Consider the following 141,666-nt stretch of genomic DNA (forward strand, 5'->3'; position numbering starts at 1 on the left):
GTCTCACCACAGCCTGCAGTGCAGTGGTGCAATCACAGCTCACTGCAGCCTTGACTTCCGGGCTCAAATGATCCTCCTACCTCAGCCTCCTGAGTAACTGGGACTACAGGTGCACACCACCACACTTGGCTAATTTTTTTTTTTTTTTTGTAGAGACAGGGTCTCACTATGTTGCTGGATGCCAACTCCTGGGCTCAAGTGATCCACCTGACTCAGCCTCCCAAAGTGCTGGGATTCCAGGAGTGAGCCACCACGCCTGGCCATGTGCTTTTCATTTCGCCTTTCTCATTGAAGGTTAAGCTGAAGTGTAAACAGGTGATGAATGCTTTGCTGAAGGAGGGAGAATCTGGGAGTTGGGTGGGACTTGGAGGGTGTGACTCCCCCACAGTGGCTCACTTTGCTCTCTCAGTCCTCTGGGCAGAACCATCAGGCAATATTCAAGCAAGGCAGGGGCTTTCCATTCACCCCCATCGGAAGTGCCCATTTCACAGGAGATTCCCTCCACCCATGCCCATATTTGCTAGTGCTTGGCTTGGGGTTGGTGAACCTTTTTTTTTTTCTTTTTTTTTTTTTTTTGAGATGGAGACTTGCTCTTGTTGCCTAGGGTGGTGTGCAATGGTGTGATCTCGGCCACTGAAACCTCCACTTACCAGGTTCAAGCCATTCTCCTGCCTGAACCTCCCAAGTAGCTGGGATTACAGGCTTCCGCTACCATGCTCGACTAATTTTTTTGTACTTTTAGTTGAGACAGAGTTTCACCATGTTGGCCAGGCTGGTCTTGAACTCTTGACCTCAGGTGATCCTCCCGCCTTAGCATCCCAAAGTGCTAGGATTACAGGCATGAGCCACCGCGCCCAGCTGAACTTTTCCATTTTGTCTCTAAATTATGTCAAAAGACATTAATGCAAGACAACTAATTTATACCTGAGGCCAAAAGTTCACCCACCGTTCCTTATTTCAACTCAAATTATGTCCAGATATGAGGAAGCCAAGCTCTTCAAAGAAGGGAAGCAGTCCAGGCATACCTGTAATCCCAGCACTTTGGGAGGCTGAGGTGGGAGGATCTTGAGTTGAGGAGTTCAAGACCAGCCTGGGCGACACAGCCAGACCCCATCTCTTATTATTATTATTTTGAGATGGAGTCTTGCTCTGTCACCCAGGCTGGAGTGCAGTGGCACAATCTCAACTCACTGCTTCTGGGTTCAAGTGATTTTTCTGCCTTAGCCTCCTGAGTAGCTGGGATTATAGACATGCAACCACCACACCTGGCTACTTTTTAGAGATGGGGTTTCACCATGTTGGCCAAGCTGGTCTCAAACTCCTGACCTCAAACTCCTTTGGCGCCCTTCTCAGCCTCCCAAAGTGCTGGGATTACAGGCATGAGCTACTGCACCTGGTCTGTGGAGCAAAATTTTCAAAATGTCTTCTCTCCACAGCTTGCCCCATCAGTTCACTGCCTGGCCTGATGACACGGTGGGACAGGAACATGATCACTTAGTAATTCAGCAAATGCCAGAGCCACCTGAGCCTGGCTGGAGTGAGGAGCAGATGAAACAGGTAGAGTGCTTAGTTGCAGCACCTCCTCCGTACTCCAAAAGCTAAGCTAAGCTTTTACGTCAACAGAAGAAATTGGGCATGTTTTCATGGTGGTTTACAAAAAGGGTAGGATCCCTTTGTGGCTGGGTTGTGGGTGATTGTCTAGAGACAGTTCAGCAGGTTAGGTAATGAATCCCAGATTGTGCTGCTCTGTTGCTGTTCTGGGCCATATACATCCTCTGTAAGTTACCCCCTCCCTTTTTTTTTGAGACAGGATCTTGCTGTGTTGCCCAGGCTGGAGTGCAGTGCCGTGATCTCAGCTCACTGTAACTCTGCCTCCCAGGTTCAGGCAATTCTCATGTCTCTGCCTCCTGAGTAGCTGGAATTACAGGCGCGCACCACCAGCACGGCTAATTTTTGTATTTTCAGTAGAGATGGGGTTTCACCATGTTGGCCAGGCTGGTCTTGAACTCTTGACCTCAGGTGATACACCTCCTTGGCCTCCCAAAGTGCTGGGATTACAAATGTGAGCCACTGTGCCCGGCCAATATCCTCTATAAACCCCTTCTAAGAAGCAGAAATGAGAGAAACCCCGTAACCTCCCATACCAGGAAGTAGCAATGTGATTGGTTTTTCTCTCCAGTAAAGATTGCAGCACCTCCCTGGAGAAAATGAGTTCTGGCAAAAATAATCAGACATCTGAGGAACTTAATCATCAAAGGACAAACTGCATCGCCTATGCTAAATGAAGATTCTTAAAGAAATAAGAATATATTGGTAATGTTTCTGAAACTATTCCAAACAATCCAAAAAGAGGGAAAAAAAAAGAAAAAAAAAAGAATATATTGGTCATGTTTGGGAGACTGAGGCAGGAGGATTGCTTGAGGCCAGGAGTTAAAGACCAGCCTGGGCAATATAATGAGACTCCATTTCTACAAAAAATCATTTAAAAATTACCTGGGCATGGCTGCGGGCACCTGCGGTTCCAGCTACTCAGGAGGCTGAGATGGGAGGATCGCTGGAGCCCAGGAATTTGAGGGTACAGTGAGCTATGATTGTGCCACTGCACTCCAGCTTGGGCAACAGTGAGACCTGTCTCAAAACAAAACAAAACAAAAACAGGCAGGCAAAGAGGCAAAGAAGCAGAAAAACAGAACCCATCATGAGTGGAAAAATCACAAAGACCCAGAAATGGCACAGATGAGATGATGGAATTAGTGATCAGGATGTTCAAACAGCTATTATAAATATTCCCCATATGTTCAAGAAGAATGGAGAATGAACGAGAGTGAGGGACCCGAAACGACTGTGTTCCATGCTGAGGGTGGCAGAGGCTGGCCTGGATGCTGGATGAGGCTGGATGAGGCTCAACTTCGGAGCCTGGCCTGCTGCACTGGGGCTGGACTGGGAATCACAGAAGAGTGCCAGGCCCAGGTGGGACTCCAGGGTCGTGCTCAAGGGCGTGGTCTTCTGCATTAGGGGCGTGGCTGGTGAGTGGAGACTGCTGCGACTCTGGGGGCGTGGCCGATAATGGGTGTGACTATATCCTAGGGGCGTGGCAATTGCTTAGGGCTTGGATAGGGCGTTAACAGTGGGTGGGCGTGGCCCGGGCTTGAGGGGCGTGGCCAGCACGCAGGGGTGTGGCTCGGGCTTGCAGAGGCGTCCGAGATCCAGGGCAGCTCCCCGGCAGAACTGTCCGGATCTAACCGTCCCTGGGAGGTCGGAGACCGGTGGCCGGTTTGTGGGCTGACTCAGGGCTGCTAAGGAGACACAGGCCGGCCGTAGGGGCAGGTGAAGTGGGCTAGACGTGCGATCCTGGCACGCAGAAGTGGGAGGGCAGAGAGGAAAGGGCAGAGAGGGGGGCGGGGCCTCTGACGCTCGCCTGGTTCGCCCCAGCCGCCCGACCCACAGGCCATGTGGCCTCCGCTGTTGCTGCTGCTGCTGCTGCTCCCTGCCGCCCCGGTCCCCACCAAGGCCGCTCCCCTTCTGGATGCTAACACCCAGGAAGGCTTTCAGAACCTGCTCCAAGGTTTCAACTGCCCTATGCTGGGGGATAGGGGCAGGGAAGGGGACTGGGGGCGGGGACAGACAGGAAGAGAAGAAATCAGGGACCCAGAGAAAGGAGACGGACACAGAAAGACAAGGCACTACAGACCCAGCACAGGGACCTGGATAGGGAACCAAACAGGTGTGGGAGGGTGAGTGCTTGGGCCCCGAGGGTCAGAGGGTGGAGAACATGGGGTGGGCCTGCTGGGCCCCTTGGCTTCGAGGCCAACCACACACTTGGAACCCCGAGGGCACTGCTGCAGGACAAGGACGGCGTCTCCTCTGCCCCCGTGGACCTCGATGTCCCCCCAGGCACGGCCACAGCACAGAGGACCAGGGGACCGCCTGCCTAGAGAGCACCACCCTTTCAAGCCAGCACCAGGAAGTCCCCCTTTGTCCCCTTCCCCAGGAGTCCAGGCTGGCGGAGACAGAGAGCTGCGGGCAGTCTCATACCTGGCCCCGGGCTCTGCCTGTAGTAATGGAGCTGTGGTGGCCGTGCGACCCCCAAGCCAGGGAGGAAGACCTGCGGCTCCGTGAGGCGTCCAGGGCTGCAGGCCAAGGCGACAGGCTCCGGGGGACATGGGGCTTCCCCTGTTCACTCCCAAGGAGGGTGAGCATCTGCATTGGCAGGGGATGACCCTGTGCCCTCTCTGGTCCTCACCCCCAGCGCCATTTATTAGAAATAATAAAGTTCTTTCTTAGCTAGTGGTGCTGTTTCCTTTTGGGATGGGCCCGTGCCTGGTAGATCAGGCTGTCCTGAGTTCCTCCCAGCTCCGGGTCTGGCCCTGTTGCCAGGAGGCACCTGCACTGGTTGAGCTCTCTGGGCCCAGTGTTCCTGTTCAGGCACTGTCACTGTCTTCTGACAAAGCAGCTGTGTCCCCCAGTCCTTGATGCTGATGTCCCCAGACCCCTCTGTACACTCAGTCCGCCCATGTCACCTGAAGCTGCATATGTGTACTTGGTCAATTTCACCTGCAGTCCTATTTGTCCACCGGGTCCCTGGCTGTTCACCTGCAGCTCCAGCTGTGCACCTAGTCTGTCATCTGCAGTGGGTTTGTCCTTGGTCCCTGTCACCTGCAGCTCTGCCTCTGCATCTGGTCTGTGATTGTCACCTGCAGCTCCATCCATGCACCTGGTCCCTGACCTGTCACTTGCAGCTGGTCTGTGCAACTGATACTTCAGTGTGACCTGCAGCCCTGTCTGAACACTCAGCCCCTGACTCTGTCATCTCTAGATGCTTCAGCCTGTGGGTGTCCCATTTGCTGGTCCCCAACCTTCCCAGTTGTGGGGCACTGGGCTCTTACCCAAGGCCACTGGAGATCTCGGAGGAGTGTGCTGGCTTGGGTTCAGCAAGCATGTCTAATCCTGCTCTCCCACCCAGCATTGCCTGCCACACTAGCCTCCTGGCCCAGCCTCAGTAACAGCACACACTGGAGCTGCCCTTGTTACTTTCTGTCTCAATGACTTCAAAAATACCAGCCCTGGTGGTTTCATAAAATGTTAAACCCACACCTGTATGACCCAGCCATTCCATGACCTAGGTGCTTACCCAAGAGGCATGAAAGCCATGGCTCACAAACACTTGCCCATGAATGCTCATGGCAGGTTGATTTATAATTGCTGAGTTTCAGAAACCATCAAAATATCAACAGGTGAATGCATAAACACCGTGATGTAGCCTTACGAGGGATTGTTAATCAGCAACATAAAGGAAAGAATTGGCCGGGTGCGGTGGCTCACACCTGTAATCCAAGCACTTTGAGAGGCTGAGGCAGGCAGATCATGAGGTCAGGAGTTCAAGACCAGCCTGGCCTGTATGGTGAAACCCTGTCTTTACTAAAAATACAAAAATTAGCTGGGCGTGGTGGCGCATGCCTGTAGTCCTAGCTACTTGGGAGGCGGAGGCAGAAGAATTGCTTGAACCAGGGAGGTGGAGGTTGCAGTGAGTGGTGCCACTGCACTTCAGTCTGGGTGACAGAGCGAGGCTCCGTCTCAAAAAAAAAAAAAAAAAAGGAAAGAAATACACCTGCAGCATGAATGGGTCTCAAACACCCTGAGGGGGGAAAAAAAGCCAGTGAAAAAGACTGCATATAATTATAGCTTTGATGAAATCCTAGAAAATGCAAAATCTCAGGCCAGGTGTAATGGTTCACACCTGCAATCCCAGTACTTTGGAAGGCTGAGGTGGATGGATTGAGATCAGGGGTTCAATACCAGCCTGAACAACATGGTGAAACCCCGTCTCTACTAAAAGTACAAAAAAATTAGCCAGGCATGGTTGTGCATGCCTGTAATCCCAGCTACTCAGGAGGGTGAGGTAGGAAAATCGCTTGAACCCGGGAGGCAGAGGTTGCAATGAGCCAAGATCCAGACTGGGCAACAGAGCGAGACTCCGTCTCAAAAATCATAATAATTAATTAACCGGTTATGGTGGTGTGCTCCTGTAATTCCTACTCAAGGGCCCACGGCGGGAGGACCACTTGAGCCCAGGAGATTGAGGCTGCAGTAAGCCGTGATTGCACCACTGTGCTCCAGCCTGGGCAATAGAGTGAGACCCTGTCTCAAAAAAACTCAAATCTATGCTTACAGTAGATCCGAGGTTGCCTGGGGATGGGGGTGGGCGAGGAGCCTCTAGGGTATTATGGTTTGGCTGTGTCTCCACCCAAATCTCATCTCGAATTGTAATCCCCACGTGTCAGGGGAGGGACCAGGTGGGAGGTGATTGAATAATAGGGGTGGCTTCCCATATGCTGTTCTCGTGATAGGGAGTTCTCACGAGATCTGATGGTTTTAAAAATGGCGATTCCTCCTGCCCGCTCTTGCGAAGTAGGGGTCTGCTTCTTCTTCGCCTTCTGCTGTGATTGTGAGTTTCCTGTGACTTCCTCAGCCATGCAGAACGGTGAGTCAATTAAGCCTCCTTCCTTTACAAATTACCCAGTCTTGGGAATTTCTTTATAGCAACGTGAACACAGACTAATACGGGGGCAATGGATTTGCTCATCTTCCTTGTGGTGACAGTTTCACAGGTGTACGTATCTATGTCAAAACGCATAGAAACCACACACTCAAACGGATACAGTTGACTGTGTATCCATCAGACCTCAGTAAACTAAAAATGCCAGCTCTGTGCTCAGAGCCCTGCCCAGCAGGAGCCCTGCAGGCTTTTCGGGTCCTCGTCTGTTCCTCCCAGTTCCGTCAGTCTCCGTGAGAAGCTGGGCCAGGTTCCCTCTGCACCATGGAGAAGAGTGAGTGGGTGGAGGCGCCCCCCATCATCATCCATGCTGCCATCACACCTGGGAGGACGCTCTCCCTGTGCCCCTAGAGCCACGACGCTGAGAGTGGTGTAGGCTTTGCTCTGTCTGTGGCTAAGCCTTACCCTGCAGGTGTGGCCTGGCCTCCTGCCTGGCCGCTGTCCCACAGCCCAGTCCCTGAGGAGGGATGCAACTTAGGGGACCCCGCCTTGAGGTCTGGCATCTCCTGGTGTCGTCTGTTTGCTTTGTATGGTTGCTAACTTGCATTCCATTTTTAGGCCTGATAGGAGTTGTTTGAGACCTAGTTGTAGCCCATCATCTTTGGCCCAGGTAAAACTTCCCCTCCCAAGCGGCTGATCGTGATGCAGCCCACCTGTTCCTTATCCCACTGATCCCCAACCCACCTGCAGCTGCTGACCATGCTGAAACCTAAGGGCCAACATCTGTGTCATGGAAATCGGTTCCCTTCACATGAGCTGATGAGCTTCCTTTCTTTTTCTTCCTTTCATTTTCTTTCTTTCTTCCTTTCTTCCCCCACCTTCCTCCCTCCTTCCCCCTCCTCCCCTCCCCCTCTCTCCCTCTCTCCCCCTCCCCCTTCCCGCTCCCTTCCCCTTCCCCCCTCTCTCCACTTCTCCCCCAGGCTGGAGTGCAGTGGCACAATCTTGGCTCACTACAACTCCAATTTCCAAGTTCAAACAATTCTCCTGCCTCAGCCTCCCGAGCAGCTGGGAGTACAGGTGCCCTCTACCACCCCTAGCTAATTTTTTATTTTAAGTAGAGACGAGGTTTCACCATGTTGGCCAGGCTGGTCTTGAGCTCCTGACCTCAAGTGATCCACCCGCCTCAGCCTCCCAAAGTGTTCTTTTCTTTTTTCCTTCTCCTCCTTTTCCCCTTTCCTTTCCTTTTTTCTCTCAACAGAGCCTTACTCTGTCGCCCAGGCTGGAGTGCAGTGGTGCGGTCGTGGGTTGATGCAACCTTAAACTCCCGGATTCAAGCAATCCTCTTGCGTCAGCCCCCAAGTGGCCTGCGCCACCACCCTCGGCTAATTTTTAAAACATTGTTTGTTTTTTTAGAGGTGGGGGTTTTGTGTGTTACCCAGGCTGTCTCAAACTCCTGGCCTCAGGTGATCTGCCCACCTTGGCCTCCTAAAGTGCTGGGATTGCAGGCATGAGCCACCACACCTGGCCCTATTTTCCATTTTATCTGAAACGTCCTGACCAATAATTTCCAGAAACAGCATTTGACTTTTGTAGCCACAAACCCAAGATGGGCTCTTTTCCGCATACAAGCGTGTGTGTGGATGAAACTGATTGCTTTTCCATAAACCTTCTTACGAGCTCCTGACAGCAGGAACCAGCGGTGTTTCCTGCTGTGTCGCACGATGCTTAGCAGAGAGCTTGGCAGAGGTTCAATTCTCAAAGACTTTTTCTCCCACCAAGGACAAGCATGCAGGTGGCTGTGTCTGTCACATGCTGTGTGGAAAGGTGACTCCTGGACGCTCCAGCCCCCATTTCCACTTCAGCATTGCCTCCAATGGTGATTGTGTGGCACTCCATAAAATGCTAGAGTCGTCTTGTTCAAAGGCTGAAAAGCCTTTGAAAATAAATGAGGCCGGGCATGGTGGCTCACATCTGTAATCCCAGCACTTTGGGAGGCCGAAGCAGGTGGATCGCCTGAGGTCAGGAGTTAAAGACCAGCCTGACCAACATGGTGAAACCGCATCTCTACTAAAAATATGAAAATTAGCTGGGCGTGGTGGTGCATGCCTGTAATCCCAGCTCCTGGGGAGGCTGAGACAGGAGAATCTTTTGAACCTGGGAGGCAAAGGTTGCAGTGAGACATGATCATGTCACTGTACTACAGCCTGGGTGCCAGAGTGAGACTCCTTCTCAAAATAAAGAAATTAAAAAAAGAGATGAGCATGGTGGTTTACACCTGTAATCTTGGCACTTTGGGAAGCTGAGGTAGGATGATCAGTCATCTCCAGACGTTTGAGACCAGCCTGGGCAACATAGCAAGACCCCATCTTTATAAAAAGTAATAAAGCTGGGTGCAGTGGCTCATGCCTGTAATCCCAGCATTTTGAGAGGCCAAGGTGGGCAGATCACTGGAGGTCAGGAGTTTGAGACCAGCCTGGGCAACATGGCAAAACCCCTCTTTACTAAAAATAGAAAAATTAGCCAGGCATGGTGGCACACACCTGTAGTTTCAGCTACTCAGGAGGCTGAGGCAGAAGAATCACTTGAACCAGGAAGGTAGAGGTTGCAGTGAACCGAGATTGTGCCACTGCACTCCAGCCTGGGCAACAGAGCGAGACTCCATCTCAAAAATAATAATACTAAGCTGGATATGGTGGCATGCACCTGTAGTCCCAACTACATGGGAGGCTGAGGTGGGAGGATTGCTTGAGCCCAGGAGTTGGAGGCTGCAGTAAGCTATGATTATGCCATTGTATTTCAGCCTGGGCAACAAAGCAAGACCCCATCTCTACAAAAAAAAAAAAAAAAATTAAGAATTAGCTAGGCGTGGTGACGTGTGCCTATAATTCCAACTACTCAGGAGGCTGAGGCGGGAGGATTGCTTGAGCCCAGGGATTGGAGGCTGCAGTGAGCTATGATTATGCCACTATGCTCCAGCCTGGGTAACAGAGCGAGACTCTCTTTAAAAAAAAATCAGAGGGCTGAGGTGGAGGTCTGAGAGAGAGCAGAACTGTGCAGATGGCGGGGCTGGGATAGATGGGTAGGCATGGCTGGGACAATCAGCTGAGCTCAGGTGGGTGGGTGTGTCTGGTGGTGGAGGAGCAGCCTGCACTGGCCTGGGTGAATGTGCTTAGTGCAGACATCAGGAGCAAGGAGGTCCCTGAAAGGTGCAAGGAGAGGCTGCAGGAGATGTGACAGCCACCCTGTCCCTTGGCTTCAAGCAACAGTGTGGCTCAGGTAGCACTTTGGTTGCCTCAGTGACCCCTGATAGAACCACCCAATTACATGGCAGCTACTTCTACCAGCAGGTGAATGTGAACGCCCATCAGATAACAGCAGGACCTGGCACTGGGACCCTCCTCTGCATCCCCAGTGTGTGCCTAAACCCCCACATAGACGAGCAGGGCCAGCTGCTGTTCCAGCCGTTGCTAGAGCTTGACTCACACTGTTCTGCCTGGAAAGCCAGCCTCTGTTCTCACCTTCATCCATTAGGAAGGGGAAACAGTGAGACATCATTACACAGCCTGTAAGATGTTATCAACATTCAAAGTCAATTTATTTTTTAAAATTTGTTTTTATTTTTATTTTTTGAGATGGAGTCTAGCTCTGTCGCCCAGGCTGGAGTGCAGTGGCATGATCTTGGCTCACTGCAATCGCCACCTCCTTGGTTTAAGCAGTCCTCCCACCTCAGCCTCCCGAGTAGCTGGGACTACTGGTGTGTGCCACCATGCCTGGCTAATTTTCATATTTTTAGTAGAGACAGGGTTTCACCATGTTGGCCAGGCTGGTCTGGAACTCCTGACCTCAGGTGATCCGCCTGCCTCAACCTCCCAAAGTGCTGGGATTATAGGTGTGAGCCACCATGCCCGGCCATGCCAATGTATTTAAATATTTGGATAAAACAGACAACTTTCTAGAAAATTACTGTAACTGACACAAGAAATTGAATCTGCAACTTAAAATCCCCCCATGATCACCCAGTGTGGTGGCATATGCCTGTAATCCTAGCACTTTGGGAGGCCAAGGCAGGAAGAACTCTTAAGGCCAGGAGTTTGAGACCACCCTGGGCAACATAATTAGACCCCTATCTTTTAAAAAAAAGTTCTAAATTAGCCGGCCAGAGTGGTGCACGCCTGTAGTCCCAGCTGTTCAGGAAGTGAGGAAAAAGAATTGGTTGAACACAGGAGGTCGAGGCTGCAGTGAGCTGTGATTGCACCACTGCACTCCAGGCTGGGCGACAGAGTGAGACCCTGTCTGGTTTTTTAATTTTTATTTTTTGAGATGGAATCTTGTTCTGTCACCAGGCTGGAGTGCGATCTTGGCTTACTGCAACCTCTGCCTCCTGGGTTCAAGCGATTCTACTGCCTCAGCCTCCCGGGTAGCTGAGACTACAGGCACCTGCCACCACGCCTGGCTAATTTTTTGTATTTTTAGTAGAAACGGGGTTTCACAATGTTGGCCAGGATGGTCTCAATCTCCTGACCTTGTGATCCTCCTGCCTCAGCCTCCCAAAGTGCTGGGATTACAGGCATGAGCCACCACACGCGGCCAACCCTGTCTCTTTAAAAAAAAAAAAAAAAAGACTTTAGAAAATGGCCTTCTGAGGACCTGGCTCTTGCCTTGAATGAATAGGGGGAACTCTTCACCATCACACGCACAGAATGGCAGGTTACCTCTCCCCATGGGCATTTCTGCTGGGACTCTCTCTGGGGTTACATGAAAGGCGTGGAGCTCTTCAACTCCCTTCCACTCTTCAGAAAAGACCTCCCTCCCCACAGCCTGAGTCCACTGGAGCACACAAGTGATCACTTTTAGGCTGTTGGTATTTCTTTGGTAAAGTGGTTTTTTTTAAATTTTTTAATTTTTTGAGATGGTCTTGCTCTGTTGCTCAGGCTGGAATGCAGTGGCGTGATCGTAGCTCACTGCAGCCTCCACCTCCTGGACTAAAGCCATCCTCCTGCCTCAGCCTCCCAGGTAGCTAGGACTACTGGCACACACCACCATCCTGGCTAATTTGTGTTTTGTACGGACAAGGTCTTACTCTATTGCTCAGGCTGGTCTCAAACTCCTGGGCTCAAGTGATCCTTCCACCTTGGCCTCCCAAAGTGCTAGGATTATAGGCGTGAGCTACAATCCTGGGCCTCTTTGCTTAAAAAAAAAAAAGTATCACTATTTGCTGTACCCCAGTTTCCATTTACTATGTTTGGGGTACATTATGCCCAGTCATCTGAGAAGGAAGTATCAGGGACTCAATTATTTCCAAAAACTGGGTTTCCACATTTTGCCATTGAGAAGTAAATCAGGATTTGGGTCGGGCGCGGTGGCTCATGCCTGTAATCCCAGAACTTTGGGAGGCCGAAGCAGGCAGATCACTTGAGGCCAAGATGGCAAAACCCCATCTTTACTAAAAATATAAAAAAAGAAAAAAAATTAGCCGGGTGTGCTGGCAGGTGCCTGTAATCCCAGCTACTCGAGAGACTGAGGAAGGAGAATGGCTTGAACTTGGGAGACTGAGGTTGCAATGAGCCGGTCTTGTGCATCTGCACTCCAGCCAACCTGGGTGAAAGAATGAAATCGGGATTTAGAAATTCCTTAGGTCTTGGGCTCACATCTACTAGTGGGGAGAGTTTTCATGCCTTCCAGGAAGCAGAGGGTATCTCCAGTCCCTTAGCCCTCTGCTCACCTGGGCTTGCCATGCTGGTGAATGTTTCCAAGGAGTGAGCCAAGCACACCTTGTCCCCTCCCTAGCTGGTCCCTCTGAGACAGCCTTGTCCACAGTTCCTTCTGCTTTTCCTAACAGAAGACCTTTGTGGTTTTCTAAGTTCACCTATGACTGGCAGGTGCAAAGCGCTGAGAGACCCACGCATGCTCCCCACCCCCCAGTTCCTCTACTTTCTCCAATTCAGTGTCATTCATAATGAAAAAGATTTTGACTTCTATGCATCAGACACTGATGTTTATGTCTTGGGGGATTGCAAAGTTAGGAAAGGAAGAGGGGTTGGTATCAACCCCCAGACTAACATGGTTACGTGTGATCACAATGAGTCCTGCATGGTTATGTGAGCTTGCCTCCATCCAGCGTGGTTATCTGCACTTGCAATGAGTCCAGCATGGTTATGTGTGCTTGGCTGCGTCCAGCATGGTTATCCGCGCCTGAAATGCACCCATTATCTGCACTTGAAATGAGTCCGGCATTGTTATATGCCCTTGCAGTGCCTCCAGCATGATTATCTACGCTTGCAATGCGTCCGGCAAGGTTATGTGTGATTGCAATGTATCTGGCACGGTTATCTGCGCCTGCAATGTGTGTCTGGCATGGTTATGTGCGCTTGCATTTGCAAGGATGTGGACCAGCTGCACCGCCTTTGCTTCTGTCTCCATCCCACTGCTTCACAATAATCATTACGCCAAAGCTGCAACTGTCCCCAGAATCTGAAGGATGTGACATTGAAGCTTCCTCTGAAACCTACTGAGGAGCTTGTAAGAAACTGCTTTGGCACACACACGGTCCCCACTGCATCTCATCTCAACCCACAATGAGATTTTTTTGGGTTTTTTTTTTGAGGCAAAGTCTCATTGTCACCCAGACTGGTCTTGAACTCCTGGGCTGAAGAAATTCTCCTGCCTCAGCCTCCTGAGTAGTGGAGACTACAGGCACACACCACCACACCAAGCTAATTTTTTTATGTTTTGTTTTATTTTGTAGAGATGGCCTCTTACTATATTGCTCAGGCTGGTCTCAAGCTACTGGGCTCAAGCGATCCTCCTGCCTTGGCTGGGATTACAGGCATGAGTTTCTGCATCCAGCCCCCTACCCCTCCCTTTTTGGCTTAACCCCACCAAGATAAAGGGAACATGAATGTAGTTTAATGTAGACGAGAGATGCCCACACAGTGTCAGGAGAAACATTACTAATGGCAAAGCTTGGCAGAGCAAAACTGAGCCCACCTCCTGCATAGACAAACACGCCTCGGGAGGGGAGTCAAGGAGGAAAAGGCTCCGGGATTGGAGGAAACATGCACCCCAGAGGGCGGAGACATGGAGCGGGCTGCAAACAGGACCCGTTCAAAGTCAGAGTAAAGGCTGGGCACAGTGGCTCATGCCTGTAACCCCAGCACTTGGGGAAGCCAAGGCAGGGAACTCTCTTGAGCCCAGGAGTTCGAGACCAGCCTGGGCCACGTAGTGAGACCCCCACCTCTAAAAAAAATAAAAATAGGAAAATTAGCTGGGTGTGGTGGAGCAAACCTGTAGTTCTAGCTCCTCAGGAGGCTGGGGTGGGAGGACTGCTGGAGCCCAGGAGGCTGGGGTGGGAGGACTGCTGGAGCCCAGGAGGCTGGGGTGGGAGGACTGCTGGAGCCTCAGGAGGCTGGGGTGGGAGGACTGCTGGAGCCCAGGAGGCTGGGGTGGGAGGACTGCTGGAGCCCAGGAGGCTGGGGTGGGAGGACTGCTGGAGCCTCAGGAGGCTGGGGTAGGAGGACTGCTGGAGCCTCAGGAGGCTGGGGTGGGAGGACTGCTGGAGCCCAGGAGGCTGGGGTGGGAGGACTGCTGGAGCCTCAGGAGGCTGGGGTGGGAGGACTGCTGGAGCCTCAGGAGGCTGGGGTGGGAGGACTGCTGGAGCCCAGGAGCTGGAGGCTGCAGTGAGTTATGATGGCACCACTGGACTCCAGCCTGGGGAACAGAGCCAGATCCTATGTTTGCTTGATTTTAAAGTCCAAATGGGCCGGGTGTGGTGGCTCATGCCTGTAATCCCAACACTTTGGAAGGCTGAGGCAGGCAGATCACATGAGGCCAGGAGTTCGAGACCACCCTGAACAATATGGTGAAACCCCCTCTTTACTAAAAATACAAAAATTAGCTGGGCGAAGTGGTGTGCATCTCCAAGCCCAGCTACTCAGGAGTCTGAGGCAGGAGAATGGCTCGAACTCAGGAGGCAGACGTTGCAGGGAGCCGAGGTTGTGTCACTGCACTCGGGCTTGGGCGAAAGAGCCAGACTCTGTCTCAAAAAAGAAAAAAAAAGTCCAAATGAAGAGCATAAGACATGAGACCCCCCTCTACACTGTGGGCTGGGTGGTCGCTCACCCCAGCCTACAAGAGGGAAAGGAAAGGTCTGAACTTTGAGGTGCTGAAAATGGTTCCTCTCTAGAAAGCTGTACCCTGGCCAGCGACACCACAGCTGTGTCTCCCAGAGCTGGAAGCATCCTCACTCACACCTCGGGGAGAGAGGACAGTATTCCCAGGTGCACATCCAAACCCACGCAAGGGAAAAGTCCTCAAGGTGAGGGTCCTGCCTCTGTCCCCAGGAAAAGTGTGAGGCAGCCCTGCCTCCTGGTGGCCACACGTAGAACTATCACCAACACCTGCTGGTTCCTCCCAGAAATACACCCTGGGCTGCCTCAGGACCCCGGACACTTCAGGCAATGTTAAGTGCTCTTGTGGGTTACGATTTAATAAGGAAGATGGGCAAACAACTTATTAAAATAGTTGGCTGGGCACGGTGGCTCATGCCGGTAATCCCAGCACTTTGGGAGGCCGAGGCAGGCAGATCTCCTGAGGTCACGGGTTCGAGACCAGCCTTTTTCTAGTAAAAGTACAAAAATTAGCCTGGTGTAGGGGGCCTGTGGTCCCAGCTACTTGGGAGGCAGAGGCAAGAGAATTGGTTGAACCCGGGAGGCGGAGGTTGCAGTGAGCCGAGATTGCACCACCGCACTCCAGACTGAGCAACAGAGGCAGACTCTCTCAAGAAAAAAAAAAATTATTCTTGTGAAATGAACAAGGGGTGGAAGGAAGTAATTACAGAGGGACCAGAGACACGGTCTCATCTATGAGAGATTTGGGATGAGATTTGAAGATGGTCTCTGGGTTCCAGGGCTGAGTTCACTTTGGCGCTCCTCTGGGTGGTGGAGGGAGAGGCTCTTAGCTGGGCTGCTCGCTCAGGTTCTGAGCTCTGGCGGTGGGCTCAGGCTCTCCCAGGGGTGTCGGTGTCTCTGGGATGGCTGCTGCCTGATGGCCTGGGTTCTGCTTCTCCTCTGGACTCAGGTTTTCTCTGGGACTTAAAAGACCCAGGTGGGCAGAGAATGAGGTGAAGGCTTGAAGACCAGCCTGTGGGAGATGCCAGGAATGGCTGGTGCAGGGTGTGTGTGGCAGCAGTCCTGGGTTGGAGGTGCTCATGGCAGTGACGTGTCCACCCTGACTGCAATTTCCCATTAACATCCAGACCTGTGCCTGCAAATTCTGTGGTTCCTCAAGAGTGCAGGTCCCTGAAACCCCACAGGGGTTCCTCCTCTACGGGACCTGCCTCCAGGATCTTAGGGGGTGGGAAAAGCAGAAGCTAAGATGAAGATCTTCAGGAAAGAAGGGGACCCCTTTATTGACTCCATGAATCAGCCCCAAAACAGAGAGGGAGGCAGAGATGTTGAGAGATAGTTCCCGTGTCAAGGAAACTCCTGCGTTGCCCCTACGTCAGCTGCCCTGGAGAGAAGTCCAGAGCTCCTGGAGGGGAAAGACTGAGCTAGGGGATAAACAGGTGGCTGGTGCTCCCCTACTTCACCAGATAGGACTCTGTGAAGCCTGGGGGCAGGCTGGGAGTCCGAGGATGTGGGAGAACATTCACAGCTGAGAAGTAAAGGAGAGGCTGGGAACAGTGGCTCACGCCTGTAATCCCAGCACTTTGGGAGGCCGAGGTGGGTGGGTCACTTGAGCTCAGGGTTTAAGACCAGCCTGGGCAACATGGCAAAACCCCATCTCTACCAAAAAATACAAAACTTAGCTGGGCATGGTGGTACATGCTTGTAGTCCCTGCTACTTGGGAGGCTGAGGTGGGAGGACTGCTTGAGCCCAGGAGGCAGAGGTTGCAGTGAGCTGAGATCACACCACTGCACTCCAGTCTGGTGACAGAGAGAGACCCTGTCTTAGAAGAAGTAAAGGGGAGACTGATTCATCCCCTCCTAGTCACACAGCCCCTCTAGAGCTGTCTTTGATAGTCTGGGCTGCCATAAGAAAGTCCCATAGACTGACTACTTTATAAACAATAGACATCTATTTCTCATGACTCTGGAGACTGAAAATCTGAAATGAGGGTGCATGTTCGGCTGCTGGTGAGGGTCTTCTTCTGGGTTGCAGATCACAGACTTCTAGCTGTGTCTTCACGTGGTGGAAAAAGAGGGAGAGAGCTCTTTGGGGTCCCTTTTATTAATAGAAGGGCACTAATCCCATTCATGAGGGTAGAACCCTCATGACCTAGTCACCTCCCAAAGGCTCCTGTCTCATAATACCATCTCCTTGGAGGGTAAGTTTCAAGATGCAAATCTTGTGGGGGACGTGCTCAGTCTATTCCAAGAGCCTGGGGTTAGGTTCAGTGTTGGGGTGTGTGTGAAACGGGGGACAATACTGCAGGCAGAGACACTGGCTCTAATCTTGCCCCATGAGGTTCTCTGCTGAGAAGCAACCCCTCCAGCCCCCTACCCCAAATACCCCATTAAGATCTCATTTCTTCATTCATAAAATAGGAACAGAAATAGCACCTTGGCCAGGCGCGGTGGCTCGCACCTGTAATCCCAGCACTTTGGAAGGCAGAGGCAGGTGGATCACCTGAGGTCAGGAGTTGGAGACCAGCCTGGCCAACATGGTGAAACCTCATTTCTACTAATAATACAAAAATTAGCTGGGCATGGTGGCACGTGCCTGTAGTCCCAGCTACTCAGGAGGCTGAGGCAGGAGAATCGCTTGAACCTGTGAGGCAGAGGTTGCAGTGAGCTGAGATCGTGCCACTGCACTCCAGCCTGGGTGACAAGAGTGAAACTCTGTCTCAGAAAAGAAAAGAAATAGCACTGCCCATAAGATGGGGATTCCCGCCCTCTCTGGCTGCTGTGTTTGGCTCTGGAGTGTAGAACCTGGGCCTGTGAAGACAGGGGGGCCCTTCCAGGCCTCTAATTTCCTGAAGCCATTTGTGGGGACTCCCGAACACACCTGGAGAAAGCCCCCCTCTCTCCTGGGGAACAGGCAGAACACTGCCCTCTGGTGACAAATTGTAGAGTTGCTTTTCCCAGGAGCTCTGAGTCTTAATTTTTTTTTTTTTTTTTTTTTTTGAGATAGATTCTCGCTCTGTCGCCCAGGCTGTAGTGCAGTGGAGCGATCTCGGCTCACCGCAACCTCCAACTTCCTGGTTCAAGCGATTCTCCTGCTTCAGCCTCCCACGTTGCTGGGATCACAGGTGCACACCACTACACCCAGCTAACTTTTGTATTTTTAGAAGAGACGGGGTTTCACCGTGTTGGCCAGGATGGTCTGGATCTCCTGACCTCATGATCTGCCCGCCTCAGCCTCCCAAAATGCTGGGATTACAGGCATGAGTGACTGTAACCGGCCTGAGCCTTAATTTTCATTTGGCAAATGGCCTCTTTCTGCCCTCAGGCCTTGGAGGAAAATGCTCCCTCTCTTCCCCAAGGGGCTCTGCCAAACAGGAAATTCAGGATTCCAATTTGTAGGGACAGTTACCAAATTTCCTTCCAGAAAGCTTGACAAATTACCCTCCACCAATCACACGCAAGAAAAACTCTCTCACCTCTGCCAGCCAGGTCAGAAACTTAAAATTTTTTTGCCAATATTTTTTCAAAAACACAGTATTGCATTTATACTTTTTTCATTTACTGAATCAAAGGTAACTTGGGAGGCAGAATCACTTCCAAACAACAGAATAAAGACCTCTGAAAATCGGCTGTGTGTGGTGGCTCACGCCTGTAATCCCAGCACTTTGGGAGGCTGAGGTGGGCGGATCATGAGGTCAGGAGTTGAAGACCAGCCTGGCAACTATGGTGGAACCCCATCTGTACTAAAAAATACAAAAATTAGCTGGGCGTGGTGGCAGGTGCCTGTAATCCCAGCTACTCAGGAGGCTGAGACAGGAGAATCACTTGAACCTGGGTGGTGGAGGTTGCAGTGAGCTGAAATGGCGCCATTGCACCCCTAAGTGACAGAGCAAGACTCTCTCAAAAAAACAACAAACAAACAAAAAACCTCTGAAAAGCATGGTCGGGCATGGTCTCATGCCTGTAATTCTAGCACTTTGGGATGGGTGGATCACCTGAGGTCAAAAGTTCGAGACCAGCCTGGCCAACATGTCGAAACCACGACTCTACTAAAAATTAGCTGGGTGTGGAGGCACGTGCCTGTAGTCCCAGCTACTTGGGTGACTGAGGCAGGAGAACTGCTTGAACCCAGGAGGCAGAGGTTGCAGTGAGCCAAGTTCACGCCACTGCACTCCAGCCTGGATGACAGATAGACTCCATCTCAAGCAAACAAAAGAAACACCAACTGAAAATCTATTCCTCTATAAAAGCTATACAAATTCTGGCAAAAATGGTCAAAACCAATATTTTCAGAACTTTAGAAATTAACCAATTACAATTTTCAGAACTTTAGAAATTAACCTAATTAACAATTAGGTGAGTTTAAGAAAAATAGCTGAATATGATTGTCAGTTGAGAAAAATGATGAGACAAGTGTCAATCATTTTAGGAGGTTTTCTTGCCAAAGTAGAAGATGCGCATCTGGGAGACGGTCTATGTCTTTCTCCAAAGATGATTTTGGGGGCTCCATGGGGGAAAGGGTGGCATATTGAGAAATACACAATTTTTATGTAAGAGGTAGGTAGGAAAAATAGTCATTCATGCCTTTTGGCCTTTTGTCTGGCTGAGTGAATCCGCGTCCCCCCGCCCCCGCCGCCCTCTGAGAGAGGGTCTCATTCTGTCTCCAAGGCTGGAGTGCAGTGGCACCATCTCAGCTCACTGCAACCTCTGCATCCTGGGTTCAAGCAATTCTCCTGCCTCAGCCTCCAGAGTAGCTGGGACTACAGGTGCAAGCCACCACGCCCGGCTAATAATTGTATTTTTGTAGAGACAGGATTTCACCTTGTTGTCCTAGCTGGTCTGGAACTCCTGACCTCAAGTGATTCACCTGCCTCAGCTCCCAAAATGCTGGGATTACAGGCATGAGTCACTGCGTCTGGGCCTGCTTTTTTTTTTTTTAAAGTAAGATGACATAAACAGAATGAAGCAGGGGAATGATCAGATACACGTTTGTGTCTGGTGGGCAGAGGTCTGACTGCACCTGTAAAAGATGAGCTACCAGCTGACATTGCCATGGTGAAATTTTAACAGAAACACCTGAAAGATCTTGCAGCTCAATTTCTTGTGGGCAAAATGTGGGCTAGGCTTGTAGCTTTTCATCTCGTGGCTGTCTTATTTAGGAACCAAAATGGAGGAGGCAGGTTTGCATGACCCAATTCCCAGCTTGAATTTTCTCTTTGGCTTAATGAATTTGGGGTTCCAAGATTTTGTTTTTGAGATGGAGTCTCACTTTATTTTTTTCATAAATAGAAATCTGAATGAGATGGAGTCTAGCTCTGTCACCCAGGCTGGAGTGCAGTGGCACTATCTCGGCTCACTGCAGCCTCTACCTCCCGGTTCAAGCAATTCTCCTGCCTCAGCCTCCTGAGTAGCTAGGATTACAAGTGCCCACCACCACACTCAGCTAATTTTTGTATTTTTAGTAGAGACAGGGTTTCAGCATATTGGCCAGACTAGTCTTGAACTCCTGACCTCAGGTGATCCACCCACCTCAGCCTCCCAAAGTGTTGGGATTACAGGTGTGAGCCTCCACACCCAGCCTGGGGTCCCAAGATTAAGTTTCCTTTCACGAGGCCAATGAGTTTGTGGCGTGTTACCTTCCCATTTCCTTCTTCCCAGCTCTGTGGTAGCCTTAAAAAACAACAGCCTTGGTCAGGCACACACTTGTAATCCTAGCACTTTGGGAGGCTAAGGTGAGCACTTTGCTTGAGCCCAGGAATTTGAGACCAGCCTGGGCAACATGACGAGACCCCATGTCTACAAAAAATACAAACATTAGCCAGGAGCCTGTAGTCCCAGGTACTCAGGAGGCTGAGGTGGGAGGATCCCCTGAACCCTGGACATTGAGGCTGCAGTGAGCCATGATTATGCCACTGTACTACAGTCTAGGCAATGGGAGTGAGACCCTCCCATCTCCACAAAAACCCAACAGCCTCTACCCACAGTAGCTGTACAAACCAGCAACTTGGCAACCATTTGAGAGAAAATAGGTTTGAAACTCCCCAAAAGCCCTATCTTCAAATAATTGTCAGTACTTTACCTATATGACAGCTCCCTAGAAAAGAGCCCCACTCAAAGGACTTATATTCAATTGCAGTAACAACTCCCTTAGAGGAAAAAGTCTTATTCCCAGCGCATTTTTCAAAAACAATCAGTAGCAATTGAATAACATTGCAGCTCCCTGGGGTGACAGTACCAGCTAGGACAAACAAGAGGCTGGCCAAAAAGCATAAAATGTTAATTTGGAGAAGGAGAGGTCTATATAGGATTTTGGAGAGGTCTAACATATTCCAGTGATCTAGAAGGACATACAATGTATAAGCCCATGCAAATGCCTGTGAAAATACCATGGACAGCTCCAGTGTCTCACACTTGCTGTCCTTGAGACTCCGAATTGCAGGAAGTCAAAGTAAGGCAGAGTTGTCAACTGCTGGGATGTTGAAGATGGGCCCCAGCACACGGGGACACTTTGGGAAAAACTGGAAGACTTACTAGCTTACATCATTTAAGGAAACCTGTACAGTTGCTAGTTGAATGCTAAGGTAACTAAGCAGAGACAACAAGCAAGAGCAAGAAAGTCTGAAAAGGGGAAGGGACTCTGATGACCAGAGTTACCGTAATAAAGTATATATAATCTCCAGCTTTATGCAGAAAAAGTGATACATGAAACAAAAAGGGAAGGGACTGTGATCACCAGAGTTACCGTAATAAAGTATTTATAATCTCCAGCTTTATGCAGAAAAAGTGATACATGAAACAAATGTGTGAATCATACTCAAAATTTATAAAAAGTAGTCAATACAAGCTGCCCTTGAGGAGTTCCAGGGTTGGACTTACTAGACAAAGACTTTAAGCTATTATAAATATGTTGTAATAACTAAAAGAAATGTCGAAAGAGTTAAAGCAGAAGAACAATGTTCCACCAAATAGAGAATTTCAACAGATACAGAAATTAGGTAAAAAAGTAAATAGAGGCTGGGTGCAGTGGCTCACAACTATAATCTCAACGCTTTGGGAGGCTGAGGTGGGAGGATTGCTTAAGCTCAGGACTTCAGGACTAGCTTGGGCAACACAGACCCTCATCTCTACAAAAAATTAAAAAATTAGTTGGGCATGGGGACATACCTGCACTCCCAACTACTCAGGAAGCGCTTGAGCCCAGGAGATCAAAGCTACAGTGAGCTATGATCATGCCACTGCACTCTGGGCTGGGTGACAGAGTGACATCCTGTCTCAAAAACCAAAAACACAGTAACAGCAAAAAAGACTAAATAGAAAGTTTGAGTCAGAACTTCACTAGAGGGGCTCAGAAGCAGATGGGAACTGGCAGAAAGAATCATTAATCTTGAGGATAGGTCAATTGAGATTAACCAGTATGAGGAGCAGAAAGAGGGGAGAAAAGCTTAAGAGACCTGTGTTGTTCCATCAAGCATAGCAGCAGACACATACTTGGAATTCCATAAGGAGGGGAGAGAGGGAAAGGGGCGCAAAAAGTATTTGAAGAAATAGTAGCCAAAACTCCATAAATTTGATGAAAAACATTAATCTACACAGCCAAGAAGATCAATGTACTCCAAGTAGGATAAACTCAAAGAGATCCACACCTAAATATATCATAGTCAAACTGCGGAAAGTGGCCAGGTGCAGCTCACACCTGTAATCCCAGCACTTTGGGAGGCCGAGGTGGGAGGATCACCTGAGGTCAGGAGTTCGAGACCAACCTGGCCAACATGATAAAACCCCATCTCTACTAAATATACAAAAATTAGCTGGGCATGATGGTGGGTGCCTGTAATCCCAGCTACTTCTGAGGCTGAGACAGGGAGAATTGCTTGAACCCAGGAGGTAGAGGTTGCAGCGAGCCAAGATCATACTACTGTACTCCAGCTTGGGTGACAGAGCGAGACTCCATGTAAACAACAACAACAACAAAAACTGGAAAGCTACAGAAAGAAAAACTTGAGAGCAGTAAGAGAAAAAATAATATACAAAGATACTTTTATAAGATTAATAGCTGACTTCTCATCTGAAACCATGGAGACCAGAAGCAATGGAATGACATATTACAAGTATTGAAGGAAGAAGATTGTCAACCAAGGTCTCCATACCAGTAAAATTACCCTTCTAAAATGAAGGAGAAATCAAGACATTCCCAGATAAAGAAAAGCTGATAGAATTCATCACTTAAATGCCTGTCCTATGAGAAATACCAAAGGGGCCAGGCATGGTGGCTCGTGCCTGTAATCCCAGCACTTTGGGAGGCCAACATGGGCAGATCACAAGGTCAGGAGTTCGAGACCAGCCTGGCCAACATGGTGAAACCCCATCTCTACTAAAAATATAAAAATTAGCCTGGCATGGTGGCATGCACCCATAGTCCCAGCTACTTGGGAAAGCTGAGGCAGGAGAATTGCTTGAAACTGGGAGGCATAGGTTGCAGTGAGCCAAGATTGTGCCACTGCTCTCCAGCCTGGGCAACAGAGACTCCGTCTCAAAAAAAAAAAAAAAAAAAAAAAAAAAGTTTTTTGGTGGAGCTTTTAGGATTTTCTATGTATAAGACCATGTTGTCTGAAAACAGGGATCATCTGACAGCTCTTCTCTAGTTTGAATTTCCATTATTTCTTTCTCTTGACTAATTTCCCTGTCTAGGACTTCAGTACTATTGAATAACAGTGGTGAGTGTGGGCATTTATACCTTATTCCAGTTCCAAGAGGAAAAGCTTTAGGCTTTCCTCCATTCAGTATGATGTTAGCTGTCGATCTGTTGTATGTGGCCTTTATTGAATTGAAGTGTATTCCTTATATGCCTAATTTGTTCAGAGTTTTGTCATAAAACAATGTTGAATTTCATCAAATGCTTTCTTGCCATCTCTGGAGATGATCATACAGTTTTTTTTTTTTTCGTTCATTCTGTTGATGTGTCACGTTTCTTGATTTGCAAATGTTGAGCCATCCTTGTATCTCTGGAATGAATCCCACTTGATCATAGTGAAAGATCTTTTTAATGTGCTGCTGGATTTGGTTTGCTAGCATTTTGTTAAGGATCTTTGCATCTACGTTCAGGGATATTGGCCTGTAGTTTTCTTTTTTTGTTGTGATCTTGTCTGGTTTTTGTATCAGTGTAATGCTGGTCTTGTAGAATGACTTTGGAAGAATTCCTTCCCCTTCAATTTTCTGGAAGAGTTTGAGAAAAATTGGTACTTCTTTAAAATGTTTGATAGAATTCAGCAGTGAATATGTGGTTCTTCTTTGATGAGAAACTTTTTCTTTCTTTCTTTTTTGAGATGGAATTTTGTTCTTCTTGCCCAGGCTGGAGCACATTGGCATGATCTTGGCTCACTGCAACCTCTGCCTCCCAGGTTCAAGTCATCCTCCTGCCTCAGCCTCTTGAGTAGCTGGATTACAGGCATGTGCTACCATATATATAAATAATATATAATTATATTAATGTTAATTTTAAAATTACTATTTTCTCATTAGCACACGCCTAATTTTGTATTTTTAGTAGAGATGGGGTTTCACCATGTTGGCCAAGCTGATCTCGAACTCCTGACCTCAGGTGATCTGCCCATCTCAGCCTCCCAAAGTGCTGGGATTACAAGTGTGAGCCACCTCACCCAGCCCAACTTCTTTTTAGACAAGGTCTTGCTCTGTCACTCAGGCTGGAGTGCAATGGTATGATCGTGGCTCACTGCAGTCATGAGCTCCTGGGCTCAAGTGATCTTTCTGCCTCAGCCTCCTAAGTAGCTGGGACTACAGATGCATGCCATCATGTCTGGTTAATTAAAATTTTTTTTTTGTAGAAACAGAGTCTTGCTGTATTGCCTACACTGGTCTCAAACCCCTGGCCTCTTGGCTTTTTTGCTCTACTCGATTGCTGCATCTTTTTAACTGGACCATGGGAGTTCTCCTAGAGCTATTTTAGTCTGCGGATAGTTGTTAAATCATTATTTTTGTAGGAATACAATGGCTAGGACCTCCTAGTCCACCATTTTGCTCACATTACCCCAGAATCAATCCATTCTGAGATCATCCATCTTCTAGCCACCCTTTGGTTTACTTTTCTTTTTTCATTTTCTTTTTTTTTCTTTATTGTACTTTAGGTTCTGAGGTACATGTGCAGATCATGCGGGATTGTTGCATAGGTACATACATGGCAATGTGGTTTGCTGCCTCCATCCCCCATCACCTATATCTGGCATTTCTCCCCCAGTGTGTGATGCTCCTCTCCCTATGCTCATGTTTTCTCATTGTTCAACACTCAACCTATGAGCGAGAACATGAGGTATTTGGTTTTCTGTTCTTGTCAGTTTGCTGAGAATGATGGTTCCCAGATTCATCTAGCTCCCTACCAAGGACATAGACTCATCTTTTTTATGGCTGCATACTATTTGATGGTGTATATGTGCCACATTTTCCTTGTCCAGTCTATCATCGATGGGCATTTGGGTTGGTTCCAGGTCTTTGCTATTGTAAACAGTGCTGCAATGAACATATGTGTGCATGTGTCTTTATAATAGAACGATTTATAATCCTTTGGGTATATACTCAGTAATGGGATTGCTGGGTCAAACGGAATTTCTATTTCTAGATCCTTGAGGAATCGCCACACTGTCTTCCACAATGGTTGGAACTCTAACCAACAGTGTAAGAGTGTTCCTATTTCTCCACATCCTCTCCAGCATCTGTTGTCTCCTGATTTTTTAATGATCGCCATTCTAACTGGTGTGAGATGGTATCTCAATGTAGTTTTGATTTGCATTTCTCTAATGACCAGTGATCAACATTTTTTCATATGTTTGTTGGCCTTGTAAATGTCTTCTTTTGAAAAGTGTTTATATCTTTTGCCCACTTTTGAATGGGTTTTTTTTTTTCTTGTAAATCTGCTTTAGTTCTTTGTAGATTCTGGATATTAGGCCTTTGTCAGATGGGTAGACTGCAAAAATTATTTCCCATTCTGTTGGTTGCCGGTTCACTCTAATGATTGTTTCTTTGCTGTGCAGAAACTCTTAAGTTTAATTAGAGGTTTACATTTTAAGAAAATGTGGACAGAGCTGTAACTTTCCTCTCCTTTCTCCAGAGAGCTGCCTACCAAATATTTTGGGCTATTCATTTCCCTAAGTTCAAGTCTATCCCAAGACTTGCTACAGAGAGTCTCTTCATCACTGCAGGGAGGTGCCTCCTATCCCTTCAGCCTAGAAGTTTGATTCCCCTAGGATTCGGCAGTTTTGAATTCCCAAGTCTCCCACTCCCTCTCATCCCTCCAGCCCTCATCCTTCGGAGACCGTCCTGCCCATTAGGAACCACAGTGATGGGGAGAAGATCAATAATGAGGCCTTGGGGCTTTGGATCAAGCCAGACCCTTAAGTGGGCCCTGGGAAACCTATTAAATACCTATTTCCTTATTAAGAGTAAGTATTCCCTTTTTACTGGTAATAGAAGTTGAAAGATTGAGGGAGATAAGGGAGAAAGGTGTGGTAGAGTCTGCCTCCTCCCATTTCCTACAAAATCCTTCTACAGTTGACCCCACTATGTATTACTTTTGTTTACAGAGGAGCTGATGTTCTCATCTGGGCCTTGAAGAATGAGGACATTTCCAGGTGGGAAAAGGACATTGTGATGTTGGAGAGGTATGTATAAGATGGGGAGAATGGTCGGGTGCGGTGGCTCATGCCTGTAATCTCAGCACTTTGGGAGGCGGAGGCAGGTGGGATCACCTGAGGTCAGGAGTTCAAAACCAGACTGACCAACATGGTGAAGCCTTGTCTCTACTAAATATTACAAAATTAACTGGGCATACTGGCACATGTCTGCAATCCCAGCTGCTCGGGAGGCTGAGGCAGGAGAATCACTTGAACCCGGGAGGCAGAGGTTGCAGTGAGCCGAGATCGTGCTATTGCACTCCAGCATGGACAAGAGTGAAATTCCATCTGGAAAAAAAAGATAATCAGGAAGAAATGAGTGATTGGGGCACATTCTGGTTGTTGCGTAGCTCATAAGGAGTGAGGTAGAAGATGGTGGAGGTTGAGACCAAAAAGCTATGGTGGGTCCATATTGTGACAGTTGGAACCTGGACTTCTTCCAACTAGAATCCAAGTCATCTTCTCCTCAACTTGGACGTGATCTCTTCCTCTCTCAGGAGTCGTTGCTAGGACTTGCATTCCTCCAGGATAGGAAGGTGAGCAGTTGAGCCTGGCCAACTAAAGAGCAGAGCGTTAGAGAGGCTGGAACTCAGGTGCGACGGTCCTGAGTCTGGACTTGCCCTTTATTTGCTTTTTGTTTTTTAGCCTCCCAGCTAATTAATCAGAGTCAATAACACTATTAGCAATGCTTTAACAACGCTTACCTTGTGCTTCCTATGTTCTTTAAAAAAAAAAAAATGGAGTTTTGCTCTTGTTGCCCAGGCTGGAGTGCAATGGCGCAGTCTCAGCTCACTGGAACCTCCGCCTCCTGGGTTCAAGTGATTCTCCTGTCTCAGCCTCCCAAGTAGCTGGGATTACAGGCGTGCGCCATCACGTGCAGCTAATTTTTGTATTTTTAGTGGAGACAGCGTTTCACCATGTTGGCCAGGCTGGGCTTGAACTCCTGATCTCAAGTGATCCACCCACCTCAGGCACCCAAAGTGCTGGGATTACAGGCGTGAGCCACCGCGCCCTGCTCCTATGTTCTAACACTTGACATCTATTAACTAATTCAGTCTTCACCCCTCTACACAATGGATTCCACTGCGGTCCTCATTTTGCAGTTGAGGAAACTGAGGCAGAGGGTTAAGTCACTTGTCTATAGTTAATGGTAGAGCAAAGCTTTGACCCAGGCAGTTGGGCTCACACACACACTGTAATCACTCTGCTAGGCTGTCTCACGCTGGCATGTGAGGTGAAATGTTTAGAAACGGGGTCTTGCTCCGTCGCCCACACTGGAGTGCAGTGGTGCGATCATGTGTTAGCGTAGACTTCAACTCCTGGATTCCAGTGGTCCTCTTGCCTCTGCCTCCCGAGTAGCTAGGACTACAGGTACACTCCAGCATGCCAGGCTAATTAAAAAAAATAACTACCTGCAACAGAATGGTAGACAAAGAGGAAAAAAGAAAAAAGACAAATAAATAAAAAATATATTAGTAAAGACGAGGTCTTGCTGTGTTTCCCAGGTTGGTCTCGAATTCCTGGCCTTAAGCTGTTTTCCCACCTTGGCCTCTCAGTGTTGGGCTTACAGGAGTGAGTCACCACATCTGGCCTCAATGTCTCTTTTAAATGAATGTTACGTACTCTGATGTTCTCCCTTCAGGGACAGTTCCTTTTGGGCTGTGGGTGCTGGGGACTGAGTTAAAAGCTCTTGATAGAATTCACCAACTGAGGCTGGGTGCGGTGGCTCATGCCTGCAATCCCAACACTTTGGGAGGCTGAGGCAGGTGGATCGCCTGAGGTCAGGAGTTCTAGACCAGCCTGGCCAACATGGTGAAACCCTGTCTCTACTAAAAATACAATAATTAGTCGGGCTTGGTGGTGCGCACCTGTAATCCCAACTACTCAAGAGGCTGAGACACAAGAATTGCTCAAACCCAGGGGGCGAAGGTTGCAGTGAGCCGAGATCGTGCCACTGCACTCCAGCCTGGGCAGCAAAAGCAAAACTCAGTCTCAAAAACTAAAAAAAGAATCCACCAATGTTCCAGTCTCAAGCACCATGAGTCAAATAAACTTCTGTTCTTTATAAATAAAAAAAAAATATTCACCAATGCTGGGCATGGTGGCTCATGCCTGTAATCCTAGCACTTTGGGAGGCTGAGGCAGGTGGATCACTTGGGGTCAGGAGTTCGAGACCAGCCTGGCCAACATGGTGAAACCCCATCTCTACTATAAATACAAAAGTTACCCAGGCATGGTGGCATACACTTGTAATCCCAGCTATTCAGGAGGCTGAGGCAGGCGAATCGCTTGAACCTGGGAGGCAGAGGTTGCAATGAGCTCAGAACATGCCATTGTACTCCAGCCTTGAATGACAGAGCGAGACTCTGTCTTGGCAGAAAAAAAAATTCACCAACTGAAACCCATGTTTAAAGTAGAGAGGAAATCCTATGAGAAGGGAGTCTTAGGTATAGAAGGCTGATGGGACACGGAAGATTCCAAATCTCTCTCAATCCCTCCTCTGTCTCTCGTAGCCCAGAGCCTGGTGACCCACCTACTCAGGGCCACTCCATTAGAGGACTTCACTTTTCATTTCCCTGCCACATACAACTGCTGGTCATGTGCCTCATTCTGGTTCTGTGCTGCTTTTTCTCTGTGTGCCTCTGAGTATATTTCTCTTTCTTTCAGTCCCTTTTCATTTTCCTCATTTGGGTGGGAAGATACAGACTGATAAGAGACATCCAGAGAATAGCAGGCTCCGCTGATATATGAGAACAGACTTTGAAATCAGTCAGACCTGGGGACGGGTCCCAGCTCAGAGAGAAGCTATGTAACTCCTTTACCAAGTCAGTCTGTCTGGGACTCCACTTCCTCCTCTGTCAATTATTTTATTTTTTAAGAGACAGAGTCTCGCTCTGTCGTCCAGGCTGGAATGCAGTGGTACAATCGTAGGTCACTGCAGCCTCAAACTCTTCAGCTCAAGCGATCCTCCTGCCTCAGCCTCCCAAGTAGCTGAGACTACAGGCATATACCACCACACCCAGCCTCTCCTCTGTAAATCAATACTAGTGCCTACTACCACACAGTGGTCTTGTAAAGATTAAATAATACAGTGCTTGGCTGGGTGCTGTGGCTCACGCCTGTAATCCGAGCACTTTGGGAGGCCAAGGTGGGTGGATCACTTGAGATCAGGAGTTCAACACCAGCCTGGCCAACATGGTAAAACCCGGTCTCTACTAAAAATACAAAAATATTAGCCGGGCATGGTAGTGGGTGCCTGTAATCCCAGCTACTCGGGAGGCTGAGGCAGGAGAATTGCCTGAACCCAGGAGGCGGAGGTTGGAGTGAGCTGAAATCTCGCCACTGCACTCCAGCCTGGGTGACAGAGCAAGTCTCCATGTCAAAAAATAAATAAAAGTATTGTGCCCATGGTGCACTTAGCACATCACTTGCCCATTGCAAGGGCTCAACAAATAGAAATAATAACAGCAGTGGCCGGGCACAGTGGCTCATGCCTGTAATCCCATCACTTTGGGAGGCCGCAGCAGGTGGATTGCCTGAGGTCAGGAGTTTGAGACAACCTGACCAACATGGTGAAACCTAGTTTCTACTAAAAATACAAAAATTAGCCGGATGTGGTGACTGGCACCTGTAATCCCAGCTACTCGGGAGGCTGAGGCAGGAGAATCCCCTGAACTCGGGAGGCGGAGGTTGCAGTGAGCTGAGGTTGTGCCATTGCACTCCAGCCTGGGCCACAAGAGTGAAACTCCATCTTAAAAACAAAAACATAGGAAGCACAAGGTAAGCGTTGTTAAAGCACTGCTAATAGTGTTATTGACTCTGATTAATTAGCTGGGAGGCTGAAAAACAAAAAGATCATGCCCTTGCATTCCAGCCTGGGCGACGAGAGTGAGGCTTTTTCTCAGTGATAATAGTAATAACAACAGCAGTAGTCATCGCTGTTTTTAATCCCGTTATCTCACTCCCATCAGTACTGAGAGGGAATATGGGGCTATTGCCGGGTAAGGGGAAGTTGGAGATGATGTCAGTGTCTCTGAGCCACCATCCAGAAAAGCATGGAGGAAGAGCTGGGGCTGGGGCTCAGGGGACTGGGAAAGGGAAAAGGGAGATGGGGGCTGGAAATGGGCATCGGGGTCTTGGAATCAGAGCAGCGGGGAGGTGGTGCTTGCCTATCACATGCCTCTGCCACCCAGATCCCTGTGTTTTCTTCTCCTCTCTTCCACTGGTTAATTAATCTCTCCAGATAAGTCTTCCATCCTGAGATTTCCCAGCATAGACCGTAACAAGCATGTGATGAGCAGAAGCAAAGTAAAAGGAGTGAGGACATCTTGCGATTTGGGTAAGTTTTATTCATTAAGACTTCCTGGGCTGGGCGCAGTGGCTCATGCCTGTAATCCCAGCATGTTGAAAGGCTGAGATGGGAGGATTGCTTGAGGTCAGGAGTTTGAGGCCAGCCTGAGCAATATAGTGAGGACCCCCCTCCCCCCAGCCAAGATTGCACCACTGCACTCCAGCCTAGGTAACAAGATCGGAACTCCATCTCATAAATAAATAAATAAATCCATCCTGTGGGGTTAAGGATGGATGAATGAATGAATGGATGGATCCTGTGGGGTTAAGGACGCTGCTAATGCTTGAAAAAATCCCCCTAAGCTCTCTCTACTCTTACCTGAAAGAGTTGAGGTTAAAATGCAGATGTGTGTGAACCCGGAGCTCCTGTTTGTTCCACTGTGCTCCGAGCAAAGACAAAAGCGAGGCTCCTGCCTTCAAGAAACTGGAGAATTCGACCTTGGGCACTCTCAGTGACCACAGCGCTTGAGTTCCTCATCAAGGGGGTAGATGAAGAATCTAAGACCCAGAGGAAAAAATGTAACTAACTTGTCAACGTCACATGCCATTGCAGAGGCCAGACAGGAACAGGGACCAAACCTTTTGACTCCAGCCCCAGACTTCCCTGAGGTGACTCCGGAGGTGGATAAAGGAGCCAACCACATCCCAGATGGCACTGTACACTGGCACATGCCTGTGCAAATGGGCACTTACACAAGCGCATTAGTAGAGCTAGAAAGAGCCTTTTTTTTTTTTAGATGGAGTCTCACTCTTACCCAGGCTGGAGTATAGCGGCATGATCTCTGTTCACTGCAACCTCTGCCTCCCTCATTCAAGCAATTCTTCCTGCCTCAGGAGAAAAAAAAACAAAACAAAACGGGGGCCAGGCATGGTACTCACGCCTGCAATCCCAGGACTTGGGGAGGCTGATGCGGGTAGATCACCTGAGGTCAGGAGTTTGAGACCAGCCTGGCCAACATGGCGAAACCCCATCTCTACTAAAATTACAAAAATTAGCCAGGTGTGGTGGCATATGTCTGTTATCCTAACTACTTGGGAGGCTGAGGCAGAACCCAGGAGGCAGAGATTGCAGTGAGCCTAGATCACGCCACTGCACTCCAGCTTGATGGCAGAGTGAGACTCTGTCTCCAAAAAAAAAAAAAAAGTATCAGAACCAGAAGAAATATTCAGATCATTTGATCCAACTCTTATTTCAGGTGAGGAAATGGACTCATGCACTGATGAGCTCACCCTTACACGGTAGACGTTCAAAGATGGATTTCATGGTTCTCAATGCAGTGGCTGTTGGTTTAAGTGCCACAAAAATGACCTCAGCATACTATCAGCCTCCTGTGCAGAGAGGAACCATTAGCTAAATATCAAGGAGCGACTCTGATGATGATGAAATGTCAGTATCAGCCTGACCTGGTAGTTTGATGGGCATTGGTAGATATCCGCCCTAGTAGGTGTGTAAGCGTCTTGAAGCAGTGCATCAACCTAGCCAGGTAAGGCTTCTTAGGGAAGGCGAGGCATTTGTGTTAGGTTTCAAAGGAGTAAAGCTTTTTCTTTATTATTTCAGTAGGTTTTTGGGGAACAGGTGGTGTCTGGTTACATGGATAAATTCTTTAGTGGTGATTTCTTAGATTCTGGTGCACCCATCACCCAAGCAGTGTACACTGTACCCATTATGTAGTTTTTTTGGGGTTTGTGTGTGTGTTTGAGATGGAGTCTTGCTCTTTCTCCAGGGGTGCCGTGGCATAATCTCGGCTCATTGCAACCTCCGCCTCCCAGGTTCAAGCAGTTCTCTTGCCTCGGCCTCCTGAGTAACTGGGACTACAGGAATGTGCCAGTATGCCAAGCTAATTTTAGTATTTTTAGTAGAAACAGGGTTTCACCATGTTGGCCAGGCTAGTCTCAATCTCTTGACCTGATGATCCGCCCGCCTCGGCCTCCCAAAGTGCTGGGATTACAGGTCACTGCACCCGGCCCCATTATGTCATCTTTTATCCCTCACCCCCATCCCAACCTTCCCCATGTCCCCAAGGTCCATTGTGTCATTCTTACGCCTTTGAATCCTCATAGCTTAGCTCCCACTTAGGAGTGAGAACATAAGTTGTCCTGAGTTACTTCACTTAGAGGAATGGTCTCCAGTTTCATCCAGGTTGCTGTGAATGCCATTATTTCGTTCCTTTTTATGGCTGAGGAGTATTCCATGGTATAGATATGCCACATTTTCTTTACTCATTGACTGGTGGGCATTTGGGCTGGTTCCATATTTCTGCAATTTCGAATTGTGCTGCTATAAATATGGGTGTCTTTTTCATATAATGACATATTTTCCTCTGGGTAGGTACCCAGGAGTGGGATTGCTGGATGGAATGGTAGATCTACTTGTAGTTCTTTAAGGAATATTTAAAGGAGCATAAAGTCTTAAGAATTGGGGTATATGAAGAAAAAGAGGAGGAGAAGAACGTGTCTCAGTTGAGTGCCTCCAGAGGAAGGCAGGATGGTTGACTTTGGCTGGGTGTGCAGATGGATGAGATTCTAGTAATTTAGGGCAGTATTGACCATGAAGATGATTTATTGCAGGTACCGAGATTGATGGTAACTGATGGTAAATGCCAAGGGGCACTGTTAGGGAAGGATCCAACAGAATTCAAAGCAGTTGACTACAGCACAAGGCTGGAGCCTCTGGCTCTCTGAGGTTCCAGGGCCAGAACCCCAAGTCAGGGGGACATTGAGAAGAGGCACAAACTTGGAGAAAAAAGGATAGCATAACTAATTCCCTCACTTACAGTAATTCAGCAAACAACACAGATAAACAGACCTCACATCTTCGATTCTGGGAAACTGAGTTTAGTGGAGTTGCTGAAATGACACTGGGATTAGAGGATGACACAGAGCCTGCCTGGGGCAGGAGGGTTGTCAGCCAGGACGTGGTGTATGCGTGCAGCCTTGGAGGATGACCGGAACTTTCGAGACAGCCTGCGCACAGTCATGTGAGTCCCTTACTCCAATCCGGGACAGGGGAAGGGAACAAAAGACGATGCTGGATGTGACCTTGTGAAAGACCACAAGTGCCATGCTAAGGAGTGTGGATTCGACCCTGATGGCTGAGAGGGATGGTTAAGCAAAGAATTGGTATCTGTGGATCAGAAAGTGCCGTTCTGATTGGTGGTGTGGAAATGTGATTCAGAGGTTGGCTGGAGCCTGGAGGATCAGGAGTGTCTGTTAGGAAAGAGAAAACAGGGCCAGGCACAGCAGATCACACCTGTAATGCCAGCACTTTGGGAGGCCAAGGTGGGTAGATCACTTGAGGTCAGGAGTTTGAGACCAGTTGGGTCAACAGGGTGAGACCCTGTCTACTAAAAACACAAAAATTAGCCAGGTGTGGTGGTGGGCACCTGTAATACCAGCTACTCCGGAAGCCGAGGCAGGAGAATTGCTTGAACCTGGGAGGTGGAGGTTGCAGCGAGCCGAGATTGTACAACTGCACTCCAGCCTGGGTGACACAGTGAGACGCTGTCTCAGCAAGGAAAGAGAAAACAGAACTCAGGGAAAGAGAAGAACTTCCAAGGTGGAAGTGCATTCATGGTGTCCAGTTGCATTTGAGGGTGCAGGAAAGAGGATTAATCTAGATTGAATCTTCTGATTTTGGCATGGGACAGCTCCATGCCCAGAAAGAGAGGGAGGCTTGGGTTAGAAATAGCAAACGGAGTTTGGGACAGGGTGAGTTGGAAAGGTTGGTGGAAGTGTTCAGAAGGCAGTGGAAAATATGGTTCTGGGCTGGGTGTGGTGGCTCATGCCTGAACCCCAGCATTTTGGGAGGCCAAGGCTCACCTGAGCCCAGGAGTTCGAGACCAGCCTGGGCAACAAAGCAAGACCCACATCTCCACACAAATAAAATTAATCAGGCGTTGTGGTACACACCTGTAGTTCCAGCTACACAGGAGGCTGAGGTGGGAGTTTTGCTTGAAGCCTGAAGCTTGAGACCAGCCTGGGTAACATAGCTAGACCCCATCTCTACAAAAAATACTCTTCTTTAATTTAAAAAAACATTTTTTAAGGGTCTTTTTTTTTTTTTTTTTTTTTTTTTTTGGGCCGGGAACGGTGGCTCACACCTGTAATCCCAGCACTTTGGAAAGCCAAGGCAGGTGGATCACCTGAGGTCAGGAGTTCGAAACCAGCCTGACCAACATGGAGAAACCCCGTCTCTACTAAAAATACAAAAATTAGGCGGGCACAGTGGTGGGTGCCTGTAATCCCAGCTGCTTGGGAGGCTGAGGCAGGAGAATCACTTGAATCTGGGAGGTGGAGGTTGCAGTGAGCAGAGATTGCACCATTGCACTCCAGCCTGGGCGACAGAGCAAGACTCTGTCTCAAAAAAAATAAATCAATAAATAAAAATAAAATTTTTTTAATTTAAAAAATTGTTTTTTAAATTTTTAAATTTTGTTTTTTAAAACAAAAGTTCTTTAAAAAATTTAAAAATTGTTTTTTAAAATTAAAATTAACTTTTTTCAATTAAAAAGTTTTTAAATGTTTAAAAAAAATTTAAAGAAGTTAAAAAAATTTTTTTAACATATATGGGCTGGGCGTGGTGGCTCCCACCTGTAATCCAGCACTTTGGGAGGCTGAGGCTGGTGGATTCACCTGAGGTCTGGAGTTCGAGACCAGCCTGACCAACATGGTGAAACTCCTGTCTCTGCTAAAAATACAAAATAAGCTGGGCATTGTTGCCGGCTCTTGTAATCCCACCTACTCAGAAGGCTGAGGCAGGAGAATCACTTGAACCCGGGAGGCGGAGGTTTCGGTGAGCTGAGATCACGCCATTGTGCTCCAGCCTGGACAACAGGAGCAAACTGCGTCTCAAAAAAGAGAAAGAAAAAGACAAGACAACAGAGGGACCCTTCCAGGCCTGTAATTTCCTGAAGCATTTGTGCGGACTCCTGAGCACACCTGGAGGAAGCCCCGCCTCTCTCCAGGGTAACGTAGCAGAACACTGCCCTCTGGTGACAAATTGTAGAGCTGCTTTTCCCAGGAACTCTGAGCCTTAGTTTTTGGGTTGTTTTTTTTTTTTAAGAAAGCAGATACTTCAAGGTTTTGAGTGTTTTTTTTTTGTTGTTGTTGTTGTTTGAGACAGACTCTAGCTCTGTTGCCAGGCTGGAGTGCAGTGGTGTGATCTCAGCTCACTGCAACCTCCGACTCCCTGGTTCAAGGGATTCTCCTGCCTCAGCCTCCAGAGTAGCTGGGATTACAGGCACATGCCACCACACCCAGCTCATTTTTGTATATTTAGTAGAGACGGGGTTTCACCACGTCGGCCAGGATGGACTTGCTCTCCTGACCTCGTGATCTGCCCACCTCATTCTCCCAAAGTGCACCCATGGTCTCAGCTACTTGGGGCGCTGAGGCAGGAGGATTCAGACATGTTAAGGCAGGAGGACTGCCTGGGTCTGGGAGGTCGAGGCTGCAGTGAGCTGTGATCACATTACCACACCCTAACCTAGGTAACAGTCTCAAAAGTAATAATAGGTAGGGTGCGGTAGCCCATGCCTATAATCCCAGCACTTTGGGAAGCTGAGGCAGATGGATTGCTTGAGCCCAGGAGTTCAAGACCAGCCTGGGTAACGTGGTGAAACCCTGTCTCTACAAAAAATAGAAAAATTTGGGCAGGCATGGTAGCTCACGCCTGTAATCCCAGCACTCTGGGAGGCCAAGGTGGGTGGATCACCTGCAGTCAGGAGTTCGAGATCAGCCTGGCCAACATGGTGAAACTTCATCTCTACTAAAAATACAAAAATTAGCTGAGCATGGTGGAACATGACTGTAGTCCCAGCTACTCGGGAGGCTGAGGCAGGAGAATCACTTGAACCTGAGAGGCGAGGAGGTTGCAGTGAGCCGAGATGGCGCCAGTGCACTCCAGCCTGAGCCACAAAGTGAGATGAGACACTGTCTCAAAAAATGAACGAATGAACAAACGAATGAATGAATGGAAAAGCTGGATGAGTTGGTGCACACCTGTGGTCCCAAATACTTGAGGGCCTGAGATGGGAGGATTGTTTGAACATGGGAGGAGGAGGTTGCAGTGAGCCGAGATGGCACCACTGCACTCCAGCCTCAGCAACAGAGCAAGATCCAGTCTCAAAAGTGATGATGATGTTGATGATGATGATCTATGATTCTGCATCTAAGAGGAAGGACTGGAATTCTCCTGACCATGGCAGCAGGTGCTCTGACTCATGAAGGCTGCTCTTCCTCATAAGATGGCTGCCCCCATGGACAGGGTGGACACTCTTACCTGGTCGATATTTTCTCTGTGACTGAGAGAGAAATGGTGAACCCAGGATTGTAATGGATTTGTCCTGAATCCAGCAAAGGGGAAGAAAAGGGAATCATAAACCAACCGTCCCAGGACAGGAGAGAGAATGGATTCGCTAATCTATCAGCACAGGGCCGGGAGGCGTGCAGGGGGTCAGGTGGCCTCTGTGCCTGGAGGATTCTCATGTTGCTCCAGAGCCTTCACCCACGTGATTCTGTCTGCAGGACTGGTCGTTTCTGCCACTCAGCAGCAGCCCACTCCACGCAGAGATCAGCCGGGAGAACCCCTGCTCCCTCCAGTCCTTTTCCCCGCCAGGTGCAGCTCTTCTGGCTGGAAAAGAGGATGCCTGGCTCCCTAGGTATGGATGAAGTGGGATTTAGGAGGCGGGATAGAACTGGGAGGGGTGGGTGGCCAGGTCTGAAGGAGACCCCTTGGGTGCCTGGGAGCGCACAGGGCAAGGCACAGCAGCTCCAGCCATCTGAATTTCTGGGAGACATTGGACAGTGGTAAGTGAGGGGTGCCCAGGACTGATTGAGGGGAGGTTTCTGGGTTCCTGGGGTGTGTGGGGTCAGGGAGTGAGAAGCAAGGAGTGGGCCTCAAAAGGCTGGGCATGGGGAGGCTGGGCGCAGTGGCTCACTCCTGTAATCCCAGCATGTTGGGAGGCCAAGGCGGTGGATCACCTGAGGTCAGGAGTTCGAGACCAGCCTGACCAATATGGCAGAAACCCCATCTCTACTAAAAATACAAAAATGAGCCAGGTGTGGTGGTGGGCGCCTGCAATCCCAGCTGCTTGGGAGGCCGAAGCAGGAGAATCACTCGAACCTGGTAGGCGGAGGTTGCTGAGCGCCAAGATCATGCCACTGCACTCCAGCTGGGCAACACAGTGAGACTCCGTCTCAAAAAAAAAAAAAAAAAAAAAGGTGGCTGGCGTGGGGTTCTAGGGGCTAGGACAGGCAAAAGGCATGCCGGTGTCTGGGAGGTCATCACGGTGACCACTTTCCAGCCTGCACACCTGTCCCCACCGCAGACCCCAACGCGAGCCGCTGGCCGGAGTCCAACTGGACGGCCCTGCAGGAGTTCGTGATCCTGGGCTTTTCCACATGGCCCCCGGGGCTCCGTGGAGTGCTCTTCGCCCTCCTCTTCCCGCTCTACCTGGCCACCCTGGCGGGGAACCTGCTGATCCTAGGCCTGGCCCTGGTGGACCCCGCCCTGCACTCACCGATGTACTTCTTCCTGGGGGCGCTGTCCGCAGTGGAGGCAGCCTACACGCTGGTGCTGACGCCGCGCATGTTGGCCGGCTTCCTCCTGCCCCCCGGGGGCCAAGCCGTGGCCCCCTCCACCTGCGCCGCCCAGATGGGCCTCTTCGTGGCCCTGGGGGGCTCTGAGTGCCTGCTGCTGGCCGCCATGGCCCTAGACCGCTACCTGGCCATTTGCCACCCGCTCTACTACCCTCAGCTCATGACCATAGGTGTCTGCTGGTGCCTGCTGGCTGCCTGCTGCATGGGTGGCTCCGTCCTGGCCTTGGGCCTCACCATGGCCATCTTCCAGCTGCCTTTCTGCCATGGCGGCCTGGTCAATCACGTCTTCTGCGACCTCCCAGCCGTGCTGGTGCTGGCCTGCGGGTCCCGGGCCCTGCAGGAACGCGTCCTTCTGGCAGCCTGCCTGCTGCTGCTGGTGCTGCCCCTGTTCCTCATCCTGCTCTCCTACACCCGGGTGCTGGTGGTCATCCTGGGTGTTGAGGGGGGTGCGGGCCGCCGCAAGGCCTTCAACACAGTGGCGTCCCACCTCACCGTGGCCGTGCTCCACTACGGCTGTGCCACAGCCATGTACGCCAGGCCCCTGAGCAGCCGTTCCCTCGAGGAGGACAAGCTGGTCTCGCTCATCTACATCAACGTCACCCCGCTGCTGTACCCGGCCATCTACACGCTGCGGAATCGGGACATGCAGGGGGCCCTGCAACGCGCAGTCTGCCAGAGGACACAGGGGATGGGCCACCAGGAGGATCTCGCCTGATGCTGGTGCAAGGCGGTGTTTGTCCTGAGATTGCCCCCACTGAGGGGGGTGGGGGAATCTCACCATTCCAGAGCCATCTGAGCCTCCCCGAGGCCTACTGGACGTAAACCTAAGCGTATGGCACTTAAGTACCACCAATCCAACTCTAGCCTAGTGCTGCTGCGTCTGTTGATGACTTGTGCTGGATAGTTCTTTGCTGTTGGGGGATGTCCAATGCATGATAAGATGCTCAGCCACATCCTAGGTCTTTCTCTATTCACTGAATGCCAGTGGCATCCTCCACCTCACTCCTCCCCGTGATGATCAAAATGTTATTGGGCCAGGTGAGGTGGCTCATGCCTGTAATCCCAGCACTTTGGGAGGCCAAGGAAGGAAGATCTCAAGTCCAGGAGTTTGAGACCAGCCTGGCCAACACAGTGAAACCCCGTCTCTACAAAAATTGGTCAGGTGTAATGCTGTGTGCCTGCAGTCTCAGCTAGGTAGGAGGCTGAGGCAGGAGGATTGCTTGAGTCCAGGAGTGGAGGCTACAGTGAGCTATGATCATAGCACTGTACTCCAGCCCGGGTGACAGAGCAAAGCCCTGTCTCAAACAAAACAAAAAAATACCTCCTGAAGGGCTCATTTAGGAGTCAAGAACCTCAGAGGCACGGTCAGTGCAGGTAACCTCTGCCTACCTAACCTGGCTGGCTAACGTGCACACCTGTCAGGGCTGATTGGGAAGAATTATGTCTATGCCAGTGAGGAGCACCAAGAAGGAAGCTGTCAATGGCCTCAGAAGTCTTGGAAAGAGGAAGAGTCTATTCTCATACCATCTCCATCCTTATCTGTGGCTTGAGGCCTGTGTCTGGGAACATGAAACACAAGCCACAGCCCTGGAGGAGAGCCTCCCAACCATCCCCCAAATGCTACAGGTATGTGGGATACCAATGCCCCTAAGAGAGAGATTGAGGACAGCTTTTTTTTTTGTTCTTTTTTTGAGACAGAGTCTTGCACTGTTGCCCAGGCTGGAGTGCAGTGGCACAATCTCAGCTCACCACAACCTCCACCTCCCGGGTTCAAGCGATTCTCCTGCCTCAGCCTCCCAAGCAGCTGGGATGACAGGCGCCCGCCACGGCACCCAGCTAATTTTTTATATTTTTAGTAGAGACAGGGTTTTCACCATATTGGCCAGGCTGGTCTCAAACTCCTGACCTCAGGTGATCTGCCCGCCTCGGCCTCCCAAAGAGCTGGGATTACAGGCATGAGCCACTGGACCTGGCCTAGGACAGCTCTTTTTAAGGATTTTTTTAGAGCAGTTTAGGTTCACAGCACAATTGAGAGGAAGGTACAGAGACATCCCATTTACCCCATCCCTAAATAAGATGTACCTCATTAAGGTTATCTATGTCAGATTCCTGAGAAACCTGGGTTGAGGGAGTCTGTCTTTCCAAAATATTTTGTTTGCTTTCAAAAGTTGTTTCAAAGACCATGACACATTTCTTTCTTTTCTTTTTTTTTTTCTTTTTTGAGACAGAGTCTCACTCTGTCACCCAGGCTGGAGTGCAATGGAACGATCTCGGCTCACAGCAACCTCCACCTCCCGGGCTCAAGCAATTCTCCTGCCTCAGCCTCCCCAGTAGCTGGGACTACAGGCGTGTGCTACCACACCTGGCTTTTTGTATTTTTAATAGAGACGGGGTTTCACTATGTTGGCCAGGCTGGTCTCGGACTCCTGACCTCAGGTGATCTGCGCACGTTGGCCTCCCAGAGTGCTGGGATTGCAGGTGTGAGCCACTGCGCCCAGCCTGATTGTTCCGTTTCTTAACTGGGATATGAATATAGCCAGTTCAAATTCTAACTTAGATGAGATACAGGTCAGTGCATATGGACTCAGCCAGGTAAACTCTTGCCCTACCCAGAGCCCAAGGAGAGACAGACAAGCTTTCTGTCTCCAGTCTGCCTTCTCCCTGGAAGTACAGCTTGTGTAGAAAGTTCTGCACTTACGAGTTACTTCAGAGCCACTTCTCTGTCTCGTGTAGCCCCCAAGGTCTTGTTTGTTACCCTTCCATACCCTTTCACGTTCAAGCTTCTAAGTAAACAAAAACCCATAGAACAGCTACAGCATCGACTCACGAAGTTTATTTCTGGCTTTCGGTACCCTCTACATAGCTGGCACCTGGAAACTTACTTTCCCGAGAGCTGAGTGACGCATCAAAAAGGATGTCACTGGTGGTGGTTCATCATGGCTGGTTGTTTTTGGTGGAAAGGTTTTCACTTCATTTTTGTTTATTGAGACAGGGTCTTGCTCTGTCACCCAGGCTGGAGTGCAGTGGCGTGACCATGGCTCACTGCAGCCTCAACCTCCTGGTAAGTTTCCAGGTGCCAGCTACGTAGAGGGTACCGAAAGACAAAAATAAAGTTTGTGAGTTGACGCTGTAGCTGTTCCATGGGTTTGATTTCATTTACTTAGAAGCTTGAATGTGAAAGGGTAGAGAAGGGTAACAAAGGGTAAGTGATTCTCCCACCTCAGCCTCCCGAGTAGCTGGGCCTGCAGGCACGTGCCACAGAGCCTGGCTGCTTTGTTGTTGTTGTTGTGGGTTCAGACAGGGTCTTACCATGTTGCCCAGGCTGGTCTTAAACTCTTGGGCTCAAGTATCCACCTTGACTTTCCCAAGTGCTGGGATTACAGGCATGAGCCACTGCCCGGTGATTTTCACTTTAGACAGTCCATGGTATTGCCAGAAAAGGGAATCCCCATATGGAAATAGAACTTTTGAGATGGAGTCTTGCTCCATCACCCAGGCTGGAGTGCAGGGGTGCGATCTCAGCTCACTGCAACCTCTGCCTCCTGGGTTCAAAAGATTCCCCTGCCTCAGCCTCCCGAGTAGCTGGGACTACAGGTGCCCAACACAATGCCTGGCTAGTAGAGATGGGTTTTCACCAGGCTGGTCTTGAATTCCTGACTTCAGGTGATCCACCCGCCTCCCTCTCAGTGTTGGGATTACAGATATGAGTGACCGCGCCCAGCAGGAAATAAAACTTACGCACTAGTTGATTACGAGTTACCAGATGTCATGAAGTTGTTAGCTTCCAGGCTCCAGAGTTCTGTAATATGTGACAAACAACAGAAGAAGTGGTGTGAGGTGCTGCAGTAGACCTCTGGTTTAATAATGCATTCATCTTATTCTCACTATATATCACAAACACAGAAGGGCATAATTTAGCATAGAAAGCCTCGATAGATATTGTACATATTATGACATATGTCTACAAATTCACAATTGTGCTCTGTTCACCAGTGCAACTCAAAAACAAAAATTACCTGTGGCACAGTCAGGAACACACCCCTGTGTTCCTCTGGGGTGGTTCTGATGCTTTTTAGATTCGTTTGTCTTAATGATTTCATTTCTTCCCATAGCATGGGCAATAAGAATTAAACTCCATCTCAAAAGAAAAAAAAAGCTTCCTATCCACAGTTGTCTTTAAGTATATCGTGGCCGGGCGCAGTGGCTCAATCATGTAATCCCAGCACTTTGGGAGGCCGAGGTGGGTGGATCATGAGGTCAAGAGTTTGAAACCAGCCTAGCCATCATGGCGAAACCCCGTTTCTACTAGAAATACAAAAGTTAGCTGGGTGTGGTGGCGCATGCCTGTAGTCCCAGCTACTAGGAGGCTGAGGCAGGAGAATCGCTTGAACCCGGGAGGTAGAGGTTGCAGTGAGCCGAGATCGCACCACTGCACTCCAGACTGGGTGACAGAGTAAGATCTGTCTCAAAAAAATAAAAATTATCCTACAAAAATAGATCATTCTAGCACACCATGACCCTTCCAGCATTAGTTTTAAACAGACTGTTTTTTTAAAGACTGAGTCTCACTCTGTTACTCAGGCTGGAGAACAGTGGTGCAATCCTGGCTCACTGCAACCTCCGCCTCCCGTGTTCAAGCAATTCTCCTGCCTTAGCCGCCCAAGTAGCAGGGGTTACAGGCACCCACCATGCCTGGCTAATTTTTTGCACTTTTAGTAGAGACGCGGTTTCACCATGTTGGCCAGGCTGGTCTTTTTTTGTTTTTGTTTTGTTTTGTTTTTGAGACAGGGTTTTGCTCTTGTTGCCTAGGCTGGAGTGCAATAATGGTGTTATCTTGGCTCACTGCAACCTCCACCTCCCAGGTTCAAGTGATTCTTCTGCCTCAGCCTCCCAAGTAGCTGGGATCACAGGTATGGATCACAGGTATGCGCCACCACACCCAGCTAATTTTTCGTATTTTTAGTAGAGACATTTTTTCCATGTTTGGCAGGCTGGTCTCGAGCTACCTGCCTCAGCCTCCCAAAGTGCCGGGATTACAGGTGTGAGCCACCTCGCTCAGCCGACTATGTTTTTCTTAAGCCACCAAATTGGCAGAATTTCATCCTGATATGGGAACTCTGCCTAGGTGGCGTCATAGTTTTGGTGGAGGGCTCTTCCCTGATGTCCCTCCTGGATGTTTGGTGGCTGCATGATGTGACTTGGTGACAGTCCTGCCATCTCCTCTTCACCCATGCAGCTTTTCCCTGGTGTGGAGCTGATGATGTCGGGTGACGTTCGCCTTCTGGGAGATCTTCCCACCGTGTGAGCACTGGTAGGGCTTCTCCCCGTGTGAGTCCTCTGATGCAGGATAAGGTATGATTTCTGGAAAAAGGCCTTTCCACAGTCACTGCAGCCATAGGGCTTCTCTCCTGTGTGGACTCTGTAGTGGATGATGAGGCACGTTTCCGGGAGAGGGACCTCCCGCATTCCCTGCAGCCATAGGGCTTCTCTCCCGTGTGGGAGCGATGGTGCTCGATGAGGCGTGACTTGTGGGAGAAGGTTTTCTCACACTCCGAACACTGGTAACGCTTTGCTGTGGCAGGGGAGGTCCCAGGGACAGAGAGACCTGGCTTCTGGAAGATCGTTTTACCATGTCTGCTGGCTCTACTGGGTTTCTCTTTTGTGTGAATTCCCTTTCTGTTGGGGCAAACCTTCCTGAAACCACTCCCTCGTTCACTGCACCCAAAGGATATCTCCCCAGTGTGGACCCCGTGATGTACCATGAGGTCCAATCTGCAGGAGAAGGCTTTCCTACACTTTGTGCCTGCGTGGGGTTTCTCACTACTGGCTCCCTGATCTGCCTGAAGGCCTGCGTTATAGCTTAAAGCTTTTCTACACTGGTCACATTCACGTGGATTCACTCCTGAAGGTGGAGTTTCAAGCTTCGAATAGAGAAACAAGTTCCCACGGTTGTCACACTCAAAGCTCCTCCTTGCCAGGTAGGCGTTAGGAGTGAGGTCCAGGTGGACTTTCCACACGAGTCACACGTGTGACCTCCTGTTTGGAGGGAACGAGGTTTGTGTTTTGATGTTTTCCCCCAAGTTGGTTATATTCATGAAGCCCATTTTGGGTCCAGTCTTTCTCGTCTAAAAGACAGCATCGCTCAAATGTTGGTCTTGGTGTTGCTGTTGTCTATCTGGTTGGGTAACAACTTGCCAAACTTCTTCTAGAAAAAATAACACAAATTTGTTTGTTGTTGTTGTTGTTGTTGTTGTTTTGAGATGGAGTCTTGCTCTGCTGCCACGCTGGAGAGCAGTGGTACAATCTTGGCTCACTGCAACCTCCGCCTCCCCGGTTCAAACAATTCTTCCACCTCAGCCTCCCAAGCAGCTGGGGATACAGGTGCCCGCCACCATGCCGGGCTAACTTTTTGTATTTTTAGTAGAGACGGGGTTTCACCATGTTGGCCATGATGGTCTTGATCCTTTGACCTGTGATCCGCTTCAGCCTCCCAAAGAGCTGGAATTACAGGCATAAGCCACCACACCCAGCTGTTGTTGTTTTGTGAGATGGAGTCTGGCTCTGTCGCCCAAGCTGGAGTGCAGTGGCACTATCTGGGCTCGCTGCAACCTCCACCTCCCAGGTTCAAGTGCTTCTCCTGCCTCAGCCTCCCAAGTAGCTGGGATAACAGGCATGAGCCATCACACCTGGCTAAATTTTGTATTTTAGTAGAGATGGGTTTTCACTATGTTGGCCAGGCTGGTCTTGAACTCCTGACCTGAAGTGATCCACCTGCGTCGACCTCCCAAAGTGCAGGGATTACAGATGTGAGCCACTGCACCCGCCATACACTTATTTAATCTTGGAGTATTCTATCACAAAATTAGTGCAGAAAAGCTTGCAGGGAAGATTCATTTTGTGATTTCAAGCCTCACTGCCTGTAATCTCAGCTACTCGGGAGGCTGAGGCGGGAGGACTGCTTGAGCCTGGGAGGTTGAAGCTGTAGTGAGCTGTGATCACACCACTGCACTCCGGCCTGGGTGATGGAGTGAAACTCTGTCCCAAGAAAAAGTAAAGGCAAGTGCCTGGTCTCTCCCTTGAGGCTGAGGTTATACAAAGGCCTTCATGATCAGCACTTCCTGCGTGCTCCCCACCTTATGCTCCCTTTCTTTTTGTTTACTGACTGGATTTTCTCAAAGCATGAGGTCCTTTTTTTTTTTGCTTTTGTTACTCAGGCTGGAGTCCAATGGTGCCATCATGGCTGACTGTAACTTTCACCTCCCGGGTTCAAGCAATTCTCCTGCCTCAGCCTCCGGAGTAGCTGGAATTACAGGCACCCACCATGACACCTGGCTAATTTTTTCTATTTTTATTAGAGATAGGTTTTCACCATGTTGTCTAGGCTAGTCTCTAATTCCTGGCCTCAGGTGATCCACCCGCTTCGGCTTCCCAAAGTGCTAGGATTACAGGCGTGAGCCACTGCGCCCGGCCATTAGGTCCTTATTTATTTTTTGGAGACGGAGTCTCACTGTCGCCCAGGGTGGAGTGCAATGGCGTGATCTCAGCTCACTGCAACCTCTGCTTCCCAGGTTCAAGCAATTCTCCTGCCTCAGCCTCCCAAGTAGCAGGAACTGTCTATGGCCATACCACCCTGAATGCGCCTGATCCCGTCTGAGTAGCTGGGACTACAGGCACATGCTACCACACCCAGCTAATTTTTGTATTTTAGTAGAGATGGGGTTTCACCATGTTGCCCAGACTGGTCTCGAACTCTTGAGCTCAGGCAGTCTGCCCACCTCAGCCTCCCAAAGTGCTAGGATTACAGATGTGAGCCATCGTACCAGGCTGTAGGTCTTTATTGTTAAAGAAATTACCTTAGAGCTAGAGGTCTTTTCTGCAGTGACTTATTCTCACATGGACTTACGGATCTTTATGATGTCCAGCAGAAGAACACTAGAGTACACACAAGCCATCCTGGCCTCAGTCAGATTCCCTGCTGTCTCCTGATGCCTGTATTACCACTTTGATGATTTTGTATTGAAAACAGGGTCTCACTTGAGCCTCAAACTCCCAGGCTCTGGCGATCCTCCCACCTCAGCCTCCCAATTAGCTAGGGCGACAGGTCCATGCCACCATGTGCAGCTAGGTTTTAAAATTGTTTTTGTAGATACGGGGGTCTCACTATGTTGCCCAGGCTTGTCGTGACCTTCTGGGCTCAAGTGATCCTCCTGCCTCCCAGTTAGCTGGGATTATAAAGATTAGCCAGGCATGGAGGCTCATGCCTAGGTTTTTTTTTTTTCCCAGTAGAGATAGAGTTTTACTATGTTGCCCAGGTTAGTCTCAAAGTCCAGGCCTCAAGCGATTCTTTTGGCTCAGCCTCCCCAAATGCTGAGATTACAGGCATGAGCCACCACACCTGGTGTATCTTCATTTGCATTTTAAACGAAAGACGCTACCTTCTGCCTCACCTCTGGTGCTTATGTCCAGTCAAGGGTGTCACTCCTCTGTTAGGGGTTAGAAGTTCCTGGCCGGGTGTGGTGGCTCATGCCTGTAATCCTAGCACTTTGGGAGGCAGAGGCAGGCAGATCACCTGGGGTCAGGAGTCTGAGACCAGCCTGGCCAACATGGTGAAACCCCAACTCTATTAAAAATACAAAAATTAGCCAGGCATGGTGCATGCACCTATAATCCCAGCTACTGGGGAGGCTGAGGCAGGAGGACTGCTTGAGCCTGGGAGGTAGAGGTTGCCATGAGCTGAGATCGTGCCACGGCATTCCAGGCTGAGCAACAAACACTCTGTCTCAAAAACAAAAAAAAGTTCTGGACTATAATTGACAGCTGCCATGCCTGGAGTGTTTAGTTATTTGATTCCATTACTGGTGCTAGCTGATCTTCAATTTTTTTTTTTTTTTTTTTTTGAGACAGGGTTATTCTCTGTTGCCCAAACTTGGAGGAACCCCAGCTCATTACAGCCTCAACCTCCTGTGCTCAAGTGATCCTCCCCGCTCAGCCCCCTGATTAAATGAGGCTACAGGTGCATGCCACTATGCCTGGCTAATTTTTGTATTTTTAATAGAAATGGGGTTTTGCCATGTTGACCAGGCTGGTCTCAAACTCCTAACCTCATGTGATCTGTCTGCCTCAGCCTCCCAATGTGCTGGGATTACAGGTGTGAGTCACTGAGCCTGGACCCTGAACAAGCATTTAATAGGATAGATGGTGCCAGCTGCAAATAACCCAGCCCCTTTGTTTTCTGTGGCAGAAACTTGCTGATCAGCATGAATCAATGCCACACAAGGGTGAGCTGGGAGGGAGACAGCAGTGATTTAAACTCATCAAGTTGGCCAGGTGTGGTGGCACATACCTGTAATCCCAGCACTTTGGGAGGCCGAGGTGGGCAGATCACAAGGTCAAGAGATCGAGATCATTCTGGCCAAAATGGTGAACCCATGTCTCTACTAAAAAGACAAAAATTAGCCAGGCGTGGTAGCACATGCCTGTAGTCCCAGCTACTCGGGAGGCTGAGGCAGAAGAATCACTTGAACCCGGGAGTGGGAGGTCACAGTGAGCCAAGATGGTGCCACTGCAGTCCAGCCTGGTGACAGAATGAGACTCCATCTCACAAGAAATTTAAAAAATCCAAGTCATCAAGTTACGCTAAAGGACAGGAATGACTTTCACCAGTTTGCGGGTGTGACGAAGAGAATGGGGACTGAATTATACATGTAGCAAATGATTTTGAGGCATTTCATGGTGAAAGAAAAAGATGAAAAGTAAAACAAATGGCACAAAATAACAGCTCTTTTAACATAGGGGAGATAAATGAAATCTCTGAACACAAGAGAAAGCCTGTCTTATAACCACAGGGAAAAGACTGAAGATCCTACAGGAAGACTTAGCAACCAAGGTCTTAGTGGGGACGGCAGAGCAGAATAAAAGGACAAATGAAAATAGACGGTCGGGCATATGGATCATGCCTGTAGTCCCACCTCAGGAGGCTGAGGCAGGAGCATCCCTTGAGCCCAGGAGTTCGAGAACACCCTGGACAACATAGGGAGACCCCATCTCTACAAAAATAAATAAAAAATTGGCTCTGTGTGAAGGCGTGTGCCTGTAGTACCATCTACTCAGGAGGCTGAAGTAAGAGGATCACTTGAGCCCAGGAGTTGGAGGCTGCAGTGACCTATGATCACTCCATTGCACTCCAGTCTGGATGACAGAGCAAGACCTTGTCTCAAAGAGGGCCAGGTGCAGTGGTTCAAGTCTGTAATCCCAGCACTTTGGGAGGCCGAGGCGGGTGGATCACGAGGTCAAGAGATCGAGACCATCCTGGTCAACATGGTGAAACCCCGTCTCTACTAATACAAAAAATTAGCTGGGCACGGTGGCGCGTGCCTGTAATCCCAGCTACTCAGGAGGCTGAGGCAGGAGAATTGCCTGAACCCAGGAGGCGGAGATTGCGGTGAGCCGAGATCGCGCCATTGCGCTCCAGCCTGGGTATCAAGAGCGAAACTCCGTCTCAAAAAAAAAAAAAAAAAAAAATTATATATATATATATACACACACACACACATATACACAAAAATTAGCTGAGTATGGTGGCACACACTTGTAATCCCAGCTAAGCAGGAGGCCGAAGCAGGAGAATCACTTGAACCCAGTAGGCAGAGGTTGCAGTGAGTCGAGATCACACCACTGCCCTGCAGCCTGGGTGACAGAGCCAGACTCTGTCTCAAAAAGAAAGAGAAAAGAGACTATGCCTTTCTCTAAAAAACAGGAACAGGAAAGGAATTGTGCAGTGATGTGTGCAAGTGGCAGGATCATCGAGCATCTCAAGGTTTAGGGCCGAATGTCCTAAGCAAAGATGTCAGCTTCTTGCAAATATCTGAGGCTTTTTTTTTTTTTTTTTTTCTTTTTTGGAGACAGAATCTCGCTCTGTTGCCCAGGCTGGAGTGCAATGGTGCAATCTTGGCTTATAACCTCTGCCTCCCAGGTTCAGGCCATTCTCCTGCCTCAGCCTCCCAAGTAGCATGCCACCATGCCCAGCTAATTTTTGTATTTTTAGTAGAGATAGAGTTTCACCATGTTGGACAGGATGGTCTCGATCTCCTGACCTCAGGTGATCCAGCTACCTTGGCCTCCCAAAGTGCTGGGATTACAGGCATGAGCCGTTATGCTGGAACAAGATCCCAGGCTTTTAAGAACAGTTGCCTGAAGCAAGAGAACATCCAACCAGGTGTGGTGGCTCACACTTACAATCCCAGCACTTTGGGAGGCCGAGGTGGGTGGATCACTCGTGGTGAGGAGTTTGAAACCAGCCTGACCAATATGGCGTAAACCCCACCTCTACTAAAAACACAAAATTAGCTGGGTGTGGTGGTGGGCGCCTGTAATCCCAGCTACTCGGGAGGCTAAGGCAGGTGAACTGCTTGAACCCGGGAGGTGGAGGTTGCAGTGAGCTCAGATTGCACCACTGCACTCCAAACTGGGCGACAGAATAAGACTCGTTCTCAAAACGAGAGAACATCCAGGGTTCTGCTTTGTAGACTTCCAGGAGCCTCACACCCCAGCCCCTGTAGGCCACCCGCTCACCTGCGAAATGCCATGTGCCCATCTCCTCCTCTTCCTCCTCCATCCATAGCTCTTTCCCCTGCTCCAACCTGAAGATCACAGCTGGTTTGCCAACTTGACACCCTGTTTGGGAGAAACAGTTATCAGATTTGTGCTGAGCCAGCTGGGCCTTCCCAGCAAATGGACTGTTAGTTCAGCCTGCAGAACAAAAGGTGGACATCTCAGCCACGGAAAAGCTGATTCACTTGGGAGGTAACTCCACAAAGACTCCAAGTGAGATCCAGACTCTTTGACTGCTGAAACCCAAGGTCAAGCCCTTTTATTTTTGACACAGGGTCTTGTTCTTTTGCCCAGCTTGGAGTGCAGTGGCACAATCACAGCTCACCACAGCCTCAACCTCCTGCACTTAAGCAATCCTCCTGCCTCAGCCTCCCGAGTAGCTGGGACTACAGGCATGCATCACCATGCTCAATTTTTTAATGTTTTTGTAGAGACGGGGTCTTGCCATGTTGCCCACGCTAGTCTTGAACTTGGGCCTCAAGCGATCCTTCCATTTCAGACTCCCAAGTAGCTGGGACTGCAGGCACATGCCACCATGCCTGGCTAATTTTTTATTTTTAATTTGTATAGATTGAGTCTTGCTATGTTGCCCAGTCTGGTCTTGAACCCGTGGCCTCAAGCAATCCTCCCACCTCAGCCTCCCAAAGTGCTGGGATCACAACCATGAGCCACCACGCCTAGCCTAGCACTTTTAGTGCACGAGAGGCTTCCCAGTTTTATACAACTAAGAAAAGAAAGAGGTCATGTAACCCGAGGAACACTGGGAACCCTTCCTCACCCACAGAGAGCAGGTGGCTGCAGTCCTCCAGCATCACGTCCTGGTCCAGGGTCCTCTGCTCCAGGTCCAGCTGCTGCCACTCTTTCCAGGTGAAGCCCACAGCCATGTCCCCGAAGGACAGTGACCCTGGAACAGCACATGGCTGCTTAATGTGGAGTGGTTGGCAATGTACCATGGCAAAGGCATAGAGGAACTAGATCTTACTGCCTTCCAGGGTCGTTTTCCCCATGTTAAGTAATACAGGAGCTTAGCACACCCCTAACTTTGTACTACATTTTGTGGGAGAGAAAAAAAAATTAGGAAAAAAAATCTTGGCCGGGTGTGGTGGCTCATGCCTGTAATCCCAGCACTTTGGGCTGCTGAGGCGGGTGGATCGCTTGAGGTCAGGAGTTCGAGACCAGCCTGGCCAACATGGCAAAACCCCATCTCTACTAAAAATACAAAAATTAGCTGGGCATGGTGGCAGGTGCCTGTAATCCCAGCTATACAGGAGGCTGAGGCAGGAGAATCGCCTGAACCTGGGAGACAGAGGTTGCAGTGAACTGAGGTCCTGCCATTGCACTCCAGCCTGAACAACCGAGTGAGACTCCATCTCGAAAAAAAAAGAAAAATCTCATTACTGGATCTCCATTCATTCCTTCAGTGATCAAGCATCTTCCAAGGACCTGGCATGCTGCTGGTGTTCTACTAGGTGCTTGGGGTCAAGGGCTGAACACAGAATTGTTCCTGTTCTAAAGGTGCTTAAATGTGCTGCTGCCAGATGAACACATGAACACAGCTGTATGGCCCGCTTACACTGAAGGCGGTGGTAGACGTGCAGTTACATACAGAAGGGGCACGAGGAGGACGGCAGCAGATCCAATGTAGTCATGTCAAGTGAAGTTTCCTAGGAGGTCACGGGCGAGCAGAATCAAAGATAACAGTGATCTGATGTCTGAAGGATATTCCTAGCAAGACACCTGGCACGAGCAAAGGAGGCACAGAAAAGTCTGGTAGGAACTAGGAAGAGAATGAAATGCAGGGTATAAGGGGTGTGTGGGAGAGGGAGAGCGCCCACGAGCATCTCACAGAAGTGACTGTTTTCCCTGTAGGAAATGGGGACTCCCACATCATGGTAATTAAGGGAGGGAACTACAGATGATCTGATGTGGAAAAAAGGTGAGAGCCAGCGGAAGGGAGGATAACAGAAGATCAGTTAGCACACGATTCTAATCCTCAATGTAAGATAGTGCTCAGCAAGGCAGCAGCAAGGGAAATGCAGAGAAGGGATTCCACAGATGGAGGACCGGGCTGGGCCTCCCTCACCCCTCCCATCCCCTCGCTCCATGAATTAGAGATACCCATTTAAATATTTTCAATTTATATCTATTAGGAGAAAATATAAGAGGGTATATCTAGATGCCTGTATATATATGTGTGTGTGAAAGTAAATATATATGTGTATAAATGTATATATGTGTATACATGTGTGTGTATATATATAGATAGATGAGAGAGAGAGAGAGAGAGCTCCTCTTTTTTTGAGACAGGGTCTCACTCTGTCCAGGCTAGAGTGCAGTGGTGTGATTACGGCTCACTGCAGCCTCTACCTCCTGGGTTTAAACCATCCTCTCGCCTCGCGCCCCCACTCCCCAGTAGCTGGGACTACAGGCATGTGCCACAATGCTAGGCTAATTTTATTTAAATTTTTTGTAGACATGGGGTCTCATTATGTTTTGTTTAATGAAAGTTTAAATAATTGGAATGAGGCTGGGCAGAGTGGCTCACGTCTGTAATCCCAGCACTTTGGGAGGCTGAGGCAGGAGAATCACTGAGGTCAGGAGTTTGAGACCAGCCTGGCCAACATGGTGAAACCTCATCTCTACTAAAAATACAAAACAAATCAGCCAGGCATGGTGGCAGGCACTGGTAATCCCAGCTGCTCATGAGGCTGAGGCACAAGAATAACTTGAACCCAAGAGGCAGAGGTTGCAGTGAGCTGAGATTGTGCCATTGCACTCCAGCCTGGGTGACAGAGCAAGACTGTCTTAAAAAGGTATGTGAGGGTTGGGGAGGCTTTCATCACTGCAGCAGAGGTCGAGGGAGGATGCTGGTAGTGCTGGGATGGGCCCCACTGACACGTGCTGCTTCAGCAGGGTGGTGAGAGATGTTTATAGCCAAACGGGTGATCCAAAGTGTCTCCAACAGTGGGACAAGCACATGCAGAGGAGAGGCAGCAAGCAGGGCACAGCCTGCGGGCAGCAGCCAGGACCAGGAGCTATGTGTGAGTGGGGAGAGGCAATCTGCAAAGAAACCCAGAGCCCCAGTCACCCTAAGGAGCCTGCCTTCTCTTTCAGGCAACACTCTCATCTCTAGAAGACTCATGACCCAGTGACTCTTTTTTTGAGATGGGATCTCACTGTGTGGCCCAGGCTGGAGTGCAGCGGTGCGATCACAGCTCACAGCAGCTTCGACCTCCCTGGTTCAAGTGATCCTCTCGCCTCAGACTCCAGCACAGCTGGAATCACAGGTGCAAGCCACCTCACCCAGCTCAGTTTTTGACTTTTTGTACAGGCGGGGTCACCCTATGTTGCCCAGGCTGGTCTCAAACTCCTGGGCTCAAGTGATCCTCCCACCTCAGTTTTCCAAAGTGCTGGGATTACAGGCATGAGCCACCCCACCTGGCCTAAGCCACTGACGTCTTAAATCAATACTGACCTCTCACTCACCAAACCGCTACTGTCCAACAGAGATACGGAATGCCAGCCCTGTGTGGGACTTTCATTTTTCAGTCACGTTTTCCTGAAAAGAGAAACAGGTGAAATTATGTGTTCTTTAACCCAATATATCCAAAATACTGTCATTTTGACATCTAATCATTTTTAAATCACTGATTTTTTCATTCTTTTTCACACCATATCAGGTATGTATTTTATACTCTGGGTGCGGTGGCTTATGCCTCTAATCCCAGCACTCTGGGAGGCCGAGGCGGGTGAATCATGAGGTCAGGAGATCGAGACCACCCTGGCTAACACCGTGAATCCCTGTCTCTACTAAAAACATAAAAAATTAGCTGGGTGTGATGGTAGGCGCCCATAGTCCCAGCTACTCAGGAGGCGAGGCAGGCGAATCGCTTGAACCAGATGGGCAGAGGTTGCAGTAAGCCAAGATCACGCCACTGGTATCGCACCACTGCACTCCAGCCAGGGCAACAAAGTGAAAATACAGCTAAAAAAAAAACTATTTTAAATGGTTGCAATAAAATACAGTCTTATCCAAATTATAAAATTGTGTTTAACAGAATAATATTTTCCTCTGGTTCAGTTTTAAAATTTAAATGTAAATTATTTAAAATTCAGGTCTGCAGCCACACGTGGCTAATGGCTACCTTCTTTGACAGTGAGGTGTAGACTGCACAGAGGCCAGTGTATTCCTGTGCTGGGCACAGGGATTGGTAGACACAACTACAGTTCCACAATCTGACTGCATTCATATTCCAACTCCACCACCTAATAACAGATGTGAGACCTCAGACAGCTTCATGTCTCTAGCCTCAGTTTGTTCATCTGTAAGATGGGGAGAGGTGGATTACATGTCATTATTCCTACATAATTTATATACATATAATTTTTTTCCAGTATTCAAAACAACATATACATATAATTTCTAGTTTATATATATGTCTATGTAGTTTATTTTTATTTTTTTTGAGATGGCATCTTGCTCTGTGGCCCAGGCTGGAGTGCAGTGGTGCAATACCAGCTCACTGCAACCTCTGCCTCTTGGGTTCAAGCGATTCTCCTGCCTCAGCCTCCTGAGTAGCTGGGATTACAGGCACATGCCCAACTAATTTATTATTATTATTTAGTATTTTTAATAGAGACGGGGTTTCTCCATGAGGCCAGGCTGGTCTCAAACTCCTGACCTCAAGTGGTCCACCCACCTCAGCCTCCCATTGCTGGGATTACAGGCATGAGCTAAGCTACCCCGCCTAGTATCTACATAGTTTATATATATATATATCACACACACACACATACACATGTACATATATATACACATACATACACGTCTATGTAGTTTACATACATGTCTAGTTTATACACAATGTCTACGTAGTTAATATATGTGCCTATGTAATTTCTATGTAATTCATATATAATTTCCATGTAAATATATCATTTCTATAGATATACTGCTCATGGTTTTATTTACGAAATAATATATAAAAAGTGCAGAGACCAGCACAAAAGTGCTGCACAAGCAGCATTTAAAACCATTATTATCATCTTCAGTACACAGATTGCCCTAATAGGGAGGCATTCCCAGTAGACTTGGCTTCCTAAAACACAGTGGCTTCCATGAAAAGACAGCAAGTGAGGCCTCCAGCTTACAGCTTCATGGACAGGATAGGTGTGACTCACCACCTTGTTCCAGCCTCTCCTGCTGAGATATTTCTTGTGTGAAACACCCAGACATCCCTGGCTCCACAAAGCCTTGACAAGGAAACCCAGGCCCTGTGAACGTTTTCCTTCCTGGAGTTGGAGCGGTAATGTTTGTTCACGAGGCCTCATCTTCCTCTAGGACCAACCCCCTCCTGCCCCTCTGCCCTGTGCACAGCTGCCTGGAGAGAGGGCCTAACACACCTGAGCTAGGCTGGACCAACGGAATCTTCCCCAAAGAGCTTTCACATTGGACCAAGGGAAAGGGATTCAGCCCCTGACCACAGCAGAACTTGCAGATGTGAGAAGAGGAGCCGTGGCCATGCTACTTCTGGCCACATGGACAAAGTCCGCGTGAGAAGAAAGTCACAGAAGCAGGGAACAAGATACCTGACGATACCTGGGTTGCTGGATGCCTCTGGTGCCCGACTGCAAACCTGCTCTTCTCATGGCTTGGGTGCTGCCTTGTAGATTTTTTTTTTTCAATAGGCTCTCCCTCTGTCACCCAGGCTGGAGTGCAATGGTACAATCACAGCTCACTGCAGCCTTGACCTCCTAGGCTCAACAGATCCTCCCACCTTAGCCTCCCGAATAACTGGGACTACAGGCACGTGCCAACACGCCTGGCTAAGTTTTGTATTATTTGTCGAGACAGGGTCTTGCCACATTACCCAGGCTGGTCTTGAACTCCTCAAGCAATCCTCCTGCCTGAGCCTCCCAAAGTTCTAGAATTACTACTTTTTAAAAAAGTCCTAACCTACTTCTAGTTGGGTTTCTGGCTCTTACAACTTCAAGGATTATAACTTCTGACCAGTGCACTCCACATTCACACATCCCTAGAACGTGCAGTGAAGAGAAGTAGAAGGAGAATGCTTCCAGGCTGATGGAAAACACCGATGTCACTCATGGGCAAAGAAAGCTAACAGCCAAGTATCAAAAAATACAAAGGAACACCAGGAGCAGTGGCTCATGCCTGTCATCACAGCACGCTGAGTGGGCGGATTACCTAAGGTCAGGAGTTTGAGACCAGTCTGGATAATATGGTGAAACTCCATCTCTACTAAAAATACAGAACTTAGCCAGGCATGGTGGTACATGCCTGTAATCGAAGCTACTCAGGAGGCTGAGGCAGGGGAATCACTTGAACCTGGGAGGCGGAGTTTGCAGTGAACCGAGATCACGCCACTGCACTCGAGCCTGGGTGACAAAGCAGGACTCCATCTCAAAAGATTTTTTAATTAAAAAAAAACCCGCCAGGCGTGGTGGCTCATGCCTGTAATCCCAGCACTTTGGGAGGCTGAGGTGTGTGGATCACAAGGTCAGGAGTTCAAGAGCAGCCTGGCCAATATGGTAAAACCCCATCTCTACTGAAAATACAAAAATTAGCTAGGTGTGGTGGCACACACCTATAGTCTCAGCTGCTTGGGAGGCTAAGGCAGGAGAATTGCTTGAACTGGGGAGGTAGAGGTTGAAGTGAGCCAAGATTGTGCCACTGCACTCCAGCCTGGGTAAAAGAGCAAGACTGTGTCTCAAAAAAACAAATACAAAATTATCTGGGCATGATGGCACACACCTGTAATCCCAGTTACTCAGGAGGCTAAGGCAGAAGAATTGCTTGAACCCGGGAGGTGAGGTTGCAGTGAGCTGAGATCGCGCCATTGCACTCCAGCCTGGTGATGGAGTGAGACTCCTTCTCAAGTAAGTAAGTAAATAAATAAATAAACCATCATGGCAAGCAATTTCAGACAAGATCAGGTACATTCAGGGTGGTATGGCGGTAGACACGGCAAGCCATTTCAGGAACACACAGTTCATTCGTTCCTCTGGATAATGCCGTGTTACATCTAGGTCACGTGGAGCCACATAGGGCTGTCCCTGTAGACCTCAGTGCTCATCACTAAACAACCACAGTCACAGACGTCTGCTTTGGCATAATGCCTGCTGTTTCTACACGGGGGAAGAAACGTCACAAGAGATTGGGGTTGTGTTTCTTTCAAGGTGGCTGTGATTGAGGAAGGGGCCTGCTGCATCTCAAATACAAAGATCAAATATATTTCTAAATGCCCAAAAGAGCTTGATTTCCCCTGAGAAGTAGACACAGTTGTCCAAAACAGACAACACAAGTCATATACTACATGGAATCCACCTGTCTTTTTGAAGTGACAGGAAAGTCAGACATAAATTTACAAGGCATCTGGCCAGGTGTGGTGGCTCACGCCTGTAATCCTACCACTTTGGGAGGCCAAGGTGGGCAGATCACTTGAGGTCAGGAGTTCAAGACCAGCCTGGCCAACATGGTGAAACCCCCGTCTCTACTGAAAATAAAAAAATTAGTTGGGTGTGGTGGCACATGCCGGTAAAGAGGCTGAGGCAGGAAGATTACTTGAACCCAGGAGGCAGAGGTTGCAGTGAGCCGAGATTATGCCACTGCACTCCAGCCTGGGTGCTGGAGCAAGACTCCGTCTCCAAAATTTTATACACACACACACACACACACACACACACACAAGGTATCTCACAACTGTGGGAGCCTCTATAGTGTCTTCACCCTGCCCTTCCCACAGCCTTGATCTTCTGTTCTCTTCCTGTTTTCACTGATCCTGACTTCTGTTTGCATTTTGTATTATCAGATACAGGTTTTTTTTTGAGACAGAGTCTTACTCTGTCACCCAGACTGGAGCATGGTGGTGCGATCTCGCTCACTGCAGCCTCTGCCTCCCAGGTTCAAGCAATTCTCCTGTCTCAGCCTCCCGAGTAGCTGGGATTACAAGTACCCATCCCCACAACTGGCTAATTTTGTATTTTTAGTAGAGACAGGGCTTCACCACGTTGACCAGGCTAGTCTATGGCCTCCCACAGTGCTGGGATTACAAGCATGAGCCATGGTGCCCAGCTTTCATCAGACACGTTCTTATGAGCATCCAAAATCCCTGCTGAAAACAAAGTGTGGTTGAAAGAAACGCCTCGCTCACCTGGGACATGGTTCTTCTCTGCTGTTCTCAGAAAGCAGACACCTGTGAAGGCAGACATCGGGTGGGGAGAGAGGATGTGAGAGGCCACGCTTGCCCGGGGACTCCCAATCAACTGCTGGGACCGCCTCCCCCCACCACCGCTCTCCCCACCCTGGGACACAGGTGGGAGAAAGCCTTCTCTGAAGGATCCCCATTACCAGAGCAAAGCCCTCACCTTGGAAATGTGATAGGGACTCAAGCTTATGAGGCCTGACTTGGATTTTTGTTTTGTTTTTGAGACCAGGTTTCACGCTGTCACCCAGGCTGAAACGCAGTGGTGCAATCATGGCTCACTGCAGCCTTGGACTCCCAGGCTGAAGCTATCCTCCCACCTCAGCCTCCCGAGAAGCTGGGACTATGTCACATGCCCAGTTAATTTTTTAATTTTTCCATAGAGATGGGATCTCACTGTATTGCTCAGGCTGGTCTCAAACTCCTGGGTTCAAGCAATCTGCCCGCTTCAGCCTCCCAAAACGTTGGGATTACACGGTGAACCACCATGCCCGACTAGATTTTTTTCTTAATGAATATGTGTATCTGTGTCTCAGAAGTCAATGTGCAATTTACTCCAACCCCCACCTATTACCCCAGAAATGTAGTTAATAGAAATTTATTCTGAAGAAACAGGCTGGGCACGGTGGCTCGCCTGTAATCCCAGAATTTTGGGAGGCTGAAGCAGGTGGATCACCTGAGGTCAGGAGTTCAAAACCAGCTTGGCCAATATGGTGAAATGCCATCTCTCCTTAAAATAAAAAAATCAGCTGGGTGTCGTGGCCTATGCCTGTAATCCCAGCTACTTGGGAGGCTGAGGCAGCAGACTTGGGGAGCAGAGGCTGCAGTGAGCCAAGATCGCACCACTGCACTTCAGCCTCGGTGACAGAGCAACACTCCATCTCAAAAAAAAAAAGAAAAAAAAAATACATACATATATATATATATATATATATATATAGAGAGAGAGAGAGAGAGAGAGAGAGAGAAGACTTTTTTGGGGGGATGGGGTCTTGCTCTATTGCCCAGGCTGGAGTGCAGTAGTGGAGCATAATCTCAGCTCCCTACAACCTCTGTCTCCTGGATTCAAGCGATTCTCGTGCCTCAGCCTCCCAAGTAGCTGGGATTACAGACATACACCATCATATCTGGCTAATTTTTTGTATTTTTAGTAGAGATGGGGTTTTACCATGTTGGCCAGGCTGGTCTGGAACCCCTCACCTCAGGTGATCCACCTGCCTCAGCCTCCCAAAGTGCTGGGATTACAGGTGTGAGCGACCATGGCCGGCCTATTTTTATTTTTTTGTAGAGGCCAGGCACAGTGGTTCACCCTTGTAATCCCAGCTACTTGGGAGGCTGAGGCAGGAGGATTGCTTGAACCTGGGAGGCAGAGGTGGCAATGAGCTGTGATTGCACAACTACACTCCAGCCTGGGCAACAGGGCAAGACTCTGTCTAAAAACACAAAACGTGTGTGTGTGTAAGTGTGCCTTTTGCAGAGTCAGGGTTCCGCTATGTTGCTCAGGCTAGTCTCGAACTCCTGGCCTCAAATGATCCTCCCACCTCTATCTCCCACAGTGTTGGGATTACAAGCCTGAGTCACCATGACTGGCCTGTTTCTTGTTTGTATACATTGACTACAAACTATAGCACCTGTAATGAGTTTGTAAACATACATCTATAAATAAAAATTCTGGGCCAGGCACAGTGGCTTATGCCTGTAATCCTAGCACTTTGGGAGGCCAAGGCTGGTGGATCACTTGAGGTCAGGAGTTCAAGACCAGCCTAGCCAACATGGTGAAACCCAATCTCTACTAAAAATACAAAATTAACTGGGCATGGTGGCTCATGACTGTAATCCCAGCTACTCTGGAGGCTGAGGCAGGAGAATCACCTGAACCCAGGAGGTGGAAGTTTCAGTGAGCCAAGATCGTGCTATTGCACACCAGCCTGGGCAATAAAGCAAAACACCATCTCAAAAAAAGAAAAAAAAGATTTTGAAGAAACACAGAATATTGGCAGCAATTATCTTTGCATGGTAGGATGGTTTTTTTCCTCCTTCAGATAGGGTCTGAGCCTGTTGCTCAGGCTGGAGTACGGTGGCACCTTCACAGCTCACTGCAGCCTCTGCCTCCCGGGCTCAAGTGATCCTCTGGCCTCAGCCTCCCAAGTAGCTGGGACTGCAGACACGTAACACCATTCCTGGCTAACTTTTGTGATTTTTTGTGGAGACGGGGTTTCACTGTGTTGCCCAGGCCAGTCTTGAACTCCCAGGCTCAAGTGATCCTCATGCCTCAATCCACCAAAGTGCTGGGATTACAGGCATGAGCCACCTCACTGGACGGATTTTTTTCTTAGATATTGGTATTTTCTAATTTCTTAAATTATAAATTGGTGCTCACTGTTTCATGTGTAAATATTTCATAAGAATATACATGTATCCTCATGCCTGTAATCCCAGCAATTTGGGAGGCTGACGCAGGTGGATCACGAGGTCAGGAGATCAAGACCATCCTGGCCAACATGGTGAAACCCCATCTCTCCTAAAAATACAAAAAAATTACCTGGGCATGGTAGCGCACGCCTGTAGTCCCAGCTACTTGGGAGGTTTGGGCAGTAGAATTGCTTGAACTCAGGAGGCGGAGATTGCAGTGAGCCGAGATCACACCACTGCACAACAGCATGGGTGACAGCTCGAGATTCCATCTAAAAAAAAAAAAAAAAAAGAATATACATATATAATCTTACTGTGTTTTCTCCTAATGGGCTCCTATCAAAGTCTTTCCCCAGGCAAAAGGAAAAGCAGGAGAGGGCTGAAGTGGGAGAAGGTGGAATGGGGTAGGCCTTAGCCATGAATTGTGGAACAGTGGAAGAAGCCCCTGCCTGGTGCACGGGAGCCCTGGGACTGAGTGCTGGCTTGCCGGCTACTGAGCCTGATGGTTCTGAATGCCTCTCTCACACCCATTTTTTTTTTAGTCTTTGACATAAGAAGGAGAAACAAAAAACCCAAGATAAGACAGCAAATTCTGGCCAGGTGCAGTGGCTCACGCCTGTAATCCCAGCACTTTGGGAGGCCGAGGTGGGCGGATCACCTGAGGTCAAGAGTTCGAGACCAGCCTGGCCAACGTGGCAAAACCACATCTTTACCAAAAATACAAAAATTAGCCGGGTGCAGTGGCGGGTGCCTGTAGTCCCAGCTACTCAGGAGGCTGAGGCAGGAGAATCACTTCAACTCAGGAGGCAGAGGTTGCAGAGTACTGAGATCAAAAAAAAAAGAAAATTCTCTGACTTTACTATAGTGTAAGAGTTTACTCACGCTTGTTCAATCCACCTTATTTTGTTGCTGTTGTTTTTGTTTTGTTGAGCAGCCTAAAGCCACGGCTTTTTGCTTCTGCCTCTACTGGTAAGTGATAAAGAGGGATGTGGAAGGGGCTTTACCGCCCCAATCAGAAATAGAAACTAAGAAGCCATGACTGGATTCTCTCCCTTGCAAACCCCTGGTTCCATGTTGGTAGAAGCCAGGTCCAGAGGTGCCGGTGGGATGGGCAGAGCTGATGCTCGGGTGGCACAGGCAGAAGAGGATGATGGTAAATGAAAATGATCCAGAGACAGTGTGGGTCCGCGACTGTCCTCTGAGCACCAGGGAGATGCTCTGCCCGTAGCCTGCAACCGTGCACTCAACTAAAACCAAGATGATCCCTCCATGTGAGCACCCATGTTTGCTCTGTCCCCAAGTGGGTTGGGGCTGTTTCACGTACATGGACCTTGGGTTTTTTTATGGAGTTTCGCTCTGTTTCCCAGGCTGGAGTGCAGCAGCACAATCTCAGCTCACTGCAACCTCCGCCTCCTGGGTTCAAGCAGTTCTCCTGCCTCAGCCTCCCGAATAGCTGCAATTACAGGCACTCACAGCCACACTTGGCTAATTTTTGTATTTTTAGTAGGGACAGTGTTTTGCCATGTTGGCCAGGCTGGTCTCGAACTACCAACCTAGGTGATCCTCCCACCTCGGCCTCCCAAAGTGCTGGGATTACAGGCGTCAGCCACCGTGCCCGGCCCCACCTCCCAAGGTGGACCTTGGGAGCTGCCACCCTCCATATGACCCTCCAGCTTCAGTCCTAAGCTATGTGAAGAGGTCTCAGAACTGGGGTCTCCCTTTCCATAGTGCTCAGCTTCTTGACAGGAATGCTTTTACTCCCGGCATGCCTGGGTCTTGAACACTTGGGCAGGTCCACCTGGCTGCCAAGGCTTTGCTCCCCGGCTGAGAACTTACCTTCAGGCAGGGACTCGAGCTTCAGCCTCTGAGCTCTTGGGACCAGGGTAGAAACAAGCTTAATGTGCCGAGAGGAGGGAGCCACCTTAGTGACAAAGTCTCATCCTGCGTTTTCACAAAGACACTAGGAAAACCTGAAATTAAAATGACGCAATGAGCCTCACATGAAAATATTAGCAAACCTGTCATCTCAGCGCTTTTGGGAGGCTGAGGCAGGAGAATTGCTTGAGGCCAGGAGTTCGAGACTAGCCTGGTCAACAGAGACTCCGCCTCTACAGGGCAAAAGAAGACGCTAGCAGGATACCTTCACCGCTGATGGAGAAAAATCAGTCGGTGGCAGAAGGGAACGTCAGAAAGCCTGCAACACCAGACTCAGTTCATGCTGTTTCTGGCTTTGAAAATGGAGGGACTGGCCAGGTGTGGTGGCTCACACCTGCTACCCCAGCACTTTGGGAGGCTGAGGCAGGCGGATCACCTGAGGTCAGGAGTTTTGAGACCAGCCTGGCCAATATGGTAAAATCCCATCTCTCCTAAAAATACAAAAATTAGCCACATGTGGTGGCGCATACCTGTAATCCCAGCTATCAGGGACAGTGAGGCAGGAGAATTGCTAGAACCTGGGAGGCAGAGGCTGCAGTGAGCCAAGATCGCACCACTGCATTCCTCCAGCCTCAGTGACAGAGCGAGACTCCATCTCAAAAACAAAAATAAAAATTGGAGGACCCTGTTGGAAAGCAAGCTCGTGGCCTTAGGGAGCTGAGTGTGGCTCCCAGTTAATAGCCAGCAAGGAACTGGGGACCTGAGTCTTAAAATCGAATTCCACAAACCACCTCAATGCACTGGAGGCAGATTCGTCCCAGAACCTCAGGCTAAAACCCCGCCCAGCCCATGCCTGCCTTTGAACCTTGTGCTACCCTGAGCATGGAACCCACAGGTGAGCCCACCAGGATTTCTCATCTCCCAAACTCTGAGCTAGTCAGTGGGTATGGTTTAAGTCACTAAATGAGTGGCAATCTGTCATACAACAACAGAAAATTACTACAGGCTGGGCAGGGTGGCTCACACCTGTATTATCCCAGCTACTCAAGAGGCTGAGGCAGGAGAATTGCTTGAACCCGGGAGGCGGAGGTTGCGGTAAGCTGAGATTGTGCCATTGCACTCCAGCCTAGGAAACAAAATCAAAACTCTGTCCCCCCCCAAAAAATAGAAATACAGATATAAAAATTAGCCAGGCATGGTGGCTAGCACCTGTAATCCCAGCTACTCCTGAGACTCAGGCAGGAGAATTGCTTGAACCAGGAGGTGGAGGTTGCAGTAAGCCGAGATGGCACCACTGCACTCTAACCTGGGTAACAGAGCGAGATTCCATCTCAGAAAACAAACATAAAAATAAATAAAATTAATACAGATGTACCCTGGGTGCTCATGAGAAGGACTGGGGCTGGGCAGACCAGAGAGACTTCCTTGGGAGTGAAGGTCTAGAGAAGAGATGTGGCTGCCGTGTGCCAAGGGAAATACACAAAGCCCCCTCCAGAACTCTTCTGAGGAACAAAAGCCTCAAGCTGCCAGGGGAATGACAGTCAACCCTGTTGCCCCCAGAGCAGAGGCGAGACCTTGTGCTTTCCCCCTCAAACAAGGGGCAGGAATAGGTCCTGGGCTCTGGCTTGGAGGTCTCCTGACACCAGGGGAGGGACAGGATCCCTGTGACTGAGAGACCCAGGGCCCACCTAGGACTGAGACAACAAAGAGAACTCGCCCACCCACAGGCCTGGAGATGCAAATGGCAGCCATCAACATGAGGAGGGGATTAAGAGAGGAAGGTCACTTACAGCACAAAGCGTTGCTAGGGAATTGTGAAGCTGGTGGTCCACTGTGGTAACCATGGTGACAAGCCCACCTCCCACTCGACTCCTGGCTGGACCCACTCAATCACCCTCCGGGCCTCCCTGCTCCTTACACAGTAACAGCTCAGCAGAACCAGCCCATGTCCTAGTCTCTACCGTCCTATGCACATCTAGCCTTCCAGGAAAAAAAAAAAAAGGCCAGAGATGGAAACAGGGAGAAAAAACAACCCACTGCAAAGAAGCAAAGCAACAAACAGATGTTAATTTCATCTCAGGTCAGCATCAGCAAGTGCATGTCCACAGATACACGCTGCAAATGAATACAAAACCAAAAGACACAAGAAAGAGAAACGAATGCATCCTCCATCACAGTAAAAGATATTTTTTGTTTTTCTTGATACAGGGTCTCACTCTCTCTCCCGGACTGGAGTGCATGGTGTGACCTTGGCTCACCGTAACCTCTGCCTCCCAGGCTCAAGTGATTCTCCTGCCTCAGCCACCCAAGTAGCTGGGATTACAGGCGCCCACAACTACCACCCAGTTACTTTTTGTATTTTTAGTAGAGATGGGGTTTCACTATGTTGGCCAGGCTGATCTCGAACTCCTGACCTCAAGTGATCCACCTGCCTTGGCCTCCCAAAATGCTGCGATTACAGGCCTGAGCCACGGTGCCCAGCCATCACCATAGTAAAAGATTTTAATGCCATTTTTAGAAACTAAGATGTAGGATACAAAAAAATAGCAAGGATATATAGGATCTAAGTAACAGGCTGGGCACAGTGGCTCATGCCTGTAACCCCAGCAGTTTTGGAGGCCAAGGCAGGTGGATTACCTGAGGTCAGAAGTTCAAGATCAGCCTGACCAACAAGGTGAAACCCTGTCTCTACTAAAAATACAAATTATCTGGATATGGGAACACATACCTGTAGTCTCAGCTACTTGGGAGGCTGAGGCAGGAGAATCACTTAAACCTGGAAGGCAGAGGTTGCAGTGAGCCGAGATCATGCCACTGCATTCCAGCCTGGGTGACAGAGTGAGACTCCATCTCAAAAAAAATAAAAAAGAAGATCAGATCCAAATAACAATTTAAAAGCCTGAGCTATTGGCTATAGACCAAATAATGCACTCAAATGATGAGCGAATGTACTTTTTTTTGAAACGAAGTCTCGTTCTGTCACCCAGGGTGGAGTGCAGTGGCTTGATCTCAGCTGGCTGCAACCTTCACCCTCCTGTGGTCAAGCAAGCACATCCTGCTAATTTTTGTGTTTTTAGTAGAGATGGGTTTTTACCATGTTGGCCAGGCTGGTCTGGAATTTCTGGCCTCAAGTGATCTACCTGCCTTGGCCTCCCAAAGTGCTGGGATTACAGGTGTAAGCCACCACACCTGGCCTAGCTTGCCATTTTTTGTAAGTATCCCATAAGTGCTTAAAAGAATACATTCAGCTGGGCATGGTGGCTCATGCCTGTAATTCCAGTACTTTGAGATGCTAAGGCGAGGCCAAACCTCCACCTCCCGGGTTCAAGTGATCCTCCTGCCTCAGCCTCCTGAGTAGCTTGGATTACAGGCGTGTGCCACTATGCCAGCTCGTTTTTGTATTTTTAGTAGAGATAGGGTTTCACCATGTTGGTCAGGCTGGTCTTGAACTCCTGACCTCAAGTGATCCACTTGCCCAGAGTGCTGGGATTATCAGGTGTGAGCCACCATGCCCGGCCAAGATTTTTTTTTTAACCTGCAGTTTCTTTTCTTTAAAAAAAAAAAAACAAAAAAACAGGATAACACTATTTCATAAAACAGAATAAGTGTTCCTCTTTTTTTTTTTTTTTTTCGAGACAGAGTCTCACATTGTCATCCAGGCTAGAGTGCAGTGGTATGATGACGGCTCACTGCAACCTTCACCTCCCGGGTTCAAGCGATTCTCCCGCCTCAGCCTCCCAAGTCTGGAATTACAGGCACATGCCACCATGCCCGGCTAATCTTTGTATTTTCAGTAGAGATGTGGTTTTGCCATGTTGGTCACGCCGGTTTTGAACTCCCAATGTCAGGAGATCCACCCACCTCAGCCACCCAAAGTGCTGGGATTACAGGCATGAGCCCTCATGCCCAGCTGTGTTCCTCTCTTGTTTTTAAATTTCTGCAAATTTCTGCTCAGACCCTTTTACCTTTGGGGATTTGCTCTTTTTTTCTTTTTTAAATATTTTTTTCTGGGAGACACAGGCTGGACAAATGGGGGTGGGTGCTCCCTATTCTTTTTTTTGAGATGGAGTCTCACTCTGTCACCTGGCTGGAGTGCAGTGGGGAGATCTCAGCTCACTGCAACCTCCGTCTCCCGGGTTCAAGCAATTCTCCTGCCTCAGCCTCTGAGTAGCTGGCACTACAGTGCATGCCACCATGCCCAGCTAATTTTTGTATTTTTAGTAGAGACAGGGTTTCACCATGTTGGCTGGGATGGACTCGATCTTTTGACTTCATGAACCCCTCGCCTCTGCCTCCCAAAGTGCTGGGATTACGAAAGCTCCTCACTGGTCCTGGAAGACCCTTTCACCCTTTCACATGCAAGATCTTATTTTTCTTTAAGTCTGACCTGAAGTCACCCCTTCCCCAGTTGAAACTGACCCTCCCTCCCCTGGGTGTTCATGCATTCTGATAGTTGGGGTAACTATCAGGGGGCCTACCCCTGGATCACCGCCACCTGTTAACGTAACCAACACCTCTGCAGGAATACAGCCAAGGAGGAGCCCCAGCTCTGTGCTCCCCAAGATCGGACCCAGGCACGCAGTAGATGTTTTGAATGAGCCCAGACGCCTGAAATAACAACCACTCCACATCCTGCCTTCGTTTCCCTCCTAGCTAAGTGCCCACCACTGGCTGCGATGGGGGGTCTGCATGAGCCAGGTTGAAGAGAGAGAAGGGGGTTACCCGTCCCCCCCGCAAGAGACGGGGACTTTCCCCAACAGCACCCCGTCTTCCCCTTAGAGACCCAGGCTCCGGAGTGCAGTGGCGTTGAGGGGCCTGGTTGGGCAGAGAAGCTCCAGGGGAAGGGACAGAAACAAACCCACTCTTAGGGAAGAGCGGCGTCCCCTGAGCAGAGAACAAGCCCCCGGCTCACCTGCGTCCAGGTGGTCCCAGCAGCAGGTGCCCTGCGCGAGCTTCCAGGGGACGCTGGGGTCCAAGGAGGCAGAGCTACGGAGCAGAGAAGGGCAGCGAGATGAGGGACCAGTCGCTGCTTGTGACCCACTAATTGTCAAGTCCGCCAGCCCAACTCGGCAGCACCCGACACCCCGCGGAGACGTCAGGAGGAGCCATTCCCAGGACCCCAGTGCAGCGCCGGTTCTGCAGCAAGTGCGTGCCGGCCACACTCAAGCTCGGCACAGCCCCGGAGCCAGGGCGCCGCCCCACCCACACGTGTCCGAGGTGCCAGTCGCTGTGGGAACAGCCCGGAGTCCGGAAATGCCCACATGGCACTCCCACACCTCAAAAACTCTGTGTAAAGGACCCCCGGCCCGCCCCCCCACGCACGCGGACTACAACTCCCGGAAGCCTCCACGACTCCACGCTTCCAGTTAGGCCACCGTGAACTTTCGGCCACAGCTGCAACCACGTGGGAGGTGGTCATGGGCTGGCAGGGTGTGGTGCGGTGGCTCTGGTTGACACAGAGCTGGGGGTGAATGTGCCTTCTTACACCTCCCCCACGGCCAAAGGTAGCCCTCATGGGCCCTACATGTCTGATGTGAACTGTTCCAAGCTCTGTGCCATCATGCTACTTGGGAGGCTGAGGCAGAATTCCTTGAACGACTAGGCCAAGATCTCTCCACTGCATTCCAACATGGGCCATAGAGTGAGACTCTGAAAAGAGAAAAAAAAAGAGAAAGAGAGAGAGAATCTCAGAAACAGACATATTTGCAGATCAGGAATATTGAGATGATTATGTAAATAGAGAAATGCTGTGAGAACTGAATTTTCTCTGGTGGGGATTGGGGTTAGTCAACCAATTTCCACCAGACAGAACATGCATCAATTATCTATAGTTTTTCAAGGGGTATAAAATACCTTAAATATAACAAACAAGGTTGAACTCAAAAGCATGGTCTTCCAAATGTGCTTCATTTTCCGTTAAAATGCAATTTTCTTTTTCTGCTTGTACCTCATCCTCTTCAGGAAGTAGAGTTCTCGGTAATTTTTTCTTCTTTCTTTTCTTGAGACGAAATTTTACTCTGGTTGCCCAGGCTGGAGTGCAATGATGTGATCTCGGCTCACTGCAACCTCCACGTCTCGGTTCAAGCAACTCTCTTGTCTCAGCCTCCTGAATAGCTGCAATTACAGGCACCTGCCACCATGCCCAGCTAATTTTTCTATTTTTAGTAGAGATGGGGTTTCACCATGTTGGCCACGCTGGTCTCGAACTCCTAACCTCAGGTGGTCCTCCCGCCTTGGCCTCCCAAAATGCTGGGATTACAGGTGTGAGCCACTGCACCAGGCCAGAAATACCCTTTAAAAAGGAGAGGAGAAAAGATCAATTTCCCTTTTGGCAAATAAGACAAATTTAATTTACTTTTTTTTTCTTTTTAGAAAATCCATACAGTGAGGGCCAGACACTGTGGCTCACATCTGTAGTTTCACCACCTTTGGAGGCTGAGGCAGGCAGATTGCTTGAGCCCAGGAGTTTGAGACCACCCTGGGTAACATGGAAAAACCCGGTCTCTACTATAAATACAAAAATTAGCTGGGCATTGTGGTGTGTGCTTATTGTTCCAGTTAATCTGGAGGCTGAGGCACAAGAATCGCTTGAACATGGGAGGCAGAGGTGCAGTGAACTGAGGTGGTGCCACTGCACTCCAGCCTGGGCAACAGAGAGAGACAAATAAGACAAAGTTAAACTTTGGGAAGAAGGAAGGAAGGGAGGGAGGGAGGAAGAAACGAGGGAGAGGAAGGGAAAAACAAAGGAAGGAAATCCATGCAGTCCAAATAGCAATAACCAAGAAGTTGCTAAAAGTAAAATAAATATGTTTCTACATGTATTGTTGCAGGTCAGGCACAGTGGCTCACGCCTGTAATCCCAACACTTTGGAAGGCAGAGGCGAGTGGATCCCCTGAGGTCAAGAGGTCAAGACCATCCTGGCCAACATGGTGAAATCCTGTCTGTACTAAAAATACAAAAAAAAAAAAAAAAAAAATTAGCCAGATGCAGTGACAAACACCTGTAATATCAGCTACTAAGGAGGCTGAGGAAGCAGAATGGCTTGAACCTGGGAGTTGGAGTTGCAGTGAGATAGCACCATTGCACTCCAGCCTTGGAGATGGAGGCTGCAGTGAGCTATGATCTCACCACTACACTCCAGCTTGGGGGACTGGGCAAGTCTCTGTCCCCTAAAAATAAAAGAAAAAGGATATATTAATATTTTGCCAAAATCCTGCCTTCTACAGGCATCTAGTCTAATGGGACTGGGAGAAATCAGGGCAGATGTCCTAATCCCAATGTCACATTATAATAGGATGTCACTGGCATGATATGGGTGTGCAGAAGTGGGAAGATGAGGGAAGTCATCACAGAGGCTGTGGGGCGAATTGATGTCAAGGAATGGGTGATTCCCTTCAGAACCACACGCATGCAGGACCCCAGACAGAAAACACAGATGCAAAGTTGAGTGGTGGGCATTTGGAAGGAGCGGCAAAATCAAGCCAGGAAACACCAGGATGGCAAGCTGGTTTGGTGGCAGAGAGATTGTAGAGAGGGTGGAATTGGCACTGTGGACCTGGCCTCGATTTCAAAAGACATCAGCTAAGGAAGCTGTTCAGGTGGGCAGTGGGGGTTCGGACCTGTGCTGCTTTGGAGAGATGTTCAGGTGGCACTAGGAAGCCCCCTGGCTTGGGAAGAGGCTCCAGGAGACCCCAGCAGTGAGCATCTGGCAGTGGATTCGAGTGATGCGATGGAGACCTGAATTATTATTTATTTGGAGACTCTGCCTCTAAACGAATGAACAAATAAAGCAGATGGGATAATGAGCACAATCTATTTTACTGTAAAAATGCACTCTCAAAGAATACATGAATGACAGATCCATTATGTCATTCTTACAAGCCCAAAAGGATTTTTAAAAGAAAATGACAATGTAAAATACTATGAACAAACACACCCGAAAGGTATGTCCTCTTAAAGACAGGTAAAAATTAAACCCCATATAATCCAGTAGTACATTTTCCCTGGGGATAAGCATAGATTTGCATGGATACATTTGCAAGGAATGTCTGTGTGTCTGGCAAGTTAGGTAACCTTTCTCTCATGTCATTTTCTTGTCTGTCCTTAGACAGTCATATTCTAGGTCATGGTTAGGTGATGACTGCTGTTCACCTCTCCAGACTCAGCACCTGTCACTGCCACCTGGATGGTGTGGGAAACACCTGACCCCGCCCTGGTGCCTCCTGGACCCCACCCTGGTGCCTCCCTTTCCTCCCTGCCCGGAAGCTCAGCACATTGCTGCAGGGATGCTGGGTGCTGTGGGGCCAGAGTGAAACCGAGTCCAGATCATTCTGCTCACTGTACTGCATCCAAGAAATCTAGAGAAAGAAAAGTGATTTCATTTTGGAGAGCCAGCAAAGCAGGAACATGACAGGTGGATGTCCTACATAGCCATCTTAAAAGGCATGAATCTCAGGCAGGCAGATCACAAGATTAGGAGTTTGAGAGCAGCCTGGCCAACATGGGGAAACCATGTCTCTACTAAAAATACAAAAATTAGCTACACGTGGTGGCGCACACATGTAATCCCAGCTACTTAGGAGGCTGAGGCAGGAGAATCGCTTGAACCAGGGATGGGGAGGTTGCAGTGAGCAGAGATCATGCCACTGTGCCACTGTACTCCAGCCTGAGTAAAAGAGCAAGACTTCATCTCAAAACAAACCACCACCACCAACAACAAACCGGCATGAATACAGAGGCCAGGTGTGGAGGCCTGAAATCCCAGCATTTTGGGAGGCCAAACTGGGAGGATCCTGTGAGCCCATTTGTCTGAGACCAGCCTGGGCAACATGGGGAAACCCTGACTCTACCAAAAACAAAACAAAACAAAACAAAACAAAACAAAACAAAACTTAGCTGGGCATGGTGGCGTGCACTTGTGGTCCCAGCTACTCAGGAGGCTTAGGCAGGAGGATCACTTGACTCTGAGAGGCAGAAGTTACAGTGACCTTTGATCACACCACTGTACTCTAGCCTGAGAGACAGAGCCAGAAAAAAATAAAAATAAACTTAAAAAAAGGCGTGAATCTCAAGCTTCCTTTGATATTGGGGAAAGGGGAACAAGAAGAGGGCTGAGGTCAGGAGGCAACTGGTCACCACAGACATCTGGGTGTTGGCGGGAATCTAGGTTTTGGTGGGAGTCCGAGGAGGTTGTCAAACTTTTTTTTCTTTTTTTTTTGAGATGGAGTTTTGCTCTTGCTGCCAAAGGCTGGAGTGCAATTGTGGCACGATCTCGGCCCACTGCAACCTCTACTTCCCAGGTTCAAGTGATTCTCCTCCCTCAGCCTCCCGAGTAGCTGGGATTACAGGCTCCCACCACCATACCAAGCTAATTTTTGTATTTTTACTAGAGACACGGTTTCACCATGTTGCCAGGGTGGTCTCGAATTCCTGACCTCCGGTGATCCACCCACTTCGGCCTCCAAGTGCTGGGATTTCAGGCTGGTGCTGCCTGGCGGAAGGCTGCTAAACTTCTTTATCCTTGGTCAGGACACAAAGGTCCTCTACATCTTTAACACAACCTTGTATTTTTGTGTGTTTGTTTTTGAGACAGGGTCTCACTCTGTCACCAGACTGGAGTGCAGTGGCGGCAGGATCTCAGATCACTGCAACCTCTGTCTACCAGGTTCAAGTGATTCTCCTGCCACAGCCATCCAAGTAGCTGTGACTACAGGTACACACCACCATGCCCAGCTCATTGTTGTATTTTTAGTAGAGACAGGGTTTCATCATCTTGGCCTGGATGGTCTCATGATCTGCCTGCCTCAGTCTCCCAGAGTGCTGGGATTACAGACGTGATCTGGGACAGGGAAGAGAGGGATGCAGAGACCGTGAAGATGCTTTTGGACAATGGTCTGAGGTTAGGACAGTGGCAGGAGACACCATTGACCCCAGGACACCATTGACCCCAGGAGATCCAGACACTATTGACCCTGGATCTCCAGGACAAGAGACCAGTCTGGCAGTTTCATGTGTTTTTCTTCAAACTGTTTGCCAGGTTGGAATGACCGATGACATCAGAGATTCCAACCTTCCTGATTGGACCGCACTCCGTGGGCACTCGGAAACCTAGGTACACAACAGCATCTTCTCAGAGCTGTTCTCCACTCCCGACTTCTTCCCAGCCTTGAGAAGAGATAAAGCACTTTTATTGGTCCTAATAGAGTGTGGAAGAAGACTTTGGACAGAACAGGCACAAGGTTCCATGGGAGGGAACAGAGTTTGGGAGACATCATGGCCAGGTGTCAACCACAGCCCCAGCTTGAGGAGAGGAGTCCCCAGCCTAGCACCTCGGGGTACTTCCTCCTGAAGGTGATAGATGATGAAGTGCCGGGACCATCAGGTGAGGGGACTGGAGGAAGAAGAGATGGGAGGGAATCGACTAAGAAGAAGGAAGGGGGCTGGGCAAGGTGGTTCACACCTATAATACCAATATTATGGGAAGATGAGGTGGGTGGATCACCTGAGGTCAGGAGTCAAAGAGAAGCCTGGCCAATATGGTGAAACCTTGTCTCTACTAAAATACAAACATTAGCTGGGTGGTAGTGGTGCGTGTCTGTAATCCCGGCTACTTGAGAGGCTGAGGTATGAGAATCGCTTGAGCCTGGGAGGCTGAGGTTGCAGTGAGCCGAGATCGGGCCAATACACTCCAGTCTGAGTGAAAGATTGAGACCCTGTTTCAAAAAAAAAGGAAGGGCCCACAAGTCAGGAAGAAGCGCCTGAGGAGGGTGTGTGGGAAGAAAGGAGGGACTCAGGCCAGGTTCGGTGGCTCACACCTGTAATCCCAGCACGCTGGGAGACTGAGGCAGGTGGATCACTTAAAAACAGGAGTTTGAGACAGCCTGGCCAACATATTGAAGCCCAGTCTCTACAAAAAGTACAAAAATGATCTAGGTGTTACGGTGGGCACCTGTAAGCCCACCTACTTGGGAGGCTGAGGCAGGAGAATCACTGGAACCCAGGAGATGGAGGTTGCAGTAAGCTGAGATGGCACCACTACACTCCAGCTTGGGTGACAAAGCAAGACTCTGTCTTAAAAAAAAAAAAAAAAAAAATGAGAGACTCAGAGAGCCAGCGACTAGGGAAGGAAATGAGGAAGCGTTCTAAGGAGAGATGGAAGAATGGGGAGGAGGAGGAGAGGCACATGCGGTTCAGCAAGGGAGAAGCCAACAGTCTGCAGGGCTGGGGAGGATGGAAAGTGGTTTGGGGTTTTGGGTCGGGGTCTAAGGTGATCAATTGCAGAAGCATTACATGGTGGCCTGCTTTCTTTACTCAGTCCCTTGGGTAGATCCCAACACCCCGAGTAAGTTCCTTTGCTGGATCAGGAAGAGGGACTGGTTGGACCAATCCAAGGAGATGCCCAAGGAGGAGACAGAGAAGGAGCGTGCCCCTGAACCTGAGGAGACCTGGGTGTTGGACACCCAGTGTGGGCTCAAGATGAAGCTAAAGCAACAGCGAGTGTCACCCGTGCTCCCTGAGCACTACAAGGCCTTCAACACGCTGCTTGGTAGGAGGACACCCCTGAGAGCACCTCCAACCCTGGTCTTTTAAAAAAGAAGCTTCCCATAACTATACTTTTCACATGGGAAAAATATGCCCCCCAGTGGGTGAGTTCTCCATGTGGGAGGACTCAGAGGATCCTAAGCATCACTCATGAAGGATGCTTAGGAGGCCATAGAGGACTCGGCTAGACTTGATAAGGGTCTGTGATTGGGATACAAAAGCTTGGTTTTGGCCAGGTGTAGTGACATGAGATCCCAGCACATGGGGAAGCTGAGGCAAGAGCATCGCTTGAACTCAGGACTTTGAGGCTGCAGTGAGCTGACTGTGCCACTGCACTCCAGCCTGGGTGAAAGAGCAAAACTCTGTCTCAGAAGAACAACAAAGACCAGGCATGGTAGCTCATGCCTGTAATCCCAGCACTTTGGGAGGCCAAGGTGGGTAGATCACCTGAGGTCAGGAGTTGGAGACCAGCCTGACCAACATGGTGAAACCCTGTCTCTACTCAACATAAAAAATTAGACAGGTGTGGTGGCCCAGGCCTGTAATCTCAGCTACGCAGGAGGCTGAGGCAGGAGAATCACTTGAACCAGGGAGGCAGAGGTTGCAAGGGAGCCCAGATGGCACCACTGCATTCCAGCCTGGGTGACAAAGTGAGACTCCATTTCCAAAAAATAAATAAAAATAAAAATACAATAAAAACAAAATAAAAAAACACACAGAAAGCAGTTTCAGCTGTACCCTCTGAAACTTAATGTCTCTTGCTGACTTTATTTGCTTTTTAGAGACAGAGTCTTGTCCTATCACCCAGGCTGGACTGCAATGGCATGATCTTGGCTCACTACAACCTCCGCCTCCTGGATGTAAGCGATTATCCTGCCTCGGCTTCCCGAGTAGCTGGGATTACAGGCCAGGATCACACCATGCTGGCTAATTTTTTATATTTTTAGTAGAGATGAGGTTTTACTGTGGTAGCCAGAATGGCCTTGTACTCCTGACCTCATGCTCACCTCGGATTCCCAAAGTGCTGGGAATACAGGCATGAGCCACCGTGCCCACTCCTATGTTTTTCTTCAAACTGGCTGCCAGGTTGGAATAACCAGTGACATGAGAGATTCCAGTCTTCCTGATTGGACTGAACTCTGTTGGTGCTTGGGAGCTCAGGTGGACGACAAAATCTTCTCAGACCTGTTCTCCACTCCCAACTGCTCCCCAGCCTTGAGAATACAGAATGCACTCTTCTGGGTCCTAGTCGAGTCTGGAAGAAGGCTTTGGACAGAACAGGGACTAGGTTCTGTGGGAGGGAACAGAGTTTGGGAGAGATCATGGCTGGATGTCAACCGCAGCCCCAGGTGGAGGAGAGGAGCCCCCAGCCTAGCACCTCAGGGTACTGCCTCCTGGAGGTGGTGGATGATGAAGTGCTGGGACCATCAGATGAGGGGACTGGAGGAAGAACAGATGATAGAGGATTGACTAAGAAGGAAGGGGGATGGCGCAGTGGCTCACACCTGTAATCCCAGCACTTTGGGAGGCTTACGTGGGTGGATCACCTGAGGTCAGGAGTTTGAATCCAGCATGGCCAACATGGTGGAACCCTATCTATACTAAAAATACAAACATGATCCTGGTAATATTGGTACACACCTGTAATCCCAGCTACTCAGGAGGCTCAGGCAGAAGAAGCACTTGGGCGTCAAAGGCAGAGGTTGCAGTGAGCCGAGATCCTGTGACTGCACTCCAGTCTGGGTGAGGGAGTGAGACCCTGTGTGGGAGGAAAAAAAAAAAAAAGCACCCAGCGCTTTGGGAGGCCAAGGTGGGTGGATCACATGAGACCGAGTTTGAGACCAGCCTGGCCAACATGGTAAAATCCTGTCTCTACAAAAAATACAAAAATGAGCTGGGAATTGTGGTGGGCACCCATAATCCCAGATATCTGGGGGGCTGAGGCAGGAGAATCACTGGAACATGGGAGATAGAGTTTGCAGCAAGCCAAGATGGCAATACTACACTCCAGCCTGGGCAACAGAGAAAGACTTTGTCTCAAAAAAAAAAAGAAGGAGGAGTCAGAGATCCAGGGACTAGGGAAGAAAATGAAGCATTCTCAGGACAGAAAGATGGAAGAATGGGGAGAAGTAGAGGCATATGGGGTTCAGCAAGGGAGAAAGATGGAAAAATGGCTTACAGAAGCCAACAGTCTATGGGGCTGGGGAGGATGGAGAGTGGATTGGGGTTTTGGGTTGGGGTCTAAGGTGATCAATTGCAGAAGCATTACATGGTGGCCTACTTTCTTTACTCATCTCCTTGGGTAGATTCCAGCCCGCCTAATTTCTTTGGTGGCAAAAGAAGAGGGACTGGTCGGATGAATCTGAGGAGGAGCTGGAGGAGACAGAGAAGGAACGCGCCCCTGAGCCTGAGGAGACCTGGGTTCTGGACACCCTGCATGGGCTCAAGATGAAGCTAAAGCGACAACGAGTGTCACTCATGCTCCCTGAGCCCTACGAGGCCTTCAATACACTGCTTGGTAGGAGGACACCCCGAAAGCACCTCCAATCCTGTTCTTTTAAAAAAGAGTTAACTTCCCATAACCATGATTTCCCAATGGGAAATGCACCCCAGAGGGTGAGCTCTCCATGTGGGAGGACTCAGAGGATCCAAAGCATCACTCCTGAGGGACACTTGGGAGGCCACAGATGACTTGACTAGACTTGATAAAGGTCAGTGATAGGGATAGGAAAGCTTGCTTTCAGGCCAGGCGTGGTGGCTCATGCCTGAGATCCCAGCACATCGGGAAGCTGAGGCAAGAACATCACTTGACCTCAGGACTTTGAGGCTGCAGTGAGCTATGACTGCACCACTGCACTCCAGCCTGGGTGACAGAGCAAAACCCTGTCTCAGAACAAAAACCAAGGCCGGGTGCAGAAGCTCATACCTGTAATCCCAGCACTTTGGGAGGCCAAGGTGGGTAGATTATCTGAGGTCAGGAGTTCGAGACCAGCCTGACTACCATGGTGAAACCCCGTCTCTACTGAAAATACAAAATTAGATGGGCATGATGGTGCACGCCTGTGATCCCAGCCTCTCAGGAGGCAGAGACAAGAGAATGGCTTGAACCCAGGAGGCAGAGGTTGCAAGTGAGCTGAGATCATGCCACTGCATTCTGTCCTGAGTGGCAGAGTGAGAGTCTGTCTCCAAAAAATAAATAATAAAAGAAAGAAAAACAAAATCAAAAAAACAAAGAAAGCGGTTTAGCTGTCCTGGCTGAAACTTAATGTCCCTTGCTGACTTTTCTCATTCATTCATTCATTTGAGAAGGAGCCTGTCCTATTGCCCAGGCTAGAGTGCAATGCCACAATCTCAGCTCAATGCAACCTCTGCCTCCCAGGTGGAAGTGATTCTCCTGCTTCAGCCTCTTGAATGGCTGGGATTACAGGCCAGCACCACCATGCCTGGCTAAATTTTTTTTTTTTTTGAGACAGAGTTTTGCTCTTGTTACCCAGGCTGGAGTGCAATGGTGCGATCTCAGCTCACTGCAACCTCCGCATCCTGGGTTCAGGGCAATTCTTCCTGCCTCAGTCCCCTGAGCAGCTGGGATTACAGGCACGCGCCACCATGCCCAGCTAATTTTTTGTATTTTTAGTAGAGACGGGGTTTCACCATGTTGACCAGGATGGTCTCGATCTCTTGACCTCATGATCCACCCGCCTCGGCCTCCCAAAGTGCTGGGATTACAGGCGTGAAGCACCGCGCCTGGCCACCTGGCTAATTTTTTGTATTTTTAGTAGAGATTAGGTTTCACCGTGTTAGCCAGGATGATCTCCAACTCCTGACCTCATGATCTGCCCGCCTCGGCTTCCCAAAGTGCTTGGATGACAGGTGTGAGCCACCATGCCTCACCTCTATGTTTCTCTTCAAACTGTTTGCCAGGTTGGAATGACCAAAGACATCGCAATTCCAACCTTCCTGATTGGAAGCACTGAACTCCGTGGTTGCTTGGGAGCTCAGGTGGACAACAGTATCTTCTCAGAGCTGTTCTCCATGCCCGACTTCCCCCCAGCCTTGAGACTAGAGAATGCACTCCTCTGGGTCCTATTACAGTCGGAATGAAGGCTTTGGACAGAACAGGGACCAGGTTTCATGGGAGGGAACAAAGTTTGGGAGAGATCATGGCCAGCTGTCAACCTCAGCCCCAGGTTGAGGAGAAGAGCACCCCAGCCTAGCACCTTGGGCTACTCCTACCAGATGTGGTGGAAAATGAAGTGCTGGGACCATCAGGCGAGGGGACTGGAGGAAGGAGAGATGGGAGAGGTTTGACCAAGAAGAAGAGAGGGGGCCAGGCATGGTGGCTTATGCCTGTAATCCCAGCATTTTGGGAGGTCATGGCAGTTGGATCACCTGAGGTCAAGAGTTCGAGATGAGCCTACCAAAATGGTGAAACCCCGTCTCTACTAAAATAACAAAAATTACCCAGGCAGTAGTGGTGCATGCCTGTAATCCTAGCTACTTGGAAGGCTGAGGCAGGAGAATTCTTGAGCCTGGGAAGCGGAGATTACGGTGAACTGAGATTGTGTCTCTGCATTCCAGTCTGGTTGATATAGTGGGACCCTGTCTCAAAAATAAAAAAAAAGGAAGAAAGGAAGAAAGAGAGAAAGAAAGACCCAGAAGTCAGGAAGGAACATCTGAGGGAGTGTGGGGGAAGAAAGGAGGGACTAGGGCCGGGTGCAGTGGCTCACACCTGTAACCGCAGGACTTTGGGAGGCCAAGGCAGGAGGATCACTTGAGGCCAGGAGTATGAGACCAGCCTGGCCAACATGGTAAAACCCAGTCTCTACTAAAAGTACAAAAATGAGCAGAGTGTTATGGTGGGCACCTGTAATCTTTTCTCATGGGAAATACATGCTTCCCCAGTGGGTGAGCACTCCTTGCGGATGACTCAGAAGTGATCACTCATGAGGGACTTAGGAGGCCATAGACAATTCAGCTAGACTTGATCAAGGTCTGCGATTGGGGTAAGAAAGCTTGGTTTCAGGCCAGGTGCAGGGCTCATGCCTGAGATCCCAGGAGGTTGACAGGCTGAGGCAAGAGGACTGCTTGAACTCAGGGCTTTGAGGCTGCCGTGAGCTATGACTGTACCATTGCACTCCAGCCTGGGTGACAGAGCAAAACCCCGTCAAAGAAGGAAAACCTAGTCCAGGCGCAGTAGTTCATGTCTGTCATGCCAGCATTTTGGGATGCTGAGGCAGGTGGATCTATCGAGGTCAGGAGTTTGACGAGGTCAGGAGTTCAGCCTGACCAACATAGCGAAACCCCGTCTCTACTAAAAATACAAAACAGCCTGGTGTGGTGGCACATGCCTGTAAATCCCAGCTATCCAGGAGGCTGAGGCAGGAGAATCGCTTGAATCCCAGAGGAGGGAGGTTGCAGTGACCCAATATCACACCACTGAACTCCATCCTTAGCAACAGAGCGAGATGCCATATGAAATAAACAAATAAAAAAATAAAGAAAAACAAAATCAAAAAACAAAGAAAGTATTTCCAGTTGTGCCCTCAGAAACGTAATGTCTCTTGCTGACTTTTCTAAACCTAAGTGTCTCCACGCCTAGAGGAGGATACCAAGGCCATGGTCACACCCTGATGTGACTGTCTCATGAGGAAACGATGGGAATGACTTTTGACTCTGTAGTGATCCCTGCGTGTCTGCAGGGAGGGCATTTGGCTTCTTCCCAGCTCTCCATCCAGTAGATTCTCACACCCAGGGCCTCCTTCAGCCTCTTCTCAGGGCAGTCTTAGAGCAGGAGCCTCTCTCCCTTGCCCAGTGAAAGTCATTCTCTCCTCTCCCATCCACCTCACCTGCGGCCACCATCCTGAGACTTTCCCCAGGGAGGCGAAGTTCTCCTGGCTGCCCTGTTTCTCCCATGGAAACTCCGTTCCACTTCTCACGCTAACATCTGCTCTCTAATCACAGAGGATCCTGTCATGAAAAGATTCCTGGCCTGGGACAAAGATCTGAGGGCATCCGACAAGGTAAGGTCGTTCTCCATGAAACTGTGTTCCTGTTCCAACACACAGCCTGGGGGAGGGCACAGCTTCCACACCCATGGTTCCCCTCCCCTCCCCGTCCACCGGCTCCCACCTGATGCTCCACAGTCTTATTTTATTCTGAGATAGAGTTTTGCTCTGTTGCCCAGGCTGGAGGGCAGTGTCCCGATCTCGGCTCAATGCAGCCTCTGCCGCCAGAGTTGAAGCGATTCTCCTGCCTGAGCCTCCCCCTCCAGACTTCAAGCAATTCTCCTGCCTCAGCCTCCTGAGTAGCTAGAACTACAGGCACATGCCACCGTGCTTGACTAATTTTTGTAATTTTTAGACAAAGAGGGTCTCGCTATGTTGCCCAGGTTGTTCTCGAATTTGGGCTCACATGATCCTCCTGTCTCCGCCTCTCGCAGTACTGGGGTCACAGGCTTGAGCCACCACTCCCAGCTATTCTTGGTCTTTTTATGACTTGTCAGCATCTCCCTCGGGACTCTGCTGGTTTCTTGCAGAGTGAGTGAGTGGCCCCAGCCTCTCCTAGGTGTCCTTAGGGATCTGAGCCCTGGGCCCTAGTCTGGCCACAGCCCTGAAGCTCCCAGCCCCTCTGCTCTCAGCTCTTTGGGACAGTTCTCTGCCTGGCAAACACAAAGCCCTCCTGACACCAACCAACCTAGACACACTCCCTGCAAATGTCCCATTGGAGCTCAGCATCCTGGGAGCATCACTGACATCCCTTTCTCCAGCTTCTCAGATTTGTATCCGACCTTCTAATACCCCTCCACCTCACTATTTCCCAATGTGCACAGTCACCCCAATGCTGAGGTCCCTTCTCTGATGGGCAACCCCTGCCCTGCCCCAATTCCCCCATCTGCACAATCTGCCTCTTCCAAGATGTGACCTCTCCCTCTCTGTGTTCCTTTCTCTCCATCAGTACCTGCTGGCCATGGTCATAGCGTATTTTGGCCGCGCCGGCCTCCTCTCCTGGCAGTACCAATGCATTCATTTCTTCCTGGCTCTGTGAGTGCTTTGCTTCCTCCTATGGTCAATATCCAACACCCTGGGACAGCAGGGCAAGTCGAATTCCAACCTCTCATTTATTCTTTCACCCATTTGTCCTCTTTACTCTGTGTATAAACAAGATAGGATTATACAATGACGTTCTTAGATGTTCCTTCTAAAAATAAACTCAGGCCAGGTGTGGTAGCTCACGCTTGTAATTCCAGCACTTTGGGAGGCCAAGGCAGGCAGATCACCTGTAGTCAGGAGTTTGAGACCAGCCTGGCCAACATGGTGAAACCTCGCTTATACTAAAAATACAAAAATTCACCAAGTGTGGTGGCATGTGCCTGTAATCCCAGCTACTCAGGAGGCTGAGGCAGGAGAATCACTTGAACCTGGGAGGGAAAGGTTGCAATGAGCCAAGATTATGCCATTGCACTCCAGCCTGGGTGACAGAGTAAGACTATGTCTCAAAAAAAAAAAAAAAAAAAATTAACTGGCCTGGTGGTGTGAACCTGTAATCCCAGCTACTTAGGAGGCTGAGGCAAGAGAACCACTTGAACCAAGGAGGCAGAGGTTGCAATATGCTATGATGAATTAAGCCACTGAACTCCAGCCTCAGTGAAAAAGCAAGATGTTTTCTCAGAACAAAACCAAACTCAAATGCCAGTTTAAAAATAAAAGAATAAAACCAAAGGAAACATCCACCTCTCCTGAGGGGAGAGGAAAAGGAGCAGACACGATGCCTCCCCCAACAACAGCCACTTCTGGTTCTTCTGTCTCTCTCCTTCCCACATCAACCCCAAATGCAGTGGTTCATCGTCCTCCTCCGGGTTCCCATGACAGAGGCCACAGTTCAGGACCTCTCACTTCACTCAAATCCACTGCCAAATGCTCCATGCTGGGGCCTCCTGGAGCCTCTCCCCAAACCAGGGGGCTTCCTAGTGCAGCCTGAACATCTCTGCAAAGCACAGGTACCACCCCTTACTGCCCACTGAACAGCTTGCTTAGCTGATGTCTTCTGAAATTGATGCGAGGTCTACAGTGCCAATTCCACCCTCTCTACAATCTCTCTGCAGTCAAACCAGCTCGCCATCCTGGTGTTTCCTGGCTTGGTTTCACCGCTCCTTCCAAATGCCCACCACTCGACTTTGCGTCTGTGTTTTCTGTCTGGGGTCCTGCACACATGTGGTTCTGAAGGGAAGCACCCATTCCTTGACGTCAGTTCACCCCACAGCCTCTGTGATGCCTTCCCTCATCTTCCCACCTCTGCATGCCCATAGCACGCCAGTGACATCCTATTATAATGTGACATTGGGATGAGGTTATTTGCCCTGATTTCTCCCAGTCCCATTAGACTAGATGCCTACAGAAGGCAGGATCTTGGAAAAATATCAATGTATTCTATTTCTTTTTTTTTTTTTTGTGACAAACACTCGCTCTGTCCCCCAAACTGGAGTGCAGTGGTGAGATCATAGTTCACTACAGCCTCCATCTCTTGGGCTCAAGTCATCCTCCCACCTCAGCCACCTGATTAGCTTATAGGGCTGTGCCATCACACCTGGACAATTACTTACATATTTATTAAATTTTATTTATATTTTTAATTTTTTTTTAGATGGAGCCTCGCTCTGTCAACCAGGCTGGAGTGCAATGGCACCAACTCAGCTCACTGCAACCTCTGCCTCCTGGGTTCAAGCGATTCTCTTGCCTAAGCTTTCTGACTAGCTGGGACTACAGGCTCATGCCACCAGGCCTGGCTGATGTTTTGTATTTTTAGTAGAGGCGGTGTTTTGCTGTGTTAACCAGGATGGTCTCAATCACCTGACCTGGTGATCCACCCACCTCAGCCTCACAAATTCTTGGGATTACGGGCATGAGCCACCACACCAATCCTATTTATTTATTTATTTTGAGACAGAGTCTTGCTCTGACTCCAGGCTAGAATGCAGCGGACCTATCTCGGCTCACTACAACCTCAGCCTCCTGGGTTCATGTAATTCTTGTGCCTCAGCCTCTGGAGTAGCTAGGACTAAGGTGTGTGCCATCAAACCAGGGGATTTTCATATTTTTAGTAGAGATGGGGTTTTGCCATGTTGAACAGATTGGTCTCAAACTCCTGGCCTCAAGTCATCCACTCACTTCAGCCTCCCAGAGTGCTGGGATTCCAGGCCTAAGCCACCACTCTCAGCCACCAGTTGGCTTTTGGTCTCCATCCTGAAGGTGTGAGGGGCGCCCTTCAGCTGGCCTCTGTCCAGCAGGGCCCTCCTGAGGAAGGCATGGCTCTCTGCAGGGTGGGTGCCAGTCCTGAGCTGAGGACGGTCCCTCACCCTCCTCTCTGGGAAGCTGACCTCAGCTGGAGGTCTCGCCTGGTGGTGCCCCTGAGCAGCAGCCTGATTTCTGCCCCCAGCTACATGGCCAATGACATGGAAGAGGACAACCAGGGCCCCAAACAAGCCATCTTCTACTTCCTGTATGGGAAGAACTGCTCCCAGAGACCCTTGTTCCAGAAGCTTCGGTTCCAGTTCTGTTCCATGTGCTGCAGGGCTTGGGTTTCCCTGGAGGAGCTGGAGGAGGTGGGGAGGAATCAGGTGATTGGAGGCTGGATGAGGGGATGGAGGGGTATACTGGGGAGTCCCTGTCTTCTCAAGGGGTGTTTGTTTTTGCAGATCCAGGCTTATGACCCAGAGCACTGGGTGTGGGCACGAAATCATGCCCTCTTTTCCTAGAGCTCCAGGGACCATGGAGGCCTGAGGTCATCGGCCTGAGGGAAGGTATGTCTGCATCCTCAGGAGTCAAGGCAGAATATTGTGTCTATTTAGGAAATCCAAGGAACGCAATTGCTTGATCCGGCTTCAAGCCTGAGCAACTTGGCCAGATCCACTCTCCACAAAAATTCACAAATTAGCTGGATGATGTAGGAGGCCTCTCTATTCCCAACTACCTGGGAGGCTGAGGAGGGAGGATCACTGGAGCCTGGGACACTGGGGCTGCAGGGAGTCCTGATCCTGCCACTGTACTCCAGCCTGGTCATCACAGTGAGACCCTGTCTCAAAATTCGTCAGAAATACTGAGGTTGGGGAGGTTCATTAGGATTGACACACTTGGATTACCTATTTGGGTCAAGGATTCAGTGAAGATTTGGTTTACATCTTGTGCATCTAACCACATTGAGGACTCAGCATGAGACTTAAACATTAGGAAGTAGGATTATCGATTAGGCTCCGGGACTCGTGGTTCATGATGTTGTCACATTAGAAACGTATCTAGCATGGTTATCAGTTTAGAACTTAATTGACATGAAAGGCCTCACATGTGATGAAGTGTAAAGCCACACTGTCTGAGGGTGCTCTACTCCCTGGGCAGACCCACACAAAGTCCTGGAGAGGAAGCAGATCACTGGGGATGGCCTTGGGTATATTAAGTGAGTTTTGGAGTCAGGGTCACCAAAGTGTGCCTATCACAATTGAACACCATGGTTCAGAAGCAGGCTAGAGAATGAAGGGCAGGAGATGAAACTGGATTGATTAATTGCTCTGAATTCTAGTTAGAATAGATGTGGGATGTGAATGACCTTCCTAGAGAACTGCCTCCCTGAAGCCCGACATCCTCTCTCACTTCCACAACACCGGGCCCAGAGGAAATGCAGATTTTCAGCATGAAATTTATTCCAATGCTAATGGCAGACAGACACCAGGAAGGAGGAGAGGAGCCATTTGTGCAGATCATCTAGAAGGACCTGGACTGTTCTAGAAAGAGCTCAATAGAGTGATCACACTGTCCTCCTAGGGGTGGAGGGGTGGAGAGACGGTACTTCTAGGAGTCCGTGGAGGACAGTGAGAAACGAGCGGTGTTTCTGATTCCACCCCTTCCTGTGGCACCACCTCCCTTTTTATATTGCTGTATTCCAGCCTCTCCAGGAGCATTTGAGGGCACAGTACAGGCGCTCAGACTGGCACAGAATTATTTGTAACATATGAGTGCCACTGGATTGTAATAGGTAGCTTCATGCATACTATGCATTTTTATGGTTTGTTTCAGAAGTGTTAGTCATTGAATTATTCCTATGTTTATTTAAAATAGTTTGGAAATTGTTTTACTTTTGAAAACTTGCTGTTCCTGTAGTGTTTTTGATGAGAATTATAGGTGTTACATATAGAGAAATATAATTTTCTTTTTTTAAGAAAGAATTCTGTTTATCCTAAATCTTTTATTAAATTGTTCTATCTATTATGATATGTGCTCCTGAAGTGAGTACTCTATCTATGATACTTACATGATAATCTATTATATTTATAGCTATGTGGTAGTTCCCGTAAATCTTCTGATAGAAATTTTTATTTCCTGTTTAGTGTTTGTTACCAAATTGTGAGAATTCAGTTGTGATTTTTAACATGTCTTAGATATATAGTAATATGTTTAATATATACTATACATTTTACTGGTTTATTCTGAAAAAGATGGGTATAGAATTATTACTACATTTATTTAAAGAGTTTGGAAATACTGTTTTTGAATTTCTATAAAGTTGTGTGATGGGTGTTATAGCCATTATGTATATATAAATATAATTTTGTTTTCCTTTTTAAGAGAGGATTCTTTCTATCCTAAATCTTTTATCTGTCAACCTTTGTATGTTATTACACGTGCTTCTGAAGCGAGCCCTCTTTTTATCTATGATACTTACTTAATATATCTATTATCTGTACAGTTAAGTGGTACTTCCCCTAAATTCTTGTAAAAATAAATTTGGATTTGATGTTTAGTGTATGATTTGAAATGTGAGAATTCAGATGTAATTTTTGTCCTTCTATGGACATATTTGTAAGTTACTTTGAAGAGGATGTGTGTTTTGAAGGAGGCCATGAGCTGTGTGTTTTCAAGAGAACAGTGCAGTGCATCTTGGGAAATGTAACAAACATGAAGTTTTCTCATCTTCACAGCAAGTGCGATCAGATTGCTCCAGATTGCTTATTTGCTGTCGAGTGACATTTTTCCTTAATGAGGTTTCGGTTATTTGAACATATTTATTGGCTCTGGAAGATAATTCTGTATTTTGTTTTTACATAGCAACAACGTAAGTCTGGAAACAGTGCTCACACCTGTAATCCAGCACTTTTGGAGGTTATGGAGGGAGGATCACTTGAGGCCAGGGGTTTAAGACCAGCCTGGGCAACACAGCATCTACATCTATTTTTTGTTAATATATTTTTTAAAATTAGAAGAGAAGGATAATCCCAAGTTAGAGTTTTGTTTTGTTTTGGTTTGTAGAGACAGAGTCTCACTCTCTTGCCCAGGGTGGAGCACAGTGGTGCAATCTCAGCTTACTGCAACCTCTGCCTCCCGGGTTCAAGCGATTAACCTGCCTCAGCCTCCCGAGTAGCTGGGACTATCAGTGCCCATTTGTATGCCTGACTAATTTTTGTAAATATTACAGATGGTTTCACCATGTTGGCCAGGCTGGTCTCGAACTTCAGACCTTAAGTGATCCATCTACCTCGACCTCCCAGAGTGCTGGGATTAGAGGCATGAGCCACCATGTCCAGCTGACTTCCAGAGCTTTAATAACAGAGATGTGGTTGAAGAAGAAAAGGAAGCCATGGTCTGCAGATGGCAGGAGCTTCATGAAAAGAGGCCAGTGAAGGGCAGGACGTGAAGTTCTCTACCTACAGGAAACCAGCCCAGAGCCTCACGCAGGGACTTCAGCACAGAGGGCTGGGAAAATCTGCATGAACCTGAGCCCTGAACCTAAGACAGGACGAGGCCTTCACTGTTTTTGCAGACTCACAAGATGCAATCTCTGTGGTCCCTGCCCATGGGGCGATCTGGAATAAAGGGGACCTCACGCCTGTAATCCCAGCAGTTTGGGAGTCTGAGCAGGGCTGATCACCCGAGGTTGGGAGTTTGAGACCAGCCTGACCAATGTGGAGAAACCCAATCTCTACTAAAAATACAAAATAAGCCGGGCATGGTGTCACATGCCTGTCAACCCAGCTACTTGGGAGGCTTAGGCAGGAGAATCCCTAGAATCCGGGAGGCGGAGGTTGCCGTGAACCACGATTGTGCCATTGGACTCCAGCCTGGGCAACAAAAGCAAAATTCTGCCTAAAGGGAGGCTTCTAAATGCAAATAACATGGAATCGAATGTGCAACAGAAATACTGCCACTGATTTGGGCCGTGGAAAGGCCTAAACAGTTTACTGTAGTCCATTGCCAAGGTCATCAACGGGGTGACTCTGAAATAGTAAATTTCAGAAGCCATGGCCAAGATAGCTGCATGGGTGGGGAAGTTCTCCAAATGTCTCTGCTTCCTTCAGTAGCTCTTTATAAAATAAGCTGAGGTACTCCACTGAGGAATTTTTTTTCTTTTTTTTCTTTTTTGAGACAAAGTGTCACTCTTGTTCCCCAGGCTGGAGTGGGATAGGGTAATCTCAGCTCACTGTAATGGCTGCCTACCAGGTTCAAGTGATTCTCCTGCCTCAAACTCTCAAGTAGCTGGGATTACAGGCACCTGTCACTACACCCGGATAATTTTTTGGATTGTTAATAAAGATGGGTGTCACCATGTTGGCCAGGCTGGTCTTGAATTCATGACCTCAAGTGATCCACCCACCTCAGTCTCCCAAAGTGCTGGGATTATAGGTGTGAGCCACTGCACCTGCCCCTGCCTGGGGGATTTTAAAATCCACTGGAGATGGATATCACCTGAGTTCCATAAGGTGGCCCCTAAATAGAAGAGGCAGGATATGAGTGCCTGCAAATGTGAACTGGGTTATTGTAAAAGATGTCCATGACTCCTTACACTATGGGAAGGACATGGGACACGGCTTGCTCACTGGCATTATAAGGACCCCACGATGAAAGGAAACAATTTAATGGATAAAGCGGCTAACCACTGTGTCTATCATCAGAATATCAATGCTCCAACCAGACCTCTCATACTTCTTTTTTTTTTTTTTTTTGAGACAGGGTCTCTCTCTCTCTCTCTTCCTCCCAGGCTGGAATGCAGTGGTGCCATCTCGGCTCACTGCAAATTCCACCTCCTGGGCTAAAGTGATTCTCCTGTCTTAGCCTCCTGAATAGCTGGGATTACAGGCACACACCACCATACCCATCTAATTTTTGTACTTTATAGAGATGAGGTTTTACCATGTTGGCCAGGCTGGTATTGAACTCCTGACCTCAAAAGATCCACCCATCCTGGCCTGTCAAAGTGCTGGCATTAAAGGCATGAGCCACTGTCTCCAGCCCCTCCCATACCTCTTTTGGCCAAGGCAGTACAATTCAGAAGAACCATGCCAGGGAATACTGGCAAATGGACGTCAATGTGATGCCTGTGGCTCCTGGAGGATTTCCATACCTCCTGGTGCTTACTGATACCATCACCAGTTACACAGGTGATTTTCCAGGCCAGACTGAAAAAGCAGTAGGTCACTGATCAACCTTACTCTTTACTAGCAGAACAGTAAGTGGTATGTGTGGTCACCAATACCTCCGATTGCACTTGGAGAAACACCTCCCGGGAAATAGAAGTACATATAAAGGAAATATTCAAACAAGCAGAATGGCTGCATTCCTTCAACCAGAAGCCTCCGTTCCTCTTTTTTCACACCGCAATAAAGAACTACCTGAAACTGGGTAATTTATGAAGAAAAGAGATTTGATTGACTTACAGTTCTGAGGGCTGTACAGGAAGTGTGGCTGGGGAGGCCTCAGGAAACGGACAATCATGGCAGAAGGCAAAGGGGAAGCAGGCACGTCTTGCCATGGTGAAGCAGGAGAGAGAGTCAAGGGGGAGGGGCCACACACTTGTAAACAACCAGAGCCCATGAGCGCTCACTCACCATCACAAGAACAGCAAGGGGGAAGTCAGCCCCCATGAGCCCAGCACCTCCCACCAGGTTTCTCCCTCAATACTGGAAATGACAATTTCACACGAGATTGGGTGGGGACACAGAGACACACCATATCAAGGGTAGTTCATTCGCTGAGACTGATTGATTTATTTAGAGACGGAGCCTGGCTCTGTCACCCTGGCTGGAGTGCAGTGGTGCAATCTCAGCTCTCTGCAACCTCTGCCTCCCGGGTTCAAGCAATTGTCCTGCCTCAGCCTCCTGAGTAGCTAGGACTGTAGCATATGCCACCACAACGCCTGGCTAATTTTTGTACTTTTAGTAGAAACAGGGCTTCATCATGTTGGCCAAGGTGGTCTGGAACCCCTGAGCTCAAGGGATCTGCCTGCCTCAGCCTCCCAAAGTACTGGATTACAGGTATGAGCCACCACATCCAGCCAACCACTGAGATCACCTGGTTTCTTCCTCTGCTGGGGCCCCTCGTGGCCACTGCTCTCCTGTTACTTTACTTTTCTTTCTTTCTTTTTTTTTTTTTTTTGAAACAGTGATTTGCTCTTGTTGCCCAGTCTGGAGTGCAATGGCGCGATCTCGGCTCACTGTGACCTCCACCTTCCGGGCTCAAGCCATTCCTCCTGCCTCAGCCTCCTGAGTAACCGGGATTACAGACATGTGCCACTACGCCCAGCTAATTTTAAATTTTTAGTAGAGACAGGGTTTCTCCATGTTGGTCAGGCTGGTCTCAAACTCCCGACCTCAGGTGATCCACCTGCCTCGGCCTCCCAAAGTGCTGGGATTACATGCGTGAGCCACCGTGCCCAGCCTCTTCTTTTACTTTTCAGTCCTATATATTAAACTGATGGTAAGCTGTTTTCCTTCCATGTGCCAACATTTCCACCTTCAATTTGTATTGCAACAATACCAGCCCTTCCAGCAACTCCGGGGGACTCTAAAACTCACCTGGACTCAGCAGCCCAAGAGTTTCATTCTTCTAATTTTAGGGGACTCAGTGCCCCTGGTCAGCATGAAGTAGATACAGAAACATGACCTCCATCCCTCTTCCCTCCTGAATGAGGAGTGGAATGTGTTGGCAGGGGGTTGGAGGAACAGTTTGTAAATGTGTAACTGTATCAGACCAAATCTAGTTCAACTGGTGTTTTTTGCTTTTTTTTTTGTTTTTGTTTTTTGATTTTTTTGATGGAGTTTCACTCTTGTCGCCCAGACTGGAGTGCAATGGCGAGATCTCAGCTCACTGCAATCTCCCGGTACCCTGAGCATGCCCAGATTAACTAACCGTGCAACCATGGAGTGAAACCTAAAGGTAATGGACACAATGCAACCTCCACCTCCCAGGTTCAAGCGCTTCTCCTGCCTCAGTCTCCGGAGTAGCTGGAATTACAGGCATGCGCCACCACGCGTGGGTAATTTTTGTATTTTTAGTAGAGATGGGGTTTCACTGTTTTTGGCAAAACCCCGTCTCTCCTTACCTCAGGTTCTTGTACCCTGGTCCTCAGGTGAACCACCAGCCTCAGCCTCCCACAGTGCTGGGATTACAGGCCTGAGGCACCGCTCCAGGCCTCAGTTCAACTTTTATGTAGTAAAGTTGTCAGTTGCTTTTCAATTGCCATGGACTCCCAGGTTAAAGGTCACATACCCTGAGCATGCCCAGATTAACCAAGCATGCAACCGTGGACTGGAGCCTAAGAGTTTGGACTGAGGAGACGCGACGGGATCCATTTAAGAAGCCTAAGAAGCGGACACGCCACAGCAGGAGCCAGGAACCAATCAGATTGAGTTTTGGTATCACCCCCCCCATGGCAGGATCCAGTCAGATCACACCTCCCAGCATTCCTTCATTGCAAGATCCAATCAAATCCTAAACTTATAAAACCTGACACAGCCCCCAGCTGGGAAAGGGAGATTTAAGGGTTTCCTCCTGTGTTCTTGCCAGTTGACGTACACAAAAGCTTTACTTCTCTCTCTTTCCCTCTGCCCCAAACGGAGTTTCGCTCTTGTTGCCCAGGCTGGAGTGCAATGGCGCAATCTCAGCTCACTGCAACTTCTGCCTCCCAGGTTCAAGCAATTCTCCTGCCTCAACCTCCAGAGTAGCTGGGATTACAGGCACCCTCCACCATGCCCAGCTAATTTTTTTTTTTTTTTTTGAGACAGAGTTTTGCTCTTGTTTACCCAGGCTGGAGTGCAATGGCGCAATCTCGGCTCACCGCAACCTCTGCCTCCTGGGTGTAAGGCCGGTTGCCTCACCGGGAGCACGGACGCAGACCACCCCCCTTCTTTTCAAAAGCTTGGACAATCCCGGACGAGCTTAGGCAAGCTCAGACATGCTCAGGCTTTTTCCCTTCTCCTATGCTCACACAGCCTGACCTTCCCTTAAAAGAGCCCAGTATGCAAACAAGATGTGGTAACTCTAGCGTCTTAACAACCAATAGCAGCCAAGTCTTAATAACCAATAGCAGCCGAGTCTTAACAACCAATAACAGCCGAGTCTTAACAACCAATAGCAGCCAAGTCTTAACAACCAATAGCAGCCGAGTAATTCCAACCAACAACAAGCCAAGTCCTAAGGCTTGTAACTTACCCAATAGCAGTCCTGCTCTCCCACAACCAATTGAGATGTTTCACTCCCTATAATACCCCGTCTGAGAGGAGTTCATACTACTTCTCTGGCCCCTCCTGTCGGACCACAGAACTTCACCTGGGAGCCTGAATAAATTCCCTTGCATTGGATTATTTTCATGCTGGCCTCAGTTTCTTCGTTTTATCCTCGGCGAGAACAGACCTTACACTGGGTTCAGGCAATTCTCCTGCCTCAGACTCCTGAGTAGCTGGGATTACAGGCACGTGCCACCATGCCCAGCTAATTTTTTGTATTTTTAGTACAGACGGGGTTTCACCATGTTGAGCAGGATGGTCTCGATCTCTTGACCTCGTGATCCACCCGCCTCGGCCTCCCAAAGTGCTGGGATTACAGGCGTGAGACACAGTGCCCGGCCCCTAATTTTGTATTTTTAGTAGAGATGGGCTTTCTCCATGTTGGTCAGGTGGGTCTCAAACTCTGGACCTCTGGTGATCCACCTGCCTCCGCCTCCCAGAGTGCTGGATTACAGGCAAGAGCGACTGTACCTGGTCAAAAAAGCTTAATTTCTCAAAAGGTGGAGCCATGCTATTGGCTGCTATATACTTTGGGGAGCGAGTCCATTGACTGCTCAGTAACATATATGAGAACCATATGTGAACTTGAATTCCTAAAACATTTAAGTTAGTTTCAGTAAAAAATGCTTTCCTAGTACATCAAAGCAATAGAAGTTCAATTTCCCTTTTTCTAAGAATTTAGGCAAGTTCAACTTACATAAGTACTTATGTAGCTCTATAAGCCAATCAAAACAGAGAGCCTTTAAAACTCTATATTGTGGCTCACACCTGTAATCCCAGCACTTTGGGAGGCTGAGGCAGGTGGATCACTTGAGGTCAGGAGTTCAAGACCAGCATGGCCAACATGGTGAAACACCATCTCTACTAAAAATACAAAAATGCATTAGGTGTGGTGGTGTACACCTGTAATCCCAGCTACTTGGGAGGCTGAGGTAGGAGAATTGCTTGAACCAGTGAGCCAAGATCTCACCATGGAAATCCAGCATGGGCAACAGAACGATACCCTGTATAAAGAAAAAAAAAAGAGAGAGAGAGAGAGACTATCTGAGAAACAGACATATATTTTCAGATCAGGAATATTGACATGATTATATAATGAAGAAATGCAGTCTAAACTGGATATTCTCTGGTGGAGATTGGGGGAAGTCAACCAACTTCCACTGGACAGAACATAACTTGCATCAATTACCTACAATTTCCAAAGAGGTGTAAAATAACTTACATCAATTACCTACAATTTCCAAAGAGGTGTAAAATAACTTACATCAATTACCTACAATTTCCAAAGAGGTGTAAAATACCTGAAAGAATGAACAGGGTTGGATTCAAACAACTTGGTCTTCCAAATATGCTTCATTTTTCATTGAAACATAATTTTCTTTTTATGCTTGCGTCATTCTCTTCAGGAAGTAGAGCCCTGGGTAATTTTTTTCTTTCTTTCATCCATTTTTTTTTTTTTTTTTTTTTTTTTTGAGAGAGAGTTTTGCTCTTGTTGCCCAGTCTGGAATTCAATGACCCGATCTCAGCTCACTGCAACCTCCACCTCCCGAATTCAAGTGATTCTCCTGCCTCAACCTCCCAAGTAGCTGAGATTACAGGCACCCAACACCATGCCCAGCTAATTTTTGTATTTATAATAGAGATGGGGTTTCACCATGTTTGCCAGGGTGGTCTAGAACTCCTGACTTCAGGTCATCCACCCACATTGGCCTCCCAAAGTGATGGAATTACAGGCTGGTGGCACCGTGCCTGGGGGTTGGCAAACGTCTTTGTCCTTGGTCAGATCACAAAGATCCTCTACATCTTTAACGCAACCTTGTTTTTTCTGTTTTTGTTGTTTTTTTTTGTTTTTGTTTATGAGATGATGTCTCAAAAGCATTGAGATTTAATTCACTAGGCTGGAGTGCAGTGGCATGATCTTCGCTCCCTGCAACCTCTGCCTCTTAGCAGAGAGTGAGGCAGTGATTCTCTTGCCTTGGCCTCCCAAATAGCTGGGACTACAAGTGCACACCACCACATCCAGCTAATTTTTGTATTTTTAGGAGAGACGGTTTCACCATCCTTGTCAGGATGGTCTCATTCTCTTGACCTTGTGATCTGCCTGCCTTAGCCCCCCAAGGTGCTGGGATTACAAGTGTGAGCCACCACACCCACACACCAAACTGTTTTCTAGAGCTCTGTACCTTTTTTTTTTTGAGATGGAGTCTCACTCTGTCACCCAGGCTGGAGTGCAGTGACATGATTTTGGAGGAAGAGTCTATTCTCATACCATCTCCATCTTTATCTGTGGCTTGAGGCCTGTGTCTGGGAACATGAAACACAAGCCCCAGCCCTGGAGCAGGAGAGCCTCCCAACCTTCCCCCAAATGCTACAGGTATGTGGGATGCGAATGCCCCTAAGAGAGAGATTGAGGACAGCTTTTTTTTTTTTTTCTTTTTTTGAGACAGAGTCTTGCACTGTTGCCCAGGCTGGAAGACAGTGGCACAATCTTAGCTCACTACAACTTCCACCTCCCAGGTTCAAGTGATTCTCCTGCCTCAACCTCCAAGTAGCTGGGATGACAGGCATCCACCATGGCACCCAGCTAATTTTTTATATTTTTAGTAGAGACGGGGTTTTCACCATGTTGGCCAGGCTGGTCTTTTTTCTTTTTCTTTTTTCTTTTTTTGAGACGGGGTTTTGCTCTTGTTGCCTAGGCTGGAGTGCAATAATGGTGTTATCTTGGCTCACTGCAACCTCCACCTCCCAGGTTCAAGTGATTCTTCTGCCTCAGCCTCCCAAGTAGCTAGGATCACAGGTATGGATCACAGGTATGCGCCACCACACCCAGCTAATTTTTCATATTTTTAGTAGAGACGTTTTCTCCATGTTTGGCAGGCTGGTCTCGAGCTCCTTATCTCAGGGGATCTACCTGCCTCAGCCTCCCAAAGTGCTGGGATTACAGGCGTGAGCCACCTCGCTCAGCCGACTATGCTTTTCTTAAGCCACCAAATTGACAGAATTTCATCCCGATATGGGACCTCTGCCTAGGTGGTATCGTAGTTTTGGTGGAGGGCTCTTCCCTGATGTCCCTCCTGGATGTTTGGTGGCCGCATGATGTGACTTGGTGACAGTCCCGCCATCTCCTCTTCACCCACGCAGCTTCTCTCTGGTGTGGAGCTGGTGATGTCAGGTGAGGTTTGCCTTCTGGGAGATCTTCCCACCGTGTGAGCACTGGTAGGCCTTTCTCCCCATGTGAGTCTGCTGGTCTGTGATGTGAGTCTGCTGGTCTGTGATGTGAGTCTGCTGGTCTGTGATGTGAGTCTGCTAGTGTGTGATGTGAGTCTGCTGGTGTGTGATGAGGCAGGAGTTCTGGGAGAAGGCTTTCTCACACTCTGCGCACCTGTAGGGCTTCTCCCCATGTGAGTCCTCTGATGCAGGATAAGGTATGATTTCTGGAAAAAGGCCTTTCCACAGTCACTGCAGCCATAGGGCTTCTCTCCTGTGTGGACTCTGTAGTGGATGATGAGGCACGTTTCCGGGAGAGGGACCTCCCGCATTCCCTGCAGCCATAGGGCTTCTCTCCCGTGTGGGAGCGATGGTGCTCGATGAGGCGTGACTTGTGGGAGAAGGTTTTCTCACACTCCAAACACTGGTAACGCTTTGCTGCGGCAGGGGAGGTCCCAGGGACAGAGAGACCTGGCTTCTGGAAGATCGTTTTACCATGTCTGCTGGCTCTACTGGGTTTCTCTTTTGTGTGAATTCCCTTTCTGTTGGGGCAAACCTTCTTCCTGAAACCACTCCCTCATTCACTGCACCCAAAGGATATCTCCCCAGTGTGGACCCCGTGATGTACCATGAGGTCCAATCTGCAGGAGAAGGCTTTCCTACACTTTGTGCCTGTGTGGGGTTTCTCACTACTGGCTCCCTGATCTGCCTGAAGGCCTGCGTTATAGCTTAAAGCTTTTCTACACTGGTCACATTCACGTGGATTCACTCCTGAAGGTGGAGTTTCAAGCTTCGAATAGAGAAACAAGTTCCCACGGCTGTCACACTCAAATCTCCTCCTTGCCAGGTAGGAATTAGGAGTGAGGTCCAGGTGGACTTTCCACACGAGTCACAGGTGTGACCTCCTGTTTGGAGGGAATGAGGTTTGTGTTTTGATGTTTTCCCCCAAGTTGGTTATATTCATGAAGCCCGTTTTGGGTCCAGTCTTTCTCGTGTAAAAGACAGCATCGCTCAAATGTTGGTCTTGTTGCTGTTGTCTACCTGGTTGGGTAACAACTTGCCAAACTTCTAGAAAAAATAACACAAACTTTGTTGTTGTTGTTGTTGTTGTTGTTTTGAGATGGAGTCTTGCTCTGCTGCCACGCTGGAGAGCAGTGGTACAATCTTGGCTCACTGCAACCTCCGCCTCCCCGGTTCAAACAATTCTTCCACCTCAGCCTCCCAAGCAGCTGGGGATACAGGTGCCTGCCACCACACCAGGCTAACTTTTTGTATTTTTAGTAGAGACGGGGTTTCACCATGTTGGCCAGGATGGTCTTGATCCTTTGACCTCCTGATCCGCCTCAGCCTCCCAAAGAGATGGGATTACAGGCATGAGCCACCACACCCAGCTGTTGTTGTTTTGTGAGATGGAGTCTGGCTCTGTCGCCCAAACTGAAGTGCAGTGGCGTGATCTCGGCTCGCTGCAACCTCCACCTCCCAGGTTCAAGTGCTTCTCCTGCCTCAGCCTCCCAAGTAGCTGGGATAACAGGCATGAGCCATCACACCTGGCTAAATTTTGTATTTTAGTAGAGATGGGATTTCAAGATGTTGGCCAAGCTGGCCTTGAACTCCTGACCTCAAGTGATCCACCTGCCTCAGCCTCCCAAAGTGCAGGGATTACAGATGTGAGCCACCGCACCCGCCATACACTTATTTAATCTTGGAGTATTCTATCACAAAATTAGTGCAGAAAAGCTTGCAGGGAAGATTCATTTTGTGATTTCAAGCCTCACTGCCTGTAATCTCAGATACTCGGGTGGCTGAGGCGGGAGGACTGCTTGAGTCTGGGAGGTTGAAGCTGTAGTGAGCTGTGATCACACCACTGCACTCCAGCCTGGGTGATGGAGTGAAACTCTGTCCCAAAAAGTAGTAAAGGCAAGTGCCTAGTCCCTCCCTTAAGGACAAGGTTACACAAAGGCCTTCATGATCAGCACTTCCTGCGTGCTCCCCACCTTATGCTCCCTTTCATTCTGTTTACTGACTGACTGGATTTTCTCAAAGCATGAGGTCCTTTTTTTTTTTTTTTTTGAGACGGAGTTTTGCTCTTGCTGCCCAGGCTGGAGTCCAATGGTGCTATCTTGGCTGACTGCAGCCTCTACCTCCTGGGTTCAAGCAATTGTCCTGCCTCAGCCTCCAGAGTAGCTGGAATAACAGGCACCCACCATGACACCTGGTTAATTTTTTCTATTTTTAGTAGAGATGGGTTTTCACCATGTTGTCTAGGCTAGTCTCCAATTCCTGGCCTCAGGTGATCCACCCGCTTTGGCTTCCCAAAGTGCTAGGATTACAGGCGTGAGCCACTGCGCCCGGCCATTAGGTTCTTATTTATTTTTTGGAGACGGAGTCTCACTGTCGCCCAGGGTGGAGTGCAATGGCGTGATCTCAGCTCACTGCAACCTCTGCTTCCTGGGTTCAAGCAATTCTCCTGCCTCAGCCTCCCAAGTAGCAGGAACTGTCTATGGCCATACCACCCTGCATGTGCCTGATCCCGTCTGAGTAGCTGGGACTACAGGCACATGCCACCACACACAGCTAATTTTTGTATTTTAGTAGAGATGGGGTTTCACCATGTTGCCCAGACTGGTCTTGAACTCTTGAGCTCAGGCAGTCCGCCCACCTCAGCCTCCCAAAGTGCTAGGATTGCAGGTGTGAGCCATCGTACCAGGCTGTAGGTCCTTATGAAATTACCTTAGAGCTAGAGGTCTTTTCTGCAGTGACTTATTCTCACATGGACTTACGGATCTTTATGATGTCCAGCAGAAGAACACTAGAGTACACACAAGCCATCCTGGCCTCAGTCATATTCCCTGCTGTCTTCTGATGCCTGTATTACCACTTTGATGATTTTATATTGAAAACAGGGTCTCACTTGAGCCTCAAACTCCCAGGCTCTGGCGATCCTCCCACCTCAGCCTCCCAATTAGCTAGGGTGACAGGTCCATGCCACCATGTGCAGCTAGGTTTTAAAATTGTTTTTGTAGATATGGGGGTCTCACTATGTTGCCCAGGCTTGTCTTGAGCTTCTGGGTTCAAGTGATCCTCCTGCCTCCCAGTTAGCTGGGATTATAAAAATTAGCCAGGCATGGAGGCTCATGCCTAGTTTTTTTTTTTTTTTCAGTAGAGATGGAGTTTTACTATGTTGCCCAGGTTAGTCTCAAAGTCCAGGCCTCAAGCAATTCTTTTGGCTCAGCCTCCCCAAATGCTGAGATTACAGGCATGAGCCACCACACCTGGTGTATCTTCATTTGCATTTTAAATGAAAGACGCTACCTTCTGCCTCACCTCTGGTGCTTATGTCCAGTCAAGGGTGTCACTCCTCTGTTAGGGGTTAGAAGTTCCTGGCCGGGTGTGGTGGCTCATGCCTGTAATCCTAGTACTTTGGGAGGCAGAGGCAGGCAGATCACCTGGGGTCAGGAGTCTGAGACCAGCCTGGCCAACATGGTGAAACCCCAACTCTATTAAAAATACAAAAATTAGCCAGGCATGGTGCATGCACCTATAATCCCAGCTACTGGGGAGGCTGAGGCAGGAGGACTGCTTGAGCCTGGGAGGTAGAGGTTGCCACGAGCTGAGATCGTGCCACGGCATTCCAGGCTGAGCAACAAACACTCTGTCTCAAAAACAAAAAAAAGTTCTGGACTATAATTGACAGCTGCCATGCCTGGAGTGTTTAGTTATTTGATTCCATTACTGGTGAGACAGGGTTACGCTCTGTTGCCCAAACTTGGAGGAACCACAGCTCATTACAGCCTCAACCTCCTGTGCTCAAGTGATCCTCCCCGCTCAGCCCCCTGATTAGATGAGGCTACAGGTGCATGCCACTATGCCTGGCTAATTTTTGTATTTTTAATAGAAATGGGGTTTTGCCATATTGGCCAGGCTGGTCTCAAACTCCTAACCTCATGTGATCTGTCTGCCTCAGCCTCCCAATGTGCTGGGATTACAGGTGTGAGTCACTGAGCCTGGACCCTGAACAAGCATTTAATAGGATAGATGGTGCCAGCTGCAAATAACCCAGCCCCTTTGTTTTCTGTGGCAGAAACTTGCTGATCAGCATGAATCAATGCCACACAAGGGTGAGCTGGGAGGGAGACAGCAGTGATTTAAACTCATCAAGTTGGCCAGGTGTGGTGGCACATACCTGTAATCCCAGCACTTTGGGAGGCCGAGGTGGGCAGATCACAAGGTCAAGAGATCGAGATCATTCTGGCCAAAATGGTGAAACCCTGTCTCTACTAAAAAGACAAAAATTAGCCAGGCGTGGTAGCACATGCCTGTAGTCCCAGCTACTCGGGAGGCTGAGGCAGAAGAATCACTTGAACCCGGGAGTCGGAGGTCACAGTGAGCCAAGATGGTGCCACTGCACTCCAGCCTGGTGACAGAGTGAGACTCCATCTCACAAGAAATTTAAAAAATCAAGTCATCAAGTTACACTAAAGGACAGGAATGGCTTTCACCAGTTTGCGGCTGTGACGAAGAGAATGGGGACTGAATTATACATGTAGCAAATGATTTTGAGGTATTTCATGGTGAAAGAAAAAGATGAAAAGTAAAACAAATGGCACAAAATAACAGCTCTTTTAACATAGGGGAGATAAATGAAATCTCTGAACACAAGAGAAAGCCTGTCTTATAACCACAGGGAAAAGACTGAAGATCCTACAGGAAGACTTAGCAACCAAGGTCTTAGTGGGGACGGCAGAGCAGAATAAAAGGACAAATGAAAATAGACGGTCGGGCATATGGATCATGCCTGTAGTCCCACCTCAGGAGGCTGAGGCAGGAGCATCCCTTGAGCCCAGGAGTTCGAGAACACCCTGGACAACATAGGGAGACCCCATCTCTACAAAAATAAATAAAAAATTGGCTCCGTGTGAAGGCGTGTGCCTGTAGTACCATCTACTCAGGAGGCTGAAGTAAGAGGATCACTTGAGCCCAGGAGTTGGAGGCTGCAGTGACCTATGATCACTCCATTGCACTCCAGTCTGGATGACAGAGCAAGACCTTGTCTCAAAGAGGGCCAGGTGCAGTGGTTCAAGTCTGTAATCCCAGCACCTTGGGAGGCAAAGGTGGGAGGATCACCTGAGGTCAGGAGTTCAAGACTAGCCTAGCCAACATAGAGAAACCCCATCTCTACTAAATATATATACATATATATATATACACACACACACAAAAATTAGCTGGGTATGATGGCACACACTTGTAATCCCAGGTAAGCAGGAGGCTGAAGCAGGAGAATCACTTCAACCCAGGAGGCAGAGGTTGCAGTGAGGCGAGATCACACCACTGCCCTGCAGCCTGGGTGACAGAGCCAGATTCTGTATCAAAAGACAAAGAAAACAGACTATGCCTTTCTCTAAAATCCAGGAACAGGAAAGGAATTGTGCAGTGATGTGTGCAAGTGGCAGGATCACTGAGCATCTCAAGGTTTAGGGCCGAATGTCTTAAACAAAGATCTCAGCTTCTTGCAAAGATCCGAGGCTTTTTTTTTTTTTTTTGAGACAGAATCTCGCTCTATTGCCCAGGCTGCAGTGCAATGGCGCAATCTTGGCTTATAACCTCTGCCTCCCAGGTTCAAGTGATTCTCCTGTCTCAGCCTCCCGAGTAGCATGCCACCACACCTGGCTAATTTTTGTATTTTTAGTAGAGATGGAGTTTCACCATGTTGGACAGGATGGTCTCGATCTCCTGACCTCAGGTGATCCATCTACCTTGGCCTCCCAAAGTGCTGGGATTACAGGCGTGAGCCATTATCCTGAACCAAGATCCCAGGCTTTTAAGAACAGTTGCCTGAAGCAAGAGAACATCCAGCCAGGTGTGGTGGCTCACACTTACAATCCCAGCACTTTGGGAGGCCGAGGTGGGTGGATCACCCGGGGTGAGGAGTTTGAAACCAGCCTGACCAATATGGTGTAAACCCCACCTCTACTAAAAACACAAAATTAGCTGGGTGTGGTGGCGGACGCCTGTAATCCTAGCTACTTGGGAGGCTAAGGCAGGTGAACTGCTTGAACCCGGGAGGTGGAGGTTGCAGTGAGCTCAGATTGCACCACTGCACTCCAAACTGGACAACAGAATAAGACTCCTTCTCAAAACGAGCAAACATCCATGGTTCTGCTTTGTAGACTTCCAGGAGCCTCATACCCCGACCCCTGTAGGCCACCAGCTCACCTGCGAAGTGCCATGTGTCCATCTCCTCCTCCTCCTCTATCCATGGCTCTTTCCCCTGCTCCAACCTGAAGATCACAGCTGGTTTGCCAACTTGACACCCTGTTTGGGAGAAACAGTTATCGGATTTGTGCTGAGCCAGCTGGGCCTTCCCAGCAAGTGGACTGTTAGTTCAGCCTGCAGAACAAAAGGTGGACATCTCAGCCACGGAAAAGCTGATTCACTTGGGAGGTAACTCCACAAAGACTCCAAGTGAGATCCAGACTCTTTGACTGCTGAAACCCAAGGCCAAGCCCTTTTATTTTTGACACAGGGTCTTGTTCTTTTGCCCAGCTTGGAGTGCAGTGGCACAATCACAGCTCACCACAGCCTCAACCTCCTGCACTTAAGCAATCCTCCTGCCTCAGCCTCCCGAGTAGCTGGGACTACAGGCATGCATCACCATGCTCAATTTTTTAATGTTTTTGTAGAGACGGGGTCTTGCCATGTTGCCCAGGCTAGTCTTGAACTTGGGCCTCAAGCGATCCTTCCATTTCAGACTCCCAAGTAGCTGGGACTGCAGGCACATGCCACCATGCCTGGCTAATTTTTTATTTTTAATTTGTATAGATTGAGTCTTGCTATGTTGCCCAGTCTGGTCTTGAACCCGTGGCCTCAAGCAATCCTCCCACCTCAGCCTCCCAAAGTGCTGGGATCACAACCATGAGCCACCACGCCTAGCCTAGCACTTTTAGTGCACGAGAGGCTTCCCAGTTTTATACAACTAAGAAAAGAAAGAGGTCATGTAACCCGAGGAACACTGGGAACCCTTCCTCACCCACAGAGAGCAGGTGGCTGCAGTCCTCCAGCATCACGTCCTGGTCCAGGGTCCTCTGCTCCAGGTCCAGCTGCTGCCACTCTTTCCAGGTGAAGCCCACAGCCACATCCCCAAAGGACAGTGACCCTGGAACAGCACATGGCTGCTTAATGTGGAGTGGTTGGCAATGTACCATGGCAAAGGCATAGAGGAACTAGATCTTACCGCCTTCCAGGGTCACTTTCCCCGTGTTAAGTAATACAGGAGCTTAGCACACCCCTAACTTTGTACTACATTTTGTGGGAGAGAAAAAAAGATTAGGAAAAAAAATCTTGGCAGGGTGTGGTGGCTCATGCCTGTAATCCCAGCACTTTGGGATGCTGAGGCAGGTGGATCGCTTGAGGTCAGGAGTTCGAGACCAGCCTGGCCAACATGGCAAAACCCCATCTCTACTAAAAATACAAAAATTAGCTGGGCATGGTGGCAGGTGCCTGTAATCCCAGCTATACAGGAGGCTGAGGCAGGAGAATCGCCTGAACCTGGGAGACAGAGGTTGCAGTGAACTGAGGTCCTGCCATTGCACTCCAGCCTGAACAACCGAGTGAGACTCCATCTCGAAAAAAAAAGAAAAATCGAGGAGAGAGATCCAAGATGGCTGATCACTAGCAGCTCGGGCACGTAGCTCCCAGTGAAAGCGCAGAGAACGAGAGGACGCCACACTTTCAGACGAATATTTGTAGCTCACGGACCAGGAGATTCCCAGCGGAGGAGCCCCACGGGTCGCCAGTGCGACTCTTGTGGCCGGCGCGGCGGTTTTGCTGGCGCCTTAAAGCGGCAGTTCTTGGTGCAGAGTCCGGAGATTTCTGGGCAGAAAGGCACCATCAATCTTAACACCGCTGTCTTGGCCGGCGCAGTGGATTGCTCAGTTTTCGGCGCTGGGAATCAAAAAGGTGGACGTCCGCTCAGAGACCTAGTTAGAAAGTCGGTAATTACAAAGACGACAGATGGATAAATATATAATCAAGGGAAGAAAGCAGCCTAAAAAGGCAGAGAATACTCAAAATCAGAATGCCTCTCCCTCTACAGGGGATCGCAATTCCTCATCAGTAACGGAACAAGGCTTAATGGAGAACGAGTGTGTTCCAGTAACAGAAGCAGGTTTCAAAACGTGGGTGATGAGAAACTTCTGTGAATTAAAAGAACTTGTTCTAACGCAATGCAAAGAAACTAAGAACCTTAAAAAAAGGTTTGACGAAATGCTAACGAGAATGGACAATTTAGAGAGGAATATAAGTGAATTGATGGAGCTGAAAAGCACCACATGAGAACTTCGCGAAGCATGCACAAGCTTAAACAGTCGAATTGATCAAGCAGAAGAAAGGATATCAGAAGTCGAGGACCAGCTCAGTGAAATGAAACGAGAAGACAAGATTGGAGAAAAAAGGATAAAAAGGAATGAGCAAAGTCTCCAGGAAATATGGGACTATGTGAAAAGACCTAATCTACGTTTGATAGGTGTACCTGAATGTGACGAAGAGAATGAATCCAAGTTGGAAAATACTCTTCAGGATATCATTCAGGAAAACTTTCCCAACCTAGCAAGGCAAGGTAATATTCAACTCCAGGTAATACAGAGAACACCACAAAGATATTCTTCAAGAAGACCAACCCCAAGGCACATAATTGCCAGATTTATTAGGGTTGAAATGAAGGAGAAAATACTAAGGGCAGCCAGAGAGAAAGGTCAGGTTACCCATAAAGGGAAATCTATCAGACTTACAGCAGATCTCTCAGCAGAAACCCTACAAGCCAGAAAAGAGTGGGGACCAATATTTAACATCCTTAAAGAAAAGAACTTTCAACCCAGAATTTCCTATCCAGCCAAACTAAGCTTTATGAGCGAAGGAAAAATTAAATCCTTTGCGAACAAACAAGCACTTAGAGAGTTCACCACCACCAGGCCTGCTTTACAAGAGCTTCTGAAAGAAGCACTATACATATAAAGGAACAACCAATATCAGCCTTTCCAAAAATATATCAAAAAGCAAAGAACATTAATACAGTGAAAAATTTACATCAACTAATGGGCAAAACAGCCAGCTAGCATCAAACGCCAGTATTAAAGTTATATATATTTTAATTGAATAAAAAGCCAAAACCCATCGGTATGCTGCATCCAGACCCATCTTACATGCAGCGATACACAAAGACTCAAAGAGAAGGAGGAAGATTTACCAACCAGAGAGTAAAAATAAACAAATAAACAAAAAGCAGGAGATGCAATTCTCGCCTCTGATTAAGTAGACTTTAAAGCAACAAAGATCAAAAGAGGCAAAGAAGGACATTCCATAATGGTAAAAGGATCAATGTAACAAGAATAGCTAAAGATTCTATAGATCAACGAGATAGAAAATTAACAAGGATATTCAGGATTTGAACTCAGACCCGGAACAAGTAAACTTAATAAACATTTATAGAACTCTCCACTTCAAATACACAAAACATACATTACCACCTCACACCTATTCCAAAAGTGACTATATAATTGGAAGTAAATCACTCCTCAGTAATCGCATAGCATTTCATAGGTTTAAATGAAATATTGGTTGGCTGTTTGTTTGTTATCTTCTTCCCTTATTCCTTCCTGACTACATCATTAAGTATAATTATCAGTATAAAAGAGGTTTTCAATACCCATTACTAAATTGCATTCTAGCCTGGGCAAGAAAGCAATACTCCCATTCTCTCTCCCTCTTTCTTTTCCTTTTTCCTCGTCCCCATTCTCTCTCTTTCTTTCTCTTCCTTTTTCCTCCTCCCCATTCTCTAAAAAAAAAAAAAAAAAAAAAAAAAAAATTTTGTTCTTAAAGAATTCTTTTTACTCAAAAACAAGAACTATTAGAAAATAACAAAATTATGGAGTTTTATTTTGTTGTTGATTTCCACCTCTCTCTCTACATATGTAAAAAAAAAAAAAAAGAAAAAAAAGAAAAAAAAAGAAAAATCTCATTACTGGATCTCCATTCATTCCTTCAGTGATCAAGCATCTTCCAAGGACCTGGCATGCTGCTGGTGTTCTACTAGGTGCTTGGGGTCAAGGGCTGAACACAGAATTGTTCCTGTTCTAAAGGTGCTTAAATGTGCTGCTGCCAGATGAACACATGAACACAGCTGTATGGCCCGCTTACACTGAAGGCGGTGGTAGACGTGCAGTTACATACAGAAGGGGCACGAGGAGGACGGCAGCAGATCCAATGTAGTCATGTCAAGTGAAGTTTCCTAGGAGGTCACGGGCGAGCAGAATCAAAGATAACAGTGATCTGATGTCTGAAGGATATTCCTAGCAAGACACCTGGCACGAGCAAAGGAGGCACAGAAAAGTCTGGTAGGAACTAGGAAGAGAATGAAATGCAGGGTATAAGGGGTGTGTGGGAGAGGGAGAGCGCCCACGAGCATCTCACAGAAGTGACTGTTTTCCCTGTAGGAAATGGGGACTCCCACATCATGGTAATTAAGGGAGGGAACTACAGATGATCTGATGTGGAAAAAAGGTGAGAGCCAGCGGAAGGGAGGATAACAGAAGATCAGTTAGCACACGATTCTAATCCTCAATGTAAGATAGTGCTCAGCAAGGCAGCAGCAAGGGAAATGCAGAGAAGGGATTCCACAGATGGAGGACCGGGCTGGGCCTCCCTCACCCCTCCCATCCCCTCGCTCCATGAATTAGAGATACCCATTTAAATATTTTCAATTTATATCTATTAGGAGAAAATATAAGAGGGTATATCTAGATGCCTGTATATATATGTGTGTGTGAAAGTAAATATATATGTGTATAAATGTATATATGTGTATACGTGTGTGTATATATATAGATAGATGAGAGAGAGAGAGACAGAGACAGAGACAGAGACAGAGACAGAGACAGAGACAGAGCGAGCTCCTCTTTTTTTGAGACAGGGTCTCACTCTGTCCAGGCTAGAGTGCAGTGGTGTGATTACGGTTCACTGCAGCCTCTACCTCCTGGGTTTAAACCATCCTCTCACCTCACGCCCCCACTCCCCAGTAGCTGGGACTACAGGCATGTGCCACAATGCTAGGCTAATTTTATTTAAATTTTCTGTTGACATGGGGTCTCACTATGTTTTGTTTAATGAAAGTGTAAATAATGGGAATGAGGCTGGGCAGAGTGGCTCACGTCTGTAGAGGCCAAGGCACGAGAATTACTTGAACCCAGGAGGCAGAGGTTGCAGTGAGCCGAGATCATGCCATTGCACTCCAGCCTGGGTGACAGAGCAAGACTGTCTTAAAAAGGTATGTGAGGGTTGAGGGGCTTTCATCACTGCAGCAGAGGTGGAGGGAGGATGCTGGTAGTGCTGGGATGGGCCCCGCTGACACGTGCTGCTTCAGCAGGGTGGTGAGAGATGTTTATAGCCAAATGCGAGATCCAACGTGTCCCCAACAGTGGGACAAGCACATGCAGAGGAGAGGCAGCAAGCAGGGCACAGCCTGCAGGCGGCAGCCAGGACCACGAGCTATGTGTGAGTGGGGAGAGGCAATCCGCAAAGAAACCCAGAGCCCCAGTTACCCTAAGGAGCCTGCGTTCTCTTTCAGGCAACACTCTCATCTCTAGAAGACTCATGACCAAGGGCTAAAGGCTGCTGAAGCCAGTGACTTTATTTTTGAGATGGGATTTCACTGTGTGGCCCAGGCTGGAGTGCAGCGGTGCTATCACAGCTTACAGCACCTTCAATCTCCCTGGTTCAAGTGATCCTCTCACCTCAGACTCCAGCACAGCTGGAACCACAGGTGCAAGCCACCTCACCCAGCTAAGTTTTTGACTTTTTGTACAGGCGGGGTCTCCCTATGTTGTCCAGGCTGGTCTCAAACTCCTGGGCTCAAGTGATCCTCCCACCTCAGCTTCCCAAAGTGCTGGGATTACAGGCATGAGCCACCCCACCTGGCCTAAGCCACTGACGTCTTAAATCAATACTGACCTCTCACTCACCAAACTGCTACTGTCCAACAGAGATACGGAATGCCAGCCCTGTGTGGGACTTTCATTTTTCAGTCACGTTTTCCTGAAAAGAGAAACAGGTGAAATGATCTCTTCTTTAACCCAATATATCCAAAATACTGTCATTTTGACATCTAATCATTTTTAAATCACTGATTTTTTCATTCTTTTTCACACCATATCAGGTATGTATTTTATACTCACAGCACATCTTAATTAAGATACTGTATTTTAGGCCGGGTGCGGTGGCTTATACCTCTAATCCCAGCACTCTGGGAGGCTGAGGCGGGTGAATCATGAGGTCAGGAGATCGAGACCACCCTGGCTAACACCATGAATCCCTGTCTCTACTAAAAACATAAAAAATTAGCTGGGTGTGATGGTAGGCGCCCATAGTCCCAGCTACTCAGGAGGCGAGGCAGGAGAATCGCTTGAACCAGATGGGCAGAGGTTGCAGTGAGCCAAGATCACGCCACTGGTATCGCACCACTGCACTCCAGCCAGGGCAACAAAGTGAAAATACATCTCAAAAAAAAAACTATTTTAAATGGTTGCAATAAAATACAGTCTTATCCAAATTATAAAATTGTGTTTAACAGAATAATATTTTCCTCTGGTTCAGTTTTAAAATTTAAATGTAAATTTAAAATTCAGGTCTGCAGCCACACATGGCTAATGGCTACCTTCTTTGACAATGTGGTGTAGACTGCACAGATGCCAGTGTATTCCTGCGCTGGGCACAAGGATTGGTAGACACAACTACGGTTCCACAGTCTGACTGCATTCATATTCCAACTCCACCACCTAATAATAGATGTGAGACCTCAGACAGCTTCATGTCTCTAGCCTCAGTTTGTTCATCTGTAAGATGGGGAGAGGTGGATTACATGTCATTATTCCTACATAATTTATATACATATAATTTTTTTCCAGTATTCAAAACAACATATACATATAATTTCTAGTTTATACATATGTCTATGTAGTTTATTTTTATTTTTTTGAGATGGCATCTTGCTCTGTGGCCCAGGCTGGAGTGCAGTGGTGCAATACCAGCTCACTGCAACCTCTGCCTCCTGGGTTCAAGTGATTCTCCTGCCTCAGCCTCCTGAGTAGCTGGGATTACAGGCACATGCCCAACTAATTTATTATTATTATTTAGCATTTTTAATAGAGACGGGGTTTCTCCATGAGGCCAGGCTGGTCTCAAACTCCTGACCTCAGGTGGTTCACCCACCTCAGCCTCCCATTGCTGGGATTACAGGCATGAGCTAAGCTACCCCGCCTAGTATCTACATAGTTTATATATATATATATCACACACACACACATACACATGTACATATATATACACATACATACACGTCTATGTAGTTTACATACATGTCTAGTTTATACACAATGTCTACGTAGTTAATATATGTGCCTATGTAATTTCTATGTAATTCATATATAATTTCCATGTAAATATATCATTTCTATAGATATACCGCTCATGGGTTTATTTACAAAATAATATATAAAAAGTGCAGAGACCAGCACAAAAGTGCTGCACAAGCAGCATTTAAAACCATTATTATCATCTTCAGTACACAGATTGCCCTAATAGGGAGGCATTCCCAGTAGACTTGGCTTCCTAAAACACAGTGGCTTCCATGAAAAGACAGCAAGTGAGGCCTCCAGCTTACAGCTTCATGGACAGGATAGGTGTGGCTCACCACCTTGTTCCAGCCTCTCCTGCTGAGATATTTCTTGTGTGAAACACCCAGACATCCTTGGCTCCACAAAGCCTTGACAAAGAAACCCAGGCCCTGTGAACGTTTTCCTTCCTGGAGTTGGAGCGGTAATGTTTGTTCACGAGGCCTCATCTTCCTCTAGGACCAACCCCCTCCTGCCCCTCTGCCCTGTGCACAGCTGCCTGGAGAGAGGGCCTAACACACCTGAGCTAGGCTGGACCAACGGAATCTTCCCCAAAGAGCTTTCACATTGGACCAAGGGAAAGAGATTCAGCCCCTGACCACGGCAGAACTTGCAGATGTGAGAAGAGGAGCCGTGGCCATGCTACTTCTGGCCACATGGACAAAGTCCGTGTGAGAAGAAAGTCACAGAAGCAGGGAACAAGATACCTGACGATACCTGGGTTGCTGGATGCCTCTGGTGCCCGACTGCAAACCTGCTCTTCTCATGGCTTGGGTGCTGCCTTGTAGATTTTTTTTTTTCAATAGGCTCTCCCTCTGTCACCCAGGCTGGAGTGCAATGGTACAATCACAGCTCACTGCAGCCTTGACCTCCTAGGCTCAACAGATCCTCCCACCTTAGCCTCCCAAATAACTGGGACTACAGGCATGTGCCAACACGCCTGGCTAAGTTTTGTATTTTTTGTCGAGACAGGGTCTTGCCACATTACCCAGGCTGGTCTTGAAATTCTGGCCTCAAGCGATCCTCCTGCCTCAGACTCCCAAAGTTCTAGAATTACTACTTTTTAAAAAAATCCTAACCTACTTCTAGTTGGGTTTCTGGCTTTTACAACTTCAAGGATTATAACTTCTGACCAGTGCACTCCACATTCACACATCCCTAGAACGTGCAGTGAAGAGGAGCAGAAGGAGAATGCTTCCAGGCTGATGGAAAACACCGATGTCACTCATGGGCAAAGAAAGCTAACAGCCAAGTATCAAAAAATACAAAGGAACACCAGGAGCAGTGGTTCATGCCTGTCATCACAGCACGCTGAGTGGGCGGATTACCTGAGGTCAGGAGTTTGAGACCAGCCTAGCTAATATGGTGAAACTCCGTTTCTACTAAAAATACAGAACTTAGCCAGGCATGGTGGTGCATACCTGTAATCGAAGCTACTCAGGAGGCTGAGGCAGGGGAATCACTTGAACCTGGGAGGCGGAGTTTGCAGTGAACCGAGATTATGCCACTGCACTCGAGCCTGGGCAACAGAGCAGGACTCCATCTTAAAAAACTTTTTTAATTAAAAAAATAACGAGCCAGGCGTGGTGGCTCATGCCTGTAATCCCACCACTTTGGGAGGCCAAGGTGGGCAGATCACTTGTGATCAGGAGTTCAAGACCAGCCTAGCCAACATGGTGAAACCCCCGTCTCTACTGAAAATAAAAAAATTAGTTGGGCATGGTGGCACATGCCTGTAAAAAGGCTGAGGCAGGAAAATTACTTGAACCCAGGAGGCAGAGGTTGCAGTGAGCCAAGATTATGCCACTGCACTCCAGCCTGGGTGCTGGAGCAAGACTCCATCTCCAAAATTTTATACACACACACACACACACACACACACACACACACACACACACAAGGTATCTCACAACTGTGGGAGCCTCTCCAGTGTCTTCACCCTGCCCTTCCCACAGCCTTGATCTTCTGTTCTTTTCCTGTTTTCACTGATCCTGACTTCTGTTTGCATTTTGTATTATCAGATACAGGTTTTTTTTTGAGACAGAGTCTTACTCTGTCACCCAGACTGGAGCATGGTGGTGCGATCTCGCTCACTGCAGCCTCTGCCTCCCAGGTTCAAACAATTCTCCTGTCTCAGCCTCCCGAGTAGCTGGGATTACAAGTACCCATCCCCACAACTGGCTAATTTTGTATTTTTAGTAGAGACAGGGTTTCACCATGTTGACCAGGCTAGTGGTAAAACCCTGGCCTGAGGTGATCCGCCCACCATGGCCTCCCACAGTGCTGGGATTACAAGCGTGAGCCATGGTGCCCAGCTTTCATCAGACACGTTCTTATGAGCATCCAAAATCCCTGCTGAAAACAAAGTGTGGTTGAAAGAAACGCCTCGCTCACCTGGGACATGGTTCTTCTCTGCTGTTCTCAGAAAGCAGACACCTGTGAAGGCAGACATCGGGTGGGGAGAGAGGATGTGAGAGGCCACGCTTGCCCGGGGACTCCCAATCAACTGCTGGGACCGCCTCCCCCCACCACCGCTCTCCCCACCCTGGGACACAGGTGGGAGAAAGCCTTCTCTGAAGGATCCCCATTACCAGAGCAAAGCCCTCACCTTGGAAATGTGATAGGGACTCAAGCTTATGAGGCCTGACTTGGATTTTTGTTTTGTTTTTGAGACCGGGTTTCACTCTGTCACCCAAGCTGGAACGCAGTGGTGCAATCACGGCTCCTTGGACTCCCAGGCTCAAGCTATCCTCCCACCTCAGCCTCCCGAGAAGCTGGGACTATGTCACATGCCCAGTTAATTTTTAAATATTTTGATAGAGATGCGGTCTCACTGTATTGCTCAGGCTGGTCTCAAACCCCTAGGTTCAAGCAATCTGCCCACTTCAGCCTCCCAAAACGTTGGGATTACACGGTGAACCACCATGCCCGACTGGATTTTTTCTTAATGAATATGTGTATCTGTGTCTCAGAAGTCAATGTGCAATTTACTCCAACCCCCACCCATTACCCCAGAAATGTAGTTAATAGAAATTTATTCTGACGAAACAGGCCGGGCACGGTGGCTCACGCCTGTAATCCCAGAACTTTGGGAGACCGAAGCAGGTGGATCACCTGAGGTCAGGAGTTCAAAACCAGCTTGGCCAATATGGTGAAACCCCATCTCTCCTTAAAATAAAAAAATCAGCTGGGTGTCCTGACGTATGCCTGTAGTCCCAGCTACTTGAGAGGCTGAGGCAGCAGACTTGGGGAGCAGAGGCTACAGTGAGCCAAGATCGCGCCACTGCACTTCAGCCTCGGTGACAGAGCAACACTCCATCTCAAAAAAAAAAAATTAAAATTAAAAAAAAATATATATATATATATATATAAAACTTTTTTGGGGGGATGGGGTCTTGCTCTATTGCCCAGGCTGGAGTGCAGTAGTGGGGCATAATCTCAGCTCCCTACAACCTCTGTCTCCCGGATTCAAGAGATTCTCCTGCCTCAGCCTCCCAAGTAGCTGGGATTACAGACATACACCATCATATCTGGTGAATTTTTTGTATTTTTAGTAGAGAAGGGGTTTTACCATGTTGGCCAGCCTGGTCTCAAACTCCTGACCTCAGGTGATCCACCTGCCTCAGCCTCCCAAAGTGCTGGGATTACAGGTGTGAGCGACCATGGCCGGCCTATTTTTTTTTTTTGTAGAGGCCAGGCACAGTGGTTCACCCTTGTAATCCCAGCTACTTGGGAGGCTGAGGCAGGAGAATCTCTTGAATCCGGGAGGCAGAGGTGGCAATGAGCTGTGATTGCACAACTACACTCCAGCCTGGGCAACAGGGCAAGACTGTCTAAAAACACAAAACATGTGTGTGTGTGTAAGTGTGCCTTTTGCAGAGTCAGGGTTCCGCTATGTTGCTCAGGCTAGTCTCGAACTCCTGGCCTCAAATGATCCTCCTATCTCTGTCTCCCACAGTGTTGGGATTACAAGCCTGAGTCACCATGACTGGCCTGTTTCTTCTTTGTATACATTGACTACAAACTATAGCACCTGTAATGAGTTTGTAAACATACATCTATAAATAAAAATTCTGGGCCAGGCACAGTGGCTTATGCCTGTAATCCTAGCACTTTGGGAGGCCAAGGCTGGTGGATCACTTGAGGTCAGGAGTTCAACACCAGCCTAGCCAACATGGTGAAACCCAATCTCTACTAAAAATACAAAATTAACTGGGCATGGTGCCTTGTGCCTGTAATCCCAGCTACTCTGGAGGCTGAGGCAGGAGAATCACCTGAACCCAGGAGGTGGAAGTTTCAGTGAGCCAAGATTGTGCCATTGCACAGCAGCCTGGGCAACAAAGCAAAACTCCATCTCAAAAAAAAAAAAAAAAAGATTTTGAAGAAACACAGAATATTGGCAGCGATTATCTTTGCATGGTAGGATATTTGGTTGGGCTTTTTTTTCCTCCTTCAGATAGGGTCTGAGCCTGTTGCTCAGGCTGGAGTACGGTGGCACCTTCACAGCTCACTGCGGCCTCTGCTTCCTGGGCTCAAGTGATCCTCTGGCCTCAGCCTCCCAAGTAGCTGGGACTGCAGACACGTAACACCATTCCTGGCTAACTTTTGTAATTTTTTGTAGAGACAGCGTTTCACTGTATTTCCCAGGCCAGTCTTGAACTCCCAGGCTCAAGTGATCCTCATGCCTCAATCCACCAAAGTGCTGGGATTACAGGCATGAGCCACCTCACTGGACGGATTTTTTTCTTAGATATTGGTATTTTCTAATTTCTTAAATTATAAATTGGTGCTCACTGTTTCATGTGTAAATATTTCATAAGAATATATATGTATCCTCATGCCTGTAATCCCAGCAATTTGGGAGGCTGAGGCAGGTGGATCACGAGGTCAGGAGATCAAGACCATCCTGGCCAACATGGTGAAACCCCATCTCTCCTAAAAATACAAAAAAATTAGCTGGGCATGGTGGCACATGCCTGTAGTCTCAGCTACTTGGGAGGCTTGGGCAGTAGAATTGCTTGAACCCAGGAGGCGGAGATTGCAGTCAGCCGAGATCACACCACTGCACTACAGCCTGGGTGACAGCTCGAGATTCCATCTAAAAAAAAAAAAAAAAAAGATTATACATGTATCATCTTAATGTGTTTTCTCCCAATGGGGTCCTATCAAAGTCTTTCCCCAGGCAAAAGGAAAAGCAGGAGAGGGCTGAAGGGGGAGAAGGTGGAATGGGGCAGGTCTTAGCCATGAATTGTGAAACAGTGGAAGAAGCCCCTGCCTGGTGCAAGGGAGCCCTGGGACTGAGTGCTGGCTCGCCCGCTACTGAGCCTGATGGTTCTGAATGCCTCTCTCACACCCATTTTTTAAGTCTTTGACATAAGAAGGAGAAACAAAAAACTCAAGAAAGCAAATTCTGGCCAGGCGCAGTGGCTCACGCCTGTAATCCCAGCACTTTGGGAGGCCGAGGTGGGCGGATCACCTGAGGTCAAGAGTTCGAGACCAGCCCGGCGAACGTGGCAAAACCACATCTTTACCAAAAATACAAAAATTAGCCGGGTGCAGTGGCGGGTGCCTGTAGTCCCAGCTACTCAGGAGGCTGAGGCAGGAGAATCACTTCAACTCAGGAGGCAGAGGTTGCAGAGTACTGAGATCAAAAAAAAAGAAAATTCTCTGACTTTACTATAGTGTAAGAGTTTACTCACGCTTGTTCAATCCACCTTATTTTGTTGCTGTTGTTTTTGTTTTGTTGAGCAGCCTAAAGCCACGGCTTTTCGCTTCTGCCTCTACTGGTAAGTGATAAAGAGGGATGTGGAAGGGGCTTTACCGCCCCAATCAGAAATAGAAACTAAGAAGCCATGACTGGATTCTCTCCCTTGCAAACCCCTGGTTCCATGTTGGTAGAAGCCAGGTCCAGAGGTGCCGGTGGGATGGGCAGAGCTGATGCTCGGGTGGCACAGGCAGAAGAGGATGATGGTAAATGAAAATGATCCAGAGACAGTGTGGGTCCGCGACTGTCCTCTGAGCACCAGGGAGATGCTCTGCCCGTAGCCTGCAACCGTGCACTCAACTAAAACCAAGATGATCCCTCCATGTGAGCACCCATGTTTGCTCTGTCCCCAAGTGGGTTGGGGCTGTTTCACGTACATGGACCTAGGGTTTTTTTATGGAGTTTCGCTCTGTTTCCCAGGCTGGAGTGCAGCAGCACAATCTCAGCTCACTGCAACCTCCGCCTCCTGGGTTCAAGCAGTTCTCCTGCCTCAGCCTCCCGAATAGCTGGAATTACAGGCACTCACAGCCACACTTGGCTAATTTTTGTATTTTTAGTAGGGACAGTGTTTTGCCATGTTGGCCAGGCTGGTCTCGAACTACCAACCTAGGTGATCCTCCCACCTCGGCCTCCCAAAGTGCTGGGATTACAGGCGTCAGCCACCGTGCCCGGCCCCACCTCCCAAGGTGGACCTTGGGAGCTGCCACCCTCCACATGACCCTCCAGCTTCAGTCCTAAGCTATGTGAAGAGGTCTCAGAACTGGGGTCTCCCTTTCCATAGTACATTCCTGCTCCCCGTGCTCAGCTTCTTGACAGGAATGCTTTTACTCCCGGCATGCCTGGGTCTTGAACACTTGGGCAGATCCACCTGACTGCCAAGGCTTTGCTCCCCGGCTGAGAACTTACCTTCAGGCAGGGACTCGAGCTTCAGCCTCTGAGCTCTTGGGACCAGGGTAGAAACAAGCTTGATGTGCCGAGAGGAGGGAGCCACCTTAGTGACAAAGTCTCATCCTGCGTTTTCACAAAGACACTAGGAAAACCTGAAATTAAAATGACGCAATGAGCCTCACATGAAAATATTAGCAAACCTGTCATCTCAGCGCTTTTGGGAGGCTGAGGCAGGAGAATTGCTTGAGGCCAGGAGTTCGAGACTAGCCTGGTCAACAGAGACCCTGCCTCTACAGGGGAAAAGAAGACGCTAGCAGGATACCTTCACCGCTGATGGAGAAAAACCAGTCAGTGGCAGAAGGGAACATCGGAAAGCCCGCAACACGAGACTCAGTTAATGCTCTGTTTCTGGCTTTGAAAATGGAGGGACTGGCCAGGTGTGGTGGCTCACACCTGCTACCCCAGCACTTTGGGAGGCTGAGGCAGGCGGATCACCTGAGGTCAGGAGTTTGAGACCAGCCTGGCCAATATGGTAAAATCCCATCTCTCCTAAAAATACAAAAATTAACCACATGTGGTGGCGCATACCTGTAATCCCAGCTATCAGGGACAGTGAGGCAGGAGAATTGCTAGAACCTGGGAGGCAGAGGCTGCAGTGAGCCAAGATCGCACCACTGCATTCCTCCAGCCTCAGTGACAGAGCGAGACTCCATCTCAAAAACAAAAATAAAAATTGGAGGACCCTGTTGGAAAGCAAGCTGGTGGCCTTAGGGAGCTGAGTGTGGCTCCCAGTTAATAGCCAGCAAGGAACTGGGGACCTGAGTCTTAAAATCGAATTCCACAAACCACCTCAATGCACTGGAGGCAGATTCGTCCCAGAACCTCAGGCTAAAAGCCCAGCCCAGCCCATGCCTGCCTTTGAACCTCGTGCTACCCTGAGCATGGAACCCACAGGTGAGCCCACCAGGATTTCTCATCTCCCAAACTCTGTGCTAGTCAGTGGGTATGGTTTAAGTCACTAAATGAGTGGCAATCTGTCATACAACAACAGAAAATTACTACAGGCTGGGCAGGGTGGCTCAGACCTGTAATCCCAGCTACTCAAGAGGCTGAGGCAGGAGAATTGCTTGAACCCGGGAGGCGGAGGTTGCGGTAAGCTGAGATTGTGCCATTGCACTCCAGCCTGGGAAACAAAATCAAAACTCTGTCCTCCCCAAAAAATAGAAATACAGATACAAAAATTAGCCAGGCATGGTGGCCAGTGCCTGTAATCCCAGCTACTCCTGAGACTCAGGCAGGAGAATTGCTTGAACCAGGAGGTGGAGGTTGCAGTAAGCCAAGATGGCACCACTGCACTCTAACCTGGGTAACAGAGCGAGATTCCATCTCAGAAAACAAACATAAAAATAAATAAAATTAATACAGATGTACCCTGGGTGCTCATGAGAAAGACTGGGGCTGGGCAGACCAGAGAGACTTCCTTGGGAGTGAAGGTCTAGAGAAGAGATGTGGCTGCCGTGTGCCAAGGGAAATACACAAAGCCCCCTCCAGAACTCTTCTGAGGAACAAAAGCCTCAAGCTGCCAGGGGAATGACAGTCAACCCTGTTGCCCCCAGAGCAGAGGCGAGACCTTGTGCTTTCCCCCTCAAACAAGGGGCAGGAATAGGTCCTGGGCTCTGGCTTGGAGGTCTCCTGACACCAGGGGAGGGACAGGATCCCTGTGACTGAGAGACCCAGGGCCCACCTAGGACTGAGACAACAAAGAGAACTCATCCACCCACAGGCCTGGAGATGCAAACGGCAGCCATCAACATGAGGAGGGGATTAAGAGAGGAAGGTCACTTACAGCACAAAGCGTTGCTAGGGAATTGTGAAGCTGGTGGTCCACTGTGGTAACCATGGTGACAAGCCCACCTCCCACTCGACTCCTGGCTGGACCCACTCAATCACCCTCCGGGCCTCCCTGCTCCTTACACAGTAACAGCTCAGCAGAACCAGCCCATGTCCTAGTCTCTACCGTCCTATGCACATCTAGCCTTCCAGGAAAAAAAAAAAAAGGCCAGAGATGGAAACAGGGAGAAAAAACAACCCACTGCAAAGAAGCAAAGCAACAAACAGATGTTAATTTCATCTCAGGTCAGCATCAGCAAGTGCATGTCTACAGATACGCGCTGCAAATGAATACAAAACCAAAAAGACACAAGAAAGAGAAATGAATACATCCTCCATCACAGTAAAAGATATTTTTTGTTTTTCTTGATACAGGGTCTCACTCTCTCTCCCGGACTGGAGTGCATGGTGTGATCTCGGCTCACCGCAACCTCTGCCTCCCAGGCTCAAGTGATTCTCCTGCCTCAGCCACCCAAGTAGCTGGGATTACAGGCGCCCACAACTACCACCCAGCTACTTTTTGTATTTTTAGTAGAGATAGGGTTTCACTATGTTGGCCAGGCTGATCTCGAACTCCTGACCTCAAGTGATCCACCTGCCTTGGCCTCCCAAAATGCTGCAATTACAGGCCTGAGCCATGGTGCCCAGCCATCACCATAGTAAAAGATTTTAATGCCATTTTTAGAAACTAAGATGTAGGATACAAAAAAATAGCAAGGATATATAGGATCTAAGTAACAGGCTGGGCACAGTGGCTCATGCCTGTAATCCCAGTAGTTTTGGAGGCCAAGGCAGGTGGATTACCTGAGGTCAGAAGTTCAAGATCAGCCTGACCAACAAGGTGAAACCCCGTCTCTACTAAAAATACAAATTATCTGGATATGGGAACACACACCTGTAGTCTCAGCTACTTGGGAGGCTGAGGCAGGAGAATCACTTAAACCTGGAAGGCAGAGGTTGCAGTGAGCCGAGATCGCGCCACTGCATTCCAGCTTGGGTGACAGAGTGAGACTCTGTCTCAAAAAAAATAAAAAAGAAGATCAGATCCAAATAACAATTTAAAAGCCTGAGCTATTGGCTGTAGACCAAAAAAATGCACTCAAATGATGAGCGAATGTACTTTTTTTTGAGACGAAGTCTCATTCTGTCACCCAGGGTGGAGTGCAGTGGCTCGATCTCACCTGGCTGCAACCTTCACCCTCCTGTGGTCAAGCAAGCACATCCTGCTAATTTTTGTGTTTTTAGTAGAGATGGGTTTTTACCATGTTGGCCAGGCTGGTCTGGAATTTCTGGCCTCAAGTGAGCTGCCTGCCCTGGCCTCCCAAAGTGCTGGGATTACAGGTGTGAGCCACCACACCTGGCCTAGCTTGCCATTTTTTGTAAGTATCCCATAAGTGCTTAAAAGAATACATTCAGCTGGGCATGGTGGCTCATGCCTGTAATTCCAGAACTTTGAGAGACTAAGGTGAGGCCAAACCTCCACCTCCCAGGTTCAAGTGATCCTCCTGCCTCAGCCTCCTGAGTAGCTTGGATTACAGGCGTGTGCCACTATGCCAGCTAATTTTTGTATTTTTAGCAGAGATAGGGTTTCACCATGTTGGGCAGGCTGGTCTCGAACTCCTGACCTCAAGTGATCCACTTGCCCAGAGTGCTGGGATTATCAGGTGTGAGCCACCATGCCCGGCCAAGATTTTTTTTTTAACCTGCTCTGTTTCTTTTCTTTAAAAAAAAAAAAAAAAAAAAAAATAGGATAACACTATGTCATAAAACAGAATAAGTGTTCCTCTTTTTTTTTTTTTTTGGAGACAGAGTCTCGCATTGTCATCCAGGCTAGGGTGCAGTGGTATGATGTCGGCTCACTGCAACCTCCGCCTCCCGGGTTCAAGCGATTCTCCTGCCTCAGCCTCCCAAGTCTGGGATTACAGGCACATGCCACCATGCCCGGCTAATCTTTGTATTTTCAGTAGAGATGTGGTTTTGCCATGTTGGTCACGCCGGTTTTGAACTCCCAATGTCAGGAGACCCACCCACCTCAGCCACCCAAAGTGCTGGGATTACAGGCATGAGCCCTCATGCCCAGCTGTGTTCCTCTCTTGTTTTTAAATTTCTGCAAATTTCTGCTCAGACTCTTTGACCTTTGGGGATTTGCTCTTTCTTTCTTTTTTAAATACTTTTTTTCTGGGAGACACAGGCTGGACAAATGGGGGTGGGTGCTCCCTATTCTTTTTTTTGAGACGGAGTCTTGCTCTGTCACCTGGCTGGAGTGCAGTGGGGAGATCTCAGCTTGCTGCAACCTCCATCTCCTGGATTCAAGCAATTCTCCTGCCTCAGCCTCTGAGTAGCTGGCACTACAGGTGCATGCCACCATGCCCAGCTAACTATCGTATTTTTAGTAGAGACAGGGTTTCACCATGTTGGCTGGGATGGACTCGATCTTTTGACTTCATGAACCTCCCGCCTCTGCCTCCCAAAGTGCTGGGATTATGAAAGCTCCTCCCTGGTCCTGGAAGACCCTTTCACCCTTTCACATGCAAGATCTTTTTTTTCTTTAAGTCTGACCTGAAGTCACCCCTTCCCCAGTTGAAACTGACCGTCCCTCCCCTAGGTGTTCATGCATTCTGATAGTTGGGGTAACTATCAGGGGGCCTACCCCTGGATCACCGCCACCTGTTAACGTGACCAACACTTCTGCAGGACTACAGCCAAGGAGGAGCCCCAGTTCTGTGCTCCCCAAGATCGGACCCAGGCACGCAGTAGATGTTTTGAATGAGCCCAGATGCCTGAAATAACAACCACTCCACATCCTGCCTTCGTTTCCCTCCTAGCTAAGTGCCCACCACTGGCTGCGATGGGGGGTCTGCATGAGCCAGGCTGAAGAGAAAGAAGGGGGTTACCCGCCCTCCCCACAAGAGACGGGGACTTTCCCCAACAGCACCCCGTCTTCCCCTTAGAGACCCAGGCTCCGGAGTGCAGTGGCGTTGAGGGGCCTGGTTGGGCAGAGAAGCTCCAGGGGAAGGGACAGAAACAAACCCACTCTTAGGGAAGAGCGGCGTCCCCTGAGCAGAGAACAAGCCCCCGGCTCACCTGCGTCCAGGTGGTCCCAGCAGCAGGTGCCCTGCGCGAGCTTCCAGGGGACGCTGGGGTCCAAGGAGGCAGAGCTACGGAGCAGAGAAGGGCAGTGAGATGAGGGACCAGTCGCTGCTTGTGACTCACTAATTGTGAAGTCCGCCAGCCCAACTCGGCAGCACCCGACACCCCGCGGAGACGTCAGGAGGAGCCATTCCCAGGACCCCAGTGCAGCGCCGGTTCTGCAGCAAGTGGGTCCCGGCCACGCTCACGGTCGACACAGCCCTGGAGCCAGGGCTCTGCCCCACCCACACGTGTCCGAGGTGCCAGTCGCTGTGGGAACAGCCCGGAGTCCGGAAATGCCCACATCGCAGTCCCACACCTCAAAAACTCTGTGTAAGGGACTCCCGCCCCGCCCCGCCACGCACGCGGACTACAACTCCCGGAAGCCTCCACGACTCCACGCTTCCGGTTAGGCCACCGTGAACTTTCGGCCACAGCTGCAACCACGTGGGAGGTGGTCATGGGCTGGCAGGGTGTGGTGCGGTGGCTCTGGTTGACACAGAGCTGGGGGTGAATGTGCCTTCTTACACCTCCCCCACGGCCAAAGGTAGCCCTCATGGGCCCCACGTGTCTGATGTGATCTGTTCCAAGCTCTGTGCCATCATGCTACTTGGGAGGCTGAGGCAGAATTCCTTGAACGACTAAGCCAAGATCTCTCCACTGAATTCCAACATGGGCCATAGAGCGAGACTCTGTCTGAAAAGGAAAAAAAGAGAGAGAGAGCGAAAAAGAGAGAGAATCTCAGAAACAGACATATTTGCAGATCAGGAATATTGAGATGATTATGTAAATAGAGAAATGCTGTGAGAACTGAATTTTCTCTGGTGGGGATTGGGGTTAGTCAACCAATTTCCACCAGACAGAACATAACATGCATCAATTATCTATAATTTTTCAAGTGGTATAAAATACCTTAAATATAACAAACAAGGTTGAACTCAAAAGCATGGTCTTCCAAATGTGCTTCATTTTCCGTTAAAATGCAATTTTCTTTTTCTGCTTGTACCTCATCCTCTTCAGGAAGTAGAGTTCTCGGTAATTTTTTCTTCTTTCTTTTCTTGAGATGAAATTTCACTCTGGTTGCCCAGGCTGGAGTGCAATGGTGTGATCTCGGCTCACTGCAACCTCCACCTCTCGGTTCAAGCAACTCTCCTGTCTCAGCCTCCTGAGTAGCTGCAATTACAGGCACCTGCCACCATGCCCAGCTAATTTTTCTATTTTTAGTAGAGATGGGGTTTCACCATGTTGGCTACGCTGGTCTCGACTCCTAACCTCAGGTGGTCCTCCCGCCTTGGCCCCCCAAAGTGCTTGGATTACAGGTGTGAGCCTCTGCACCAGGCCAGAAATACCCTTTAAAAAGGAGAGGAGAAAAGATCAATTTCCCTTTTGGCAAATAAGATAAATTTAATTTTTTTTTTCTTTTTAGAAAATCCATACAGTGAGGGCCAGACTCTGTGGCTCACATCTGTAGTTTCACCACCTTCGGAGGCTGAGGCAGGCAGATTGCTTGAGCTCAGGAGTTTGAGACCACCCTGGGTAACATGGGAAAACCCGGTCTCTACTACAAATACAAAAATTAGCTGGGCATTGTGGTGTATGCTTATTATCCCAGATCTGGAGGCTGAGGCACAAGAATCGCTTGAACATGGGAGGCAGAGGTGCAGTGAACTGAGGTGGTGCCACTGCACTCCAGCCTGGGCAACAGAGAGAGACAAATAAGACAAAGTTAAACTTTGGGAAGAAGGAAGGAAGGGAGGGAGGGAGGAAGAAAGAAAGAAGAGGAAGGGAAAAACAAAGGAAGGGAATCCATGCAGTCCAAATAGCAATAACCAAGAAGTTGCTAAAAGTAAAATAAATATGTTTCTACATGTAATGTTGCAGGCCAGGCACAGTGGCTCACGCCTGTAATCCCAACACTTTGGAAGGCAGAGGCTAATCCCAACACTTTGGAAGGCAGAGGCAAGTGGATCCCCTGAAGTCAAGAGGTCGAGACCATCCTGGCCAACATGGTGAAGTCCTGTCTCTACTAAAAATACAAAAAAAAAAAAAAAAAAATTAGCCAGATGCAGTGACAAACACCTGTAATATCAGCTACTAAGGAGGCTGAGGAGGCAGAATGGCTTGAACCTGGGAGGTGGAGGTTGCAGTGAGATAGCACCATTGCACTCCAGCCTCAGAGATGGAGGCTGCAGTGAGCTATGATCTCACCACTACACTCCAGCTTGGGGGACAGGGCAAGTCTCTGTCCCCCCAAAATAAAAGAATATATTAATATTTTGCCAAAATCCTGCCTTCTATAAGCATCTAGTCTAATGGGACTGGGAGAACTCAGGGCAGATGTCCTAATCCCAATGTCACATTATAATAGGATGTCACTGGCATGCTATGGGTGTGCAGAAGTGAGAAGATGAGGGAAGGCATCACAGAAGCTGTGGGGTGAATTGATGTCAAGGAATGGGTGATTCCCTTCAGAACCACATGCATGCAGGACCCCAGACAGAAAACACAGACGCAAAGTCAAGTGGTGGGCATTTGGAAGGAGCAGTGAAACCAAGCCAGGAAACACCAGGATGGTGAGCTGGTTTGGCGGCAGAGAGATTATAGAGAGGGTGGAATTGGCACTGTGGACCTGGCCTCGATTTCAAAAGACATCAGCTAAGGAAGCTGTTCAGGTGGGCAGTGGGGGTTCGGACCTGTGCTGCTTTGGAGAGATGTTCAGGTGGCACTAGGAAGCCCCCTGGCTTGGGAAGAGGCTCCAGGAGACCCCAGCATGGAGCATTTGGCAGTGGATTTGGGTGATGCGATGCAGACCTGAATTATTATTTATTTGGAGACTCTGCCTCTAAATGAATAAATAAAGCAGATGGGATAATGAGCACAATCTATTTTACTGTAAAAATGCACTCTCAAAGAATACATGAATGACAGATCCATTATGCCATTCTTACAAGCCCAAAAGGATTTTTAAAAGAAAATGACAATGTAAAATACTATGAAGAAACACACCCGAAAGGTATGTCGTCTTAAAGACAGGTAAAAATTAAACCCCATATAATCCAGTAGTACATTTTCCCTGGGGATAAGCATAGATTTGCATGGATACATTTGCAAGGAATGTCTGTGTGTCTGGCAAGTTAGGTAACCTTTCTCTCATGTCATTTTCTTGTCTGTCCTTAGACAGTCATATTCTAGGTCATGGTTAGGTGATGACTGCTGTTCACCTCTCCAGACTCAGCACCTGTCACTGCCACCTGGATGGTGTGGGAAACACCTGACCCTGCCCTGGTGCCTCCTGGACCCCGCCCTGGTGCCTCCCTTTCCTCCCTGCCCGGAAGCTCAGCACATTGCTGCAGGGATGCTGGGTGCTGTGGGGCCAGAGTCGAACCGAGTCCAGATCATTCTACTCACTGCACTGCATCCAAGAAATCTAGAGAAAGAAAAGTGATTTCATTTTGGAGAGCCAGCAAAGCAGGAACATGACAGGTGGATGTCCTACATAGCCATCTTAAAAGGTATGAATCTCAGGCAGGCAGATCACAAGATTAGGGGTTTGAGAGCAGCCTGGCCAACATGGGGAAACCATGTCTCTACTAAAAATACAAAAATTAGCTCGGCGTGGTGGCACACGCCTGTAATCCCAGCTATTTAGGAAGCTGAGGCAGGAGAATTGCTTGAACCGGGGATGGGGAGGTTGCAGTGAGTGGAGATCATGCCACTGCGCCACTGTACTCCAGCGTGGGTAAAAGAGCAAGACTTCGTCTCAAAACAAACCAACAACAACAACAAACAGGCATGAATACAGAGGCCAGGTGTGGAGGCCTGAAATCCCAGCATTTTGGGAGGCCAAACTGGGAGGATCATGTGAGCCCACTAGTCTGAGACCAGCCTGGGCAACATGGGGAAACCCTGACTCTACCAAAAACAAAACAAAACAAAACAAAACTTAGCTGGGCATGGTGGCCTGCACTTGTGGTCCCAGCTACTCGGGAGGCTTAGGCAGGAGGATCACTTGACTCTGAGAGGCAGAAGTTACAGTGACCTTTGATCACACCACTGTACTCTAGCCTGAGAGACAGAGCCAGAAAAAAATAAAAATAAACTTAAAAAAAGGCGTGAATCTCAAGCTTCCTTTGATATTGGGGAAAGGGGAACAAGAAGAGGGCTGAGGTCAGGAGGCAACTGGTCACCACAGACATCTGGGTGTTGGCGGGAATCTGGGTTTTGGTGGGAGTCCGAGGAGGTTGCCAAACTTTTTTTTCTTTTTTTTTGAGATGGAGTTTTGCTCTTGCTGCCAAAGGCTGGAGTGCAATGGTGGCACAATCTCAGCCCACTGCAACCTCTACTTCCCAGGTTCAAGTGATTCTCCTCCCTCAGCCTCCCGAGTAGCTGGGATTACAGGCTCCCACCACCACACCAAGCTAATTTTTGTATTTTTACTAGAGACACGGTTTCACCATGTTGCCAGGGTGGTCTCGAATTCCTGACCTCAGGTGATCCACCCACCTTGGCCTCCAAGTGCTGGGATTTCAGGCTGGTGCTGCCTGGTGGAAGGCTGCTAAACTTCTTTATCCTTGGTCAGGACACAAAGGTCCTCTACATCTTTAACACAACCTTGTATTTTTGTGTGTTTGTTTTTGAGACAGGGTCTCACTCTGTCACCAGACTGGAGTGCAGTGGTGGCAGGATCTCAGATCACTGCAACCTCCCTCTCCCAGGTTCAAGTGGTTCTCCTGCCACAGCCATCCAAGTAGCTGTGACTATAGGGACAGGCCACTATGCCCAGCTAATTTTTGTATTTTTAGTAGAGACAGGGTTTCATCATCTTGGCCTGGATGGTCTCATGATCTGCCTGCCTCAGTCTCCCAGAGTGCTGGGATTACAGGCGTGAGCTGGGACAGGGAAGAGAGGGATGCAGAAAACGTGAAGATGCTTTTAGACAATGGTCTGAGGTTGGGACAGTGGCAGGAGACACCATTGACCCCAGGAGATCCAGACACTATTGACCCTGGATCTCCAGGACAAGAGACCAGTCTGGCAGTTACATGTGTTTTTCTTCAAACTGCTTGCCAGGTTGGAATGACCGATGACATCAGAGATTCCAACCTTCCTGATTGGACTGCACTCCGTGGGCACTCGGAAACCTAGGTACACAACAGCATCTTCTCAGAGCTGTTCTCCACTCCCGACTTCTCCCCAGCCTTGAGAAGAGATAACGCACTTTTACTGGTCCTAATAGAGTGTGGAAGAAGGCTTTGGACAGAACAGGCACAAGGTTCCGTGGGAGGGAACAGAGTTTGGGAGACATCATGGCCAGGTGTCAACCACAGCCCCAGCTTGAGGAGAGGAGTCCCCAGCCTAGCACCTCGGGGTACTCCCTCCTGGAGGTGATAGATGATGAAGTGCTGGGACCATCAGGTGAGGGGACTGGAGGAAGAAGAGATGGGAGGGGATCGACTAAGAAGAAGGAAGGGGGCCGGGTGAGGTGGCTCACACCTGTAATACCAACATTATGGGAAGATGAGGTGGGTGGATCACCTGAGGTCAGGAGTCAGAGAGAAGCCTGGCCAATATGGTGAAACCTTGTCTCTACTAAAATACAAACATTAGCTGGGTGGTAGTGGTGCGTGTCTGTAATCCCGGCTACTTGAGAGGCTGAGGTATGAGAATTGCTTGAGCCTGGGAGGCTGAGGTTGCAGTGAGCCAAGATTGCACCAATGCACTCCAGTCTGAGTGAAAGACTCAGACCCTGTTTCAAAAAAAAAAGGAAGGGCCCACAAGTCAGGAAGAAGCTCCTGAGGAGGGTATGTGGGAAGAAAGGAGGGACTCGGGCTGGGTGCAGTGGCTCACACCTGTAATCCCAGCATGCTGGGAGGCTGAGGCAGGCGGATCACTTAAAAACAGGTGTTTGAGACAGCCTGGCCAACATATTGAAACCCAGTCTCTACAAAAAGTACAAAAATGATCTAGGTGTTATGGCGGGCACCTGTAAGTCCATCTACTTCGGAGGCTGAGGCAGGAGAATCACTGGAACTCAGGAGATGGAGGTTGCAGTGAGCTGAGATGGCACCACTACACTCCAGCTTGGGTGACAAAGCAAGACTCTGTCTAAAAAAAAAAAAAAAAATGAGGGACGCAGAGAGCCAGGGACCAGGGAAGGAAATGAGGAAGCATTCTGAGGAGAGATGGAAGAATGGGGAGGAGGAGGAGAGGCACATGCGATTCAGCAAGGGAGAAGCCAACAGTCTGCGGGGCTGGGGAGGATGGAGAGTGGTTTGGGGTTTTGGGTCAGGGTCTAAGGTGATCAATTGCACAAGCATTACACGGTGGCCTGCTTTCTTTACTCAGTCCCTTGGGTAGATCCCGGCACACCAAGTAAGTTCCTTTGGTGGAACAGGAAGAGGGAGTGGTCAGACCAATCCGAGGAGACACCCAAGGAGGAGACAGAAGGAGCGCACCCCTGAGCCGAGGAGACCTGGGTGTTGGACACCCTGTATGGGCTCAAGATGAAGTTAAAGCAACGGTGAGTGTCACCCGTGCTCCCTGAGCACTACAAGGCCTTCAACACGCTGCTTGGTAGGAGGACACCCCAGAGAGCACCTCCAATCCTGGTCTTTTAAAAAAGAAGCTTCCCATAACTATACTATTCACATGGGAAAAATATGCCCCCCAGTGGGTGAGTTCTCCATGTGGGAGGACTCAGAGGATCCTAAGCATCACTCATGAGGGACGCTTAGGAGGCCATAGAGGACTCAGCTAGATTTGATAAGGGTCTGTGATTGGGATAAGAAAGCTTGGTTTCAGCCAGGCGCAGTGGCTCATGCCTGAGATCCCAGCACATGGGGAAGCTGAGGAAGGAGCATTGCTTGAACTCAGGACTTTGAGGCTGCAGTGAGCTGACTGTGCCACTGCATTCCAGCCTGGGTGACAGAGCAAAACCCTGTCTCAGAAGAACAACAAAGGCCGGGTGCAGAAGCTCATGCCTGTAATCCCAGCACTTTGGGAGGCCAAGGTGGGTAGATCACCTGAGGTCAGGAGTTGGAGACCAGCCTGACCAACATGGTGAAACCCTGTCTCTACTCAACATAAAAAATTAGACAGGTGTGGTGGCCCAGGCCTGTAATCTCAGCTACTCAGGAGGCTGAGGCAGGAGAATCACTTGAACCAGGGAGGCAGAGGTTGCAAGTGAGCCAAGATGGCGCCACTGCATTCTAGCCTGGGTGACAAAGTGAGACTCCATTTCCAAAAAATAAATAAAAATAAAAATACAATAAAAACAAAATAAAAAAAAACACACAGAAAGCAGTTTCAGCTGTACCCTCTGAAACTTAATGTCTCTTGCTGACTTTATTTGCTTTTTAGAGACAGAGTCTTGTCCTATCACCCAGGCTGGACTGCAATGGCGTGATCTTGGCTCACTACAACCTCTGCCTCCTGGATGTAAATGATTATCCTGCCTCAGCTTCCTGAGTAGCTGGGATTACAGGCCAGGATCACACCACAGCAGCTAATTTTTTATATGTTTAGTAGAGACGAGGTTTCACTGTGGTAGCCAGGATGGCCTTGAACTCCTGATCTCATGCTCGCCTTGGCTTCCCAAAGTGCTGGGAATATAGGCATGAGCCACCGTGCCCACCCCCTATGTTTTTCTTCAAACTGGCTGCCAGGTTGGAATAACCAGTGGCATGAGAGATTCCAGTCTTCCTGATTGGACTGAACTCTGTTGGTGCTTGGGAGCTCAGGTGGACGACAGCATCTTCTCAGAGCTGTTCTCCGCTCCCAACTGCTCCCCAGCCTTGAGAATACAGAATGCACTCTTCTGGGTCCTAGTCGAGTCTGGAAGAAGGCTTTGGACAGAACAGGGACTAGGTTCCATGGGAGGGAACAGAGTTTGGGAGTGATCATGGCTAGATGTCAACTGCAGCCCCAGGTTGAGGAGAGGAGCCCCCAGCCTAGCACCTCGGGGTACTGCCTCCTGGAGGTGGTGGATGATGAAGTGCCAGGACCATCAGGTGAGGGGACTGGAGGAAGAAGAGATGGGAGAGGATTGACTAAGAAGAAGGAAGGGGGCCGGGTGCAGTGGCTCACCCCTGTAATCCCAGCACTTTGGGAGGCTTATGTGGGTGGATCACCTGAGGTCAGGAGTTTGAATCCAGCATGGCCAACATGGTGGAACCCTATCTCTACTAAAAATACTAACATGATCCTGGTAATACCGGTGCACACCTGTAATCCCAGCTACTCAGAAGGCTGAGGCAGGAGAAGCGCTTGGGCCTCAAAGGCAGAGGTTGCAGTGAGCCGAGATCCTGTGACTGCACTCCAGTCTGGGTGAGGCAGTAAGACCCTGTGTGGAAGGAAAAAAAAAAAAAAAGAAGAAGAAGAAGGAAGAACCCAGTCATCAGAAAGGAACACTTGAGGAGGGTGGGGGGAAGAAAGAAGGGAGGGACTCAGGCCAGGCACAGTGGCTCACACCTGTAATCCCAGCGCTTTGGGAGGCCAAGGCGGGTCGATCACATGAGGCCGAGTTTGAGACCAGCCTGGCCAACGTGGTAAAATCCTGTCTCTACAAAAAATACAAAAATGAGCTGGGAATTCTGGTGGGCACCTGTGATCCCAGATACCTGGAGGGCTGAGGCAGGAGAATCACTGGAACACGGGAGATAGAGTTTGCAGCAAGCCAAGATGGCAACACTACACTCCAGCCTGGGTGACAGAGAATGACTTTGTTTCAAAAAAAGAGTCAGAGATCCAGGGACTAGAGAAGAAAATGAAGCATGCTGAGGACAGAAAGATGGAAGAATGGGGAGGAGAAGGAGAGGCACATGGGGTTCAGCAAGGGAGAAAGATGGAAAAATGGCTCACAGAAGCCAACAGTCTATGGGGCTGGGGAGGATGGAGAGTGGATTGGGGTTTTGGGTTGGGGTCTAAGGTGATCAATTGCAGAAGCATTACATGGTGGCCTGCTTTCTTTACTCATCTCCTTGGGTAGATTCCAGCCCGCCTAATTTCCTTTGTTGGCAAAAGAAGAGGGACTGGTCGGATGAATCTGAGGAGGAGCTGGAGGAGGAGACAGAGAAGGGGTGCGCCCCTGAGCCTGAGGAGACCTGGGTTCTGGACACCCTGCATGGGCTCAAGATGAAGCTAAAGCGACAGCAAGTGTCACCCGTGCTCCCTGAGCCCTACGAGGCCTTCAACACACTGCTTGGTAGGAGGACACCTCAGAAAGCACCTCCAATCCTGTTCTTTTAAAAAAGAGTTAACTTCCCATAACCATACTCTCCCAATGGGAAATGCACCCCAGAGGGTGAGTTCTCCATGTGGGAGGACTCAGAGGATCCAAAGCATCACTCCTGAGGGACACTTGGGAGGCCACAGATGACTTGACTAGACTTGATAAAGGTCAGTGATAGGGATAAGAAAGCTTGCTTTCAGGCCAGGCGTGGTGGCTCATGCCTGAGATCCCAGCACATCGGGAAGCTGAGGCAAGAACATCACTTGACCTCAGGACTTTGAGGCTGCAGTGAGCTATGACTGCACCACTGCACTCCAGCCTGGGTGACAGAGCAAAACCCTGTCTCAGAACAAAAACCAAGGCTGGGTGCAGAAGCTCATGCCTGTAATCCCAGCACTTTGGGAGGCCAAGGTGGGTAGATTATCTGAGGTCAGGAGTTCGAGACCAGCCTGACTACCATGGTGAAACCCCATCTCTACTGAAAATACAAAATTAGATGGGCATGGTGGTGTATGCCTGTGATCCCAGCTACTCAGGAGGCTGAGAAAAGAGAATGGCTTGAACCCAGGAGGCAGAGGTTGCAAGTGAGCCAAGATCACGCCACTGCATTCTATCCTGAGCAGCAGAGTAAGAGTCTGTTTCCAAAAAATAAATAACAATAAAAGAAAGAAAAACAAAATCAAAAAAACAAAGAAAGCAGTTTAGCTGTCCTGTCTGAAATTTAATGTCCCTTGCTGACTTTTCTCATTCATTTATTCATTCATTCATTCATTTGAGAAGGAGCCTGCCCTATTGCCCAGGCTGGAGTGCAATGCCGCAATCTCGACTCAGTGCAACCTCTGCCTCCCAGGTTGAAGCGATTCTCCCACCTCAGCCTCTCGAATGGCTGGGACTACAGGTCAGCACCACCACACCTGGCTAATTTTTTGTATTTTTAGTAGAGATTAGGTTTCACCGTGTTAGCCAGGATGGTCTCCAACTCCTGACCTCATGATCTGCCCGCCTCAGCTTCCCAAAGTGCTGGGATGACACGTGTGAGCCACCGTGCCTCACCTTTATTTTTCTCTTCAAACTGTTGGCCAGGTTGGAATGACCAAAGACATCTGCAATTCCAACCTTCCTGATCAGAAGCACCGAACTCCATGGGTGCTTGGGAGCTCAGGTGGACAACAGTATCTTCTCAGAGCTGTTCTCCACGCCTGACTTCTCCCCAGCCTTGAGACTAGAGAATGCACTCCTCTGGGTCCTAGTACAGTCTGGATGAAGGCTTTGGACAGAACAGGGACCAGGTTTCATGGGAGGGAACAGAGTTTGGGAGAGATCATGGCCAGCTGTCAACCTCAGCCCCAGGTTGAGGAGAGGAGCACCCCAGCCTAGCACCTTAGGGTACTCCTCCCAGAGGTGGTGGACAATGAAGTGGCGGGACCATCAGGCGAGGGGACTGGAGGAAGGAGAGATGGGAGAGGATTGACCAAGCAGAAGAGAGGGGGCCAGGCACGGTGGCTTATGCCTGTAATCCCAGAATTTTGGGAGGTCATGGCAGTTGGATCACCTGAGGTCAAGTGTTTGAGATGAGCCTACCAAAATGGTGAAACCCTGTCTCTACTAAAATAACAAAAATTACCCAGGCAGCAGTGGTGCATGCCTGTAATCCTAGCTACTTGGAAGGCTGAGGCAGGAGAATTCTTGAGCCTGGGAAGCGGAGGTTACGGTGAACTGAGATTGCATCTCTGCATTCCAGTCTGGTTGAGATAGCGGGACCCTGTTTGAAAAAAAAAAAAAGAAAAAGAAGAAGAAAGAGGGAAAGAAAGAAAGACCCAGAAGTCAGGAAGGAACATCTGAGGGAGTGTGTGGGGGAAGAGAGGAGGGATTAGGGCCGGGTGCAGTGGCTCACATCTGTAACCCCAGGACTTTGGGAGGCCAAGGCAGGAGGATCACTTGAGGCCAGGAGTATGAGACCAGCCTGGCCAACATAGTAAAACCTTGTCTCTACTAAAAGTACAAAAATGAGCCGAGTGTTATGGTGGGCACCTGTAATCCCAGCTACTTGGGAGGCTGAGGCAGGAGAATCACTGGAACCCAGGAGATGGATGCTGCAGCAAGCCGAGATTGCACTACAATAATTGGCAATCCAGCCTGGGTGGCAGAGCAAGACAGTCTCAAAAAAAAAGAAAAAAAAAAAGAGGGGCTCAGAGAGCCAGGGATCAGAGAAGGAAATGAGGAAGCATCCTAAGGACAGACAGATGGAAGAACGGGGAGGGGGAGGAGAGGCACATGGGGTTCAGAAAGGGAAAAGCCAAAAGTCTGCGGGGCTGGGGAGGATGGAGAGTGCTTTGGGGTTTTGGATCGGGGTCTAAGGTGATCAATTGCAGAAGCATTACACGGTGGCCTGCTTTCTTTACTCATCTCCTTGGGAAGGTCCCAGTTCGCCTTGGTTCCTTTGCCATAAAAGGAAGAGGGAGTGATCGGACAAATCTGAGAAGGAGCCCAAGGAGGAGCCAGAGAAGGAGCGCAAACCTGAGCCTGAGGAGACCTGGGTGCTGGAGACGCTTCAGGGGCTCAAGATGAAACTGAAGCAACGGCGACTGTCACCTGTGCTCCCTGAGCACCACCAGGCCTTCAACAGGCTGCTTGGTAGGAGGACACCCCAGAGAGCACCTCCAATCCTGTTCTTTTAAAAAAGAGGAAACTTCCCATAACCATACTTTTCCCATGGGAAATACATGCTTCCCCAGTGGGTGAGCGCTCCATGTGGGAGGACTCAGAAGTGATCACTCATGTGGGACTTAGGAGGCCATAGACGATTCAGCTAGACTTGATCAAGGTCTGCAATTGGGCTAAGAAAGCTTGGTTTCAGGCCAGGTGCAGGGCTCATGCCTGAGATCCCAGGAGGTTGAAAGGCTGAGGTAAGAGGACCACTTGAACTCAGGGCTTTGAGGCTGCCATAAGCTATGACTGCACCATTGCACTCCAGCCTGGGTGACAGAGCAAAACCCTGTCAAAGAAGGAAAACCAAGTCCAGGTGCAGTAGTTCATGTCTGTCATGCCAGCATTTTGGGAGGCCAAGGCAGGTAGATCTATTGAGGTCAGGAGTTTTAGGGGGTCAGGAGTTTAGCCTGACCAACATAGCAAAACCCCGTCTCTACTAAAAATACAAAACAGCCTGGTGTGGTGGCACATGCCTGTAAATCCCAGCTATCCAGGAGGCTGAGACAGGAGAATGGCTTGAACCCCAGAGGGGGAGGTTGCAGTGAGCCAATATCACACCACTGAACTCCATCCTTAGCAACAGAGCGAGACGCCATATGAAATAAACAAATAAAGATATAAAGAAAAACAAAATCAAAAAACAAAGAAAGTATTTCCAGTTGTGCCCTCAGAAACGTAATGTCTCTTGCTGACTTTTCTAAACCTAAGTGTCTCCATGCCTAGAGGGGGATACCAAGGCCATGGTCACACCCTGATGTGACTGTCTTATGAGGAAACGATGGGAATGAGTTTATGACTCTGTAGTGATCCCTGTGTGTCTGCGGGGAGGGCATCCTGGCTTCTTCCCAGCTCTCCATCTGGTAGATTCTCACACCCAGGGCTTCCTTCAGCCTCTTCTCAGGGCAGTCTTAGAGCAGGAGCCTCTCTCCCTTGCCCAGTGAAAGTCATTCTCTCCTCTCCCATCCACCTCACCTGCGGCCACCATCCTGAGACTTTCCCCAGGGAGGCGCAGTTCTCCTGGCTGCCCTGTTTCTCCCATGGAAACTGTTCCACTTCTCACGCTAACATCTGCTCTCTAATCACAGAGGATTCTGTCATGAAAAGATTCCTGGCCTGGGACAAAGAGCTGAGGGCATCCGACAAGGTAAGGTCATTCTCCATGAAACTGTGTTCCTGTTCCAACACACAGCTTGGGGGAGGGCACAGCTTCCACACCCACAGTTCCCCTCCCCTCCCTGTCCACCAGCTCCTACCTGACACTCCACAGTCATATTTTATTCTGAGATAGAGTTTTGTTCTGTTGCCCAGGCTGGAGGGCACTGTCCCGATCTCGGCTAAATGCAGCCTCCCCCTCCAGGGTTCAAGTGATTCTCCTGCCTCAGCCTCCCAAGTAGCTGGGATTGCAGGAGTGCACCACCATGCTTGGCTAATATTTGTGTTTTTTGTAGAGGCAGGGTTTGCCATGTTGCCCACGCTGGTCTTGAACACCTGACCACAGGTGATCCACCGGCCTTGGCCTCCCAAAGTGCTGTTACTACAGAATGAGCCACTGTGCCCAGTCAGCTCCCACGGTCTTGAGTGGCACCAACCCAGGTTTTTTGTCTGTGTTTTCTGTTTTTTCTTTTTTTTGAGACAGAGTCTAGCTCTGCTCCCTAGGATAAAGTACAGTGGCCTCTAATTCCTGGGTTTAAGCAATTCTCCTGCCTCAGCCTCCTGAGTAGCTAGAACTACAGGCACACCCCACCGTGCTTGACTAATTTTTGTAATTTTTTGACAAAGAGGGTCTCGCTATGTTACCCAGGTTGTTCTCAAATTTGGGCCCACGTGATCCTCCTGTCTCCGCCTCTCGCAGTACTGGGGTCACAGGCTTGAGCCGCCACTCCCAGCTATTCTTGGTCTTTTTATGACTTGTCAGCATCTCCCTCGGGACTCTGCTGGTTTCTTGCAGAGTGAGTGAGTGGCCCCTGCCTCTCCTAGGGGTCCTTAGGGATCTGAGCCCTGGGCCACAGCCCTGATGCTCCCAGCCCCTCTGCTCTCAGCTCTTTGGGACAGTTCTCTGCCTGGCACACACAAGACCCTCTTGATGCCAGCCAACCTAGACACACTCCCAGCAAAGGTCCCATCGGAGCTCAGCATCCTGGGAGCATCACTGACATCCCTTTCTCCAGCTTCTCAGATTTGCATCCGACCTTCTAATACCCCTCCACCTCACTATTTCCCAATGTGCACAGTCACCCCAATGCTGAGGTCCCTTCTCTGATGGGCAACCCCTCTCCTGCCCCCATTCCCCCATCTGCACGATCTGCCTCTTCCAAGATGTGACCTCTCCCTCTCTGTGTTCCTTTCTCTCCATCAGTACCTGCTGGCCATGGTCATAGTGTATTTTGGCCATGCCGGCCTCCTCTCCTGGCAGTACCAATGCATTCATTTCTTCCTGGCTCTGTGAGTGCTTTGCTTCCTCCTATGGTCAATATCCAACACCCTGGGACAGCAGGGCAAGTCAGATTCCAACCTCTCATTTATTCTTTCACCTATTTGTCCTCTTTACTCTGTGTATAAACAAGATAGGATTATACAATGGTGTTCTTAGATGTTCTTTCTAAAAATAAACTCAGGCCAGGTGAGGTAGTCACACCTGTAATTCCAGCACTTTGGGAGGCCAAGGCAGGCAGATCACCTGAAGTCAGGAGTTTGAGACCAGCCTGGCCAACATGGTGAAACCTCGCTTATACTAAAAATACAAAAATTTGCCAAGTGTGGTGGCATGTGCCTGTAATCCCAGCTACTCAGGAGGCTGAGGCAGGAGAATCGCTTGAACCTGGGAGGGAAAGGTTGCAATGAGCCAAGATTATGCCATTGCACTCCAGCCTGGGTGACAGAGCAAGACTATGTCTCAAAAAACAAAAACAAAAACATTAACTGGGCCTGGTGGTGTGAACCTGTAATCCCAGCTACCTAGGAGGCTGAGGTTGCAGTATGCTATGATTAATTAAGCCACTGAACTCCAGCCTCAGTGAAAAAGCAAGATGTTTTCTCAAAACAAAACCAAACTCAAACGCCAGTTTAAAAATAAAAGAATAAAACCAAAGGAACCATCTACCCCTCCTAAGGGGAGAGGAAAAGGAGCAGACACGATGCCTCCCCCAGCAACAGTCACTTCTGGTTCTTCTGTCTCTCTCCTTCCCACATCAACCCCAAATGCAATGGTTCATCATCCTCCTCTGGGTTCCCATGACAGAGGCCACAGTTCAGGCCCCCTCGCTTCACTAGAATCCACTGCCAAATGCTCCCTGCTGGGGCCTTCTGGAGCCTCTCCCCAAGCCAGGGGGCTTCCTAGTGCTGCCTGAACATCTCTCCAAAGCACAAGTCTGACCCCTCACTGCCCACCTGAACAGCTTCCTTAGCTGATGTCTTTTGAAATCAAGGCCAGGTCCACAGTGCCAATTCCACCCTCTCTACAATCTCTCTGCAGCCAAACCAGCTCGCCATCCTGGTGTTTCCTGGCTTGGTTTCACCGTTCCTTCCAAATGCCCACCACTTGACTTTGCATCTGTGTTTTCTGTCTGGGGTCCTGCACACATGTGGTTCTGAAGGGAAGCACCCATTCCTTGACGCCAGTTCACCCCACAGCCTCTGTGATGTCTTCCCTCATCTTCCCACCTCTGCATGCCCATAGCATGCCAGTGACATCCTATTATAATGTGACATTGGGATGAGGTTATTTGCCCTGATTTCTCCCAGTCCTATTAGGCTAGATGCCTACAGAAGGCAGGATCTTGGAAAAATATCAATGTATTCTATTTCTTTAATTTTTTTGTGACAAAGACTAACTCTGTCCCCCAAGCTGGAGTGCAGTGGTGAGATCACAGCTCACTACAGCCTCCATCTCTTGGGCTCAAGTCATCCTCCCACCTCAGCCTCCTGATTAGCTTAGACTATAGGGCTGTGCCATCACACCTGGACAATTGCTTACATATTTATTAAATTTTATTTATATTTTTAATTTTTTTTTTTTAGATGGAGCCTCGCTCTGTCAACCAGGCTGGAGTGCAATGGCCCCAACTCGGCTCACTGAAACCCCTACCTCCGGGGTTCAAGTGATTCTCCTGCCTCAGTTTTCTGAGTAGCTGGGGCTATAGGCCCATGCCACCAGGCCCAGCTAATGTTTTGTGTTTTTAGTAGAGATGGTGTTTTGCTGTGTTAACCAGGATGGTTTCAATCGCCTGACCTGGTGATCCACCCACCTCGGCCTCCCAAATTGCTGGGATTACAGGCATGAGCCACCACACCCATCCTATTTATTTTGAGACAGAGTCTCGCTCTGTCTCCCAGGCTAGAATGCAGTGGACCTATCTCGGCTCACTACAACCTCAGCCTCCTCAGTTCATGTAATTCTTGTGCCTCGGCCTCTGGAATAGCTAGGACTAAGGTGTGTGCCACCACACCAGGGGATTTTCATATTTTTAGTAGAGATGGGGTTTCACCATGTTGAACAGGTTGGTCTCAAACTCCTGGCCTCAAGTCACTCACCCACTTCAGCCTTCCAGAGTGCTGGGATTCCAGGCCTAAACCACCACTCTCAGCCACCAGTTGGCTTTTTGTCTCCATCCTGAAGGTGTGAGGGGTGCCCTTCAGCTGGCTTCTGTCCAGCAGGGCCCTCCTGAGGAAGGCATGGCTCTCTGCAGGGTGGGTGCCAGTCCTGAGCTGAGGACGGTCCCTCACCCTCCTCTCTGGGAAGCTGACCTCAGTCGGAGGTCTCTCCTGGTGGTGCCCCTGAGCAGCAGCCTGATTTCTGCCCCCAGCTACGTGGCCAATGACATGGAGGAGGACAACCAGGGCCCCAAACAAGCCATCTTCTACTTCCTGTATGGGGAGAAACGCTCCCAGCGACCCTTGTTCCAGAAGCTTCAGTTCCAGTTCTGTTCCATGCGCTGCAGGGCTTGGGTTTCCCTGGAGGAGCTGGAGGAGGTGGGTGGGGTGGGGGGAGGTGGAGGAGGTGGGGAGGATTCAGGTGACTGGAGGCTGGATGAGGGGATGGGGGGGTATCCTGGGGAGTCCCTGTCTTCTCAAGGGGTGTTTGTTTTTGCAGATCCAGGCTTATGACCCAGAGCACTGGGTGTGGGCACGAAATCATGCCCTCTTTTCCTAGAGCTCCAGGGACCGTGGAAGCCTGAGGTCATCGGCCTGAGGGAAGGTATGTCTGCGTCCTCAGGAGTCAAGGCAGAATATTGTGTCTATTTAGGAAATCCAAGGACCCCAATTCCTTGATCTGGCTTCAAGCCTGAGCAACTTGGCCAGATCCACTCTCCACAAAAATTCACAAATTAGCTGGGCAATGTAGGAGGCCTCTCTATTCCCAACTACTCGGGAGGCTGAGGAGGGAGGATCACTGGAGCCTGGGACACTGGGGCTGTAGGGAGTCCTGGTCCTGCCACTGTACTCCAGCCTGGTCAACACAGTGAGACCCTGTCTCAAAATTCGTCAGAAATACTGAGGTCGGGGAGGTTCATTAGGATTGACACACTTGGATTACCTATTTGGGTCAAGGATTCAGTGAAGATTTGGTTTACATCTTGTGCATCTAACCACGTTGAGGACTCAGCATGAGACTTAAACATTAGGAAGTAGGATTATCGATTAGGCTCCGGGACTCGTGGTTCATGATGTTGTCACATTAGAAACGTATCTAGTGTGGATACCAGTTTAGATCTTAAGTGACACGAAAGGCCTCACATGTGATGAAGTGTAAAGCCACATTGTCTGAGGGTGCTCTACTCCCTGGGCAGACCCACACAAAGTCCTGGCAAGGAAGCAGATCACTGGAGATGGCCTTGGGTATATTAAGTAAGTTTTGGAGTCCGGGTCACCAAAGTGTGTGTATCACAATTGAACACCACAGTTCAGAAGCAGGCTAGAGAATGAAGGGCAGGAGATGAAACTGGATTGATCAATTGCTCTGAACTCCAGTTAGAATTGACATGGGACATGAATGACCTTCCTAGAGAACTGCCTCCCTGAAGCCTGACATCCTCTCTCTCACTTCCAGAACACCGGGCCCAGGGGAGATGCAGATATTCAGCATGAAGTTTATTCCAATGCTAATGGCAGACAGACACCAGGAAGGAGGAGAGGAGCCATTTGTGCAGATTATCTAGAAGAACCTGGACTGTTCTAGAAGGAGCTGAATAGAGTGATCACGCTGTCCTCCTAGGAGTGGGGGGCGGGAAGACGGTACTTCTACGAGTCCATGGAGGACAGTGAGAAACCAGCGGTGTTTCTGATTCCACCCCTTCCTGCGGCACCATCTCCCTTTTTATATTGCTGAGTTCCAGCCTCCCTGGTGTGGAATCTGGAGGTTCTGCTTCCTGTGGACTTGGCTGCCACAGTCCAGGAGAATTTGAAGGCACAGTACAGGTGCTCAGATTGGCACGGAATTATTTGTAAAACATGAGTGCCATAGGATTGTAACAGATAGCTTCATGCATACTATGCATTTTTGTGGTTTGTTTGCAAAATGTTGGCCATCAAATAATATGTTTATTTCAAATAGTTTGGAAATTGTTGTACTTTTGAAAACATGCTGTTCCTTTGGAGTTTTGAAGAGAGTTATAGCTGTTTTATATACATAATTTTCTTTTCATTTTTAAGAATTCTTTTTATCCTAAATCTTCTATTGTTTTATTAGGATATGTGCTCCTGAAGCGAGCCTCTGTATCTATGATACTTACATGATAATCTATTGTATTAATAGCTATGTGGTAGTTCCCCTAAATTCTTGTGATACAAATTTGTATTCGCTGTTTAGTGTTTGTTACTGAATTCTGAGAATTTAGTTGTGATTTTTAACATGTCTTAGATATATGCTAATGTGTCTAATGTGTACTATACATTTAGTGGTTTATTTTGAAAAAGATGGGCACAGAATTACTACTACATTTATTTTAAATAGTTTGGAAATACAAGTATTTTTTAATAGATGCTGTTCCTATAAAGTTGTGTGATAGGTGTTATAGCTGTTATATATACATAAATATAATTTTGCTTTCCTTTTTATGAGAGGATTCTTTTTATTGTAAATCTTTTATCTTTAAATCTTTGTATCTATTAATGCATGCGGTGCTGAACAAGCACTCTTTTCACCTATACTACTTAGTAGATCTACTACATTTATCGCTATGTGATAGTTCCCCTAAATTCAGGTAAAAATAAATTTTTATTTGACATTAAGTGTATGTTTTTGAAATGTGAGAATTCAGATGTAATTTTTACCTTCTATTGACTTGTTTGTAAGTTACTTTGAAGAGGATGTGTGTTTTGAAGGAGGTCATGAGCCGTGTGTTTTCAAGGGAACAGTGCAGTGCATCTCGGGAAACGTAATAAACATGACGTTTTCTCGTCTTCACAGCGAGTGCGATCAGATTGCTCTGAATTGATAATTTGCTGTCAAGTGACATTTTTCATTAATGGGGTTGTGGTTACTTGAAAATATTTATTAGCTCTGGAGGATAATCCTGTATTATTTTTTATGTAGAAAAAAACATAAGGCTGGGTGCAGTGCTCACACTTATAATCCCAGCACTTTTGGAGGTCATGGTGGGAGGATCATTTGAGGCCAGGTGTTTGAGACCAGCCTGGGCAACATGGCATCTACATCTATTTTTTAAAAAGTTTTTTTAAAAGGAAAAAATAGAAGAGAGGGCTGATCCCAAGCTAGAGTTTGTTTGGTTTTTTGTTTTCCTTTTTGAGACAGAGTGTCACTCTGTCTCCCAGGTTGGAGTGCAGTGGCACAATCTCAGCTCAGTGCAACCTCCAGCTCCCAGGTCAAAGTGATTTTTCTGCCTTAACCTCCCTAGTAGCTGGAATTACAGTGTGTGCCACCACACGTGGCTATTTTTTGTATTTTTAGTAGAGACAGGGTTTCATCATGTTGGCCAGGCTGGTCTCGAACTCCTGACTTCAGGTGATATGCGTGCCCCAGCCTCCCAAAGTGATGGGATTACAGGCATAGCCACTGTGCCCAGCCGAGCATGATACTTCCTTTTTTTTTTTTGAGACGGAGTCTTACTCTGTCTCCTAGGCTGGAGTGCAGTGGCACTATCTTGGCTCACAGCAACCTTTGCCTCCCGGGTTTAAGTGATTCTCCTGCCTCAGCCTCCCGAGTAGCTGGAACTACAGACACATACCACCATACCCAGGTAATTTTTTTTTTTTTTCTTTAGTAGAGACAGGGTTTCACCATGTTGGCCAGGCCTATCTTGAACTCCTGACCTCAGGTGACCCGCCTACCTTTGCTTCCCAAACTGCTGAGATTGCAGGCGTGAGCCACTGTGCCTGACCTGATACTTTCATTACAGTTTTATATAAGAAAAACACTGGCAAAAGTTAAGACCAGCCAAAAGCAGAGACAAAAAATGCAAACTCTGAGAAGGTGTCAAAGACACCTATCTGTGTCCTCAGGACGTCCCATCCTCTCAGCACACTGATGTGTGTCACCAGCCAGAGAAGCTCCCCTGGGCTTCCATGTCCAGGGCTTTTATTACAGTGGCTGGGTTGATTCAGTCACTGACCAGCAGCTCAGTCCATCTCCAGCCCCCCAGTTCCTTTCTGGGAGTCAGGCTGACACCATGTGGCTTGAAGTCACAACCTTCAAATCACATGGTTGGTCATCGGGTGTGGGTGACCCCTTGAAAAGCCATCTGGTTGGCATGAACTCAGGTGTAACCCTTGGGGGCCACCGTGAGTAACAGATGCGCCTATCACCCAAGAAATTCCAAGGACATAGAGTCTCTCCAGGAATCAGAGACAAAGACTGAAACAACTGGGAAAAAGTGAGGAAGTGTCAGACAGCAAAGAAACAGATAAACTCCTTTCCATATGTGTGTATATATAATGTATATAAAATATATATTCAATATATATAAATATATTAAATATAGATTGCTTTATAAATGTCATTTATATATAACTTATATGTGTATATATAAATATTATAAATATAGGGAGAAATTTATGTATTTCTCCCTTCGTTTATTTATTTTTGAGTTGGAGTCTTGCTCTGTCACCAGGCTGGAGTGCAGTGATGCAATCTTGGCTCACTGCAACCTCAGCCTCCTGGGTTCAAGTGATTCTTCTGCCTCAGTCTCCTGAGTAACTGGGATTACAGGCAACCGTCACCATGCCCAGCTAATTTTTGTATTTTTCATAGAGGTGGGATTTCACCATCTATGATGGTCTTGAACTCCTGACTTCAGGTAACCCACCCACCTTGGCCTCCCAAAGTGCTGGGATTATAGGCATGAGCCACCACGCCTGACTTACTTCCAGAGTTTCAATAACAGACATGTGGTCGAAGAAGAAAAGGAAGCCATGGTCTATAGATGGTAGGAGCTTCATGAAAAGAGGCCAGTGAAGGGCAGGATGTGAAGCTCTCTACCTACAGGAAACCAGCCCAGAGCCTCTTACAGGGACTTCAGCACAGAGGGCCGGGAAAATCTGCATGAACCTGAGCCCTGGACCTAAGACAGGACAAGGGCTTGACTGTTTCTACAGACTCACAAGACGCAATCTTTGTGGTCCAGGCCCATGGAGCGATCTGGAAAAGGGGGCCTTCTCAATGCCAATAATAAGGAAATCAAATGTGCAACAGAAATTCTGACACTGATGTGGGCTGTCAAAAGGCTTTAACAAATTACTCTGGTCCACCGCCAAGGTCATCAAAGGGGTGACTCTGAAATAATACATTTCAAGATGCCAAGGCCAAGATACCTGCACAGGGTGGGAAAGTCCTCCAAATGTCTCTGCTTCCTTCAGTACCTCTTTATGAAATAAGCCCAGGTACTCCCCTAGGGAATTTCTTTTTTTTCTTTTTTGAGACAAAGTTTCACTCTTGTTGCCCAGGCTGGAGTGCAATGTGATCTCAGCTCACTGCAGCCTCCGTCTCCCATGTTCAAATGATTCTC

At 48.8% G+C, this 141,666-nt stretch overlaps 4 protein-coding genes across 8 annotated transcripts; 2 read left to right on the forward strand and 2 right to left on the reverse strand.

Moving 5' to 3' along the window:
- Positions 1 to 33,666: 33,666 nt before the first annotated feature.
- Positions 33,667 to 67,437, reverse strand: LOC135275108 (KRAB domain-containing protein 4-like). 2 transcript variants are annotated; one of them, XM_064376475.1, is made up of 9 exons: positions 67,278 to 67,437; positions 62,327 to 62,460; positions 60,621 to 60,762; positions 58,028 to 58,069; positions 53,332 to 53,415; positions 50,635 to 50,760; positions 49,818 to 49,919; positions 41,985 to 42,045; positions 33,667 to 33,686 (listed from the first exon to the last, which is right to left on the reverse strand). In XM_064376475.1, exons 6-8 carry the CDS (start codon positions 50,738 to 50,740, stop codon positions 41,996 to 41,998), a joined length of 258 nt encoding a protein of 85 aa, XP_064232545.1. In that variant the 5' UTR covers positions 50,741 to 50,760; positions 53,332 to 53,415; positions 58,028 to 58,069; positions 60,621 to 60,762; positions 62,327 to 62,460; positions 67,278 to 67,437; the 3' UTR covers positions 33,667 to 33,686; positions 41,985 to 41,995. The 2 variants fall into 2 exon arrangements, with proteins under 2 accessions (XP_064232545.1, XP_064232544.1); XM_064376474.1 differs by lacking the exon at positions 33,667 to 33,686 and having other exon boundaries at positions 41,386 to 42,045.
- A 339-nt stretch (positions 67,438 to 67,776) lies between these two features.
- LOC110569332 (zinc finger protein 37A-like) lies at positions 67,777 to 102,292 on the reverse strand. Of its 4 annotated transcripts, none has more exons than XM_064376472.1 (3): positions 101,687 to 102,292; positions 100,873 to 100,971; positions 67,777 to 68,014 (listed from the first exon to the last, which is right to left on the reverse strand). In XM_064376472.1, exons 1-3 carry the CDS (start codon positions 101,859 to 101,861, stop codon positions 67,929 to 67,931), a joined length of 360 nt encoding a protein of 119 aa, XP_064232542.1. In that variant the 5' UTR covers positions 101,862 to 102,292; the 3' UTR covers positions 67,777 to 67,928. The 4 variants fall into 4 exon arrangements, 3 of the variants coding, with proteins under 3 accessions (XP_064232542.1, XP_064232543.1, XP_064232541.1); XM_064376473.1 differs by lacking the exon at positions 67,777 to 68,014 and adding an exon at positions 70,671 to 70,723; XM_064376471.1 differs by lacking the exon at positions 67,777 to 68,014 and adding an exon at positions 94,673 to 95,724.
- LOC110569299 (speedy protein E4-like) lies at positions 72,639 to 83,658 on the forward strand. Its single transcript, XM_064376469.1, has 6 exons — positions 72,639 to 72,747; positions 73,681 to 73,911; positions 79,869 to 79,927; positions 80,862 to 80,947; positions 83,340 to 83,505; positions 83,599 to 83,658. The coding sequence occupies exons 1-6, from the start codon at positions 72,639 to 72,641 to the stop codon at positions 83,656 to 83,658; spliced, it is 711 nt and encodes a 236-aa protein (XP_064232539.1).
- Positions 102,293 to 125,075: 22,783 nt separating the features above from the next.
- On the forward strand, positions 125,076 to 136,856 carry LOC135275107 (speedy protein E4-like). The gene is made up of 7 exons (XM_064376470.1): positions 125,076 to 125,184; positions 126,115 to 126,218; positions 131,506 to 131,632; positions 132,793 to 132,851; positions 134,064 to 134,149; positions 136,510 to 136,675; positions 136,797 to 136,856. Exons 1-7 carry the CDS (start codon positions 125,076 to 125,078, stop codon positions 136,854 to 136,856), a joined length of 711 nt encoding a protein of 236 aa, XP_064232540.1.
- Positions 136,857 to 141,666: the final 4,810 nt, after the last annotated feature.

This window comes from Aotus nancymaae, unplaced genomic scaffold, assembly GCF_030222135.1.
Source record: "Aotus nancymaae isolate 86718 unplaced genomic scaffold, 86718_ANA_hifiasm-v0.15.2.pri h1tg000015l_0, whole genome shotgun sequence".
Taxonomy (NCBI): Eukaryota; Metazoa; Chordata; class Mammalia; order Primates; family Aotidae; genus Aotus; species Aotus nancymaae.

Excerpts from the sequence above, each read along its gene's own strand:
- LOC110569299 (XM_064376469.1), top strand. The coding sequence starts at position 72,639 with ATGGCCAGGTGTCAACCACAGCCCCAGCTTGAGGAGAGGAGTCCCCAG. Across the intron at positions 73,912-79,868 it reads GGCCTTCAACACGCTGCTTG|AGGATCCTGTCATGAAAAGA; the intron begins GTAGGAGGACAC and ends CTCTAATCACAG. Across the intron at positions 83,506-83,598 it reads CCCTGGAGGAGCTGGAGGAG|ATCCAGGCTTATGACCCAGA; the intron begins GTGGGGAGGAAT and ends TTGTTTTTGCAG.
- LOC110569332 (XM_064376471.1), bottom strand. The coding sequence starts at position 101,861 with ATGGTACATTGCCAACCACTCCACATTAAGCAGCCATGTGCTGTTCCA. Across the intron at positions 100,972-101,686 it reads CAGCCACCTGCTCTCTGTGG|GGTGTCAAGTTGGCAAACCA; the intron begins GTGAGGAAGGGT and ends TCTCCCAAACAG. Across the intron at positions 95,725-100,872 it reads GGACACATGGCACTTCGCAG|AAGTTTGGCAAGTTGTTACC; the intron begins GTGAGCTGGTGG and ends TATTTTTTCTAG.
- LOC135275107 (XM_064376470.1), top strand. The coding sequence starts at position 125,076 with ATGGCCAGGTGTCAACCACAGCCCCAGCTTGAGGAGAGGAGTCCCCAG. Across the intron at positions 131,633-132,792 it reads GGCCTTCAACAGGCTGCTTG|AGGATTCTGTCATGAAAAGA; the intron begins GTAGGAGGACAC and ends CTCTAATCACAG. Across the intron at positions 132,852-134,063 it reads AGCTGAGGGCATCCGACAAG|TACCTGCTGGCCATGGTCAT; the intron begins GTAAGGTCATTC and ends TCTCTCCATCAG.
- LOC135275108 (XM_064376475.1), bottom strand. The coding sequence starts at position 50,740 with ATGGCTGTGGGCTTCACCTGGAAAGAGTGGCAGCAGCTGGACCTGGAG. Across the intron at positions 49,920-50,634 it reads CAGCCACCTGCTCTCTGTGG|GGTGTCAAGTTGGCAAACCA; the intron begins GTGAGGAAGGGT and ends TCTCCCAAACAG. Across the intron at positions 42,046-49,817 it reads GGGCACATGGCATTTCGCAG|AACTCTGGAGCCTGGAAGCT; the intron begins GTGAGCGGGTGG and ends CACATATTACAG.